Source organism: Caenorhabditis remanei, chromosome X (genome assembly GCF_010183535.1).
Source record: "Caenorhabditis remanei strain PX506 chromosome X, whole genome shotgun sequence".
Lineage (NCBI taxonomy): Eukaryota > Metazoa > Nematoda > Chromadorea > Rhabditida > Rhabditidae > Caenorhabditis > Caenorhabditis remanei.
The window spans coordinates 12,054,413-12,163,921 of record NC_071333.1 but is presented as its reverse complement, the minus strand read 5'-3'; the positions used below and the strand labels follow the sequence as shown (position 1 = coordinate 12,163,921).

At 38.3% G+C, this 109,509-nt stretch overlaps 29 protein-coding genes across 29 annotated transcripts; 8 read left to right on the top strand and 21 right to left on the bottom strand.

The window, feature by feature from the left end:
* Positions 1 to 5,133: 5,133 nt before the first annotated feature.
* On the top strand, positions 5,134 to 7,762 carry GCK72_024404 (uncharacterized protein; the record flags this gene model as incomplete). Its single annotated transcript, XM_003118004.2, has 8 exons — positions 5,134 to 5,384; positions 6,368 to 6,468; positions 6,643 to 6,822; positions 6,869 to 7,155; positions 7,205 to 7,260; positions 7,340 to 7,418; positions 7,467 to 7,585; positions 7,696 to 7,762. 8 exons carry the CDS (start codon positions 5,134 to 5,136, stop codon positions 7,760 to 7,762), a joined length of 1,140 nt encoding a protein of 379 aa, XP_003118052.2.
* Positions 7,763 to 8,196: 434 nt separating this feature from the next.
* On the bottom strand, positions 8,197 to 13,494 carry GCK72_024403 (uncharacterized protein; the record flags this gene model as incomplete). Its single annotated transcript, XM_053735868.1, has 16 exons — positions 8,197 to 8,364; positions 8,513 to 8,638; positions 8,691 to 8,777; positions 8,820 to 8,924; positions 9,246 to 9,338; positions 9,840 to 9,930; positions 10,170 to 10,241; positions 10,794 to 10,873; positions 11,376 to 11,519; positions 11,570 to 11,674; positions 11,880 to 11,964; positions 12,048 to 12,202; positions 12,307 to 12,387; positions 12,661 to 12,784; positions 12,842 to 12,961; positions 13,376 to 13,494. 16 exons carry the CDS (start codon positions 13,492 to 13,494, stop codon positions 8,197 to 8,199), a joined length of 1,755 nt encoding a protein of 584 aa, XP_053579434.1.
* Positions 13,495 to 14,262: 768 nt separating this feature from the next.
* Positions 14,263 to 21,197, top strand: GCK72_024402 (uncharacterized protein; the record flags this gene model as incomplete). The annotated part of the gene is made up of 14 exons (XM_003117937.2): positions 14,263 to 14,335; positions 14,392 to 14,542; positions 14,602 to 14,737; positions 15,047 to 15,192; positions 15,241 to 15,364; positions 16,293 to 16,408; positions 16,509 to 16,612; positions 18,143 to 18,303; positions 18,898 to 18,990; positions 19,248 to 19,352; positions 19,528 to 19,702; positions 20,729 to 20,852; positions 20,910 to 21,028; positions 21,085 to 21,197. 14 exons carry the CDS (start codon positions 14,263 to 14,265, stop codon positions 21,195 to 21,197), a joined length of 1,740 nt encoding a protein of 579 aa, XP_003117985.2.
* Positions 21,198 to 21,952: 755 nt separating this feature from the next.
* On the bottom strand, positions 21,953 to 25,300 carry GCK72_024401 (uncharacterized protein; the record flags this gene model as incomplete). Its single annotated transcript, XM_003118089.2, has 13 exons — positions 21,953 to 22,027; positions 22,075 to 22,286; positions 22,336 to 22,545; positions 22,599 to 22,698; positions 22,749 to 23,396; positions 23,441 to 23,632; positions 23,711 to 23,897; positions 23,947 to 24,077; positions 24,123 to 24,426; positions 24,477 to 24,580; positions 24,631 to 24,768; positions 24,816 to 25,121; positions 25,166 to 25,300. 13 exons carry the CDS (start codon positions 25,298 to 25,300, stop codon positions 21,953 to 21,955), a joined length of 2,742 nt encoding a protein of 913 aa, XP_003118137.2.
* Positions 25,301 to 25,525: 225 nt separating this feature from the next.
* On the bottom strand, positions 25,526 to 28,621 carry GCK72_024400 (uncharacterized protein; the record flags this gene model as incomplete). Its single annotated transcript, XM_003118012.2, has 9 exons — positions 25,526 to 25,637; positions 25,766 to 25,936; positions 27,546 to 27,699; positions 27,754 to 27,865; positions 27,958 to 28,042; positions 28,093 to 28,178; positions 28,226 to 28,351; positions 28,401 to 28,515; positions 28,566 to 28,621. 9 exons carry the CDS (start codon positions 28,619 to 28,621, stop codon positions 25,526 to 25,528), a joined length of 1,017 nt encoding a protein of 338 aa, XP_003118060.2.
* Positions 28,622 to 29,681: 1,060 nt separating this feature from the next.
* GCK72_024399 (uncharacterized protein) lies at positions 29,682 to 29,983 on the bottom strand (the record flags this gene model as incomplete). Its single annotated transcript, XM_003117746.1, has 2 exons — positions 29,682 to 29,862; positions 29,913 to 29,983. The coding sequence occupies 2 exons, from the start codon at positions 29,981 to 29,983 to the stop codon at positions 29,682 to 29,684; spliced, it is 252 nt and encodes an 83-aa protein (XP_003117794.1).
* A 227-nt stretch (positions 29,984 to 30,210) lies between these two features.
* On the bottom strand, positions 30,211 to 33,253 carry GCK72_024398 (uncharacterized protein; the record flags this gene model as incomplete). The annotated part of the gene is made up of 7 exons (XM_053735867.1): positions 30,211 to 30,296; positions 30,999 to 31,107; positions 31,171 to 31,330; positions 31,374 to 31,485; positions 31,547 to 31,663; positions 33,055 to 33,158; positions 33,207 to 33,253. The coding sequence occupies 7 exons, from the start codon at positions 33,251 to 33,253 to the stop codon at positions 30,211 to 30,213; spliced, it is 735 nt and encodes a 244-aa protein (XP_053579433.1).
* GCK72_024397 (uncharacterized protein) lies at positions 31,940 to 34,631 on the top strand (the record flags this gene model as incomplete). The annotated part of the gene is made up of 13 exons (XM_053735866.1): positions 31,940 to 31,986; positions 32,076 to 32,136; positions 32,190 to 32,276; positions 32,328 to 32,574; positions 32,628 to 32,782; positions 32,828 to 32,921; positions 32,970 to 33,172; positions 33,221 to 33,345; positions 33,397 to 33,525; positions 33,572 to 33,718; positions 33,774 to 34,050; positions 34,107 to 34,375; positions 34,424 to 34,631. 13 exons carry the CDS (start codon positions 31,940 to 31,942, stop codon positions 34,629 to 34,631), a joined length of 2,049 nt encoding a protein of 682 aa, XP_053579432.1.
* GCK72_024396 (uncharacterized protein) lies at positions 34,154 to 34,684 on the bottom strand (the record flags this gene model as incomplete). The annotated part of the gene is made up of 2 exons (XM_053735865.1): positions 34,154 to 34,604; positions 34,650 to 34,684. 2 exons carry the CDS (start codon positions 34,682 to 34,684, stop codon positions 34,154 to 34,156), a joined length of 486 nt encoding a protein of 161 aa, XP_053579431.1.
* A 644-nt stretch (positions 34,685 to 35,328) lies between these two features.
* Positions 35,329 to 40,356, bottom strand: GCK72_024395 (uncharacterized protein; the record flags this gene model as incomplete). The annotated part of the gene is made up of 20 exons (XM_053735864.1): positions 35,329 to 35,464; positions 35,559 to 35,711; positions 35,870 to 35,958; positions 36,003 to 36,113; positions 36,163 to 36,252; positions 36,302 to 36,470; positions 36,518 to 36,595; positions 36,648 to 36,836; positions 36,909 to 37,048; positions 37,114 to 37,245; positions 37,292 to 37,401; positions 38,408 to 38,460; positions 38,512 to 38,600; positions 38,842 to 38,967; positions 39,141 to 39,605; positions 39,653 to 39,767; positions 39,817 to 39,959; positions 40,019 to 40,120; positions 40,166 to 40,230; positions 40,281 to 40,356. The coding sequence occupies 20 exons, from the start codon at positions 40,354 to 40,356 to the stop codon at positions 35,329 to 35,331; spliced, it is 2,631 nt and encodes an 876-aa protein (XP_053579430.1).
* A 3,073-nt stretch (positions 40,357 to 43,429) lies between these two features.
* On the bottom strand, positions 43,430 to 43,738 carry GCK72_024394 (uncharacterized protein; the record flags this gene model as incomplete). The annotated part of the gene is made up of 1 exon (XM_003117893.2): positions 43,430 to 43,738. The coding sequence occupies one exon, from the start codon at positions 43,736 to 43,738 to the stop codon at positions 43,430 to 43,432; it is 309 nt and encodes a 102-aa protein (XP_003117941.2).
* Positions 43,739 to 44,917: 1,179 nt separating this feature from the next.
* On the top strand, positions 44,918 to 45,491 carry GCK72_024393 (uncharacterized protein; the record flags this gene model as incomplete). The annotated part of the gene is made up of 3 exons (XM_003118065.2): positions 44,918 to 45,100; positions 45,148 to 45,342; positions 45,390 to 45,491. 3 exons carry the CDS (start codon positions 44,918 to 44,920, stop codon positions 45,489 to 45,491), a joined length of 480 nt encoding a protein of 159 aa, XP_003118113.2.
* Positions 45,492 to 45,884: 393 nt separating this feature from the next.
* Positions 45,885 to 46,831, bottom strand: GCK72_024392 (uncharacterized protein; the record flags this gene model as incomplete). The annotated part of the gene is made up of 7 exons (XM_053735863.1): positions 45,885 to 45,892; positions 45,938 to 46,077; positions 46,120 to 46,302; positions 46,347 to 46,436; positions 46,483 to 46,570; positions 46,616 to 46,732; positions 46,798 to 46,831. The coding sequence occupies 7 exons, from the start codon at positions 46,829 to 46,831 to the stop codon at positions 45,885 to 45,887; spliced, it is 660 nt and encodes a 219-aa protein (XP_053579429.1).
* Positions 46,832 to 47,495: 664 nt separating this feature from the next.
* Positions 47,496 to 48,748, bottom strand: GCK72_024391 (uncharacterized protein; the record flags this gene model as incomplete). The annotated part of the gene is made up of 7 exons (XM_003118056.2): positions 47,496 to 47,524; positions 47,570 to 47,715; positions 47,762 to 47,882; positions 48,046 to 48,200; positions 48,249 to 48,301; positions 48,504 to 48,628; positions 48,697 to 48,748. The coding sequence occupies 7 exons, from the start codon at positions 48,746 to 48,748 to the stop codon at positions 47,496 to 47,498; spliced, it is 681 nt and encodes a 226-aa protein (XP_003118104.2).
* A 217-nt stretch (positions 48,749 to 48,965) lies between these two features.
* GCK72_024390 (uncharacterized protein) lies at positions 48,966 to 49,972 on the bottom strand (the record flags this gene model as incomplete). Its single annotated transcript, XM_053735862.1, has 7 exons — positions 48,966 to 48,982; positions 49,031 to 49,173; positions 49,222 to 49,339; positions 49,443 to 49,534; positions 49,579 to 49,638; positions 49,688 to 49,808; positions 49,861 to 49,972. 7 exons carry the CDS (start codon positions 49,970 to 49,972, stop codon positions 48,966 to 48,968), a joined length of 663 nt encoding a protein of 220 aa, XP_053579428.1.
* Positions 49,973 to 51,335: 1,363 nt separating this feature from the next.
* On the bottom strand, positions 51,336 to 53,403 carry GCK72_024389 (uncharacterized protein; the record flags this gene model as incomplete). Its single annotated transcript, XM_003118241.2, has 7 exons — positions 51,336 to 51,401; positions 51,446 to 51,598; positions 51,756 to 51,876; positions 51,988 to 52,436; positions 52,490 to 53,070; positions 53,161 to 53,242; positions 53,296 to 53,403. The coding sequence occupies 7 exons, from the start codon at positions 53,401 to 53,403 to the stop codon at positions 51,336 to 51,338; spliced, it is 1,560 nt and encodes a 519-aa protein (XP_003118289.2).
* Positions 53,404 to 56,146: 2,743 nt separating this feature from the next.
* Positions 56,147 to 58,225, bottom strand: GCK72_024388 (uncharacterized protein; the record flags this gene model as incomplete). The annotated part of the gene is made up of 10 exons (XM_053735861.1): positions 56,147 to 56,344; positions 56,396 to 56,451; positions 56,500 to 56,622; positions 56,669 to 56,804; positions 56,847 to 56,984; positions 57,307 to 57,374; positions 57,693 to 57,868; positions 57,912 to 57,991; positions 58,043 to 58,127; positions 58,176 to 58,225. 10 exons carry the CDS (start codon positions 58,223 to 58,225, stop codon positions 56,147 to 56,149), a joined length of 1,110 nt encoding a protein of 369 aa, XP_053579427.1.
* A 1,034-nt stretch (positions 58,226 to 59,259) lies between these two features.
* Positions 59,260 to 65,570, top strand: GCK72_024387 (uncharacterized protein; the record flags this gene model as incomplete). Its single annotated transcript, XM_053735860.1, has 21 exons — positions 59,260 to 59,338; positions 59,430 to 59,620; positions 59,673 to 59,967; positions 60,015 to 60,147; positions 60,201 to 60,294; positions 60,344 to 60,544; positions 60,593 to 61,447; positions 61,496 to 61,642; positions 61,693 to 62,254; positions 62,307 to 62,407; positions 62,456 to 62,765; positions 62,816 to 63,012; positions 63,058 to 63,312; positions 63,363 to 63,767; positions 63,813 to 64,079; positions 64,123 to 64,459; positions 64,511 to 64,733; positions 64,779 to 64,873; positions 64,943 to 65,092; positions 65,145 to 65,431; positions 65,475 to 65,570. 21 exons carry the CDS (start codon positions 59,260 to 59,262, stop codon positions 65,568 to 65,570), a joined length of 5,280 nt encoding a protein of 1,759 aa, XP_053579426.1.
* A 1,666-nt stretch (positions 65,571 to 67,236) lies between these two features.
* On the top strand, positions 67,237 to 68,861 carry GCK72_024386 (uncharacterized protein; the record flags this gene model as incomplete). Its single annotated transcript, XM_053735859.1, has 4 exons — positions 67,237 to 67,585; positions 67,634 to 67,738; positions 68,430 to 68,534; positions 68,737 to 68,861. 4 exons carry the CDS (start codon positions 67,237 to 67,239, stop codon positions 68,859 to 68,861), a joined length of 684 nt encoding a protein of 227 aa, XP_053579425.1.
* Positions 68,862 to 69,939: 1,078 nt separating this feature from the next.
* On the bottom strand, positions 69,940 to 71,712 carry GCK72_024385 (uncharacterized protein; the record flags this gene model as incomplete). Its single annotated transcript, XM_003117496.2, has 6 exons — positions 69,940 to 70,035; positions 70,083 to 70,580; positions 70,631 to 70,792; positions 70,848 to 70,949; positions 71,515 to 71,639; positions 71,685 to 71,712. The coding sequence occupies 6 exons, from the start codon at positions 71,710 to 71,712 to the stop codon at positions 69,940 to 69,942; spliced, it is 1,011 nt and encodes a 336-aa protein (XP_003117544.1).
* An 806-nt stretch (positions 71,713 to 72,518) lies between these two features.
* On the bottom strand, positions 72,519 to 76,818 carry GCK72_024384 (uncharacterized protein; the record flags this gene model as incomplete). The annotated part of the gene is made up of 8 exons (XM_053735858.1): positions 72,519 to 72,641; positions 72,692 to 72,826; positions 72,874 to 73,165; positions 73,213 to 73,273; positions 73,440 to 73,665; positions 76,125 to 76,269; positions 76,514 to 76,594; positions 76,793 to 76,818. The coding sequence occupies 8 exons, from the start codon at positions 76,816 to 76,818 to the stop codon at positions 72,519 to 72,521; spliced, it is 1,089 nt and encodes a 362-aa protein (XP_053579424.1).
* Positions 76,819 to 80,675: 3,857 nt separating this feature from the next.
* GCK72_024383 (uncharacterized protein) lies at positions 80,676 to 81,664 on the bottom strand (the record flags this gene model as incomplete). Its single annotated transcript, XM_053735857.1, has 2 exons — positions 80,676 to 80,861; positions 81,278 to 81,664. 2 exons carry the CDS (start codon positions 81,662 to 81,664, stop codon positions 80,676 to 80,678), a joined length of 573 nt encoding a protein of 190 aa, XP_053579423.1.
* Positions 81,665 to 83,104: 1,440 nt separating this feature from the next.
* Positions 83,105 to 89,730, bottom strand: GCK72_024382 (uncharacterized protein; the record flags this gene model as incomplete). Its single annotated transcript, XM_053735856.1, has 17 exons — positions 83,105 to 83,221; positions 83,276 to 83,388; positions 83,437 to 84,190; positions 84,239 to 84,391; positions 84,442 to 84,546; positions 84,592 to 84,844; positions 84,949 to 85,110; positions 85,464 to 85,611; positions 85,663 to 85,897; positions 85,945 to 86,229; positions 86,974 to 87,154; positions 87,342 to 87,510; positions 87,559 to 87,664; positions 87,707 to 88,021; positions 88,099 to 88,788; positions 88,935 to 89,072; positions 89,638 to 89,730. 17 exons carry the CDS (start codon positions 89,728 to 89,730, stop codon positions 83,105 to 83,107), a joined length of 4,017 nt encoding a protein of 1,338 aa, XP_053579422.1.
* A 5,489-nt stretch (positions 89,731 to 95,219) lies between these two features.
* Positions 95,220 to 96,620, top strand: GCK72_024381 (uncharacterized protein; the record flags this gene model as incomplete). The annotated part of the gene is made up of 6 exons (XM_003118180.2): positions 95,220 to 95,283; positions 95,332 to 95,476; positions 95,526 to 95,674; positions 95,717 to 95,857; positions 95,907 to 95,995; positions 96,480 to 96,620. 6 exons carry the CDS (start codon positions 95,220 to 95,222, stop codon positions 96,618 to 96,620), a joined length of 729 nt encoding a protein of 242 aa, XP_003118228.1.
* Positions 96,621 to 96,949: 329 nt separating this feature from the next.
* On the bottom strand, positions 96,950 to 97,770 carry GCK72_024380 (uncharacterized protein; the record flags this gene model as incomplete). Its single annotated transcript, XM_003117657.2, has 6 exons — positions 96,950 to 97,095; positions 97,145 to 97,235; positions 97,282 to 97,356; positions 97,435 to 97,557; positions 97,608 to 97,693; positions 97,740 to 97,770. The coding sequence occupies 6 exons, from the start codon at positions 97,768 to 97,770 to the stop codon at positions 96,950 to 96,952; spliced, it is 552 nt and encodes a 183-aa protein (XP_003117705.1).
* A 1,789-nt stretch (positions 97,771 to 99,559) lies between these two features.
* Positions 99,560 to 100,989, bottom strand: GCK72_024379 (uncharacterized protein; the record flags this gene model as incomplete). The annotated part of the gene is made up of 9 exons (XM_053735855.1): positions 99,560 to 99,679; positions 99,740 to 99,798; positions 99,843 to 99,926; positions 99,979 to 100,174; positions 100,222 to 100,271; positions 100,316 to 100,473; positions 100,519 to 100,620; positions 100,668 to 100,836; positions 100,884 to 100,989. The coding sequence occupies 9 exons, from the start codon at positions 100,987 to 100,989 to the stop codon at positions 99,560 to 99,562; spliced, it is 1,044 nt and encodes a 347-aa protein (XP_053579421.1).
* Positions 100,990 to 101,679: 690 nt separating this feature from the next.
* GCK72_024378 (uncharacterized protein) lies at positions 101,680 to 102,850 on the bottom strand (the record flags this gene model as incomplete). The annotated part of the gene is made up of 5 exons (XM_053735854.1): positions 101,680 to 101,847; positions 101,893 to 101,989; positions 102,041 to 102,303; positions 102,378 to 102,587; positions 102,632 to 102,850. The coding sequence occupies 5 exons, from the start codon at positions 102,848 to 102,850 to the stop codon at positions 101,680 to 101,682; spliced, it is 957 nt and encodes a 318-aa protein (XP_053579420.1).
* A 1,065-nt stretch (positions 102,851 to 103,915) lies between these two features.
* On the top strand, positions 103,916 to 105,278 carry GCK72_024377 (uncharacterized protein; the record flags this gene model as incomplete). The annotated part of the gene is made up of 8 exons (XM_003118348.2): positions 103,916 to 103,975; positions 104,023 to 104,133; positions 104,185 to 104,343; positions 104,396 to 104,482; positions 104,532 to 104,641; positions 104,691 to 104,827; positions 104,872 to 105,008; positions 105,156 to 105,278. 8 exons carry the CDS (start codon positions 103,916 to 103,918, stop codon positions 105,276 to 105,278), a joined length of 924 nt encoding a protein of 307 aa, XP_003118396.2.
* A 1,455-nt stretch (positions 105,279 to 106,733) lies between these two features.
* Positions 106,734 to 108,591, bottom strand: GCK72_024376 (uncharacterized protein; the record flags this gene model as incomplete). Its single annotated transcript, XM_053735853.1, has 10 exons — positions 106,734 to 106,779; positions 106,836 to 106,907; positions 107,011 to 107,118; positions 107,176 to 107,300; positions 107,348 to 107,447; positions 107,516 to 107,588; positions 108,058 to 108,205; positions 108,258 to 108,389; positions 108,438 to 108,508; positions 108,588 to 108,591. 10 exons carry the CDS (start codon positions 108,589 to 108,591, stop codon positions 106,734 to 106,736), a joined length of 879 nt encoding a protein of 292 aa, XP_053579419.1.
* Positions 108,592 to 109,509: the final 918 nt, after the last annotated feature.

Sequence of the window (109,509 nt, the reverse complement as noted above, 5' to 3'; positions counted from 1 at the left end):
TTCCGACTTCTTCTACAAATTGTCATCCCTTACGGATCGTTTCGCTCTATTTACTATTTACATTCTTTTTTCTCTTTCTTTTTTGTTCTTTTACGTTTTAGTGGTTTTATTTACTATTTTCTTTCTCTTTGTCACCAAAATCTTCCGTTCAGATTTCTATATTTCCATATTTCATTTACAATTCTTTCTCATGTTAGCCAAAACTCTCTTTCTTCCATCACTGCAAAAAAGAATGCAATGAAAAATATAGGAATAGTATGTTTTTGTGAGTATATATTTCTGAACATCTTTCCAAAATTCCACATTATTCTCTTCTCAACGATTGCTAGTTGCTTCCATCTGGCGCAGTTTCTTCAAAAACCACATAATAACGTGAGTCAATTCTACTAGATGTTGCCCTCCACGCACAATGTGGTAGGCCATGGCGAGATGGAGAGTGAGAGAAGGGGAGAACACGACATAGTGTAAAGAGTAGATACCTATCGGTGTGTCTGCCTCAATAGCTCAGTTGGGAGAGCGTTAGACTGAAGATCTAAAGGTCACCAGTTCGATCCTGGTTTGGGGCAATTCTTTTTTCCTTTTTCCATATTTGATGAAAGTTAAAGTAAATCATAGAAAAAGTACATTTCATATCTCATTGGGCTTTTTAGCAAGTGGGAAATTCTAAAATTTGGTCCTTGTTGAATCTGGTGGTTCATTCTTCAACATTTTATTGGATGTTTTGTTATTTGTTTTTTTTGTAGCACATCTGAGATGTTGTTTTGTGGATAAACAAATACAATTTTTATATTTCAAAAGAAATTTTTGTTCACACCATTTCCTGCTACATAACTTCTGACCTCGTGCCCTATTTTGAAAAATGGGTGTATAAGTGGATGTGTGGTCAAAGAAGAGCCGCATCCATATCAAAAGAAAGTAGAAAAGAAAAGAAAAGGGAGGTTCAACTCTCTGCCTCGTGTTCCATATCTACTCTGAAGATCTTCCACCATTCATTTATTTTGCTTGTTCCAATTTTTCATAACCAGTCAAAAGTCTCCAGTCAACTCACACCAGTCTGTTGTGACTTGGTTGAAACGAGCAACTATTCTTTCCCAAACACCACTATACATTGCTCGACAAAACACCCCGCATACATTCGAACTGACTTCCTGAAACCTCAACTTTTACACGCCTGAGATGATGTCCGATGAGTGCAGAGACTTTTTCTATCCAGAAGGTACCGAGTTTCATTTGACCTATACATACGACGCATGATTTTCTTTTTTTCGCCTATTTCTTATTTCAGAGTAAAATCTGAAAATGCTGATTCAAAAGTCAGTCAAACACTGGAAAAATCCTGTGACTTCATCAACGGTTTTGTGTTTTCCACCGGAAAAACAGGAAATTAAGTTTTTTGTCCACCATCTTGGCAGTTTTGAGAAAGGTTTTTTCTAGCCCTACCACATCTTAGCTTTACTTTTGAAGCGCTTTCAAGTACTTCCTCTCACTTTTTTCTGCTCTGTACTTTTAATTAGATTTGTTTCTTTTCTTTGCACACAGACTAGCTAGGAACCTCCACTTCGAGTGCAAAAATCAGTTGTTCTCGGTTGAATGCATTTCTTGAAAAGATTTCTCAAAAGTTGAAAAATGAGACAATACTCAAGTAAAAAAGAAAAAAACCCGGAAACAAAAAAACTACTCAAATTTGCTGCTCAATTTTTTCCCCGTGTCAAACTTGGATTTGTTTATCATTGCTTGTAAACTTGGTTCATCTTATAAACTGGTGAGATATCGAAAGAACACATTCAAAATTTATATGAAAAACGTGGCGGCGACCATCTATAAGACAAACATTATTCATAGATGAAGAAAAGTCCTGCAAACAGAAAAACCGATGAGCGACTCCTCAGTCACTCAACTTTTGTCGTCTTCTTTTCTTTGGTTGGCTAAACTTTTCTTGGTTAGGTGGGGATTATATTGTGTTGTTTGTTTCCCATTTTGGAAGAAGCTTTTTATGTGTGATCATAAGTCAAAATGATATGATGTTGAGTCTAGATGGAGAAGAAAGCTCCGTTCTTGGAATAGGAAAAGAAACACAAGAAGAAAATAGTGAAATGATCATTATTAGCAAAATAACATGTTTGCTCCTCCCTTTATATACCAGCACCTGTAAACTGTTTTTTGAATGGATACTTTGTAACATCACATTCTCACATTCTTAGAAATATCCCCGATAGTTCACAGTCTTTCAATTTTCCGAAACCAAATGCATTTTTCAAAGAGATACTTTATGTAAATTGGGTAGTATCACATTGTCCATCTGCCGGACATAATTCATCAATCTTCGAGATCCTAAATTAGAAAAACCAGTTGGAGGAAATTGATGAATGACTTTTTGTCTGTTCCGGTTCCATCTTATTAGACTTTGCTAGTCTAATTTTGACGTCTTTGTTCACAAAGCATCAAATAGCATAAAAGTCACCAAGACAAAAGGATTCAAGTAAACGAGCAATTTATAAAACATCGAGAGTTAGATTTTCATATTTTCATTTCTGAGGAGGGAGGGCATCTGCGTCGGCTCGTTTCGTTGTTGAGTGGAGTTGTACATGGTTGTGTCGGAGCTCCGGAGCACCGGACTCCGCCTCTCTCAACGCATCGTCTAGGCGTTCGTGAAGAGGAGAGACCTTTCACATATTCTTTGCGTCTAAATTGAATAGTACGGATATCAGCATTCACACCCTGATTCCGTTTATTAGTTGCTACTATTACTAGCTGCATTAATATTCACTTCAACTTTGAACAAAATGAAGAGCCAACCGAGCATTGAGTCGACCTCACCGGCTCCCGGAAATATCGGAAATCGGAGGACATCAAGCACCAGAATTTCGTTTTCTGACCAAATAGGTAACATACATCCCCTTTTTATTTCCTTTTGCGTGAAAGGTCAACGAAACGAATATTAGGAAGTTGACTGTGTATCTCAGTTTCCGTTTCATTTTTATTTTCCAAAAAAGTACAATTTAAGTTGAAAAGTTCTAAGGTTTCCGCCTCATGAAAAAATCAGAGCCTTGGGTAATAAAAGTTCTTTCCTTTATTCAATTCGGTCTTCTGATTCTCCAACTTCTTCATCTTTCTTATTTGGAAAAAAGAGTCACTAGGATCGTTGCTCTACACCAACTCACGCCATAGTTCCAGAATAAAACATGAGATGAGCTCGACGGCGCCATCTATAAACGTCTCATTGTAGTCATTGTCAGACCAAGGCTTGCTTTCACATCTTTTTCTCTTTTCGGCATCGTATTTCTTATTCCAATCAAGTTTTGATAGTTCACCTGGAGTTGCAACTCACTCGTACTACTAACCCTCTGACGCTAAATTCAAATCCGTTTGCCACCCGCCGTGGATGATGGATGATCTACTTTTGTGGCGTTGAAAAATTGTTGTTCTCGTCGAAAACAACAAATCAACACGAAGTACTTCTGGGAATTAGCTTTCTGTTCGGTTAGACAGACGTGTAGTAAGAGGCAAAAAGGCGCGAAAAAACATTTGACCAAACGGAAATACGAATAGGTCATGCCACCGAGCCGAAACGCTTCAGCTCGTGTCTGCTCTGCTTTTCGAGCTTCATTCGTATCAGTCTGGCGGGGATGAAAATTTAATTGTTTTCAACCGAACCTCCCGAACCAACCGGACAATGAATCTGAAAATGAGAAAATGTAAAACAACGTGGTCTTCTGCACACACAAGTCCCAAAACATGGAATAAGATCGGATAATAAAATGGCATCTCCGGCGAATCGTGAGAAAAAAAGTCAACGCTCGAAAATATTTCACAAATTGACTTTTTATGGCAAGTGCCATGAAATAGCTTACATCTCAGGTTTTTTCTTTTAGTCTTTTCGCTCTCGAAACAATTAGATCGGTTGTTGAGTAGGGTTGTTGTATGCAGTTTTTGGAAACAAGGGCAATTAGGAAGCTCATCAAGTGGTTTGACTTGCCTAAAATGTTTCCTTTTTCCAACTCGCGAATAAAGACCCACGCAAAAAAGAAATGTACAAATAGAGGAGTTCTCATTTCGAAAATTGTTGTATGTGACTCTAATTTAGTAAAAGAAATAATGTTTCGAATGCATATGACAGATTAAGTACAAATAGAATGCCTGTTTGCAACAATAGTTCAAGTTTTCTGAAAAGTAATGAACTCTGAAAAAGTATGTGTCAGGGAGGGGTCCGCAATAATCGCAGTTCTTCTGAAACAGCAAAAACTTGAAAATGGGAAGGGGTCCCAATAAGTAAACTTTCGGGGTTTATCTGATTCAAAACTTACACTTACTCTGGGTAAGATGCCCGCATAAGATCATGGTTCCTAGAGAAATTTCATCATTCCAAAACAGACCCCCAAACATCATTTCCTTGTAACTTCCTGCGCTGTTATTCCTAAAATTGAAAAAGACGACGGAGAACTAACACATCAAACAAACTCTTAAGTAAAATTCACGAAAATTCCCAAATTCCACTGATCCGTGTGCCGCGTGTCTTTCTTTCCCCCTTCCCGACTTTGCTTCTTAATCTTTCTCAAAAATTGATTCGGCCCTGTTTTCAAATGCGTTTTCTTCTTCCTTTCATCCGGAAGAAAACGTTCGAAACAAAAACAAACGTTACTAGGCGACGTTTCCTTTTTCTCAAATTTATCTTCTTCTTGACACATTGTCCCATTTCGCGTTTCAATTCTTCCTGCAATCCCGGTTTTATTCTCCGCCCTTGCTCTTCTTATTTCATCCATATATACACACACCTGCCCTCATTTTAGATGGAGTTTCTGGAAGTGCGTCAAGGATCACCGCGTAAGTTAGAAAAATCAAAAAGAGAAGAAGAAAGACCTTTGAAGTCAGAAGGGCGTCGTTGTCGTAGAAAGATGGAAAGGTTTTTTCAAGACCATGACAAGCCCCACTGGATTAGTTTCATAAGTCCAGCTGCCCTGGTTTTGAAAAATGTACACGGGTCATTCCACACTCTTTCTCCTTTTTCGAAACGTCCAAGAACTCTTCTCTCAACAAAATTATGAGGCTATTGTAAACTGATCTGTAACCGCAAACCAATTGGCATTCGTCCTAATTGGATAATCCGCTCTAGTCACTTCTCATGTTTCTCTAAAAATGAATGCTCCGCCTCTGGCGAGTCTTGGAGCTCAATTACCAGACTGGATAGCTGGACAGATAGACTTTTCTAGCCAGTGTCAATTAGTCAAGTTTCTCCAATTGCATCAAATGTCTTTTTTTGTTACAGACGGCGGTGATTCGGGTGATTCTTCATCAAACGAGAGTGAGAGACTAATGGAATCGGACGATGAAGGGAACATTCAGATTCCGGTGCCCACCGGACAACCTCGTGGACGAATGGGTCGCAGGTAAGTACTTTGTTGGGTGGGAACTCTTAATTCTTTCTCCAAAATCCGGTCTCACTTCCCGCTATTCATTTTCTTTTCCTCAATTTATATCTCCTTCTTATTCACACCTATGCCATGGGGAGACCCGAATGAACTCTGACCGACTTCCGCTATTACTTTCACTCCTTTTCAAATAAAAATAGTGACAGAAACATGCAATGGGCGCCGTTGAGCCACATACACATACATACGCGTACACGGAAGATTACACTTTGAGTAATCCGAACTCATTCATCAAAGCACTTCTTTGCTACAAGAATTAGGGACATTTTCCATAAACCGTTGTGCTTATTCGTCCGTTTGGAAAAGTACTAAAAAACGTGAAAGCAAGATGTCTTGTTTTGGGAAATAGAGTTTCTTAAGATAATTATAGGGTGACCAATGACGATTTTGACGGACGGCACGGGCAGGTTCCTCCAGGTTCTTTTTTCTCGTTCAACGGGTGCTATTACTAAAAACGGAACTGGGTTGGCTGCAGAAGGAATAAGCATATTAGGTTACTGCGGGATTGAAACACATTTCAATTAGATCTGTTTCATGGGATATTGTGACTTATGAAACTTGAGAAAGCGTTACTCAGTTACTAATCTTGTATGAGAACGTCTCAAGGGAATTCTCACAGATTACAAAGTTAATCGAGGCTATTATAAGTGGAAGGGGACAGGGTCAAATAAAGGGATGTGCGCTCAACATTTTGGAATTTAGAAGAGGCAAAAGATTATTGGAAACTTTTATGAATTAAAAAATGAGATAAGGTTTTAGACAAAAAACTAGATATGCAAACCAAGAGCAGCTGAATCTGCAAAAATTGATAACACAATATTCTACGCTATGCAAAACATTTGTACTTCGAGCCATTCAATTTTTATGTTTTCTGTTTAGCGACCGGTTATCATTTATATCTATACCCATCGTTTGTCATTTTCCATCAAAAATCATTACAGATTCACTCTCAATCCGCTAATCTTTGCCAAAGAGGAACGTGAGGCACGTCGACAGTCTTTAGCACAGCTCAAGCTCAGCTATTATCCAAAACACATGAATCGTGAGTGTTACATCCTCTATCCATTCGTTAATTGTTGCTCAGCAATCATTAATTCTAGCAGCTAACTTTTGTAAATACGGCTGTCCAACTTCCTATCGGGTTTTGGACAGCCGTTTAAAGAGCAGTTTGATTTACTTTAAAATACTTAAAGGGATCAAAATTTAAATTTTTCAGCTGAACATTATGACACTGGCTTGGGATTTTGTGGATGGTTTTTGATGGGCTTATCATGGATTATAGTCATTTCAACGTTTCCTGTATCAATATATTTCTGTATGAAAGTGGTTCAAGAATACGAGAGAGCTGTTATCTTCAGACTCGGTAGACTCATTGGTGGTGGAGCAAAAGGGCCAGGTAAATATCACTAAAAAAATCGATAAAACCGACTTATGTGTTTCAGGAATATTCTTTGTGCTACCCTGCATAGAATCTTATACAAAAGTGGATTTAAGAACTGTGTCATTCAGTGTGCCACCGCAAGAAATTCTTACGAAAGATTCAGTGACAACTTCAGTAGACGCCGTTATTTATTATAGAATTTGTAATGCAACCGTCAGTGTTGCCAATGTCGAAAACGCACATCATTCCACAAGATTGTTAGCTCAAACCACTCTTCGTAATATGTTGGGTACCAGAAGTCTTTCTGAAATTCTTTCCGATCGTGAAACACTTGCTACTTCTATGCAGGTTTGTATCATTTTGATAAAATGTGAAACGTGTTTTTTTCTAATTTCAGACTATTCTCGACGAAGCTACTGAAAGCTGGGGAATCAAAGTAGAACGAGTTGAAATGTAAGTTTTTAACAAATAAATCGTTCAAGAACTTCAAACTTTAAAGTACAAAACTTTATTCACACATTTGAATTTTAAGTAAGGACGTCCGACTTCCAATTCAACTACAACGAGCCATGGCAGCTGAAGCTGAGGCTACCCGAGAAGCCAGAGCCAAGGTATTAATTTGAAGCTAAATCAATCTGCACTAATGTTATAATTTTTAGGTTATTGCTGCCGAAGGAGAAGAAAAAGCATCACGATCATTGCGTGAAGCTGCTACAGTCATTGCTCAGTCCCCGGCTGCTCTCCAACTTCGTTATCTGCAAACATTGAATAGTGTCGCGTAAGTCTATGACAACATTTCCAATTCGGATATGATGTATCTATCACGTGTTTGTCAACGTGAACAGATATATACTTACATGATTATTCGTATATTTGCTTTTTTTTCAGTGCGGAGAAAAATTCGACAATCATCTTTCCACTTCCGATGGAATTAGTTAGGCATCTACTCAACTGATTATATATCGATGATGCTATGATTACGAGTGCAGAATGATATTCTTCTAGCTTGCCCTCCCCAAATTTCTTTCTACTTTTTCTACAATCTCTTTTCTCATTCACTGACTTCATTGTGACATAATATTTTTGCAATTAGAATAATGTTATCAAAATGATAATCAAATTTTAGTTATTGTCCTTCATCCAATTCCCAGAAGACTGAAATTTTGAATGACTTTGCATAAATATCAAAATGCTTATTTTTTTATTCTTCTTATTTTTCTTATGTTTTCTAACCATCATACTTTTCTTTCAAATATTTTATTTTCTTTTTCAAAATAAATACATTTATTATCGATGAGCGATGAGAAAAATTAGAATATAATATTAGTTTTCAAAAAAGTTCTTGTATGTTTAGTTAATGTAGTTTTCACATTTTGTTTTCTATTAAAATTAATGACGGGACATCGATCTCTCCTTGAAAATTTCCATTTTGACTTCAAAGATAGTGAGTATGTCTTTCCATAATTCTCCTTGCAAACGCATCTCATCCATGTCTCCCATTTCCTCAATTTGTGCATCTAGTTCTTGTTCTTTTTCAGCTGCTAATGTGACTTTTTCCTGGAAAAATTAATAAGGAAGCAGGGTGAAAAAATGGAGACAAAATTGTGTGCAGAAATAGAAAAATAATGTCATGGTAGTTGTTAACTAACAGCAATCACGTATTATTGTATTCCGAATTCATCATAATGTGACAATTCTGATTTACCTCCAAATTGTCTCCACTGGCTCCTTCTAAACTATTCTTATCATCCAGTAATATTGCTAATTCATTTTTCAATTCAGGAATCTTTTCTCCGCATTCTTCAATTGTATTCTCGAGATCTCTGACACTCTGCAATAGATCAAAGATACATATATCAGTATATTCTATGATATCAGGTTACCTCAACAAGCAATCTGTTATTTCTTTCCATTTCTGCCACTTGCTCTTCTCTTTGCCTCTTCATTATATTAATTGCATCCATTTTTTGCTGAAATGATCAGTCAAAAGTGTCAATTAAGTTGTCACCTACACTCAGCATGAGTCTCATTTCTTCTCGTCTTGCCCGCTGATCCGTTATCCTATCTTTTCTCTCATCCAATGAATTCATCATTTGTTTCATATCCGATTTGATGTCCTGAATGAATGTATATCTTCTCCAAATTATTATAATTCTTTTAATCATGTAGTACTCGAAAGAATATATTTCTTTTTAAAAAACTAAGTGAAAAAGAGAAGTTCCGATCAAAGAACATCACAATTTTTCACTTTCTTTACTTGCTTTCTGTCATACTCAAAACCTTCAAGTCCTACCAATTCTTCATAAAACATTGACATAATCCCCCAATGGATTGTTAAATTGAACTCGGGTTTTAAACATTTGAACAGTCAGTTCGAAGCCTCTCAAATTTTCGCCTCTTCGTTTTGCAAAAGTCGAAATCCAAAACTTTTATCTCACCTCGCTATTATTTGTTTGCGGAGCTGCAGTTTTTGGACGATCGTATTTCGTTGGAACATTCAAAACTTCTACTATTTCACCGCCAATGCTTTCCTGAAAATTAGTTGAACTTTTCGAACAAATTTTTGACTTTTTGTTTTTTGACATTTGCTCAAGTGGATGTAGTTTGTTCTCTAGAAAAGTTGTTTGTATCAATTCTGACTTTCTTGATATTTGAGAGCAATTTGTCTATTTTCTTGTTTTATGCTCTTACATTGTCGCACGTTTTTTGTTTCACTGTTTTAAATCTACACTCAAACCAAATCATGAGTATTGCTCTAGATTCAAGATTTTACTCATATTGAAGTAATGCCAAATTTCCATACAGTGGTATATGTTTAACTCTTAGAACTGCTCTACTCACAATATGACTCTCCAATTGTTTATATCTTCTTGAAAGAATATCCACCGTTCTGCTAAGCACTCCTTTCTCGGTATGCATCATTTCCATTTCCTTTCTTTTCTTCCTCTGATCCTCACTTTTGACCCGGTACTGCTCCAAATGTTTTCGATACTGCGGAATGGTACATTAAAAATAAAAACTTCTCTACTTACTTGCACATTTGACACCACTTCTCCGCCCACTTTGTCCTTCAAATTGTGTTTACGTTCTTCCACATCTTTCTCGACTTTCGCAAGTTCTTGTCTAAAAATCACGTTTCTGTCTTACTGTAGCTTTCAATTTCCTTAATTCATTGAAGTTCTTTTGTCCATTTTTCAAGACGTGACTCTCGTCATGTGTAGTCCATTTCGGAAATTGAGAAATGGGCACAATCAAACGTTAAAACCACGCCGCCTCTAACGGTTTTTTTCAATTTCAATTTCCTATTCCCAGTGGAATAAAAAGGACTTTCGAGAAGAGGACCCTCCAAACCACTCACTCACCTCAACTCCTGCAACTTCTGCACCGCCGTCTCTTTTTTGCGTTCGAGAAGAGTAACTTGATGACGAAACACACTGAAAACACGTCGTATGTTTTTACGAAGAAAGGTTAGTATTTTTTCGTTTGCCACAAAAATGTATGTTATTGAAGTGAGTTTGTGATTGTGTTCGGAATTTTTAGTTTTATATCTATATTTATAAAAACGGTTAAAAATTGCGGAAGTGAGTTTTTCAAATGTCTGTGATTTCTGGTCTTGTCAATTCCTCCCCCTTTTCCCTACATTGTTTCGGCTCTGTCTGAATTTTTCCGTCGTCTCATTCTTCTTCTCCTCCTGAATTCAAGGAGCACTTGACAATGCGACATTCAATCAGAAAAAAGTGAAGGAAAAGCGCGCATATTGTGCTTCTGAGCATCGTCATCACCATTTCCCCCATTCCATCCCATGATTTTCTTCTTCCTCTTTTTTTTGTCTTGTTCATTAGCAACCGCAATTGACGCAAATTTATGCACATCTGAAACGACGACGCATGATGAACATCACCCTTGGCTTCTCTGGTTTTTTCCTCATTTAGCATTTGCGAGCCGACACAAAAACAACATAAAAGCCAAAAGAGCAAATTACTGACCTCATGTTCTCGTCAATGTCAACCTCTTTGTGATCTCTCTCGTCTTCAAGTTTTCGAATTCGTTTTGTCATTTCCTCAATCTGAAAGTAGGAACTTGAAAAATAGGATTTGGTCTTTTGGTTAGCCAGAAAGGGCTTGAGTCAACAATTAACTTATTTGGGCATTTGAAAATTAGGAAATTTCGTTGACGTCTGTCTGACGTCTGAAGCCATTGTTTCTCCTATTTTTATTTGTTCCCACCCACGACTTGAAATCGTTTTCAAGTTCGACAACAAAGAGCGTTTCCTCTAAGTGCTCACACATTCCAATGTCAGATGATGCCCACCGGTATCAATGGAAAGATTCCTTATTATTCCTATGTACAGTCTGCTCAGTTTTCAAAAACACATTTTTAGAACCCAGACTGGTTAATACCCAATGCCTAATTTGTGTTCTGATCTACATATGACGTGTTTTTGCCCACGAACTATAAATATTCTTAACTTTATCTCAGACATGACAAAAACGGCTTAATAATTTTATAGCTAACGCTCTTCTAAATTTTGATAAATATCTATTTCCGTGAAAGTTGATTGTATTCACCTCTTCCGTCATTCTCGTTATATCATCTTCTTTCACCGAACTTGATCTTGCCATTGTTGACAGTTCCCTCAGTTTATTCTCTTTTGTCTCTATTTCTTGAAACAACTTCCCGTTCACCAAATAAGTGTTCGTCGCAACTTCATCCTAAGACTTCCTCATTAGAAAAGAAAAGAAAAAAGAAGAAAACCAGTAACCTCTAATTTTTCCATTAGTGCTTGTTCATCCAACGTGTCGGCAACTGCTTGAGCCTCATTCAAATTGATTTTCATGCGATTGATTCTCGATTCAATGTTCAGCACCTAAATGGGGGATTTTCTGATTTTTGATGCGTGCAGAACTCGGAGAAGAAAAAGGAAACGGCACTCAAGAACAAAAGGATTGCACTCGCTATTCCTGTACTTTTTCTCTCATTTTTTTCAGAGAAAAAAGAGAAGAAATAGAAAAAAAAAGCTGTCTGATTTATTTCCTTTTCTTTTCTTTATTCCGATTTATAAACGGACCAACCTTTTGTCTTTCAAGCTGCTTTTGATGCGCCATCTCCGCATACCGAGATTTCTCTCCACGTAATTGTGATGCGAGTTGCATCTGTCTGCAAAACAACACCAGAATTTTTTCATATTCTGGTTTCATGACATAATCTGTCTATAAAATCAAAAGGATAGTCTCACTCACTTGTCGAAATACGGTATATTTTGAACCTTCTTTTCGGTCTTCTCAATTTTCCGAACCAAAATCATTTTTTCCTTCTCCATTGACTTCAAATCCTCTTTAATGTCATTTAACAATAGTACATCTGACATAACTGATTTGACATCCGCATGAATTTCCTGTCAACAATAATATTATTATGCTATCTTTCAGCACGCCACTTTTGTTTTCCTTTTGCCGTTACTTAGGGAATAATCTGAAATCCCTTCCCTGTCTGATTCACCTTGAACTCTGTCATTAGATCTCCAATCTCATTCTGAAGCTCTTCAATGTCATAATCGTAGAATTCTCCCGGGACATCGGTCTGTAAATCGAACATTATCCTAGTCTCAAATGCACTTTCTGACAGGTGCAAGAACCTAATTTCCAAAATGTTTCTTCTCATTTCTCATGTATGTCAAAAAGAAACCAAGCCACATAAAGCGCTTTACATTTTCCTGAGATCAGCAATTCAAGCAGAACGGACGCTTGTTCTTTATGTATCATTTTTCAAAAATAATGACGACCGCTTTTTCTCTCCAGAATGGAGGAAAAAACTGTGGTAGAGCGTATTGGTTTTGACATAGCAATTCATTACCTTCATCAAATATTTTGCCAAATATGCTCGCTCTTTCAAACCATCCGAATTCTCAAATAGAAAAACGAGCAACGGATATACACTTGTCTTCCGTCCTTCAACAATCCCTGCTCTCCATTCTTCTCTGTAATATTATGTCAAATTAACTTCCATTAAATAAGTGCCCTCGCTTTGTCCCTACTGTTCTTCTTGGTCTTGCGGCGGACGATAGCGAAGAATTCTTAGCGAGTTGAGAATCCGAATTGCAGTCTCCTCGGCTGCCTCTCTTTTTATATCAACACGTTCCGAGTCGAAAATCCAGCTGAAATTATTATGTTCTCGTAAAAACGATTACTTTGAAATGTGTGAGTTCCAAAGAAAACTAAATTTTAAGAATGCAAAGTTCAGTTTTATAATATGGGAGTGTGTGGCTTCATTCAAGTTGAACAAATTCATTTCTCAGAATTCAAACTATTTTTCAACGTTTGATGCATAGAAATATTTCTATTTGCATAGACTACAAACTCATTTCTGTTCTCTGATCAAAGTTATTGATAGAAATAAATTCGAGAAATTCAGCTGTCATAATCAATTTAAGTAATTATTATCCAAAAAAGTTTGAATCCGTAAACTGAAAATTAATAAATCATCACATCCAATTTTTTTCCAATGAATACCAGGGTTCATTTCAATTAATAATATGAAATTCACATTTCTTACTCCGTCAAAAACTGACCTCAAGACATTGCTTAACAATTGTAGCAGTTGTTGGTGTTGCATTTGGTCGAATTGTAGTGTTGACAAGTTGAGATTGAACGGTTCATCGTTCAAAAAGTGCAATATGAACGTAGCCATGTTGTTCGCCATCTTGAACCAATTTCGCTCTCAAATAACGCTTCGTTGCCGGCTTTCAATGTGCGTTCGGTTACCCAGGCAACAAAACGTAAATATGAGGCAGACGTGTCCACTCGACTAGTCTCTGTGATTTATAGCATTCGGAAGGGAAAAGGAAAAGAGGGAGGTGTTGTCAAGGAAATAAATATAGGCAAGGTGATTTGACTTTTAATTGCAATTTCAGGTGCTTTTTCTTATTTCCATGGAAATTGTTATGTCTGTTTTCTCCTTCTTGTTTTCTTCATTCCGGATGGAAATTCTGACAAGGCACTTCATTTCGTCAAATGTATCCCAAATAAACCCATTTTTGGCGACGCAATGACCCAGTGAAAAGCTTATTATTCCGCATTATTCACTAGTTTTTGTTTCTAACGGATTCCACTTCTTTTGACTGACTGGACACAAATGACGTCAGCGCGCGGCCACTAGCTCATCTGTTGGGTCATGTATAGAGAGCAGAGACACAGACACATCGAGAATGTTTCTTTTTCGCATACTGAGCGGCCGTGTAACGAACAAACAAAAGACTACGTCGGTCCGTACTTGTTCGAATAAATCATTCGAATACTTTTTTGAGTTTTTCTTTTGACAAGCCACGTATGTTTTCTTTTTTCTAGTCACATCTTTTTTTTCTTTTTTTACAACTTGTTTTCAGTGCTCCGCCGTTTTATTTTTTAAAAGAGAAAGAGAGAGAGGTAATTATTGATTATTGCAGCGGGGAAAGGTGCGATGCAGGACCGTTCCTGCTACAAACTGACACAGGAAGGAGAACGTCTTTTTCGTATGCAAAAATATGAGCAAGGTAATTGTTAATATATTAATTAAAATTTGAAAAGATTTAAATCTGAATTTTTCTAGGCATCGATCTATTGAAAAAAGCGTTGGAAGTAGGAACAGATGATTTTTCACTGCTGTCCGCTATTTATTGTCAACTCGGAAATGCGCACACCATGCTCAAAGACTATGAGCAAGCCCTCAAGTTTCACACTTATGATATTCTAGTCGAGAGGTAAGTTATTAAATTGAATTGGAAATGAAGAAAGAAAAAACGAGACGGTCTTATTTTAGATTGCTTGGAAACAAAGAAGGAGAGGCAAAATCATGTGCAAATTTGGGAAATATATTCAAAATGAAAGGAGCGTACAACGACGCGCTCACTTTCACTTTCAAACAACTGGATTTCGCCGAGGAGCTTGGAGATAAAGTGAGTAGCCCGCCTGGGCGACGCTTTGTTGCTATGCCAACGTTGTGCCAACCGAGTCGGATGATATAGAAGTTTCTATGAGAGTAGAGGGCGGAGTCTCTCCCATTCAGTCAGCTGATTATTTCATAAACAACATAATGTAGTGGGTGTCGTGTGAATATAAAAAATAGGAGATCTATTTTCATAACTCCAGTTGAAGTGCGGATTAGAGCATTTATACTGAAAAATGTAATCTGTTCTTGGAAACAAAACGCGGTTTTTTATCTAGCTAATTCTAGTCAAATTTACTATACTAATATACATTTTCAGGTTCTAAAATCTCGAGCATATTACAATATCGCAACAATCTATGTTGAACGTGGACGCTGCACCAAACTTGAAGCGGCCGAGGAGAAGAACGAAGCGAAGAACGTCGAAGCCACTTCTGATTTTGAGAACGCTGCTAAATACTTCAAGTGAGCTTCAATTCTGAATTCACTGATGAAATAATGTAAAAATTTTAGGTTGAATCTGGAAGTAGCTGAACAGTTGGAGGATGCATTGACAATGGGCAGATGCTACGGTAGCTTAGGCAACACTTTTTATTGTCTTGGAGACTACGATCAATCTATTCACTTTCATAAGCTTGTAAGTTCAGCAGACATTGAGGTCATTCATCGGACATGATGATGTGACGTCGCATGGCTCATACCGGAAATCTTCTTTCGAGCACTTCAACTTCTTCGGTTCAAGCCTCAACTTTTCGAATTTTGACCCTTTTTTGCGTCTTTCTTTTTTGTGAGCTGCTCTCAGAAGATCTCCATTTTCTTCTTCTCTTTAGTTAGTCTTTCCACGTGCTCAGGTAGAAACCTAATACTCATTTCCGATCACATTTCAGACAAAACGTGCTATTTGTTCTTGTCAGGTGTAGAATATGGAAACTAGACAGCGTCCAAAACCAAAAAACCAATTCGCTATTCACCGGGAAAATAAAATCCGAGTTCAAATTTCAAAAGTTGCTCCATACATGTGTCCTCAATTATGTATGTCATCAAATTTCATTCTTAGAAACTTCCGGGTCCCAGTTCTCCCTTCCCAAAAAAGGATAAAGTTGACAGAATCACAGAATATGGAACTGCCTAAAATAAGAATGTGTTTTTTTTTTCGAATAATGAAATTTCACCAGCACAAAACCGGGTTGGTCAGAGAACATGAACTGATGCACAGTGGGTTCCGAATATCTCCTTTCTTTTTCACTTTTTGCATCATGAGCATTGCATTCACTTCCTCTTACTTTTTCCCTTTCATCCTGCCAGATTCAATTTCTTTGTCAATTTTTTTTCCGACAAACCTCTTCTCTCCTCACTTTTTGTGCGTGAGAGGTTGGTTGAGACGGAACTCTTGAGACTCACGTCAGAAAAAAGGAAAAAAGAAAATGTAAAACAAAATACTAAGAAGGGATAGACGGAAGAACCTAAATCTCAGCTACTACTCATTGTACATGAATAATTGAAGATGTGAACATCTGACTCATCAATCACACATACCCTTCCTCATGTCATTCATTTTCTTTCAGAGACTTGAATTATCCCAACAATACGGAGATAGAGCATCAATGCGACGGGCTCATGCTAATATCGCAAATTGTCACGCGTTGAAATCGAACATGCCTCTGGCTATTCAGCATTATAAGTGAGTTACACCCGACAGGCAAGAATCTGAATGGATTTCGGGATGAGTAATCTGTTTTTCTTCAAAAATTCTTGTGATCTCTTATGTTGTTCTGTTTCAGACTGGCTTACAACCTGGCTATGGAAATAGGCAACAAGACCGAGGAGGCTCAAATGGCTTACTCGCTGGCCAACGCCCTCTACATCGGAAAAGAAGTCCAGAAAGGTACGTGCCATCACGAGAATTTTTGCGTTAGGAGGTACATGAGATCTTGCAAGAAGTGGGAGGGGGCACAAAAAACCTACAACAAACTGGGTAATAGGTATTGAATTTCATCATTTCAATAATGGTCATAGCCCCCAATTCTTCTTTGCTTACCGCTTGTTGAGAGTTTTGCTCTGATGACGTTCGATTCACTCCAAAAGTCTTCTCTTCTTCTCGGTTCCGGAGTCAGTTTATGTCGTTGAAAATAGCATTGCAACTTGTCCTCGTTTTCACTCGTTTACTCTCTGTTATGTTCACAAACAGCTGGTCAGCTGAACATTTGACATCTTATGTGACGATTCGCTCACGCATCATTTGATAAACAAACTCAGGAATTTCACCTATCCCTTTGAAAAACGTGCACACATTGAGTCAGGTGTAGTTTTGATCAGAAAAGTACTATGTTTGATTTTTTGCTTCACTTTTATCGGAGATTGATTTTAACCGCAATCTCAGCTTTGTGTCTGATTTCGTTCTAACTACCATCAATAAACATTTGTGATGTAGGCCAATTTACTATATATCCACTATAAGAAAAGTTGTAGAAATTAATCGTAAAGAATAACCAATTACTTTTTCTGCTCAAAAATCAGAACTAGATTAAATGAATTAAATGAGACCAACCAATCAATAAATAGTACATTTCACTTTAGTGGTGGTGGTGGTTCCCACATCTAAAATTCAATATACGTATGTGTCCGGAAAAAGATTTGATTCTTCTTCTTCTTCTTCTCCGTTTTCTTTTTTCCACGTGAGTACTAATAGTTCATTATTTTTACGGATTGAATGTATTTGTTCCACTGGTGAATCCCCAGCAACACAAAAACAGCTCCTGGAATTGTTATCCCACAATATTCTATTTTTTGCTATGTCCATTTTTTTTCCTTTCTCTGGCATCCCAGCTTTTTTTTGTCTCGTCGTTGTTCTCTTTTTCGCCTACCACAATTTTTCTACTTACACCAACATCATCAGCCACACAGCAGTGAAATACAAACACTTGAGGACTCTTGAAAATTCAAGACAAATCGCAATGAAAAATACGTGAATCATTTTCATTTCACCATCCAATTTCACGTCACTTCATGTTTCTATCGCCGTGCGGGTTTTCTGCTTTTCTTTTTTTTTCGTTGGGACCCTCGTGGTGTGTGTATGTATGTGTGCTTTTGTTTTGTTGTTCCTCCCAAAAAATTGAGAGGAAGGCTATTCGAATTCACTTGTCTTCTCTGACAAATTGTGGGAAAATAGCGACAACTGTCATCACATAAAAAAACCTTTTTGAAAAAGAACTCGTGGAATCTTCGGATTTCGAATCACACGTCATTTCTTTGGATGAGAAGAAAGGCAAATAATCGTCATTCATCTTTTTATTCTCTTCTTCCCATTCTTACTCCGTTTCCTTGTTCATTTTATTCTTCCTCCTCATCATGATCACCAAAAATCCTGTCATGTGTGTTTAGTTCATTACAATAATCCTGATATTTTCATTTTCAGCTATCACCTACTTCCAACGTCATCTCAAAATTGCCCGAAGCTTGGAAGACATCTCCGGACAGTTAAGATCATACTATTCACTCGCTTTGTCATTCAACAATCTTTGTGAACGACGCAAAGCACTTTATTTCTTGGTCCTTGCTAAGAGGAGCTCTCTTCAGGTATATCACCAACTCTCAATTTATCTCTTATTGTAAAAGTGTCAAATGTTCTCACGGTGTCCCGTGTTGTTTTCTCCACTTTGTTTTCCTTCAAAAAGCACTTCAAACTGTGTGAGAGAAGAACTCGCGACAGGAGACAACTTCTTTCGAACTCATGCAAACGTTTATCTCTGTTCTTCTTTTTTTGCAACCCATCTCTTTTTTCCCCCGAATAGTCACGTCGACTTGTCCATTTCATAAAAAGAGAGTTGTCTTCCCAAGCGAGTTCAGTTTGACTAAAGAACTCTGTAGGAGTTTAAAAATTCAACCTACAAGGAGAAGTGCGAAAAAAAGAAAAAGGGAAACCTATTTCCTTGTTAATTCTCAGTTCTCCTGCTGACTTGTCTTCTGAGTAAAACCTTGAGACAAAGTGGAAAAAAAAGTCTTCAATGAGATTGTAAAACTTAATCGTTTTCTAATTAGTTTTCGTTTTATTTTATTAAGTCTTGAATCATTTTCTCTTCGAGTGAGTGCGGGTTGAGAAATAAAGTCGAGGGATCACATCAGAATCAAATTAATGGCAGATTCACAAAAAAACGTGCTTTTTCATTGAAGGTTAACGACACGAGTGCCATCACTGACATTGATAACTTGCTCAACGAAATTCTGGAGGCCGGACAGGAAGACGTGCTGATAGACGATATTGAAGTGAGTATTTGTATTAAATCACCCTGGAATTTCTCGTGACTTTCTTAAAAACGCTTCGGGTTGTACTCAATATTTTCAGAACTGAATGTGAATATTTTGTATGAAATGTCAGAACAATTTGTATTTCAAATTGAAATTTAGTCAGAAATTTAGAAGAAATCACACATGTAAACAACTCGGATACCTGCCAAAATGAATCAGAATAAAATAGCTCCGCCCGTTCTCCCATCCCACTTCAGCATCGAACACATTTTCAGCTCATAATCGACCAGTCAGCCGACCCAGCTCCAGCTGACATTGAGCATCGTGAGATTCGTCTCACCTACTTCCAGAAGAGAAATATTAACGACAGACCAGTGAACGTAAGTTTGGTGACAGACACAGAATCGAGTTTCCGATTAGGTGTTTTTGAATAAGTAGAGTCTCTTCTACCAGATTTTTTTGATTCCATGAGTTCCTCTTCCTGTTTTTGATTGTAACAAAAAAGAAACATATGTTGCAAGCAGTCAATCCCCTCATTCATTTATCTATTTTCAGACACCCGAGGATCCTCTTGCAGAGGATCGCTACGAGAAGGAGGAGTTCTTTGATATGCTTGCAAAGCTGCAATCAAAAAGAATGAACGACCAACGTGTAGATGCTTCCGTTCTCAACACAAACATTGACTTCAGAGTTCGACAAACCGACACAGAACCGGACAACTCTTCAACTGGTAAGTGGTCTTCGAACTAGGAATGAGAACGTGATAATTAGTATGTGTTCACTTGTGAATCGAATTAACGGAATAGTTTCAGTGACATAGGATGCTGAATATTCATGAGATCTTACAAATTGACTTTTTTGCTTTTCTTTTTTCTTTCTTTTTCTTCACATCCTATTCACATCCTCTCAAAAACTTCATGATGAATTCCTCGGCCTCTGCTATTCCAACTATTGATAATTCTGAACCAAATGATGGTAACCGACAAAAACATCTTTGTTGATAAAGCTAGAAAGAAAGGGGAATGCTGGACACATTAGCAATTCTAGAATCCCGTCCCTCATGCAAGTTGTTGTCCGTGACTAGTCTCGTCAACGACTTGTGGACAACAATCTCCTTCTTTTCATGGATTTTCGAAAAGAAAATATATCTTTAATTGTCGTCATGGTGACTTTTCCAATTTTCAAAAGATCCATTCACGTCAGATTAGTGTAGGAGTATCGAGATCTCCACAAGACTAGACTAGTTGCCAGTTGTACTAGTCCTTAGTACTAGTACAACTACGATTTCTTTCCAATTGTCTTGTGACCAAAGTATTTTATTCTTTTGTACTTTAGTCATGTCACAGAAGTCAAAATAATCGGAGAGAAGCGAGGCACACTTATTTCATTTTTTCTCGCATGAAAAAACACTAGGATGATTAAAAAAAGTGTTTGAGAGGTCGGTCTGAGGAATTCCCGACCGAACCTCTTTCTTTTATTTCTATTCTCTTCTTTGCTCCGAATTGCGAGTGGCACATTTTTTCGTGTGAGTGAAATTCAGAAGTAGAAAGGTTTAGAAGCTGGGCGAGAACAAAAAGTGTTTCAAAGTCAATAGCAATTTGATGCAAGAAAATAGCCTGCGGCACTGCGTTGGAGAAGAGCCATCATGATAAACTTCATAGTCTCTGCTCTTAAAAGTGTCGTTTTTTTCTCACTTACATTAGATTTCTAAGTCATTTCTTCACTTTATCTCAAATTCAACGTTTCTTTTTTTCAGATGGTTCGGAAGTTCTGATTGATCTGATTCTGAACGCTCAAGAACGTAGAATGGACGACCAAAGGGCTCCATTCCTGCCAGGACTCAATCCAAACGGCCAAATTATTCTTCGCCGTCTCAACACGTAAGCGTCTTTGCTTTTACTTCGAAACGATTCCGTCACCAACGCATTTCTTTTCAGTGATCCCGGAAACGAGGAGCTAGACGACCATTTGGTTGAGTGGCTCATGCGTGTTCAGAGCCAACGACTTGACGAGCAGCGTAGTGAGCTACCACCAATCAAGCCAGAAGGGCAGGAAGGTAAGAGATTGAGAACTTTCAAGACATTTATTTTACCAATTCATATTTATTTTCAGAACTCGATAAAAAGAAAGAGGAAGACGTGACTGCCATTGTCATGCGTATGCAAGCCGGTCGTCTAGAGGACCAGAGAGCACATCTCCCAAATATCCCAACTACTAAGAACTAACATCTCAATATATCACTTTGTCAAGATTCACCAGTCAACATTCACGGAGCTTTAAACATAATTGAGTTGCCATTTCAAAGTGAAATCTCGTCATTTTCCCATTTTTTTGTATTTTCTTTTCTTGTCATTCATTGTACTATTTATCCTTTCTCTCTTCTCCTTCCTGTCACAACTTTCCAAACTTTTTCGGAATTCCAACAAATTGCACTTTTGATGCTCTCCTCTCATAATTCTATTTTCTTTAATTTAACTACACCTATCTTTTTAAAAGGGAATTTCCACTTCCAATCCCTCGTTATTTGTCTCGGCCAATTTATTTTTGAAGCATCAAAGGGCTAGGAAAGATGTGAATGTATGAACAGAATGTAAAAACTGTGTATGATTGAATGATGCAAATTTTATGCTTTTTTTCTTCTTGGCAAATGAAGATGCGGTTGATTCGTATTACTCTTTCACAAGCGATAATTATTTTTTAAATTCGATTGGCGTCGAAGGTTTCAATAAAACTATGTCTCCATCGACTCATTACTGTAATACCAGAACCATCGTTGAATGTTTATGAAATATATAAGAGCATAGCCTACAACATTTTCAAAATAAATGTCTAAAACATTATTGTGGCGCACAATTTACTTTATATATATGAATACAATCACTAGAATTCAAAATAATCTATCACAGAAAGAAAAGTTAATATCCGTAATGAAATGAACTGTTGAAAACGTTTTGTAGCGGGTTTACTGTACATTTTTAAATTACACGTTGACAGAATCTGAGTTGTCGGAGCAAGAGATGCAAATGCCGTCTTCGATTGAGTGACGACGATCGATCTGTGATGAGAACATATATTAATGATAATTTGAATTGAAAGAACTACCTCTGAAGTGGAACACGCCAAATGGAACACATGACCACATTTGAACACTTTGATATCGGTGAGCTTTCTACCGAGTTCTTGGTTGGAAGCCATGATTATTTGTGAGCAAAGGGAACATCTAGTCATCAGGGTGACAGGGACTGATTCATCGGAAGCTTGCAGAAGATTTTGTGTGAGAACACTCAGATCATTCAACGTTGACTCGTAGCAACCTAAACATTTTGATATGATGAAAGGTCAAAAATAAGTTTTCTAACTAACATTTTTGAAGATCCGCGTGGTTAGTATAATCCATCAAGAGTTTTTCCAACGCTTCACTCAAGTTTGGAATGTCGGCGTCATCTGGAAGTTTATCCATAATCAGAAGTGGATCGAGACAATTGGACGCTTCGATGATCAATTGTGAGAAGTGAGCAGGGAACTCTGCAACCACACCAAGAAGATGAACCCACAAGTCAGGGTCGTTTTGATCTGCAAATTTTCCACATAGCTTGAGTTTCATCGTTGTGTTTTTTGATTTTTACCTTTGCAGTAAGCAATGACTTTCTCGATGTTTTTGTATTCTCGGACCATCATTTTGACTGCATCAAAATGGTTTCCACTCTTGGCAAGTAGGTAGATTGTCTGAATAACGTTTTTTTTTCTTAATCACAATTTTTCAACAACAAAATTACCTCTTCAACAAATCCTCTATCCGAGCACAATCTTCTAGCCTTGTTCACATTATAATTGGCGTTTTTTCTCAAAAACGGCAACAATTTCTTCTTATCATGATCCGCATACAACTGAACAGCTTTGTCTGCAAACTCTGTTCCCTCGTTCCTACTCATTAGTTTTGTGAGGTAAGCCAGTTGCAATTTGGGTTGCCGGCCAATTTTTTCCATCACAAACGCTGGTTCCACGGAGTCTGCATTATCCAGAAGAAGGCGAAGCGCCCGCTCCGAGTTGATGTTCATTAGTTCCGTGATTTGATCCTTGACAAGGTCAAAGAGTTGGTGTTTGTCAATGACATTAAATATTTGAAAGTCTTGACAAGACATCAAAATCTTCAATGCATTCTCGTACTTTCTCTCGTACAAGTACAAATGTGCCAATGTGTCCATCAAAATCTTCTCCACTTCGTCGACATCACCGGATTCTCCTGATCTACTGATTTGTTGGATACGCCACTGAGTCTTATCAATTATCAAACTGGTCTTGTACAAATCTGGACTCCAAGTTTGCACAAGCTTCCGGAATTGTTTTGGGTTATTGAAGAGGCAGGCAATAAGAACCGTCTCGTAACTCTCCGAGTTTAGCGTTGGTGAGCTATCAGGGAGAACCTGAAATATGTGATTACATCGTCAACGTTTCTGCAAAAACATACGTCCGCCAGGAGTGTCGACATTTTAGCGTCATGGAACTGTCCTACTGCCCATTCCCATTCTTCTTTGCAATCTCCGCAGATATGTGGTAGGTACGAAGCTGCGACTCTTGCTTGCTTGTTGCTCAAATACCCTTCTATAATTTTTCTCCCTACGTTCTTCTGACTCAAATCAGTTTTAGCGAGAAGATCGGCCTGAAAATATTATAAATTATTCATATTCTGTTGTTCATGACTAATGTACAGTCATCAGAAAACAATACGATTACTAACATGATGCTTTGCCATTTCAAATGCCTCATCGTACAGTTTGTATTGTAGTCTCCACCGAATTCCGTCTTCCGGGCCGTATGGAACGGCTATGATGATTTGCTTCGTAGTCAATATGAAGTATGTGGCAAGGTAGGGAATTCCAAGTCCATGAATCATATATGGTAGAGTGTGCGAAGAGAGGCGGATACTGTAAACAATGAAATTTATAAAAATTGAAACAAAAAGGTGGTTTTCACCTCTCAATGACATCTTCTGACTGCAACTCGAAGTCTTTCAATCCAAGGGGACGAATCACAGATGTCTTCAAGACAGTAGTGCAAGCGGTGCTTTCCATTGCTGTCAAAGTGGTTACTGTAGAAATGACAGACTGAAAATATTATCATTTAAGAAAAGAATAACCACAATTACTCACCGCACAATCATCAAAATCCTCTCCTTCAAGCTGTAATCCCACAAGGAATAGTTCAACATTCTCAATTCCGTTTTCAGGAATGTAAGAGATTCCACAAATGAACATGGAAACGTGGAAAATGTGATGAACTTCTCCTTTTCGTACTCCACCGTCGTCACGGATTTTAAGAATGGTTACTGTATCTGCCCAACCAATTACCAAATTGTTTTCTGGCATCCACAAATGTTTTGGAGGGGAACGAGATGAGCGAACACGATCCACGTCGTGAGATGGTTGTACACTAGTGACAATTCTTTCTGGACCTCTGAAAATGTGCAGTACAGAAGACTGAGACGTGGAATTTTGAAGTCTCACCTCTCGTAAACCCTCGTGCCAGTGTCATTTGTGAACGCGATGAAATTATCGTTCCAGGAGCAGCAATGTATGAATCCATCTCTTTCCGAGCCGGAATACAAGTTCTAAAATTAAAAGTAAAGCTCAATTAGAAAGAAAAACTTTGAAAACTTACGTTAGCCTTGTACTGGAAAAACGTTTTCTCGTATAAAACCAAATTCCGTTCTCCCATTATGAAACAATGACCGGACTGTTGTCTAATGAAGTCTGGGGAGAAAGCGATGGATTTCGGCATTACTGTAATGTTCACTGTCTGTAATTACAAGTTGAAAATTACGATCACCATATTTTCTGACTTACACAACACAATTTATCATTTCCGACTCCCGAGACAACCAGTTTCGAATCATTGGCACAACTCAAGACGTACGATCCCGTTTCGTCAAATTTCACTCTTGAAACTGCGCATCTGTGTGGTCTGAGAGGTGGAACACTGTCGAAGTTGCCGTATCCATGATGATCAAGAATATAAATGAGTCCGCTTGCAGTTCCAATCGCAATGAATTTGTCATGTATATCGATTGAAGTGAAAGTGGCAGTTTTCAAGAACGGAAGAGTGTGCTCTCCTTCTAATCGTTCGTATTTGAATCGAGGCTCTAGTGGAGGCTGTAAAATTTTTTTATGGAAGTCTTATGAGTAGTATTCAGTACCTCTTCATCCTCGTCAAAATTAAATGAGATGTCTTCTTGATTCGAATCATCAAAAACTGCACTGTAGAACTCATTACCGTCATTATTCACGTGTCCATTGTCGGGTTCGATCTTGCGATCATTAGCTTCTTCCATTGAACTTAAAACATAATAAAATATTCCCTTTAAATCTGAGAAAAATGAATAAGATAGTGAAGACAGGCTGAACACCAGAGTTTCCGAACAAAACAAAAATTGAACAAATACACCAGAATAAATTTCAATAAAAAGCACTTGACACCAAAAAAACCGACTTAGAAATATAAATTGACACGAATAATATTAAGTGAGAGTACGGGCGACGGCAGTATAATTAATGAATTATCGACTTGAATTCCGGAGTAAGCCATCAAGCACTGGTTCAAAATTGATGAGTAGGCTGGACGGGTTGCTCGAGTTATTGATCGGTCGTTCGTAGATGCTCACGTATTTTCTGAAAGAAAACGGTGATTCAGTGAATTTTTGCATATATAATTTTAGTGTTTTGTAATGGGGTTTTCCTTTCCGGGGGCTGCCGGTCGAAACATTTTCACTTTCTTCATTCTTCTTCCCCTTCCTCACCCTTCAGTCACCGAACGAATCCAATCGGCTAATACTGAGAGTGTCTTATCTGCAACTGGAGTTGGAATGCCGCAGTCGGATCGGAGCTGAGCAATATTCTTTCCAATCCAATTGAGTCCTTCGAAGAATCTCTCTCGTTCCGATCTCTTCTTCCATCCTGACAGGATTGCCCTAAAAAAACTGGTTAGTTTAAAAGGGGATAAGCTTTTGAACGTTTAAGTCATACCCAGTGAAGTCTAACATGAGACATGAAAGTTTTGTTCAGACATTTATATTTTCGAATTTCTATCAGTTGAGTAGACAAATTGCTGAGACACCGTTGATTAGCAGTAAGCCGAAATCCATAGGGAATGAAAATCTGTTTGAAAGATCATGTTTACTCCAAAAAGTGGGATAAAGGCTATCACATGCTTTTTGCCATTCTCAATATATAAAGCGTCAGAACCCAATTTCAGAATCATTTCATAGCTCATAGCTGAACTCTTAGCTCAACTGGTATACTAGTTATTCTCCAATACGAATCAAAGAGCATATATATTCCGAATAATCTGGAAATCCATTTTTTTTGTTGACAATGAAATTCTAGAAGAGAAACATATTGTGCATTATTTACGATAAACATGTTTCGCCACAAAAATGACACTCACGATAAACTCAAGAGGAAAAAGTGTGTTTCACGATATTCAGTCAAATGTTGCCACAAAAACTCTATTTACTTAGTTCGCCAAAAGTGTATTCCTCGCCACCTACCTACAAGGTTCTTCGTGCAAAACGAGCACGCTCTTTTTCCATCTTTCTCTCCCACCAATCACCTATCACTAGAGTGCACCTGCGCTCTATCTCCCTCTCCTGGCGCTTAGCCCTCACCTTCTCTGCGCCCTCCCACGCCATATTCGTCGTATATCCTCATACTTTTGGGCCTAAAATTCCCTCCGTTCGCATTTGTTTGCAGAGGGTAGTAGCCTTCATTTATGTTTCTTTTTGAATAAGAAACTCTCTCATCTCACCTTCCATTCGGCTCATAGATACATGTTCGAATCGCGCGTCCCTCTCTCTCAACACACTCTCGTTCTTCATTTCGCGCGCCAAAGTTGTATGCACTATTATATTCGAAAATCGACGGTCCCCTTCTTTTCTACTCGCGTGTGATGTACATGATGGGCGACAAGAATTTATGCTGTGCTGCTCGCTTCTCAAGGCTGCGGAAAGTTGTAATCCTTTTTTGAGAACCGTGAGAAATGTGTAAGCTTTGAGAGAAGAAGAGCACCAAGTTCTCGTAGGGAGTGCACGCAATGAATCATCTATAGGTGAAGCCTATGGACGGTGATATTACAAAAAATAGATACGAAAGTTACAGCTACTCGTTTGAACGGAGCTTTATTTAAAGGCGGTCGTTGGTCTTTCATTTTTTGGAAATCTATGACATTTCGTAGGTGCCCCCAAATTTTGGCCCACTGCCCTCACATATGTTTGCATTTAAGAGTTTCCTTTCGTATTCCTTAGCGGAACGGTGCATTTGCAGTGGCTTGCGTAGGTTATCAGAAAGTGTCAAGAGAACTTTACAACCACCCGTCACAAATTGTTTCTCATTGACTCTTCAGTGACATTTAGTTGGAATTAAAGAATTGTAGTTTTGTGAGTTTGTCAAACGAGCGACGAAACAAGAGAACCAATTTCCGGATTGACTAAAATGTCGTTCTAAATGCCGTCCTCCACATTTTTCTCTCATCCGCTTTTCAAATTCGTACTTTTTTTTTGTAATTTGAATACTTGAACCCACCATTTATCCTCAACCGGGCAGTAAACTCGTGAAAACGACGCGTATGGTACGACTGGATAACGCAACGAGTATCCAAGAACTCGGCTGATGATGCTGATGAATTGGATGAGCAGTCCAATTGCTGCCGTTGTTTCTCTTTCATTGTGTGGGGAGACTGAAAAAGTTATCTTGTGAGTGAGTGCCTGGGGAAACGGATATTGGAGCTCACGCTGAATCGAGGCGACGTGGGGCAGGTGTAATCCACGAATAGTGTCTACTAGCACACACCGACAATCACTCGGTGGACGATTTCGTTGCATCGCCGCTGGACCACCGTCAATCTGTAAAAGAAATACCAATTTTTGTCAAAATCAGGTGTCTTCTGTCTAGGTAACGGGTGTTTACCCAAAAATGTTCATTCATAGAAACTCACATTAATTTTGAAAATTTCCATGACTTCTTGTAGCAGGTACGTCTTCCGATAGGCCACAAGACGATTCATTACCCCAGTTATTTTTCTGGAAAAAATCTCTTGGTAACAAACAATTTTCAAATCCCGAGCCCTTACACATTCTTTTCTTTTGCAAACACGTTTTTACCAGCTGTGGCAGCATATCCTTCTGTTTTCTCTACAAGTTTTTGCTTATCTTGTTCCTGAAAATGATGGTCTCAATTAATTTGCCTATTGGAAACGTCTATACCTTTTTGTCCAGTTTGTCTTGCACTTCGTACATTATTCTTCTTTTAGCCAATATCAATTTCTGAACCATTTCTATTTTAGTTTTGTACTTCCGGATCGCGACCTCTTTCTCCTCTATTTTTATCTCCTACAATATTAATATTTTGTAATATGCTATTATTGCAGGGTTCACAAACCAAGTCTTGTGCCATCTGGTATCGAACAACCAGACCGTCCTCATCATCGATTGTTTCTCGCAATGTCTTCAAGTTGGTTTTTTTGTCTTCTACTTCTTTAATGACTCGTCGAAGTCTGGAAATCGGTAGCTTTATTCATAAATTACCGCAAGCAAAGATGATTACCTGTCAAACGTGGCATTTTCAACAACCACTTCATCTGTGTTGTTTTTTGTGGTCATCGACCAGCCGAAAAAAATTTATCTACAGAAAAACGGAAAGAATTAAGGAAAAAATAATGAGTCACAGCATTTATTAGCAAGGTTAATAAGGCACTATTAATTCAGTGTAGATTTACGGTAAACAATGCGCACAGCGTAATTTCGGAGTGTCGTTAGGACATCTGTGCAGACATTGTGTGAGAGGGCAACGAGCTATGGTCTCCGCGCGGATAATTGTGCGCATTGGGGTCATTTTATTGTTAGGGGTCACACAATTGAGATCTCATCGTGGGACGACGAGATGAGAACGTATGAGTGAACGAGAGAGAAGAGACGCAGTGGTTTTTATGTGTTGAAGGTTTGCCAAGGTCGAGAGCAAATGACGCGGAGAATTGATTGAGAGGAGAAAAACCTGGCGTGTATCAAGCAAGATAGTACTTTGTTCTTATCAACTCAAAGAAAAAATGGAATCGCTCGGAAAAAAGGGAAGGAGAGAAGTGTTTACTTTCAGTTCAAACTCAATGCAGCGGCCATCGAAACTTGTTAAACATTACTTTCGAGAACTTCTTCAGAGTAGATGTCTGTTTAGACCTGACAATGATTAGATGCTGTTTGTCGAGTGCTAGTAGAGTAATTTGTAATTGCAACCAAGTGGTCGTGCTACTTTTTTGATTAATGTGCTGTCGGAAAACTAATATCAGGCAATATAGAAATACATGTGCTGTACGAGTCGTTACATTTTTTACTATGAAAATTTCTGGAATTATTTTGTGTGTCCAATATTAGTTGTATGCTATTTTGGAACACAGAAATCTCTATTCTATTCAACTCCATCTATATCCCTTTTGAAAAATGCCTCGATGCAATTTTCGCTTCAAAAACAGTAAGTGAAATCGTTCATTTATTGCAATATTTCGTTGAGTGATGAAAATACAAGTTTGAGAAGACAATTGAGTTACCCGTTTCAAATCATAATAATTGGGTGACGGAAGAGATCTAATAAGTAGAGCAAACAGACGGCAATTTGAGAAAATGCTTCTTCTTCTTTTTCATCTTCTTGAGCAGTAGAGAAAGTGCCTCTTCAACGGCGTATTCGTCGTTTCCTTCGTAGCTGACTGACTCTCTCATCAAAAAGTTTGATTGCATATTCGTAGAGTTCCCAGTCTAACTTGTTCACGTTTCGAATGTGCGCGAGTTGAGAATCCGTTAGTATTGTGTCATTGGATTTACTTTTTCCCCAGACTGACATTTTTCGAGAGAATCTGAAAACTTACTGAATTAGATATACTGAAAAAAGACATGTGTCACTTACGTCATATCAAATGTGTTCTCAAAAAAGAATTGACTGTCATCCATCCGTTCTTTGATTCCGAAAAACGCCATATTTCTGAAAAAGAGCGAAATTAGTGTTTGCTATCTCTTCTTTACTTGAGTATAATGGTCACTGTAAAAAACTTGCCTCAGATTTTGCTTCGCACTTTCCATCATTATTTTATCTTGTTCATAAGATGGTTTACGCAAGTGTTCATAGCATCCAACAAGTGATAAATTGGACAACATTCTGGTTTGTCTGTTGAATGCCAAGTTGTACGGACAAGAGATGAACTCTTCTAATGATACACCTTCCCATCCGATCCGCGGATCAAAACATGTTGGCAAGTCGTTGATTGACGCGGGTTTCCCATCACAGACATGTCTGGAAATGGGGCGATTTTTCTTCTGACAAGTTATAAACTTTCGATTATCGCTTATCATACTTAGATGATATCCATGTAGCGCCTCTTTGAACATGCCGAAATTCCGATATGAATCGATCAGTTGGGTTGCGTAGAAATGTAGTGTAGAAGTAGTTTCTTCTCTTTTTATGACCTGCAAATCATCATTCTCTTTTTTATGTCCTTCCGCCCGCAGAAATCGGAAATTGGATTTTGTCTCTTTTCCTCTAGGCATTCGCAAAGCTAAAGCCACTGTGAGAGAAGATGAATATCTACAGAGAAAGATATTTTGACGTATCCCTTCTGTTATCATTAGAGATGTGTCCAATCAATGAAAATGAAAATTTGATAGAACACCGATTTCCCGACTTCCCGAGGAACTTTCCATTTCTCACTTTTACAAAAATGTGACATGATAGAGTATATGTTTAAAATTTTTGTTGTTTTATTCAGATCGAAGTAGATCGCAAGGCCCCCCGACACAGCCTAGAAGTTTCGTAGAGCGGATGTCGTTTCGTAAGTCATTGTTTGTTTCTCTTGTCTGTTTTTTAGTTTTTGTATCGTCTTCGTGCTTTTATTTTTATGTTGTTCATGTATGGTCTAAATACAAGAAAGGGGTTTTAACATTACAAAAGGTAATTTCTCAAAAACTTCTTCCCTATCCTAATTGCGACTGCTTTTACCTGCTTGCTTATCCAAAACTCGTTGAACACAACTATTGACAACCAATTCAGTGAAATCGGCGTGAAGACCACAAACCCATCCAGTTGAATATCGGGAAAACAGCCACGTCTCAAACAATGACACACTTTTAGTTTCATTTAAAAGTCAAATTGCTTTCTGCCTATTACCTACCTCATTTGAGGCATTACGCCCACAATTGCAACGCTTTTTGTGCGCTTGACACTTGCATGGCAGACTTTGTTGGTAGCGTACTAGAAACTTTTCGAAAGTAGTTCCGGCGGTTTTTTGGATGTGGACAAATACGATCACGTCGTTGGAAGACTTGTTGAAACTGCAACTTTTTATTAAAAAACAAATAATTCAAAAATCAATACCTTATAGCTTGTCCTTCTTCCTTTTGAATAATTTCTTCATAATTATAAACATCATCTTCGTGTTGATGATATCCATTTTCTAGAACTCGATTACTTATTTTCAATGGAAAATCTGAAATTGTAATTAGTTCGAACCATACTGCATCAACCGATTTCACGATTTCGCTTCTCACCTATATAAAAATAAACAATTGATGCGACGAAGAGGATTGTAGCAAAAACAAACAATTTTCTGCCTAGAACACCTTTCCATCCTCGCAAAGAGCACATTCCCATTTTTTTCATCGCATCTAAAACAAGATTTTTATTGGATTTTCCTGTGAAAACAAGTAATGTAACAATCAATAGAAAGGTCGTTGCACCCTCCCCCACTAAAAAGCCGACGGGTGTGCAATTGCGCTCTTTTGGACGGTTTTCCTGCGTCTCTATTGCTAGTGTGTCTTCTCTCAATGCACGCGAACACTAACGCGCAGACCTCTCTTTGTATATTGACATGCTTTCGATGTGCTACACTTGTTTCGCCTCTTCATTTTTTACTTTCTAATTTGCCGCTTTTTGCAGGTAGAATGGAGGTCGGTCACCGTTTCAGACGGATGAAGCACAGCCTTCAAACGTGAGTTTTCATTTTTCACTTTTTTTTTAGTCATCTGCAGATGTTCTCTCGTTCGCATGTGTTTTGCATTTACGTATTACTCATTACAGCAAGAAATTCACCGATGAGGAACTCAAACAATTCGATAATCTGATGTTGCGTAATTCAAAGGTAGTTCACAGACCTATTATTAACAAGAATTGTTTATAAAAATGTGTTTACAGGTCTCAAACTTCGCGTCAACATTTCGCAAAGACTTGGCATCAACTCTCGAAACAGGCTTCAAAGAGGAAAATGTGGATAAACGAAAGGTAGCTCATTAAAACAGCGGCAATTACACCTGAATAACTGAAATTCTTCAGAAAAAAGTCGAGGAGCTTGCAATGGCACAAACACTCCGAGAGGCATCTGTCGATTTGGGATACTATGGAACAAGTTGTCTCCATGACGTTGTCAATGAATACGGCATTGTTCTGCTTAATGAAGTCGACGAAAAAGTCAAATTAGAGATGGCCATGGAGCGTCGAGTTTACGAAGAATTGGCACCATTTGTGGACTACGAGAAGAATTTGAACAAATTGAAAGATAAATTAAATTTATGCAGCACAGGTAAGATTTTGAGCGTTTTATTTTTAAGAAAAGCTATTTTCCACGAATTTCAGATCTAGAAATTGCTCAGAAAGATACTGAGAAAGAGCAGACTATGGGTAAACAAGAGATTTACGATTCAACTCAAATGAAATATGAAGGAATGAAAGATGCACTTGTCACCGACATTTTTTCTTCATCCGTTTCCAAGGAGTTGCAAATGAGCGAAGTATGGTATTACTCATCAGTTCCTCTGATAACATGATAATTGCAGCATGTGTTGACAAGTATGATTTTGAAACGTGACTATTTCAAAACAATGGCGAATATGTATGACGAGTTGATCCCAGTGGTTGAAGAGAAGATTGGTGAGCATTTACAAATTTTGAGGGGCTGTTATGAACAAATCATTTTAGCAACCGCACTTCCACGTCCGGTGTTCGGCGTAGCTCTTGAGGAGCATTTGAAGATTCAACAAGAGAAAATTTCCGTGGTTCTCACCAAATGTTGCGATTTCCTTAAACAACATGGAATGAACGAGAGAGGAATCTTCCGTGTCAGTGGAAATGCATCCAAAGTCAAACGTATCCGCGCTGCTCTTGATGCTGGACAGTTTGAGGTAATGACATTCTAGGTTCTATTCAGAAACTAACTAAACTTTGTTCAGAACGACGAGAAACACTATCACAACGACCCACATGCCGTCGCGTCAACACTCAAAGCATATCTCAGAGAGCTACCGGACCCACTGACGATGGAGTCGCTCCAGAATGATTGGGTTGAAGCTGTCAAGTAAGACTGATTTTCCTAAATGGTTCTTCTCAAAAAATGTACATATTTCAGCCTGGAAGGAGAAGACCGCTTCGCTGCCATTGACAATTGTTTGAAGAAGATGTCTCGTGCACACCGTCAAAATCTGACATATCTCATGAAGTTCCTCTGCGAGATTGAAACAAGAAGAGAGGAAACTTCGTAAGTTTAGAGACCCTTGAAAACAATTAAATCAATCGTCTTTCAGTATGAACGCTTCCAACCTTGCCATAGTCTTTGCTCCAACCATCACTGGTATGGTATTTGATGGATTGAATGCTCACGGAGTCAAGCTCACAGAGTTTTTGATCAGCAACGGTTGTCGTATCTTCAATTTTGGTGCATTGGATAAGCTGTGAGTTTTATATTAACAATATCAGAAATCTGTCAATCTAAACAATCTTTTTCAGTGACACTTCTCCACCTACATTTACACGTGCCCAGTCATCAATCAGTCCTCGTTCATTCCGCCCAAAAGAGAAGGCTCCACCGCCGCCACCGACTCAGAGCACATCTCATCAGAGCACCTCTCATCAAAGTACCTCACAAGCTGCTTCCACAAGCAGGGATCTTATTAATTTGGCTGACGAAGATGACTTCTCCGATGATCAAGCACCAACTTCATCCAATGGAGGTTCTCTTTCGAGAAGTAACACTGAGCATCGTCCAAATCGTCCACCACCACCAGTAAGAAGTTTTATTTAACATGTTGCCTCCCTAAACCTCCCTAAAAGAAATTACAGTCGTTCCGCTCAACATTTGCGGAGACACCAAAATCGCGACCAATCAGCTACAATATCGCTGTCGGAGCTCGTCCAACAGAACCACAGACAGCTCCAAGAGCAATGACTGCCAGTATGGAGGATATAATTTCCGATGCACCAGTCGCCCCAGAACGTAAGCGTCTTAGCATGCTCTCAATCGGAGGATCACTTCGTGTCGTGCCAACGACGCAAACATCTTCACAAGAGTCATCATCTGGTTCTTTGGTTATGGATGGTGGCGACAATAGGTAATATTTCAACGCATTTTCAGTAACAACTAACTGATTATTTTCCAGGACACTCGTATCAATCAATGGAGAGCCATCTACATCAACTTCAGTGACGACTTTTGTATCAAACATGCCGTCTACCTCGGCGTCAACGTCAGCGTCGACTTCTGCTCCAGTTCCAAGCAGTGTCCAACCACCGCCACAATCCAGCAAACCAAAGCCGCCTGTTCCACTCAAGCCAAAAGACCTCTCTAATGAGAGCTCTCGTTTGTAAATGCTCCATTCTATTCACATTTCTTCCGCTTTAATAGCAACCATTAGATGCATTAATTTGATTTCTTTTATTATAATCCTGAATATGAGTAGACTCTCTCCTTTTAACTGAAATAATGGTAGAACCTCACATGGTTTGTATGAACTGATGCTAGTAAGCACTTCAATGCATTTTATCTTTTTTGTAAGCTTAAATTAACACATACCGCCCTGTTAAATGCAATTTCCTACTCTGCTTGTAAAAATCCGTCCCAATCGTTTTTTTCTTCGCTTAAAATGTCTTCTTTGTGAATTTCATCATCTCGGTCTTAAATTAATGTCTGTCTTAATGGTAACTTTCTCTCTTGTCACATCATTCCTTTTGAATTGTTTTCAGTTTATTCTTCCCATCTTCTCCTCCAACCAAACGAATTTAGTTTCCCATTTCTAAAACCAACGAAAAAGTCATGTTTCCTGAAGTCATCCCCTCCGGTAAGCATTCTAAATTGTCCTATTTTTTGTACGTCTTCTGCTTTCTTCCTATTGTTTGAACTATATGGATATAAATATGAAACTGTATGACTGTTTATATTATTATTATCATTATTATTAGTTTTGAAGAAAAGAAGAGATGGGTGAGAAAGAAAGAGAAAGAGAGAAAGGAGAGAGCCAGAGAAGAAAGTGGAAAGAAAGTAAAGAAAAATAATGACAGAAAATTATTATGACTGTGTTTTGGGTTTTCGGTTGGACGGCTTGATTTGGTGAGATAGTTGCCAGGTACGTTCCTCGTCGACGCAGTCTTTGAAGCCATTGAAGTACTGCACTATGATGTCGTTCTTTTTGATGTCATAATTCCTGAATGATTCAGTTTATGTGATCGGTTTTTGAATGACGAATAAGTGGAGTGAGTACTCAAGTCAACGACCTCTTTCCTTTCTTTTTTTCTTACCATTTCTTTAGTTTGCGGATGCTGTCAAGAATGGCAAACTGGTTCCAACGTTTCAGGAAGTTGATCATGTTCTTGGCGCCGTTGCATCGGTCGGTGGGAATCGTGTCTGGGTTACCGGCGTGAACGAACGTCAAGTCTTGAAGGATAATTCCGCTGCAAATTGAGGGTTATTGACGGTTTCAAAGTGTGACATTCACATTGAAATCCTCATAATTCACTACGCATGCGGCCAGGGTCAATTGATTTTCAAAGAATGAGTTTCAAGTATCCCAGGTAATATCAGGGATTGGTTTCGTGACTATTCGACTTACATGTATGGAACACATGGGGGCTTTGCGGTTTGCAACAACGCTCTATAGTTTTTATACGATTGTGAGGTGTCCATGACGGTAGTGTGTTCCTGAAGTTTAGATTTTCTAGTGTTACATAACAATATAAACATACTTTGAGAGCATCTTTAATATTTTTGCCCCATTCCAATCTTGCCAACGGAGTAGACATAATTGCACTGAGAATTGCCAAGTATGAGTTGAAATTGCACATTTCGCGGAGATGCTGAAAACATAAGTGTAATAAAAGTTGAATTATATTAGCAAAGTAGTACCTTCATAATTTTTACAAACTTCATCATATGCCTTTCTCGTTCTTTTTGAGTGGATTGTGTAATAATTAATGTGCGCACCCAAAACGAAAGCTGAAACAATTGATATTATGATTTCGAGTCAGACAACCTATCAACTTGCGTTATTGAACTGTTCGGTAAAATTGACTAGATTCTTGCTCTTTTTCTCATTTTGCTCTTGAGACCACCAGAGTAATTCTGCGGATTCTATTCTATGGTAAAGCTGAGAGTCGATATAAGTTAACTGGCACGCAATGTCTGCGGACTTGAAATCAAATAGGTCATGGGGTCTGAAAATAGTTCTTCCTCTTATTATACTAGTCAGCGGTCAACCAACTTTTTTGGTTTGCACAAGTTGGTTCCGAGAACGGTTTGAATGTCGAAGGAATCTTTGATACGGTCCAATAAACGGGTTCTGAAATATGAATCTTATGATTTTATCTGTTTTTTTTTCAAACATTTGTTACCTAAGAATTCTAGAGTATGTAAAATTTCCATCATGAATCAGTCGGTACACAAATGAGGTGACAGAGGTGATAAGATCAAAGTCCAATTCATATTGTGTAACCTCATCAATGATTCTGACAATCACTGAGAATGTGTGACGAGCGATCGACTCTGATTGAGAATCATTGGCAAGTGACATATAGAGATATCTGAAGTGAAAATATGTGGAATTGATTGATCCAATTAGCTTAATTTCTTTACAGGACGGTTCAATGACCAACCTTTTGATAAGCTTATTCACTAGCTCCAATGCACTGATAAAAGTTCGGAACGTGATAAGGAAAGCCTCTTGGTAAAGCAAACTGGAATGCGTAGATTGTGTGGCATAAACGATCAGAGCATCTTTCGGACCTCCACGGACCTGAACATAGTATAAGTTGGACAATGAAAACAGTAATAATTTCTTATCAGACTGAATAAACAAACCTCTAAAACTTTTCCTTCCTTTTCTCGAAAAATAACATAGTCTACTGCATCATGCTCCAATAATAAATCTTTCTCCGGTGGGACACTGGTTGGTTCTCTTTGCCAGTCGATTGCCTTTGGTAGCTCAACAATCTAAACAACACTACTTTAAAAAACATTATATCTGACTAGCACTTACACGTGGGGTGTCTTCTTCCAAGAATTTGTTTGGTGGTCGGAGACAGTTGAAGTCTGTCTGATTTAACAAATCAGACAGATTATCAAGATCGATAGTAGTTGAAGAGGTCCCTGAAAAAAATAAATTAAGGAAATAGGATGAATTTAAAAACAAATAATACCAGCTTTCACACTTCGAAGTTTTATTCGGATTGTTATAGTACAATAAAATTTCATCAGTTCTTGTTATCAGAAGGGAATATCCAAAATACTGAACAAGATCTGTTAGACGTTCTGATTTATAAGAAGTTATCATCCCGAACTGTTTTGCTCATATGTTCTCTTAGAAAATTTGCTTACGGAGAAAAAATTCAAGGCACCTGGTAGGATTTGTAGATAATGCGCGACAGGATTATCGAGCAGCTCCATGATAATCATCGAACTGCTGCTTTCAATTCACCGCAGTCGAAATGGTAGACAGAACAAAAAACTATTATTGATGCGAATTTCGTTATCAGAGAAGCATTTTGCCATATTAGCGCAGAGATTGCGAGGTGAGATGACAAGGCTGTTTACGCAAGACCTTTTCCATCAGAACTGGATTGATTCGCGTGTCTCGTCGGAACTTATTAGAATGGTAACGATCGCTTCCTATCTCTTTCTTTTTCTTTTTCTTGTTCAATTTGCATTTCTAATTTTAACGAGAGTTGCTTTTCTTTTATATGACAGTGCGTTTGACAATATGGCGCATAAAACTTTGGCTACTGGGAAACTAAAAAAAACTTGCAGTTTTTGGGGAAAATGCGATTCCTTGGGAAATACAAAAATTGAAATAACTGATTAATTATACAGCTACGTGGGATTGTTGACAAAGGAAATAATGCAGTGCAAGCGTTCTAAATATACTTTTTTCACTAGTCGTTTATAAGGTTCTGGTACCATTTTAAAAATAAAAACCTACTTTTTGAACGCCGGTATTTCAGAATTTTTCTAAGGAACATCGCTATTCAGAAACTGAATCTTGCTAAATCCTCAAAACTATATGTACACCATTCGTGTAACTTATAACTCCCCAATGCTTAATTAAAATTATATTCTCCAAGTGGAAGTCGGCTACATTGATTTCCCATATGCTTACCGGCTGTACTAAACTCAAACTGGATCTTCTTCTTGAATTGTTCTTCGTGAGTTCTGAAACAATGATATCTCTATTTGAATCAAAGGAGCTAGCCAACCACTCACGTTAAATTACTATTGAGACGGACGTAGGACGAGATGGTGGTACCTTTGAGATACTCATTCTCGTTGTTCTTCTTGTCATCGCCAAACATCTGTAACGGATAGAAACTTTGAAATTCGAAAGAGAAATAGTACAGTACTAGGGGTATAAAGTGATTTTTGAAGCGAAGAGAGCACCATATTTCAGTATGGGAAAACATAGCGCCACATATAAAAACAATAGCGCGGAGAAGAGACAATATTATGCAAAGCTGCGTCAGAATTTTTTATTGACAAGGTTTAGGGTGGAAGGTTCAACTGGAAACTGAAACCGGAGGACGTGATACCACTCACCTTCATGTATTCCACTACGTGCATTCTTGGAGGTGTTGTCACTTGAGAATCACGAGGAAGTGCATTCCGAACCAGTGTGCTCTCTTCGTAACTTCCTTCACCTTTACGATCGATCAATGATGTGCCCTGAAACAATAAAAATGACGAGAAAGCTAATACCAAAGAAATTGAAAAGACTTAATACTCCCACCATCAATGATGTTCCGTAGTTTACTCTTTTTCATTTCAATTGTAAAATTCCATCTTACCGAAAGACTCCAAACCCCCGTCTAGCGGTTTCTCTTTCGTGTAAAACACACCTGGTATGTATCAACTTGCTTGGCAAACAAATTGGACTTGTCAAGTTTCGAGGCTTCATGTTCTGCCAGTAGTCTTCCATCCTTCTCTTTTTTCTCTGACACTTTTTGTGACACTTCACTTGTTCTCTCAATAGTTTTTGACTTTGATGACGAGCCAGGTGTTCCTGGTTCAGCGGATTCCCCTTCAACTGCTTCTGTCTTCTCATCTTTATCTTTGAGCATAGATCGAAAACGTTCGAATGGGTCACTGCGAAGATTACTGGATCCAAAGTTAGTATTCTCCTCTTCCTCATCCTCATCAAATCCTCTTCTGGCGTTCATAAACGTTCTGCTTACTTCCGGCATATTTGCACTTTTAGTAGAGATTGTGACGTGTTTAGAAGTTTGTTTTACATTTACTGTCTTAGTCTTCTTCATTCGGATTTCTCTTCCATCTGGCAACTTGACAACTTCTTCCTCACAAACCTATAACGTCATCAGAAATGTTATTCTTCTCTACTTATCCACCTCACCTTCTGCCCATGCTGCTCGGCTCTCTCCTCTTCTTTTTGTTTAGTGGTTACTCCGTTTTCATCGTCAGAGTCATCTTTGATATCAGGGAAAGCCGGAGCAAAACTCGGCACTTTTCTGAAATTGAGAGGAGATCTTTGAGATTTGGTGATTGATGGGAACAAACTTCAAATTCAACTGATTTAGAAGATTGTCGATGTTTTCTTCGTCAGGATTTGGAATGGGTTCCATGTCCCGGAACTCCGCATTTGGTTTCTTTTTTACATCAGGGGCTGCTTTCTGGCTTGATTTTGGACATTTGACAGAAAGCTAAAAATACATTTTGTGTAACTAGAAAAAATTAAGATGGGAATAGTGTCAATGCTTACTTTTCCAACTTCTTGAAGGGAAAATTTAATTTGGTTGACGTCAACTTCTTGGTTCAGGAAACATTTTTTGTCGATTATTCGTAAGAGTGAAATTAGAGATCTCTGAAAACCAAATGGCTTGTAGGTAAAAATGAACATGTTACTAACCTTAAGCTCTACATCAGTAGTGTTACAATTCTTAGATACAGCTTCAAGCAATGCAGCAGTGCTACCTGAAAATTAACTAAACTATTTCCGGAACTTTTCGAAAGTTTTAACTTACTGAGAATCAAAGTGGAATTGTTGGTTGAAAGAACATTCTCCAAGTATCGTATGGAAATGTCAATTTCTTTTGACATCTCTGAAATGCAATTAGAATAGTAATACTGTTTGCGCGGGTAAGCGACAAGTTGAGAGTGAAATCGAGAATTGAAATGGGAAAAGAGGCAAAAAAAGTTGCATGAATTACTGATGACCAATTTATTTTTTCTTAAGAATATTTTTTAAGAGTAAGTTTGAGAGAAAACACTCTAGTATGACTCAGTTCTCATATTCAATAAGTGATGTGGCGTTTTCGAGAATCTCAGCAAAAAGAAGTGTTTCAAAACTTATTCAAAAACATATGCAAGTATATATTCGAAAACAATTGGCTGGACATCAACCGCTCCGTTCTCGAGATAATGGCCGAGAATTCAGAGTTTCGAGCAAAAGAGTGTAATGTTATTCAGTTCAGATGGTGACATTGAGAAGGAGGGCACAAAGGAAGATCTCCAGATGATTCTCTCATTTGAAAGGAACGAATAAGAAACTGCGTGGTTGGTGGCAGTGGCACCGTTTGCGAAATAGACTATCCAAACAGAAAACAGTAGAAAAAAAAAGAAAGAGCGACAAGAAGAGAGAATGATGATTATGGTTGGCTCAACATTAAGCTAATAAGGAAAGATGAGGCCAACAAGAAAAGAACTATGGGCAATCTTAAACCATGCTGTTTTTCGTGTTTTTTGTCTATATTTTTAGTGTTTCTGTATTTCTGAAGATCACAAAACCGAAGTAAAAACAAAAATGATGATTCGATGGAAGACGCAACCAAAAACGGTGCTAACTATCAGAAGCGTATACATTTTCGCTTAGAAGAGCGTATTCAAAAGTGCAACAACCACAACGGATACTTCAATTTCCGGGCGGTTCTTCCTGCCGATGAAGCTTGTCTCCTAAAGTGCAGTTTTCAGACAATAGACACTGCAAATTTTGACAAGAGGTTACACGAACAAACACTGTGAGTGTGACAATATGCGTTTGGTATCCTGTGGTGACCTTTTCAAGAGGCGTTTCAATGGTACACAGATTTGTTGTTTAGTGATGGAATATATATGACAGCAGGGGTTCATATACACGTATTACGGGTAAATTAATATATACGTTATTAGTGGTCTTCAAGTATTTCAGTCAACTTTTGAATTGTGAGAGAAAATGCATGAAGATTACTGTACTCCTTCAGCAAATTCTGAAAGTCAAAGACCCTAAGGTGTGAACAGTTACTCTTAACAGTCTTCATTTTATATCTAACAGAATAAAATGCGCGAAATAGATCAATGAGTAAATGAGTGGCGTGGTGGCCACACACTCGCGCGGTGCAACAGTTCCCTCTTCTTCAACTCCGTGCAAGCTTTTCCTTTTGACTTTTCTCATCTCTCTGTCTCTTGAGCGCTCCCGGGGGCCTGTCTTACTTCATTGCGCTGTCTTTCCCCTATATTTTCTGTTTTCCTTTGCGTTGCCTTGCTAACTAAACTATTTGCCAACACTTTTTGCCTCGTCGCGCTCCGTGGCTACAATGTTTAACTTTTCACTTGTATAGAATCTCCAAATTTGTTACATTTTTCAAAAAAATTCCGAAAAATATCTTCGAATTGTGAAGGTTGAACTTGCATTTCAATTCAAATTTGATCACATTTCCGAAGTTGGTGCATGATAAGAAAGGTTTGTTAAACGTTAACGGCTGATCAAATAGAAAAATATGGAAAGAGTAAACTTGGGTTGAACTTGACTTACCCTAGGAAACTGAATCAAAGTATAAATAAAATGGAACGCAACTCATTTTGAAAACAGAGATGAGAGAAATTTAAAAAATTAGGAAGAAACCAATGACAAGAACAAATAACAGAAGAAAAAACAGCTAGAAGTTCTCAGTTCTTCCAGTTTTTTTTCCAAATGATTCAGTTGTCCAAACAATGCAGTTTTGTGGGGAGGAAAAAAAATAGGAAATGACTCAATGACTATAGGTAACAGTGGAAAAAAAACTTTTCTGTTATCAGTTGCATAATTGGAATAGCAGAGAAACCAGAAAACCAAAATAGGTGTGGTTGCTTCTGGGAGAGCAAGTAGCCGCCTTTTGGGCAGTCTAGTGAAAGGTCAGAGCATTATTATAAGTGATTCATTCAAGTTTATCCAACCATTAAATGACAACATTAGTAGACTTAGACAAAGTGAAGAAAAGGAAAAGGAAATGTGGGAAAAGGGTCTGAAGAAATTTCACTCTGAGCAATTGTGTGGCTCTAGAAAATGCCAATTTTTCATATTTTGATGTTGCATAAACTCGGGGGAATAGTCAAATGGCTGGGCGAAAAATTGAAAATATTCGATGGAAAAATGACAAAAGGTGTCAAATTGTATTGTTAAAGTTTAGAGAAACAGTTTTATGGTGACACATAAGTTCTCTAATTCTCTTTGTTCAAATTTTGATCGGTTGGATTCTATTTCGGTTTTTAAAGAAAAAGACTAAGAACTAGCCGAGAAAATTTTCATGCTCCAATATTTCGTTGCAATAGAAGTGTCGTGAGTCTCGAGGTCGTTGATATTGCCAGATGTCTAAACTTGACCAGATGCTCACCAAGCACCAAATGATGAGGAAAAAACCTACACGACTTTGGGAAATTGTGGGTGCACTTTGTAGGAAATTGCTTACGAAATGTGGGTGTGCCGGAAAGATTGGCAACTCGAAATGCAGTGTACCTCGGATTCACAAACACGACACTAAGGACGATATTTTTGTCGGAGGGGTTGTCCTGTGGGGGCGCTGCGCTTCCACGCATAATGTTTACTCATAATGAATCATCCTGTCGGCGAGATGTCGAATTTTCTCTTCTCTTCGTTTCAGATTTTTTTTCAGACAAGCTCAGAATAAAACTCTTTAAAAATTGGTTTATTTAGCAAGGGTGAGAACATTCTGTACATAAAAAAAGATAAATCATTTAAACACGACATGAGATGAAATCTAGGGGGAAGAGGGAGAAGCAAAATGAGAAAACACATGAAAAAAGTGTTAAAGTGACTGGGAGCTACTTTTTCAACTCTCTAGAGGCTACTCTTGTGTTCAAAAATAACTCAAAACAAAATATAAATGGAACTAGAAAAACTGGAAACAACAAAATGTTTTTACCTCTTAAAAAACTGAATGATAGATTCGTAGTATCTTGTAAGAATGGGTACTTGGTAGGTCAACAACAACTTTGCATCTTTCTCTTCTTCCGATGGGGTCCGATTGACACCATTGCAATGGTCCATGTATTGACGACGTGCTCTTTCAATACCGCTTCTAGTCATTGTATCATCAACGGGTGAGGACGGAGCACAAGTTTGGCGGATTGCATTAAGTGACTGCTCGACAAAATTCATCACATCATGATGAACTTCTGGTGTAACATAATTGCGATAGACGAATAAAGCGATGAATACAGAAATCATTAGTAGAGGAAAAGCTACGGTAAGAGTAACTATTAAATATAATGCAATAATTAGAAGTACGAAGTTCATTTTCTATGAGTGAGTTCGAAGTGTTTTGAGACGAAATACGGAGGGACACAATTGAGGATGTCAGTTGTCGTTTTGGCTCGTATCCCATTTGAACTGATAGCGACAACTGCAGCTCGAAGATGCAAAAAAGTAGAGTCTCAGTTTACAACGCTTTGTTTTTTCTTGAGTGCCAGGAAATACCTTGTTCAATACATTTTTTCTGTCGGAAAAGCTGACATTCTGCCTGTCAAGTGAGAGAGATTCAAGTCAAAATTTACCAACTACATAGATCACATTTGAAAAACAAAGGCATGAATAATATTGGATATAATTGTTTTAAAAAAACATAGAATGTATTCAGTTATGAATGGTTATGATACTGAAATACATGATACTGAAATAGATCAACGTAAATTTAGCTATTTGAATGTCACACATAAATCTGTATTTTCCATAAATCCGACTGAAAATTGTTAAGGGAGGAACTTGGAATGATGAGAACTTCTACACTTCAGAGAAACATATTTTCTAAAGTTTTCGTTTCAACAGGTTCTTCGGATGAATAGCAGCTGACCGACTGATAAAAATTCTCGTCAGAAAAAACATTGACGGAGGAGCTGCATTCAACATCTTGAACCTGGAATATTTTGTCTGTAACGTATTTGTTTTTTATAACTTTTTTAAAAACTTTTTCGTATTATATAAACGTACTTTAAGTTAGTTTTCCTTCATTTTGTTCATATAGATTTGTTATGTAAAATCTGCTTAATCTTCCTAATGAATATATTTTCAATGTTCAATTGTTGTATGTTCAGAGAGGATTAGACAGGATCAGATGTTACTTCTTCTCCATCCGCCTCAATTACGTCAATGCGCGCGATATCTTTTTATTCTATTCATTCGGAGCTGTGTGCATGTTGGCGTTAAGCCCCTGTTGGTTGTTATTCACAGAGAGCGCCACATCCCCTTGACAACCTCGTGATATTCATAATCGATACGTTTCAAGAGTGGCGGCTAGTTTTATGCTTCTACCTTACAACTTCCGCTAATCTTAGCATTGTTTTGAATGAAATTGCGATTTATCTTTTTCGTTTATTCAATTAACCTTTTTAACAATGTTCAAATTTAAGTATGAATCCTGTGGATCCGTCTCATTTGGAACCATTCGTTCTCCGTGAAAGCCCAAGAGTGACTATTACGCGAGATGATGTGCTTGTTCAACTCGAATTCACAGAAGAACATCGAACGATTCAGATCATTCACAGAGACTTAATCCGCATGATTCCAGGAATCAAAAATATTGTTCAAGATCTTGTAAGTGTTCAATGCTAGTAAGACATGTCTATTCTTTTCAAATTCAGAAACCAGATTGGGAGACTGACTTCGCTATTTTCAATTTTCCCGTAACTGGAATGGATCTCAATGCAACAGTATTCGTGCTCACACATGTGGATAAGAATTGGTCTCTGCGTAGCAGACGTCGTCGTCGTCCAAGGCAAAGTGATTTTCCAATTCTCAACGCCCAAAGTCTCACGCAATTGGCAGCAATCAGAAATGTATCCACTAGCTTTATTGAATGATAATTCATTGTTCTTTTTTCCAGGTCGCGGTTCGTCTCGAACTCCGAGAGTTTCTCGACTGCACTGATTTCATCATTTCTCGAAAACGAGATGAACAACGAATCCGCCGCGAACGTACGCAATAATCATTGTGGAAGTTTTGGGAAATACACAGATGCAAGACATCCGGCTTCTCAATGCTTTCTCAGATTATTCTCTTTTTCAATATTCATTTATATATTCCTTTCGTATTGTAAAATTTTCCTGAAAACTTTTTGATTAACTCCACTATTTTCAAAACAAAAATAAAATACGTCATCCTCAACTACAATGATGCAAACACTTTCACCGCGCTCAGAAAAGCATTAGTTCAGAAAACCTGTGTTGTCGCCTTTTCAAACAATTTCCATTCACACGATAATTTTATTAAAAAACAAGACAGAAAATTATAATTTTGCAGAGCAGAATAAAACAGCTTCTTTTTTTCATAGTGATTAGTGCTTGATTTGTTCAATCTTTGAATTGACAGAATTACGAAATCACAATGCTAAATTAGAAGATTATTATCCAGTGCAAAAAGTCAAAAACTTACATGAACATTGGAGATTGCAATCATGCAATACAACACGTCCGGATTGTCTTGCATATTCACATCCCCACCAAGAGCTCTCCGAGTTGCACAAACTATGATCAAACAAGGCGTTGAAACATCCGGTGTATTGTTGGAAATACCTAAACATCTGAGTCACTCAGAAACAAAAATGTGATAATTACATGCAATGATTCTTGTAATCCGCCAGAATGTTGTTGGCAAATTTTGTGCGACACGCAGTAATCTGAGTCTGCTTGGTGGAAAAGATTTGAGACATGCACGCGTCATTATTTGAAAATCCCTCAAATCCAGCTCCGCACGCAAATCCGAATTGTTTATACATAGACACAACTTGCACAGCATCTCTGAAAACAATAATTGATTTCAAAAAAAAAATTATTAAACATACGACAAACGAAGTCCAGCTTTAACATGATAGCTAATACTGGTGCAATCACGACGAGCTGGCCCGAGACATTCGTAGTAGTTGTTGAAAGCGCTGGTATACAAACATAAACTGGAAATGTTTTGAAAAGAACACTTACTTGCAGACTTTGAGAAGGCCACTAGTACCATTTATATACATGTTTTCAATTTCTTGGCGATGGCATTCTGGCTCGAAAGCAAGAATTCCTAAAAACGGTGAATTTATAATTTTGAAACAAAAATAACACCGACCATAGCAATTAGCAAGACCCATGTCAGCTTTTAGCTGCAATCCGCAACATTGAAGTAAATCGGGAGTACACGTGCCAGTAGTTGATGGAGTGCATGCCCCGGAGATTGATGGAACAACTGAAATTCAGGTTACAACTTTTACGAACATCTTCTGATTTGAAAATTCATTTTGAAAAACTTACTTGCCAACACGGCAATCAATGCTAAGAAACTCATGTCGTGGAACGCAAAAACCAGAGAAATGTTTCACTTATGGGATTAACAAATGAAATTCTTATCAGTTGAAGTGATTAACAATAATCTTCTTCCCGCTCAATTGCCATTGATTATTGCATTAAATAAGCTAAACAGGGAAACACCTTACATAACTCTTCGCTCCGGAAAGTTAAACATGACATTTCTGTGGAATGAATTGGCAAGATAGATTTGAATGAGTTTTTGACAAAAAATCATATAGTTTCACGAAAAATCATATTTCATTAACATTAAAAAGAGGAGCCCCACTTTTCGGAAATGACAAAACTTCAGTTGTTATCAAAAGTTCCTAAAATAATTTATATATCATTGACCACAATTCATAATGTGGCAACGCCCTGTTTTTGAACATGTTTCTGAAGAAAATTAATGAGACCACCAACATGCTGCCATATAATATATACCGACTTCAAAACATCCTCTCTCTACGATTTTTTAAAGTTTCTGTGTGTGATCATGCTTATGGCGTTGTAAAATATGCCTTCAACTTTTGAACTTGCATTTTCACCAAATTTTATTCAGGAATAATTGTTTATTCTTATCACAAATGATAATACATAGTTTAGAATGACAAAAATTATATAATTTGTTTGATTCTGACATCATTTTGATTACTCGAATCGACTCATCCGATGATACCTCCAGAGTATGGCACTGAAAATTTATGTATTTCTTTGAACTTTACAGTGAAAAACTAACAGACACATCTAGCAGCACATTGTGGGAATCTGGTGAAAATGTTAACACGAGAATACTCGCAAGCCCAAAATTGTGCGTCGTTTGATTTGTCACCACAGTTTTGTTTGAATTGACTTTCGAAACAGATCAAGTACTTGTTGGCCAATCTAAAATTTAAAAAAACGATTTCAATTTTTTCACATGTTTCCTTACGTGCAAGCCTGCATTGGATCCACATCGCTTGTAACTTCATAGTCAAGTCTGCACTGTGTCAATTGCTGTCCACTCTGTCCTTTCCACGTAGTAGACATGCAACCCTCATTCGAAAGGTATGCTGAAACACTGTATTTTTGTTCCGTTTTCTTATCTGAACAGTTTTTTTTTCGTTGCCTATGTTTCAAAGAGTTCAGAAATGTTAATTTTATCGAAAGGGTGTGTATGTTTGTACTCGTGAAATTCAATTTCAACCACGCGTCGAAAAAAGTAATAAAAATCACTTTGCAATCCAGCTCCACAGACGAAGTGCATTTGGTTGAACAATCCAACAAATTGATAAGCAGCGAATGGAGTAGCCGAAACCGAAACAAAATGGACCGGAGACATGCAATCAGAATATTGGGCACCCATACAGGTTTTGAATTCACGGAAAGCTCTGAAATTGTATCTTTGTGTTGTACAATCCATGGACACTGTAGGTTACCTGCAAACTTTACGGATTCCATCAGGTCCTTGGTTCTGGTAGTATGTTTCAACCTATAAACGTGTTTTGTTCATTTGTAGTATTTGATTAGCATGACATTTCTAAACTTTTAAACCTATTGACTTAAAACTTATCATCAAAAATGTTCTTATTTGATATTTTCTACGCACACTCTTCAATAATCGTCATATCACCTCATTCACTTATCAATGCCATCGATGGTAGGCATGCACATAATTGCATTTTCAAACTTGCCTGCTTTCTGAAATTTTCAGGATCAAACCATGGTTGAGGGTCGGAAATGCTCAATGCTTTGTTCAAGTCAGATTGACATTCCATGTAGAGAGTGGAGTCACAGTCAAGACCACCAGCTGTGACACCTGAAACAACATATAATCTAGTAATACATCCCAAAATACTAGAAAAAAAAACTGTCTCAAAAAAGTACCTGAAAGTCCAACGATGAATGCGAGAAGTGGCAAACACCGGCCCTGCCACATCGTCTGAAAATTCAACGTTATGCAATTCAGTATAGCACAGTAAACAAAGAAATAGCATACAAAACAATTCAAAAATATGGAATGCAATTCTAGCAGTCAGAGACAAAAAATATTGAAGATGAAGCACAATTACATAATATTTATTCCCAAAAAATGTGAATTCACATAAGACAAATTTTAACCAAAACAATACGAGCGAGATGTTGAAGCAAGATGATCAGACGCGTTCGTGGACTGAAATATTCAATTCTCTGATAGATACTTTGTTCGATTTTAACTTACATGAGCAGAAAATTTGAGTGCACTGTGGGTAGAGGAGGTTGGTACCAGTACGCTCGTAGTTGCATCCCCAGTAGGCCATCTCTGGCTTCTTGCATGCGTCCCAGAACAAATTGAAGTAGCAAGTGGAAGCAGCCTCGACATATCTGGAAGTTGAGTTGCTATGTGGTGATTCATAAGCGCAGTTTTCTCACGCGCAAGCTTGGGATGGATCGGCTTTAGAGTTGACATCAAAATCGTTGTCACATTGTCTCATACCAGCAGTTTGGTTGTTGAAGACAGAAGATCCACAAACTTCAGCATTGGCAAAGACTGTAATTATAGTTTATATTGAGGAAGAATATTTGATATACAATATAATTGAGCTGGTGAAGCTCTCAGTCAAAAATGTGAATCATTTGAAAACTGTGCTTACTAGAGAAACCAGCTCCACAAACGAAGTCAAGTTGATTCCAGATTTTGACGTATCCATAAGCTTGGTCTCGGGTATATTGAACACCTCCGTTGCTGCAAAACGAAAAGCAATCAGAATAATGGGATATCAAACGTACTTGGTGGCAGTGATAATTCCGAATGGATTCTGAGCGCAGGCAAAGAACTGACCGTCAGTACTGGAAATGAGAATGAGTTATTGAAAAAACAAAAGCAATAATTTCTTACTAGCATTGCTGGTACTCCTTGTAAGCCTCGCACGTTTTGAGAAGACCGTAAGCTTGGCTGTCAGCGTAAGACTTCTCAATGGCACTTCTCAAGTCTTGGTATTTGGCCACGCCGAGTGAAGCTGAAAATAACGTTATCGCGCTTGTCAAAGACGACACTCTATTTTTTATTACCATCGAAACCCAATTTGGTATTGAACTGCCCTTGGCAAGTGTTGAGACTGTTGATGCCATTACAAGGGGTGAGTTGAGGATTCTGTTGAGCGGCCACAACACCTGAAAACATGATGGTGCACTGACGGAAATCCAAATTGAGCTGGAGGCAGTCATTTTGTAGACTGTTCCAAAGTTATGATCATAAACTTTCGAAACTACAGTACCCCAAATATATTTCTATTTTTAGCGACGATAGCTGGGCCTAGAAACAATACCAGTTTACAATTTGCGTGCCAAGAATTTGAAATCTTCAAACGAAATACAAGACCAAAGAGTGGTTTTTCACATTTCTACTACTTTGAAAATGCCTAACTTGCCGTATGCCACTTTTCCCACGTTTCTGATAAGAACCTAATTGCTACTATGTGTGACGCAAACATGTTTCAAATTTTCAAGTAATTTTTTATTAGCACTGCAATTATTTGTTTTTTCCGTTTGTTTTGTTTCATCATATTCGAAACAAGTTTCCTGATCTTACAAAAGTCAATTAGTCATAATCGGTTAAAGGCGTCACCGTGGTACACGTGGAAACACGACTTATCAACTGATGATAAAATAATCAATCCGGTTAGTGCAAGAGAACGAAATCTGCCAACAGCTTGGTTTCGGAACGGTTTTCTTTTTAAAGGAAAACGTATTTGGGTTTGAAAAGGGAATAGTTACAGTATGCCAGAAACTTCAGGAAAAGGGAAAGCTCAGGGCAACGAAAGTATGTCAATTTTCAAATGTACTGCAGAAGTTGGAAATGACTATCTTCAGATATTCAAACTTCATTCCCAAGTGTGGCCTACATGGTTTAACCCAAAAGTAATATTGCCGGATTGAAAAAGAACAACAGATTTTTAGGTATCAGAAAAGCCTAGGATGTCGGAAAGGTTATGGATGTGAGGATCTTACCGACTAGTACAAAAATAGCCAAGCAATAATTGGTAGAGCACATTTCGAGGGGAGCAGGCGTAGTGCAAAGTCGCGTCTCCCTTATCGCTTGCCGCTGGCACTTCTGTCTGATTCTCCACCTTTCAAGGACCGGCTCGCTTTATGGGTTTGCCAACGATGTCCTACCTTTCTTTTCCACCTCTTTCCTCTTACTCGTGTGTATGCACATTTATCGTTTCGTTTATTATGATAGTCATAGCTATCAAATTGTATTATCACTTTTTTCCTCGGGAGAAGGAAAGGGAGAGGCTCTGAAAATGATGAAAACTTTTTTGTCGACAATGACGCCAGTAAAGGTGAGGGTGTGGCACAGGTAACAGGTAATAATAACTAGTCACAGTTCCAGATTTATTAAAAGTCATGGGATTTTCATGGGTAGAAAAGGTAGGGGAGGAGGAACAAGATGTCAGGGAAAGGGTGACTTGCACATCGAAAAGATCAAAAGATGGCATCAAGAAAATAAATTACACAGTAAAAGGGGAAACAAGTTGAGATCTTTATTGGTTGACATAGACTCCAGTTACACAGTAACTCATCAGATGTTGGATTTGTTCACAGGTTGCCTGAAATTATAAAATAGTGAAAGCCTTATTGGTAAGTGTATTACCGTTGGGTGGAAGCTTTTTACAAATGCACAATTGTTCTTTGCAAATCCAACAAGGTCTTTAATTCCGAACGACTTTGAGATCTTGGCCACATAGTCACAAACTTTGTCCAATTGTTCTTTTGTCGGCTCAGCAGTGGTGGACGGGGAAATTCCCTGTAAAAGTGTGTATAAAAGTGTGGCTTTGAGTTTAATGGCTTCTATAAAGATGGCATAGATAATAACTGATGTTTGAGAGTGATGTGATACCGTGTTCAAATAAAGCAAAAAATTGGAAGACACGGGTAAATGTTAGAAAAAAGAGATGACTCACGAATAGCTGCGTTGTTGGTGATCCGAATGGAGAAGGAGTAGGCTTAGCCAGTTCTATTTTTATTTCCCGAGAAACAGAGGAAGCTGATTCTCCTGGGGTGTTTATTGCTTGATTGTGTTTTCTGCAATGGAAAAAAATATAGTGAGAAAAAATAATCTTATAATATCTGTCAAAATAATTATTACTTTAAACTATAATAGCGTTTACTATGCGATATCGGTCATTGACTTACTGGTACCACTCGGCATAATACTTCTCGTAATATTCCTTGATAGCCTTGTCATCATCAATTGAAATCGAAGCTGGGATTTCAGAGAACTGATTAATGGCAGATCCCAAAGAAGGTCCTGATGTGGTAACTATAATTCCCTCGTCCTCATTCCATCCTCCTAGATAAGACTCTCCAATCTTAGCACCCGTTGATCCACTAGTTGGAAATGTTTGAATGTGAGTGGTTGTCGGTGTAGTAACTACACTGATTGGAGTAGATGCCACAGGTGTGGTGACTGGGGTGGTGGTTTGAAGAGTAGAAGTCTCAGTAAGAGCAGCTGTGGATGGTTCAGTGATTGGTTCAGTAGTTGACAATTCAGTAGACGGTTCGGTTATTATTTCGGTGACAGTTGTGGTTTCTGTCGGAGCCTCTGTGACTTTTGTTACCTTCCGCAATTTGCGATGCTTGCGCTGAAACAATATTAACATTTTGATGAAGATCGCTCAAAATCAAGTTTTCTTACTCTATGACGACGTTTTCTGGGTGCCTTAGTAGAAGTGGTGGTAGGCTCTTCTATTTCGACGACGTTGGTGGAAGCTACTTCAATTTGTTGACTTGGAAGAACTTCAACAAACTCAGTTGTTGGTTGCACTAACTCCATCGTTGGGTAGATTCGTTCTTGAGCATACTCATGAATTACAGGAGTGGCACGAGACACTTCAGAAGTTTGTTCGGTTGATAATGCAGGAGAGGATGGGATTTCAGATGGAGACACTTGTTCGGTAGTGGGAATTGGTTCGAACGTGGAAGGTTCAGCAGTTGAGGGCTCCTCTGAAGTGGTTGGTTGCTCTGGTGTTGTGTGGAATTTATGAGTAGACGGCTCATCAGAATCTTTGATGATTGGCATTGATTCAATGTTGAACTCCGTGAAGCTGAGAGGTGTTGGAGTCTCATTGGAGGTTGGGACGAAGTCCAATGGAATCTCAGTGACAGTTTCAGAAGATGGGACAACTTGAATTGGAGCAACTGGAGTGGGGTTGAGAGACTCTTCTGTTTCAAGAACAGCTGGTTCTACGAAAATTGGTTTGATGTTATCGGGAGCCCCTGAAAGAAGAGTTTTTCAAAATAAAAACTTCAAGTGTCTTATCGTGTGAAGAAGTTTTTGGTTTCGTCAAGTCTCATTGTTCAACTCACCCCTCAAACGCTCGAATCTTGCCGACCGAAATCTGGGAGAGATGCCATCTTTAGGTTGAAGCCTGTGAAATGTCGCAACTTCCTAAACAGTTCAAAAATCATGTTTTCGTTCTCGTGTATCGTTTATCTCCTCACCTCTTTATGACCGAGTGATGGCATGGAAATCTCGTTTGTCATGATGGTCTTCGAGGTGGAGACCATCTGATAGTGGCATATCAGGAGAAGAACACCGGATAGCCACATTGGACACTTGCATAAACTATCTGCGGGCCACCAGTATCCGAAAAATTCAATATTGTAGTAAATGCTCGGATGGAGAAAAAACAATAAGAAAGAGAGAGAGATGAGATTGAGAAATTGAGGAGCCCGAGCACAAAAAGTCATAAAAGAGCTTGAGAAGAGAACGCTAGGAATGGGAAGATGATGTGGACGGAAGGAATTGAAAGGGGGAAATAGTTAAATGGGACAGAGGGAAATTGTGGAAAAAAAGATGGAAGAGTAATGTGAAAAAGAGAATGGATCTGAAGAAACAATTGGCAATTTCAATTTCTCTTTTGCCTCTAGAAATTTGAAAGTGAAGTGGGTGGGTGAAAGTGATGAGGAACAAGTATGTTAATAGAAGCCATTCAATTTCTTCTTCCTCCTCAGATTCCCATGAGATTTGGTAGAAAGTTTGAAACAGAGGAAGCGACAGTATCGAACTACATCAAATGTCTGCGGTTCGTCCGGAGGGAGGGGGGAAGAGAAAGGGGAAGAAGATGCAAAAAATATCTGATGAGATCTCGATATGGCGTCTCATTCTATTGTCGAATTGCCTAATGGCCACCCCCAAACGGGATCACTTTGGCAGTTTTTCCCCTTTTTGGTCATCCTCATTGTCGTAACCGACAACGGAGTAAAGCAACATACGTCAAACCGGCTACCGTAGCTAGAAGAAGACGAACCAGGGATGTTAGTGCAACACAGGGCGGCCAGATACAGGAGGATGAGAGAAGAAGCACAACCACGAATAAACACTCAGGCGGACTAAGGAAAAGATCTGCCTCCTGGAACTTGATGTTGCGCCACCCCTCCTCCTTCTTCTTCCTCTCCTCCTATTTCTTCACATCATCTCAAAAATCTGGATTTTTTCCGCCCTCATCATTTTTGTTGGAAAAGCCAATGGACAACCGAAGGACGGTCGAAAATGGCAAATGGTTCGGAAAAGGCAGCTTCGAAGTGTTGAAAATAAAGGAGTGATAGATAAAAACTTGATTCTCATGGTCATAAATACATTCAAAAAGATATGATATAGATTGCGCAATGATAATAAGATATATGAGATACCAAAGATTTCAAGGAAAAGCATCTATCTAGGAGTTCAAAATGGTGTCGTTATTAATTAATATGAACTTTTTTTTAATTTTCGAAAAGCTCTCACTACTTTTTTCTATTCTTTCTCACAAATGAACAAAATAAAAGAAATGAAATGAACTGGTGAAAGCTTCCGCAGTAGTTTGCGCAAAAAGATCAATTGAAAAGGATGAAGCACGAAAAGACTACCAAGCAAAATTGAGTCGAAATTTTGTGAGTCGTCCTGCTCTAACCCCAGAAAAAACGTTCATTCGTTCAGATTGGTTTTCTTTTCCCTTTTCAACAAAGCGTATAATCAAATCAATTTTATTTTGCTATAGAAGCTTTCTACAAAACCTTTTTCGTACTAGTTGAATGTGAAAAATGAGAAAAAAAGAGAAGAAAAAACGTAAAAGCATTCGGATATAATCACTATGGATACTGTTGCCATTTTTCACTTGAGATTGAAAACTGGAAGGCGTCGTTTTCGTTTTTACGTTTTTGTCCGAGAAGTACTACACCCTGATAGCGGAAGCAAAATCCAGTGATTTCTTGTGATCTCGTTGATGAGAGGGAGAAGGATAGAGATGAAAAAGATTGGATAATGAATCAAGAGAAAAAACTTACATATTTTTAAGTGATTAGATTATGAGATGTTGATCTGGCAGGGCTAATTGGATTTATGGAAAGTGTTTCATGTTTCAATTGTTAATCAAAACATGAGAAAGAAACTACAGACAGAAATCATCGAATATATATATAAGCGAGTAAGGAAAGAACTGCTCATATCACGAGACGAAAAAAGAGATGTCTGCTTCATTACTTACCTCCAGACAGCCGCTCATTGATACATTTTTTTGTATAGTAATCATGTCTAGCCAATTCGATGATAAAAACATTTTTTGTTCTACTCAGAACAGCTATCCCTTGAGGCAACTTCTGTAAACAGACATGATAGAACACGCCCCCCTGTTGTCAGGGCAGAATATATTGTACGAGAGAATCGTAGTTGGAATCAGAACTGAAAAGGATTTTAACCATATTTTTTAGACAATGGGCAAAGAACATGTCAATTTACAGATTTAATGAAATCGAGTCTGTGAGTCAACTAGAATACTGGAGTTCCTGGTCGGAGGTTATTCTGACCAGAATGGTTATTTAGACAAGGAAAAGGAATAGGATACGGAACTCATGATGAACTAAAACAGCTTGTGCGATTTGTGTGTTATATAGGTTTTTGTTTGGTTAATCCGCATTTTTGACTAGACGATGAGAGTCAAAAAACAAGAAGTCGTGATAAGATGTTTGATCTTAAAAAAACCACTATATTTTTCAGGAATAGTTTTCGCCTATTTGTCACTTTTTGTCGTACGTAATTCGTCTCTAATTTCTGTTATTTGATGCATTTCCCTGCAGGAAAGCAAAAAAAGATACATACAAGTTTTTTATTTCAGTAATAACACAATGAAAAAATGGCAAGCTGGACCGAAAAGGGATCGGATTGTTTTGAGCAAATTGTAAGAACTAAAGCAATTGACCATGAAAATTCAATTATATCCGTTTGGATTCTACTTATGTACACAAAAAACTGAACCACACGCTAATTAGGATACAAGTGTAAAAATAAAAAAGTTTCTATTTGAGATCTCGACGACTAATTCATCTTGATTGTTTTTAAGACGTCCTGCAAGCCCAGTCGCATTGTGACTGCATTGGCTCTTCTCCGCAAAAAATCGGTATTTGATGTACTATCTGTTATTGCTTGTTTTGTACAAATGGCAATCACATTCACTTCGTCCGTAATCGAAACTTTCAAACAGGACCCAAAATATTGAGAAAGATCCTCAACAATCTGAAATAAGAATTTTTTTTACATCTAACTTTCAATTAAATTCTGGTTTACCTGATCAACTTCTACACCGTGTTCACTTTGTGAGAGAATGTTGACAACTAATGCGCCTGGAATAAAGATTATAGGTTCAGTTTGAAAAAAACTGGAAAATTTACCTGTACTACCAACTATTGATGACAACGAGCTGTACACTTCCTGGTTTCTGAAGACTTTTGATGGGCATGGGATGCTTTTTGAACTGTCACACGCATCAAGAAATACCACGTCGTATTTAACGCCTGAATACGTTAATTGATGTATGCAGATTGGAAAATAGGTACCTACCGTTTTTCTCTGCTAGTTTGATGAATTCCAATCCATCTGTTGTTATCGTTCTCCGCGTGTTGTCATTCACCACGTTAAACCATTTTTGAGCTAGGCTTACTACCACTGGATCTAACTCCACTGCAGTTATATTCAACTGAAAAAGTATAATTGGTTTTGGAAAATATTTTTTCGTTACCTTAGGATTCAATTGATGAAGAAACATATCCAAGCTACCGCCTCCCAATCCAATTTCCAGTATCGTTTTTCCGTCATTATCCGAATCCACCAATGATAATGCAGAAACAATGAATGGAGCACTGATGAGAGCTGCGATCTGAAAAAAACTCTGTTTCTGCATTTATATCTTGTCTCAATTCATCAAATAATATCTTATTTCCTACGCCCCATCTGTTCATTACATTTTCCGTGTCTTCACGACTTTACTACACATATTGCTTCTTATACCCAACTCGATTGGAGAACACAATGTGTGAAGTAATGAAACAGATACGCTTCTTCAAAACATGCTTGTTGTATCATGAATGTTTGTTTGTGAGCAGACAAATAGTGAATGAAGAAGATGGGTAGATTATTCGTATTTGATAAGTGGGCAAAGAGATGTTGTTCAATGTGAAGAGCATGGAAAACAAACTTACATATTGTGCACGGATTGAGAGATGATCGATTTTCCACATCCGAGTGTCCGAATACTCGAAGGTTCTGTCTAAAATTAAGTGAAGTTTTTCGTTTGTTTTAACTTTAAAAGAAAGCAATTTGAAAGTCATTTTTACATTGGCAGTGAATGAGCATATAAATCTATAAAATGATTTTTGAGAACTTTTGGTTAGTCAACCAAGTTTATATTAAAAAATCGATCACATCAAGAACAAATTTGATTTGCTTTGTGATTCACATTTCCGGCGCTCTATCTTCTATTCATTCGATGTCCATCGATTTTTAATTCTATGAAGCATTTGTTTCAAAATAATATTATTGTTTAACACTGCCGGAAGTAGTAATAAATAACTGATAGAAAACATACCGCCTTGTGGAATCAGCCTTACAATCGTATCGCTCTCGTCTTCAAATCCCTTAACATACATATGACGTTCCACCATTTGTCCGAGGTCTGTTTCCACTTTTTTATCGACCACAACATAACAATTATCTGTCACTGGTGAGCATTCTTGAGAAATGATTGATTCTTCTAATCCTCTCCTATAAAAAAGTCGATAAATCGAATTTTTTGCGTTTTCCTTACTTTTGATTCAACAAATCCTCATCGAGACCTCGTCCATACTGCTCGTCAATCAATACCTCCGATGGTAGCACGTAGAAGTACTAAAACATAATTTTTGTGAACAAACTCAACATAAACGTAAAAAAACTCACTAAAGCAAGGTAGATGAGAATGCAGAAAGAAAATATGCATGCAAAGTACTGCTTTGTCTTGATTGACATCGTTCTGGGAGGTCTTCTGTAAAAATAGATAATCTATGATTTTTTTAAACGTCAATAGTCTTACTTCAAATTAAATACCGTTTCATTTGGCGTGTGAAGGATTCCTTGTGGCATTGAGTTATTTTCCAGTTTACATATTACTGATTAAATATTTCTCTTTCTGAAATTCAACTTTTGCTTCTTTATTTTACTCTTTTTCTATGGAAAAGCTGAAGAAGTTAAGTAAAAAAGTTGTCCCACGAGAAATGCGCCAGCCCGTCGGTTGACGCAAAACGCAAATTGAAGGCGCAGAACGCGTGCGTGAGGATGCGCACTCTTTATCTTAGAATAGAGGGCGTCTTCCCTCTCCTCCTTTTCCCAACCTGCGGCAGTAATATGTTGCGGTCGTGTTCCGAGGCCGCATTATATTTTTTCGTTCATTCATTACTTTTCTCAACTAATTGTGGCTCTTATTAAGGTGCAATATAATTTTTTGTTAAGTAAAATTGGAACGTCTTATTTTAAAAGTTATTTTTGGACAAAATAAAACTTTTATTCGTTTCACATGTTTTTCCGTACTCTTTACTGCCTAGTGAATAACGACAGGTAATAAGACTATCGAGTAACTGAAAACTAGTTTTCTTTATGCTATTCTTTCCCTCCTGTCCCAGATTTCTCTTGGTTTTCTTTTCTTTTTTCCGGCTGTCTCAGATTTGATTTGTATGGCAGCAACAGATGGTTAACTAACCGCGGTTGCCAGAGACCCATCCATCTGCATTCAATTAATGCTCTTTGTGCATATGCACGACAATGGCCTTGGTTTTCTCATTTCTATTCATTTCCTCTTTCTCACTTAGATATCGGTCACTTGGTTTTTTCTTGATGGCAGTGACGTTGTGATTCTAATCCAAAGTTGACTCTCTTTCTTGCTGTCTGTGTCTCTTCACTTCCCCCACACTCTCGTCTCTCTCCGTGGAACATTTTTTCTCCTTTACTCGATTTCTTATTGAGAGAGTGGGAAAAGTACTTTTTAATCGCTTATCAGCAGAGAAATAAACCATGTTCTTGCCGTCAATGAACTGTCATTTTTTCAAATGTTTTCTTCATTTCTTCTTTGCAGTATTTCGTTTCCGTAATCACTGTTTTGTTCAGATCTCAACAGAAACATCATGCGGGATCCGGATAAGGTAAAAAGCGGGCCAATTTGTGACACAGTTGCCGTCATTGTGTTGGAGGAAAGTGAAGATGGTAAGTGTTATTTTTCTCAATGAAAAGTAGAAAGTAGAAGTTGAATGAATAATAGTCAGTAACTATAACAAAATGAGAAAATCGTTTTCAGAGAACGCTCTTCCTGATGTGCTACACGAAGTACAATCCCCACACACATCGGATACCATCCCGACATCTTCCATCAAAAAGTTCGTTCGCCCTCGTGGATGGTACAATCAGTCAGAAACGTCCCCATCCGAGTTTTTCTATCAAATACTGACAACAGAGAAAGGTGCAAGGAGGATTGCATATGTTCTGTCGGTGAGTTATCTTAAATTTTGACTCAGACGATTCTTATTAATTTGCGTTTCAGACATGGGAGGAAGACGAAACGACAAAAAATTTTAAAGCAGTCTCCATAGTTCTCATTAGTCAAAACTTCCATCCAAAAGCATTCAAAGAAATTCTTCTGGAAATTTCAAATGATCTACGAACTCCAGAATTCTCATCTTCTTCCGAACTCATTAGATTTTTGACTGATGAACTAGTCGAGGAAGGATCCACCATCGAGATCAGAACAAAAACTCTGCACGTCGAACTAGGTTTCGAATTAAGTCCAGTGTCCCCTGTCACTGGGAAGGATGTTGCCATGTTATTCAAAATGCTAGGTGGGTTACCTGATTCAAAAAAAACACTGTTGCTAATAAACTTTCAGGATTTCGAAATGTCGTGAAAGTCATCCACGCCCTTCTTTCCGATTGTCGCATTGTGCTTGCGAGTTCTTCTTTGATGCGCTTGTCAAGATGTCAGAATGCGATACTTTCTCTTTTGTATCCATTTGTATATGTGTAAGTGATTCCGATTCCTTGTGTCAAGTGAAATCAATTCTTCCGCATTTCAGTCATTCATGCGTCACAATTCTACCTGATTCGCTGGCCGAAGTTTTGGAATCACCGACGCCGTTTTTGATTGGAGTCCTTACCGAATTCGTCACGGTACGTTAACTTGTCGATCAAATCACAGCCAATTTTCAATTTTTTGCAGTCATTCGGTGACGAAAACATTGTGGTTTACTTGGACAATGGGGAAGTACATATACCAGATCACACAGAAATCTTCAAAGCGGACGACTACTACTACGAGTCCCTACATCAACGACTTCGGGATGTGTTGTTCACCACGACCAGCCAAGAAGATCTTGCGGTTCCAAGCGAAGAAAGACTGGACGTGGATGAGTTCATACTGGTGAGTAGACTCACAAAGTACATTATCATAAACAAGATACTTTTGTAGGACAAGAAACTCCGAGCATGTTTCATACTCTACTTTGCCGAACTTTTGTATGGTTATCAATACTACATCCTCTACACTCGAATCAAAGGAAACTTCGAGAAGAAGCTAACAACATCACTGACGTTTCATGTTGGCGCATTCCGTGGCTTTCGTAAACTCACGGACATGATGTCGAGTTCACTTCTAAAAAGTGTATACTTCCAAACATTCATCCTGTCAAGAGCGCTTCCCCGAAGAAAACATGACTTGTTCGACGAGATTTCGTGTCTGAAAGAGCTCGATCAACTTATTTACAAACAAAAGTCAAATAGTTACGAAAGCAGAAAGATCATTGAGCAAATCTCTTGTGAGCTCATCCAGAAAGAACGGTACATGGAGAAGTGTTCGGTCCGGAAACAAGAAGTTTTCACCAAGATTTATTGGACTACGGGAAAAGAGCTGGCACCCAACAACAATAGCATCATTCATACAGTTAAACCCAAAATGAGGAGTAACGTGATTCTCCAAGCAATGCTTCCAGTTGTGAATACCCATGTGGAGTATCATGCGAATCAGTTCGAAGCATACGCTCACAGAATAGAAGCACTTCGCAATTGCCTAGGCGATATTTTCGAAAGTAAAGTCTCTTTCGCTAGCAAGTCTTTGGATGCCGTCAAGTCATCAATGAGGTTCGCACCACTTCGAATTGAACTTTGTCGACTGCTCAATCAGAAGTCATCCGCCCAGGCTGTACTCAGCGATAAACAGTTTGACGATATTGCTCTACTCATGAATGCAGCTCTACAGGCAGAATGTGAAGAAGACAAGGATGGAGTGGTTAGAAGTTTGATGTATCTATCGAGTGTGTACAGTAGGGTAAGTTGAAAAAGGTTGATGAATAAATAATTTAAGTTTTAATTGCAGAAGCTAACACAAGGAGTTCAACAGTACATGTACACCGCCCTACAAGAACACAAAGTTTGGAAGAACCAACGATTCTGGACATCGTGTTTTTACTATGAAGTACATGAGATGTTATTCTCAGAGATGTTGAAACAAGATCGGAAGATTGTGAGTCATTTCAAATGTTCACACCGGAATATAATATCATTTCTATTCAGACCGAGAGTTTATGGTGTCACACTCTCCGACCATGTGCCATGGAAATGATTGACACTGACGATACGGATCAGGAAGAGCTTGTGCGGCAAGAGAACGAGATGATCCAGGCACAAGCAAAACATTTTGCCAACTTGATCATTTGTCTACTGATTCCATTGACTGACGAATTTTTCGACAACGAAGAAAATCATACTGCAGTTCAAACAGAAAAGTCGAAATGGATTGCATACACGCTTGACTCAATTCTCGGTGTGACTGGCAGAATCAACGGCTTACCACTCTCCCGAATTCAAAACTACGTGGAGGCTCACGTGGAAAGTCTACGTGATGTATATTTGGAGTTGTCCCATGGAGATCACCTGAAGAAAGACAACTTTGATCCAATTCTAGTGTGTCCCAGTGAATTCTTGTTGTCAGATCCAATCGACTGCTACCTTCTTACAAATACAGAAGAGTCCACGATGTCTCTCAATCGGTTGGAGAACCTGCTCCCAGCAAGTGGTTCTCTTTTCCTAACAAACTACCGTGTAATTTTCAAAGGGAAATCTGTAGATATCAATGGTAAGAAAATGAAATATCCAAAAACTGATATACAAATCCAACATAGTTTCAGTCACAAACGGCACAATCGTCCAGACTCTTCCTCTCTATTCGGTGGAATCATTCAAAAAACTAACCTCGAAGAAAATGATTCCATCACAACTAATAGAAAAGGTATTTATGATGATTTTGAATGGAAAAAAACTATGAATACTTATTCAGGGAGTGAAGATTGAACACATCATTGCTATTCGATCTTCATGTGCGGCAACAATCATTGTAGCCTTCGATGAAGATGAAATCAACAACTTGGCTATTGAAAAGTTTCTGGAAGTGATTGAGAGTAGCTCTCATAACAGTTTTGCGTTCTACAACATAAGAAAAGATAAAACAATTACGGACACCAGCAGTCACAAGTTCTCAACACTGAACTCAGCGATACGAGGATTTACCAAAAAGAAGACAGATCCTCGTAGAATCCGTAGTCATTCCTCTCATCGTGGTTCAGTGCACATTCAGTTTGACAAAATAGGTATGGTTAACCTTAGTAGTTTAAAGTTTCGACATTCTTGTTGCTTTCAGAAGATTTCGACCATCTCAAAAAGAATGCCTACATTCGATACGCAGTGATTGACTACCCCAGATTGGGATTGAACTCAAAGAATGTGAAGTTGAGAATGTCTGCTGCCAACTTGGACTACAACATCTGTCCTAGCTATCCAGGAAACTTCATCGTTCCAAGTGAAACCAATGAGTCAGAAATAGCTAAAGTAGCAAAGGTTTTCTATTCAATCATGTTCAACATAGTCAAGATTTTATTTAAGGGTTTTGTGGATCATCGACTGCCGGTTGTAGTATGGATGCATGGAAACGGATCTTTGTTGATCAGAGCCAGTGCATTCACATCAACTGATATGGTCAAGAAACTCAAGAAAGTAGTCAATTACCGTCGGAATACACCAAAACTAACAGGGACCATGACAGGAAGCCAACAGACACTTCACTCCAAAGCAAGTAGTAATGAAGAAAGCAGTTCCAATGTGGTGGCTGGCGCTGAAATCAAAAGTGCAGAAGTTCAGGTGGGAAACTTGTCACTTTTTGATAAATATAAACAATACTGTGCTTGCAGCTAAACTACTTTGCGAAACTTGCCAACTCATCACAAAAAGTTGTCAGTTTTGCACTGCCCACTCAATATGCCGAGAAAAACAGTGTATTCAATGATGGTTGCACCTTGACTCACCATAATGGTTACTCCAGTCGAACTGCAAATACCGAGACAGTGACTATTACAGCCAACGGATTTCCGGTCTCACGTTTTCATCGAAAAGCGTTGTATGTGCTTTTGGAGAAAGGACATGCTGTGAAAATACCAACTGACTCCAATGCAGAGGCAATCATGGTGCGATCGGTGAAAGAATCAGAGTTGAGAAGATCTCTGCAGAAAGCTCGGCAAATTTACAGTAAAGAATTTCCAAAAGACGCTAAGATTTCAAATCTTGAAGCATGGAATTTGTCAAATTGGCCGCAGTCGGTGAGTTTTTAATCTTTTGGTTGCTAATTAATTTTTTCTTGTCAGGTATCTCGGATGATTGAGCTCTCGAACGCAATAGTTGCTCTGATGAGTCTTTACAACTCATCAGTAGCTATTTGCCTAGAAGCGGGACGATCTATCACCACCATCCTTTCATCTTTCGCACAACTTCTGTCCGATCCCTACTATCGAACGTTTGCAGGATTCCGAGTGTTGATTGAGAAGGAGTGGCTATCGTTTGGGCATTACTTCCACAAAGACGCCGAAATGTGCTCACCGTCGTTTCTTTGTTTTTTGGATTGTGTTCATCAGGTAAGATTGATAGTGGTTGAATGGAAAACATGTATTTGTTCAGGTTATGCAACAATATCCCTCTGCCTTTGAGTTCTCCGATTTCTACCTGAATTTTATGGCCTTCCACTCTGCTGCTGGGTACTTTAGGACGTTCGTTGATGATTGCGAAGAGAAAAGACTGCAGTCCGATGCAAATGAGTTTTACTTACCGGATGACCTTACGACTATCAGCATATGGGAATACATCAAACTGAGAATACGAGTCAGCACATCATTTCTCAACGAAATGTACGAACCATTTGGCGACGTTTTAGTGCCGTCCAGCTCGTTGTCACAAATACGAATGTGGTCTTTTCTGACAGAAACACATCTTCGGTTTGGCTCTCCATATGATATTGGTGAGTGTTTTCTTGTTTTTAGTTTATTCATAACATGATTTCCATCTACAGAATCCTCTTATCACGAGAGGAAGTTGGTTGACGCGGAGTGTGAAGAAGAAGACTGGAGTAATTTGGACACCACTGAAGACCTAGACAAATCCGTTTCTTTCACCAAGCCTCCAGAGACGGACTCGACTAAAATGAATGCAATCAAAGCGTTGCAGAAGAGTTTTTTGGTTGAATTGTTCGATGCGTCGGAAAAGAAAACAACAAGTAATGGAGAAGCAAATGGGTAGGTTAACAACTTTTGAATTCAGAAATATCCGTCGAATTACAGAAAGGAAACAGTCCATGAACTAGCTCCATTTGCGGTCGGAGCTAGACCAGTACAATGTTGCTACTGCGCAAATATTCTCACAAGATGGAGTAAGGGTGAGTATTAGTGAGAAGAGAAAATTGAAAGCGTTTGAGCATCAGCGTGAAAATGAATAATAATTTCAGCTGTTCATTGCAAAAAATGTCGAATTCACATTCACGAAGGGTGTGTCAACAGAAACATCACAATTGGCAACATCGTACACACATGGGAAGCCAAACCACTAGAGAACATCAAGATGCCGTCGGCTGCAATTCAAATCTCCACACCAACTGGTGAGTGACACTGAAACTGGTTTAACCACAACAACAAAATAAATGGTTTCAGCTGAGAAAGTGGCGTATAGCCCCAGTAACACTTTGACACGAGAGTCAATGTCACCACCAATATCCAACAATATTCCACCACTTTGTACAGGATACTTAAGTAAACGAGGTGCCAAGCTGAAATTATGGGTTCCAAGATTTTTTGTCTTGTACCGCGATACACCAAAAGTCTACTACTACGAGGATCTAGATAATTGGAAAAATTCCGAGAAACCATCAGGCTTGATTGACCTTGTTGAATATAAAAACTGCCATTTGGAGCAAAATGGAAGACGAGCATTTATGGAGGTATCTGAATAAATATTTTCTAACATTCACTTATAGTTTTCAGCTTCACATGAAAAACCGTACATACCGCCTTCTTTCTGAAAACATGAATGAAGCAGTTCGCTGGAAAGAATGTATCGAACAAGTCATCCGAGATTAACCAAATTACTTGTCAAAGAAGAGCTTCCTCCTTATTTCAATTATTTTAGTACTATTTAAAAAAATTATCTCATTTATGTGCCATATGTAAACTTTCCCCAAACCACTATAGTCTCAAGTTCAAAAACTCGGTGTAACATTATTGCAACTCTACTCAACCTTTCTCCCAGTATGCTCAATGTGAATCTAGTCATCTATTTGTATGTTTTCTATTGGAATATTCTGCTGCCATTCTGCATTTTACTATGTATTTTGCCCTCTAAACAAAGAGACGGGTTATATGAAACCAGTTAAACGGATAAAATTGTTAAAATAAACGAGGATTCCGATCTTGTCGATCTGGTAGTTGTTTTTCAGAAAATGTTTTTTTTGGCTCTATTACAGTTTAGATGTCCTTTAAAAACTAAAACGTCCCTTAAAACACTTAAACGTCCCTTAAAACACTTAGACGTCCCTTGAAACACTTAAACGTCCTTTCAAACTCTAATTTTTTTAAAACGTCCTTTCAAAAGTTTAGACGTCCCAAAAAACGTTTAAAAGTCCCATAAAATGTTTAGACGTCCCTTGTAATCCCAAAATATAGTTCTGAAGATTTGAACGTCCCAAAAAACATTTAAACGTCCCACAAAACATTTAAACATCCCAAAAAACATTTAAACGTCCCAAACAATATTTAGACGTCCCTTGAACACTTTCAGTGGCTTTTAGTGTTGAAGGGACGTCTAATCATTTTTCGGGACGTTTAAATGTTTTTTGGGACGTCTAAATGTTTTTTGGGACCTCTAAGTATTTAAAACCAAATTTTCGGACTTCAAGGGACGTCTCAATATTTAATGGGACGTCTAAACGTTTTTTGGGACGTCTAAATGTTTTTTGGGACGTTTAAACATTTGTTAACATATTTGGGACCCGAAAGGACGTTTAAATGTTTTAAAGGACGTCTAAGTGTTTCAAGGGACGTCTAAGTGTTTTTTGGGACGTTCAAGTTTTCAAAGGACATCTAAACTGTAATAGAGCCGTTTTTTTTTGCTAAAACTAATTTTAATCGGATTTTTGGAAAAAATTATAAGGATCGGTTTTTCTTATACTTACCAGGAAAAAAGTAATATCTTTAAAAACTGATGACTCAGTTTATTCGAATATGAAAGCTCTTGGAGAAATATTGAATTAGAAAACTTTCAAAATATTATCAGAACAAAGTCACAATTTTTTTTCTGATTGCAAATAATCAGAAAACTACGTAATTTTTTAGTACGTCAAAATAGTAAGTCAAAAAACTGGTATTCAAATTACCGCTATCTTTCTGTGTTTGCACTCTTCGCTGCAGGACCTTAACACTTTTATGTAATCACGGACAAATGATTTGAATATTGAGCTTCTTTGGGATTGTGTTTTCTGCAACAACTTATGGTTTTTTTTCAAAAGTTTTCTTAATTTCGACTTCAGAAATAATAATTTTTTCAAATATAGGTTTTTTTTCTGTTTGTGAGACAGCAATTCTTATCCCACTAGTTTAGTTTTGTTCTTTACATCTGTGCGCAAATCTGTTGGTATTCATTGTTCACCCACATTCGTTTCTATTTTCGCTTTTTTTCTGATGAAACAAAACTTGCTTATGAAAATGGAACTCCCTACTATCTAATTCTGAAAACTAGTTTCTTTCAGATATGGAGAGATTCAAAAATTTCAACATTCCAAATGCAAAACTCTCAAAAGACGAGTTGGAAAAGAGACAAAAGTTTTGTCAAGAAGAAATAAGTCGTCTGATGGGTGAAGAATGTCCAAAGACAACAGATTGGGTATATGTGGTCTATTTGAAGATAAACGACGATTATAACAATTGGAGGAATAAGCTCGAAGAACTAATAGCACGTCCTGAACAAGAAAAACGTAATACCGTGTTCGCAACGTATAAGCTGTGGTTGGAAAATTATTCAAAAAGTAAGGCATTGCCTGAAAGCGTAAAGGAATTGCTGGAAATTGAAGAGCAAGTCAAGCTGCATGTCAAAACCAAAGGTTGAAAGCCTTGATTTCTCAGAATCTCGGTTCATCAATCAGTTTCAGATCAAAATGAGAAAACTAGAAGACGTTCTAGCCGTATTGCTGCTCAAAACGTGTCTACACTCTCAGAACAAGCCGGTTCCACTTCAGCTTCAGCTCATCAGGAAGGTAATTAACGAAGTTTTGGTAGTTCTAGGAATTTCGAAGCACCGGATCTGAACATACAGTTGAAAGAGCAATAAGATATAATAATTTTTTCAAATATATGTTTTTGTTTGTTTGTGAGGCAGCAGTTTTTATTCCACTAGTTTAGTTTTGTTCTTTACATCTGTGCGCAATTCTGTAGGTATTCAATGTTTACCCATATTCGTTTCTATTTTCGCTTTTTTCTGATGAAACAAAACTTGCTTATGAAAATGGAACTCCCTACTATCTAATTGTGAAAACTAGTTTCTTTCCGATATGGAGAGATTCAAAAATTTCAACATTCCAAATGCAAAACTCTCAAAAGACGAGTTGGAAAAGAGACAAAAGTTTTGTCAAGAAGAAATAAGTCGTCTGATGGGTGAAGATGGTCCAAAGATAACAGATTGGGCATATGTGGTCCATTTGAACATAAACGATGATCATAACAAATGGAGGAATAAGCTCGAAGAACTCATAGCACGTCCTGAATAAGAAAAACGTAATACCGTGTTCGCAGCGTATAAGCTGTGTTTGGAAAATTATTCAAAAAGTAAGGCATTGCCTGAAAGCGTAAAGGAATTGCTGGAAATTGAAGAGCAAGTCAAGCTGCATGTCAAAACCAAAGGTTGAAAGCCTTGATTTCTCAGGATCTCGGTTCATCAATCAGTTTCAGATCAAAATAAGAAAACTAGAAGACGTTCTAGCCGTATTGCTGCTCAAAACGTGTCTACACTCTCAGAGCAAGCCGGTTCCACTTCAGCTTCAGCTCATCAGGAAGGTAATTATTATTGGTAGTTCTAGGAATTTCGAAGCACCAGATCCAAACATACAGTTGAAAGAGAAATAAGTTAGACGTGTCAATATGTTAAAATTGACTTATGAAACAAATGAAAACCGACATCCTAAAATTTCAAGTAACAATTTTGAAATTATGATAAATTTACGGAAGTTATAAAGTTATATCTCAAAATTTGTTGCAGTCGACCAATCTTTGGAACACTCACAAGGATCATCATCTGGAACTTCAAGCGTTCAGAAGAAACGGGGACTTCCGAAAGGAGAAGATGCTAAGGACGGAGCTGTTCAACGTAAACAAAAAAAATAATTATTGAATCTATTCTTGATGACTACCTCATTTTTTTAATGTTTTGTAACGGCTAATACATATATGAGTAAAAATTGCTTTATTGTGCGAATAAAAACCAAAATCAGCCCTGAAATTAAAGCAGAGAATCAAATGATCTTTACTAACAAAAGACAAATAAAAAGTCGTGAATGTTTTTGAAATGAATATCATTTTGAATGTTTTAGAGTTTTTCTGAGATGAGAAAAGAAAAGCGGGTAATTTAGAATTTCGAAAAAGAAACATTGAAGAAAGTGGTTTAATTTCAAAACGAAATTAAAAATGAAGAAAAAAAATTATTTGGAAAGGAAAAGACGGGGATGAGTGAACACTCGATTACAGTAAGAAATCGACTAAATGATACCGACAATGGGAAAATGAACGTACTACAGAGAAAGGCACTACATGTATTCAAGCGACTGAAAGAAAGAGTGAAAAGAATAAGGGAAATGAGGGTTGTCAATAAGAAAACGAACATGCTTTGACGAGAATGAAACTTTGGTTAAAATGAGAAATTACATTGTTAGAGTACAAGTGAGAGACTACGGTAATTCCATTTGAAAGGGTGGATAGAAATTCATGACAATCAAAGACCAGAAAGTACAGTATGAGTGGACTACGATAGGACATCTATGAAGACATTACATTTCTGAAGAATAGTAACCGAAACATGAACAGTTTGTGATTTGATTAACTTTTAGAGGTGAGTCAATACGGTTATGTGATCTGAAGAGTGATTTTTTGGCGAGAAAAGATTCGGGGTGTTTTCTGTAGTTTTCAACTAAATGAGTAATTTACTTGAATAACTGAGAAGGTCTACTTTTTTGGCTTACATTACAAAGGCAATACATTTTGAAAAAAAGAGCAAGGCGCAGGGGGAATTTTTACTTGTTATCGATATGAGCAAGTTGACGGAGAACGGGTAAATATGCAAACGGTGTGAGTTGATGACGGCGATTAAAAATTTGAGAAGATTTTTTGAGCGGTGTTTTTTTTTGATTGGCGATTTTAGTTAAGAAAGGGTGCAATAGTATATGAGAAAAACATTTTGTGGATGAATTCAATCCGATTGCTCAGCATTTTCATCCACAACTGCTTGCTCTGTGGAGCTCTCTTCTGAAGATCCCTCCTCATGATCAAACACGTTGCAGTCATCCTGAAAATACACATTTTGAAGTAGTTTTAAATAGGTTGTGATGATACCTCAGTGGTAGTTCCACCGTAGTTGCTATCCTCGTCAAAGTTCTGTGGCGTGTCTGCAGCTGAACTGCTATTTCCGGTACTTTTTCTGTCACCGTTCTTCAAGTTGAGGTTGGAAAGTTGCTCGTAAAGTTCACGGGGAGAGTGTTGTGCTTGTGGACGTTTCCAGTAGGTGCTTCCGTTTGGTAGTTTGGTGAAAACGCGCACCTCAATCTTGCGCTCGTTTACGATGTGACGACCGGCATTATGAGAAAGACAACGGTCTGCTGACTCCTTATCCTCGTAGATAACAAAGCCAAGACCGCGTGGTTGACCAAGGATCTCAACCTGATCGAGGGTTCCAAAAGTCTCAAAGTAGACGCGTAACGAGTCAACAGAGTGGATTCCACTGGTGATTCCACTGAGTAGCAGTTTGCATCCAGGTGCCGGATCTGTCTCAAAGAATGGTGGTGGAATCATGGAAGACATTTGTTCACGTGGGATGGCTCTCTTCGAGTCAACCTGAAAACGTATTATTCTAATTTTGAAACTACAGGAGCACATTTACTAACCGTCTTGCCTCCAAGCTTGTGTGGCCTGTCATTCATTGCCGATTCGGCGCTGAAGATTGAGGCGAATGTGACGAATCCGAATCCACGCGAATGTTTGGTGGTTGGGTCCCGAATGACGATCGCGTCGACGACTGGTCCCCATTGCGAGAAGTAGTTGCCGAGCTACAATAAAAACATGACGTCTCCCGGACAACGTCATTTCGTGTCTGTTACAAACCTGCTCATCTGTCGTTTCGTGGCTCAATCCTCCTATGAACAATTTGCGGAGTTGTGGCGGGCTGTCATGTTGATATTGGCCCATTCCCATTTGTTGAAACTGCTGCAAAACATTAGGATTGAGATGACTTGTGACAAATGTATACATGGGAAATTTCGGATTCTTACTTTCAGTCTATAGTGAATATATTGATATTTCAAAAGCATGATAACATTGGAAATATGCATTTGCGACATGACGATGTAGAATAATGAGTAAATGTAGATAGGTAGCAGTATGTCTCAAGGCTCTGTTGTTTCAGTGGTAGTATGATGCAATGTTGGTCAGGTCACCTTAGATAAACGTCTCTCTGTACACTGTTTCCTTATTATTATGTCGGCACCTGCCTACCGACCGCTCACGAGAAGTTCTCAATGCTCACATAACCCCACAGTGATTTCCGGGTCCTTCACTCTGTCGTGGCCTCTTACTATTTCTACGTTTCCCTCAAATACCTCAGATGACTTCTTTCCGTTTCTTCTACATCTAATACACTCTTCCACTGATTGAGTCGGAAAGAAAAAAAACAAGTGGCGGTAAGAGAGTGTACTGGATGAGGGAAGAAATGAAGAGAAGTGTGAATGTATGACAGTAAAAGTAGCACAAACAACAAGAAAAAAGTTCATACTCGAAGCATCTGGTGTAATTCGTATGGATGTATCACCGGGTATCCATTCCATTGTGGTGGTGGTGGCATGCCGCGGTTCATCATGGCAAACGGATAACCTCCAGTCTGAATCATCTCAGCAACCTCTGGAAATCAAAAAATAATCGAAATCGAGCTATCGTTCAACCAACCTGGTGGGTACGGATATGGTCCGTACATTGTCTGATTGTTTGGGTCGGCGACGAACAGCTTGAAAAGAAAGAGATAGGTTGTGAAATTAGAAAGTAAATGGTGAAGAGAAGGTACGAGGACTGGTATGAAACCAGGGATAGAGGTAGATAAATGAAAACCACAAATTCACAATAAATACTTTTTTTTAAATTTGACAATAACGTGTAAAAGATTCAGAAGAGTGAGTAAACTGGTATAGAAGGATGACAATACTTATATGACTTACGGCGTTACAAAATGGGAAATAGAGAGGTTATATTCGAGATGCAAAGTTAGTAGAGTAAATAAGTTTTGAATTGGATAATGAGGCGAAAGAGAGTAATTAGGTTGTATTTTCCCAAGTGGAGATATCCAGATGTGTGATGCGCTGAAAAAGAATAAAAGTTGGTTAAAGAAAGCTCGAAAGAGAATTTTAAGATGTTTCTTTATGATGTGTTATCTAAGAGAGGAGCCGAAACAAATGTAGTTCTCAAAAACGAAAAATGACGAGTTGGGGGCGGAGTCTTCCGCCACTTCTCCTGCATTGAGGTGGCCCGAGATGAATCCACGGGGCCCCCCTTTCGTATACATCCATCTATTTCTCTTTGCCGTCTTTTTTTCTTCTTCTATTCCTAGCACAACAAAACTAGTAGGTGGGCCTCTGGGGACAAACTAACTCAGAAGCCCACACTGAAGTATGGGGTCCGCGCCACTTTAGCCTTAATAGGTTTAGCGCCGCACCGGATTTTTTATGGCTCCTACTGATTCAAAACCACAATATCTCATTTCCTCACTCTTGAGGTTCAGACTAACCACTACTTTTGTGAGCCAGAAGGTCCGGGCTTTGGAATTCCAGGGATATTGATGCTCATCAATGATGGAACTGGCTTCTTGGTTGGAGTAGAAGTTGGACTGCCGGTGTTGTATGTACTCTGAGCCTAAAAACAGAAAAAAAATGAACGAATGCGTGCGCTACAGTAGTCTATACCTTGCTGACTTGAGCCTTCAGAGCATTTGTGAGCATGCTTGACAGATTGTTGGTCATTCGTCCCATTTGTGGGTTTTGCTGTGGAACAGGCTTGGTGTGTGGTGGTGGCTGACTGTACTCTCCCATTCCCGGCATCTGAATTAAGGAAGGTTGAATAAAAAGAAGGTTGCCTATTTGTTCACCTTATGTCCCGGTGGTGCAGTTGAGAAAGCCATTGGATTGATTCCACCTGGTGGCGAGTTGCCGCGAACTAGTGGATCTCTTCCTGGTGGTGGATGCATTCCAGGATTGAACGGTGGGGGTCCCAAAAGACTGATTGGAGGTGGCATTCCAAACGGTGGCGGCCCTCCTGGACCCATTGGCGGTGGAGGCATTCCCAATGGTGGCGGTGGCACACCCATTGATGGTGGCGGGAATGGAGGAGCATGTCCAGGTGGCGGCATCCCCATGTGGTGTGGAAACGGTGGGCCATACCTTTAAAAAAACGATGAGTAAACGGGACAAAGTGTAAAGTGTCTTACTTTGACGGCATAAACGATGAAGATGAAGAGAACGGCATTTGCTGCGACGGCATGGGGCCTCCTGGAAGAAAACGACTTGGTAAGTGTGAAGAAAGCAAAGGAAAAAGATTAAAGCATTGCACTTTGATTTCTATCGGCCAAATGCTCTATGGCTCCATTTCATCTTCAAAACACGTTATTCTCTTGATAGGTTTTGCAATGAAACTCAAAGGACTGGGTGAACTTACGTTCTTGAGCAATATGAACCGTTTTTCCGTCAAATTTAAGAACATCTTGCATATGACGCGGCATGTTGGCATGAATTTTCTTGATCTTCAGGTATTCAAAATCGCGCATCTCTTCCAACTGTTTTATCATGAGGTCTTTTTTGTCGATAATATTATCCATGGCTTTATCCAACTCGAGACAGTCACGAACAACAAGGAGAAGCTCTTCATCGGTGATCGTCAATCCCTGTAAGAATGAAAGAGATAAAATGATTGTCGACCGCCAACAGGGACATGTAAATGAGAGTGATTAGCATATGAATACAAATGATACGGTATATTGTGTAGATCACAAAAGAGCACAGAAAGCGTGTGAAAACCGACAAGAAACCCGTCTATTGTTGGAAGAGCTTTAGAGAAGAAAAAGTAAAAAGAACCAAGAGCGTCAACAAGCATACTGTATTGTTGGCAAATGCAACGCCGTATTATATATAGTTGGTTTTCAAAAACTTTTCTATTTGTTTTGGGCACCAGGTGCCAGAGCTCCCGGAGAAGAAGGCAAACCCAACAAAACCAATTCTCTGCAATCAACTGGTAGCCGAGACCACACGTTGTTATTGATGAGAGATAGGCGATTAATTATTATCTATTTTGTAACATAAAACTACTGGTCAAATTGCATCACGATGATATCACTCGGGATACCTGATACCCATGGGTAATCGAAGGGGGGAGAAGATCTAAGAACACACATCACAACGGCGTTTTTCCTATCGGTCGCAATAAATTGGAAAGAGTGAAAACGGGGCAAAAGTGTATGCCGATTATGACCATCTGTGTGTCTAATCAATTGTCCTCGTTTATGAGGTTTTCTTCATCGATAACAGAGCTCAAATGTTACAAATTCATTTTTGCATCATTGTCAACGTTAAAGAGTGAAGAGCGAGACATAGTTATTTGTCGTTCTCGAACCACACCATATCAATTGCATACTGATAACATGACTCGATGAAACGATTTGTGAGTATGACCACTCAGAAAATGAGCACACTCGGTGTTGCCAATTATTTCCGTCTTGTGTAAATGATCACTTGTTGAACGGTATCTCAAGTGTTCTTCCTTTTCCAAACACACTAACAGCTACCGTACCCACACCTTCCTATTACAGAAACTTCATCCGGAAGTGTTTTACTCAGAGTTCAACTCTGTGTATTTTGTGTTTGTGTAGTCGTTCCACAGTCATTTTCTATTGACGTTAACCGAAAAAGATTTGCGCAAGGCAGCAAGGTGGACTGCGAATGATGCAATTTCAAAAATTGAAGATCGGAGATAACGTCAACGTGTCAACGAAAAGAACAAGGAGAGAAAAAAGAAAAAGTGAGAGATAGACTTCTCAAAGTTCATTTTTAGGTCCGATGATGCAAAATCTGATAGTTGAAACAACAGAAGGAAATCAAGACGGCTCCCGATATTTGAGTCGTTTTCACAAAAATACAGATTGTTTGCGTGCCCCTCACTTTTTCTCTCATCCCCTTGCTTGCGATCAACTCGGAGAAAACGAAGAACGTACCCATTTGGATTCGCTAGAACAATTAGCAGAGTACAATTTGTTCTCGCAACTCACAATGAGCCGCATCTGTATGTTTGCAATAGCTCTTGACTTTTCGCAATGAGATGAGCGAACAAGCAAATGGGCCGAGAACGGACTCACCCAAAAGGCTCTTCTTGTCACTAATACCATAACCAGAAGATTAATCTTTTTGACGTTTTCATATAACCCGTCACAAAAATTTTTAAAGGGGACATTACGAGCAGAGGTCATACCACTTATTCAAATGTCATAAGCCATTTTCTTCAAAGCCTAAACGTCAAAACCTGGCAGTATCCGATTTTGAAAAACGTGGTCGTATCCAGATTCTAAAATTGAAAACCTTTTAGTAAAAAGTAAGTTGTCTGTCTGCATAGAGCTCACAAAACCAATAATGCTTCGGAAGCGGTGCCACCACACGCAATTTTCTGATTTGCGTCAGGAGTGAAAGGCAATGCACAGCGCTTCAAGTGAACTTGAAAACCGTTGAAAAATGAGGTGTAGGGAAGAAAAATGGATGGGGGACTTGCGACTTGCGCAAAAGCCTAGAAACGCGACTCTGTCTCTCGTTCTTTTTCTATTGGTGAGTGAAACCAGAGCAGTTGAAAAATTGTGACAAAACTAGGGACTCAACAAGAAAAGAATTGAAGAAAAATGATATTCGAGAGAAGAAAACGCTTTTGTGAAGTATTCTATCAGAAGCGACAGAAGAAAAAAAACTATTCGGAAAGAAAGAAAATGAAAGAAGGCCGACTGGTAACTGCGAAACGTTGAAAGAAAACAAAAAGTGAGAAAAAAGAAAAAAGACATATTGTTTTCAGTTTCTTGCGTGAGTTTAAAATACCTCGGAATGCTTGTTTGTGCACGAGGGGTCAATGATATTGTGATACTGAGAATGTTCCAAACATCTCATCTCGACAGACGACGACTAACTCAAAAATAGAGAAAAAGTCAAGCGAGCTGTCTGTGATTGATAAGCTTTCGGAACAACGTTGTGCTTGATGGAACCCTCGGCTCCGACGTTTCCGGAACAGGCACTGCGTAGCACAGCTCTTTTTCTCCTACTTGGCTCATCCACACAGATTTATACACACATACACAAAAACACACAAACATACTCTTTTTTCAGTGAATTCCAGCAGTGACAAACATTTCTGAGTAGCAATCGCCGGGAACGTCAACTCCTTTGAAGTAGTATCAGTTCGGACATATGGCTTCTTCTTTTCTTCGACTTGACGTTTACGAACATCGCGGGAGCGTTGTCTGCAATCATTTCCAAGTTTAGACGTGTTGAAAGGCGCGAAAATTTGATGTATTAAACATGTGACAATGTAAAGTGCTACTACCGACGCGGTGTCATCAGACTAATTAATCAAACGATCAATCCTAAAAAAGACAGACGGCGACAGTATTCTTTGCAAAATTGTTACAATTTTTTGTAGGAATACGTTTCTTTTAGTTTTTGTAGACGTATTTGAAGATTCGCGTGTATTGATGATGAACTAACCTGCGATGCGGAGATACATCCAAAATCCGATGTCTACCTGGTGATTGCGGACGTTGTTGTAGCGAGTGAGGAGAGCGTAGCCTGAAACAAAGGGCGTTGAATCGAAAATGAAACAAGAGAAAGATGATATGAAATGGATAGTAGCCGTGAAATTCTTTTGCCGTCAAAGAGGCGACGATGAGACTGCGGCAGAAAATGAAAATGTTATCGAAACTAAAACCCTAGAGAATGTAGAAAAAGAGAAAATATAGACACAGTTCGTTTGTCTCATTAATCAACCTTTTTTTCGCTGCCAACTGTTGCATTGCGTCAGGGGGACTGAATCGAGATGAGATAATCAGTGAAGGAATAACATTTTTTGTAAAATGGAACATGAAAGATCAAAAGAGACTAACGCGAAAAACTTGATGGGAAAGAAGATGCAACTTTTGAAAGCTCGAAAAACGGAATGTTTGAAAGGTCAAGAAAACGGCTTAGTAATCCTATAAAATTCGCGGGGACGCCATTTTTTGAGTTTCGCATCTTTTTTATCCGCCTTATTCTAACAATGTGCACACAGGAAGGAGAGGTCAGAGTACGAGCACTGCGCAAAGGAAAACATCTTCGTTGAGTGGAGGCGGAGAGTCTTCGGAGAAGTAGGAGCACCGGGGATTTGGAGTATAGAGGGAGCGGTTTGGAGAAGAGTTGTATAAATGATAAACTGGTTGTGTGTACATATACGGACACATACACATTAGTACCGTAATCGGCAAGCAGATTCGTCCGCCCTCTTCCTATCTGCTTTGGCAGCAGAGCCTTTCTCTCTTTCGTTTCAGTTTTTTTGGATGGGTCGGAGGGAAAAACAAATGCTAACAACTTTGAGTTGATCTGTTTTTGGAGATGGCAGGGATTTGTGTTTCCGCATTTTCTTGGTCTTAACCCCTCATGTATACGTTGACAGAACATATTTCCGGTGTATATATATTCTCACACTTGATTTATGAGATCAGGAAGAGTTTGTACAGGAAATGCTCAATTATGCAAAACAGATTGGAACGGATGGGGGCTTATTTAGAATTAGCTATTAATCGTACTATACATCAAAATTTCTTGCTAGATAAATAACCTAACTGATGCTTAACTAATCCTTTTTTTTCCTCTCATGGATTACTAGGGAGGTCCTCAATGAAACATTCATGAGTCGTGGGTGTCGTGATTCAAGAATAGAAAAAGACCTTTTGCCCAGGGCGCGGGCGGCCCAGTAAAAGGGCACTTCAATAAATTGGTGACAGAAGTCAATCAAAACGCTAATTACCGTTTTACACTATCATCATAACTCTCAGAGCAATAGAAATAAAGGCTATTTAATGGAGACAAGAGATAGAGATGAAAACTGCACGGGTCGACTCAGGTAGTGCGTCTCTGAGACCTCCCGAGTACAATGTGCAGTGTGCGTTATGTGCTGTTAAAGATAGTTGTGCCACAGGTGGAAAAGAAAGAGAAAACGAGGGAAAATGATGAGAAGCCGCCTAAACTCTTTCACTTTCCATCCCTCTCTCAGTCTCCCGAAGGCCTCCCGGGCGACTCATCGCACTCATCAAACGGTTGAAGAAAAGAGCTGAGGTTAAAAGATGCGGACGTGCGATTTTGAAGGTTTTTCATGTAGCGGGAAGTGATCTACTAACAAAAACCATTGGGAAAAAAGAGATGATAAACTTCCAACGATAAATTAACTTTTTCTTCCGCCGTCACCTCTATGTAGTTGCGTCACGAACGTGACACTTGTTTTCATGGGAAATAAGATTTGTAGGTTCATCGAGATGTATCTCCCTCAAAATATATTATTTACAAACAAAATATTTGGTGGTAGTCGTAAAGCGCTCTGGGGCTTGAACGTCTTCTCCCAGTTTTTCTTGTCGTTGAATCTGTTATCCGGAATGGAACGAGATGAGGGATAGAGGGCAACGGGTTTGGTGGTTTTGGTACCAAACGAAGTTTTTGTGTTGTGTTTATCATCCCGTCGCTTTTTTTTTCCTATTTTCTTCTTGTTGTTTTCTTGCTCCATCTTCTTCAGCCCCAAAAGAATTGACACATTTCGCCAAAACGAAACCGGCGAAGTATGAAGAAAACTCTAGATAAAAATAAAAAAGAGAGAAAGAGAATAAGCAACTGAATGGAAATGGATGAAAAAACTGTGTTGCGTTTGGAAAAGAAAACACATTTCTCGTGAAGGTCATCATCGATCTTCTTTTCCAAATTGTCCAATTGCACTCATTTTCCACAATGATAACAAAAAGAAAAAAGGCATGACGGGTGATATCGTTTGGTCTGATAAACTACAGGTAACGAACTCAGAGGAAAACCGAATGGAATGGAAAGTGAATGCTAGAAAGGTACAGTTGCCGTTTTCTCATGACACTTTCGACATTCATAACAACTGAATGTTACTTTTAAATTCACACTTACGCTCTCCAGTAATACTGTTGGTAACTCGTTGTTCCTCTCCCTCTTTTTCTCTATCTTTCCTGTTTATCATCGAACATTGCACTACATAAATACAGATTGCCGCGAAAACGGTGCGGGGGTCACTGAACTTTTGGTTTTACGTCATGAAACTCAGAAAAGCACAGAAAATGAGCGATAAGAAGATGAGAGAGTCAAATGAGATGGTGGGGACTGAGAAAAAGAAACAAGGGAGAAGTGTACTTCCGAGGCTCCTAAATAACAAAATATCAAGTGACAAGAATCCGACAGATCTAAAGGGCAAACGGGGCCCCAGAGAAGCAACCAAATACTCGAAAGATGATGGCTTCGGATGAACCTCGTGGCATCCGCTCTCCTCTTGAAACTCGATCTACCGCCTAACCGCACCTGCTGTCAGAGGTGTGTCGAGATGTGCAGGAATAGTTCTCCACTGTTTCCTTTTGACGGAAGGTAGCGGCGGGACCTTTCAAAAGCAACAACGAATAATGTATTCAGGAGTATGCAAAGTAACGTTGCTTCGAAAATTGCCGCCGAAAACTAGCGAGAAAAGGGGAGGCGTGGACCCTCCGGTTAGCAGTGGCAAAGTTGGATGTTAGACAATAATCGAGAAAACTACACATTTGGAGGGACCCTCCTTCTTCGACACCCTCCATAATTTATGTATCGGATAGATAGAGAGTTTTCCTCCCGAAAGAAGAAAAATGAGTAAGAAAATAAAAGTATATTTTTGGTGAGCTAACACTACGTGGGTGGGTGTGAACTAATACAAATATCTTACATATGTGGTGATGATAGCGCCCGTGGAATTATAAGAAGAAATTGCAACATCACATTTCAGGCCGAAGAAACCAACATAAATAGAAGATCAACGTGTTTTGAACTTAGTCGGCAGAGATGAAACATACAGAAATGAGAGAACAGACCATACATGAAAGGTCATTGTTGCATCTCTGAGAATATGTTGTGAACCGAATAATCCGGAAGTCGCTCATGTTTTCGAAACACTTTCAAAACAAAACTGAACCAACCAGTTGTCACCTGACAATATTAAAGTGCAATAAAAACAGAAAAGTTAACGACTGGACCATTCTCCGTCTATTGACGAATGACAATGGGATGGGAGTTTTTGAATAGGTTTTTGTTCGGAAAAGTAGTGAACAATGTATTCAAAACGACACCTTGGACGTTTTGCAGTAAACCTCTCGAATGATCTACTTGGTTTTGAGAAGACTGAAAAACCAACAAAATCAATTTTAACGGTGTAAATCTCACATCAAACGTTTGCACGCCTTTCTCTTTTTTCCCCCATTCTACAGTTTTCTTAACAATCTGTGGTAATTGATGATTAGTGAAAGTGAAAATGTTTTGTTTTCTTAAACTATCTTCTTTACCCAAGACAACTCAACTATCTGGTTTTTCTTGAAGAGATTCGTACTGACACTGATTAATCTTGACAGCTGCAAAATGTTTTGAACATTGTTCAGACTTTCGAAAAAAAAAAGAATAGGAAAAGATTCGTTGCAATTTTCGAACAATTTGATAAACTGTTCAATAGATTGCAAATTCAAAATCTGATTTATTTCTTTATACAGTTGGGGAGATCTTATTGAATCTCTTGGAGACTATTTTCTTATCAATTTAAAAACAGTTGTCACATTAAACAGATTTTCACAGCTTCATTCATATAAAAGAGAACTACTCACCGTGCTCTTTGCTGCGAAGTTCCTCCGTATTGAGAGACTGGCGGGAACAAGGAATCCATTTCATCGTCGTCTGACAACTCGCCATCACTTCCTTCTGGTTTCGGCGCCTCGGCTTGGATCGGCTCCTCGGAATCATCTTTTGGAGTTGGTGGTGCCGGCTCAGGTGGAGTCTTTGGACCAATCTGACATACGTTTCTTAGTTAGAGTGTTAATTATTTTTCTTCTAATAACAGTTTGCATTCTATTCTGAATTATGGATATAAAATCAACCTCGTTGTCAGAAGACTACAATTATGTTTTTTGCAATTTGTTTATTTTCGGTGTTCTGATCATAAATCTTTTTTTTTAATTTCATGATATTTTTAGATACTCATTTTAATCAAAAAACAAAGTTTGAAAGATTAGCATTCTTTCCCAAAATTCAAAAAAAAAGAACAATTTTTCGTATTATTTATTATATAAAATGGTTTGTTATCTTTCAGCGTAAAACAAACATTACCCGATTTTATTCGGAAATAGTACTAAACGTTTGCAAAACCATGTTTCTATTTTATTTTTTCGTTCACAACCGATTTTATTGCAAAAAATAAAGAGTTACCCTTGGTCTTCCATCAACTTCTTCATCATCGGAAACATCATCAATATCGTCTTCAGGAAAAGGGATCAAACCTGGTCCTGGCTGATCGTCTGGAGCCGGCCCAGGTGGAGTTTGTGGCGGCTTTCTTGGAAGACCGAATTCATTGAGACCATCGTCTTCTTCTTCATCATCCATCTGATATCCCATCGCAGCATATTGAGCACGTTGACGTTCAATTTCAGCAGCAGCAGCGGCTTCAGCCGCCGCAGTCACAGCTCGGTCTTGTTCAAGAAAATAATTTCTTACAGTATTGGTCTCGTACGCGTCATCAGGAAGGGTGTCAATGGGGGAGCCTTCGACCACTGCATCCGCAGCAGCTCGCATTATTGCCTCATCGTTTTCTTCCATCGTTACACAGTACGGGGAATAAGCGGACCGTCTTGAGGAAAGGTCGTGCAAAAAAAACGGGGGTGCAATGTTAGTTGCCTCGCTGGCCGTGCAGGGACGTTGCTTTCTCTCTATGTCTGCTACTCTCTTAGTTGTCTGTACTCTTTTTCCACTCATTTCTTTGTGACATTGGCTGCGAAGAAAGATTATGGGAGGCGATAGACGCCCTACCATTGGCATATTTGATCGCTCATTGTACCTCTTACGAGTGGAATACCATTCATCAAATGGTATTCAAAAGTAAACTCAACGGATTTTGAATAATTTGAGATCAAAAACAACAACTTTTACGAACATTTTTATAAATTCATAATAAAATATGTTCACTAGTTATTAAAATCAATTTTCAACAAATTTCTCCACCTTTACACTTTTAAGTTGGTTTAACATTGGAAATAAACTTGACAGTCTTTACATTTGATTCAAACTAAACAAAACAGATGTAATATTTGAAATTGTTTCGTTATTGTTTCTATAGGTCAATATGAGAACTCATGCACGAGTTGTCCTTATAATTAGTGAAAGAATAATTACCAAGAATCTCGTTTCTTTCACTCACATAAGGATGTGTTCCATTAATGACGCTATCGGACTCCCCAGAAATTATTGCTACATTTCTTTATAAAAATTTGTATTTTCTGTTTGCACAATATCGCTCTCTCAAGTTTTTGATTTTATATTGAAGAGCATTCTCACTTGCTCTATCCATATGTAGGGTTTTTATTTGTTGGTGATTCGTTTCTCGACTACTACATCCGCACTCTGCCAGAAGATGTAAGTGGTTGTGAAGAAAGGCAGAAACACGGCTCTAATCGTCTAAGCACCATTCACTTCGTTCACTCTCAATTATCTTGACTTGTAGTCGACACTTGATGGATTTCCGCTTCACAAAACTTCATATGCAAATGACAGGTGTTTATTTTGGGTTTTTTTCTCTGTCAACGGGACAAAAGAGTGGGGGATAAACAAGAATGAGGGAGTACATTGAATGTTTGGAAGGGGATTGGATAGGAATGTGAGATATATTGAACAAAACTAGTTTGCATATTAGAAAAGAATCTAGCTGCAAGAAGAGCATGAACACTATGACGCTATGGAATACAATAAAATAACCGGAATAATTTGGGAATTTTGGACGAAGGAATTATTTTTTTGGGGTTGGAAAGGGGATTTTTGAATGTTTTTTGTGGAAGGTTTTTACATCTAAAAGGTTGGAAATGTTAAAGTGCGTGGAAATATAATTAACAATAAAAATTAAGATATTAGTAATAATTAATAATGATACAAAGTTCCGAATCTATCAGAGTTAAATATAGATAGCTAGTCTGCGCTATTCAAAAGATCAAATAAAATGTGTCTGGAATTGATAAAATTGGAATAAGAGATACTTAATAAATGAAATTATTGCATTTGAGATTGTTCGAAAGCCTGATTGATAATGTTGGAGTGGTTGGAGTAATTATTCCATTCCATACCATGTTGTCCCATAGCCGAATTGTTTGGGTCATACATAATTATCTGAAGTTAGAAAATAAAGAATATTATCAAACAGTTTGATTTTTAACTACATACATCATGATCAGCGGTTTGATCTCCACAAATTTGGTTGGAGTCACAATTTTCAGTCCAGCAGTTCAGAAGAGCTGTCAAGTCGACATCGTCCAAAGATGAGCTAAGTGGCTCAGCTGAAAATCGATTAAAATGAACAAAATAATATTGTAAGATCAACTCACAATCTTTGAAATTAGCTACCATCTGATCAATATCTGGAAAATCGAAGTCCATTCCATTATTATGACAGAAGTCATTGTTAGAAACTTCGTTGTACATCAAACTTTCAGAGTATCGATGAGTTCCCAGTTCCTGGTCCAACGTGCTCTGTTCAAATTGAGGTAAAACATCAGTTTTCTCAACTTGTTGAGCAATGACGTTGATATTTTGAACTTGTTGCTGCAGCAGTTCATTTGGAGTGATCAAAACTTCATTTGGTGAGCAACTAGATTCAGTTTCAGCTCCCATTGTATATTGTTGAGGGGAGTTGTCTTGTTGGTACATCATATTCTTGGTGTAGGATACATCCGAAAATACAGATTGAGCGCTATTCTGACTTTGTGTACGGATTGGGGACGATACTTCAGAAGGAAGCGAGATAACTTCATTATCGGATTGTTGTTGCTGGCTGTCCGAGTTTTTCTGACTTTGTGGACTACGAGAGGCCTCAATGACAGTTTTGAAAATTTCTTCCATATCTACATCCGATTGAGTACGTGGTCTACGTGGTACTTCTGGTTGGGAGAACTCCGTAAAGTTCTGGGTTTTTTGATGGAATATCTCCTTATTAATGATTGGTTTTTGCTCAATAGTCGGTGGTGGGATAACTTGTACAATTTCAACATCCGGCCGTGGTTGAGATTTCTTCTGTGATGGTCTTCTACTCTGATTAGATTTTGCAGTTCCAGCTGCTGGTCTTTTACGTGGAGCGGCTTTCTACAAAGTTCAAAGAATTGAAGAATCAAAAACTATTATTTTGTTTACCTTCTTTGGTGCTGGAGCTGCTGCCACTTCAACAACGGCATTCTTATCATCAGCCACAGACTCGGTCTTTGTCGTTTTTACACGATTATTCTGCTCGCGTGTTGTTCGATAGTCATGTAGTAATGACACGATAACAAGAGCAGTTCTTCCATCCTGCAAATTGTTGTTTCAGGAAATTTGATTCAAATCACGTATTTACAAACCTGTTTGATCAAACGTGCAATGTCATCGGTAGCGGTGTTGATGTGCAATTGTTCGATGAGTCTTGTTTCAGCAGTACGAATGCTATCTTGCTGTTTAGTTAGTTCCTGTAAACATCATCGGTAAAATGAACTACTCTGAATTCTACTTACACTTAGCATCTGTAAGTTGGCACGGTTTTTCATGGCATGCTGAATACATCTACTATTCATATGTTTCTCTAATGCAGCCGTCTGTGAATTCTGCTGTTGTCTCATTTTCTGCTGTTTCTTCGCCAGATTAATTTGCTGTTGTTGGTCTCGAAGTGTGTTATGATTCTTCTGTATCAAATCAACCAGCTCATTTATCTTTGCTTGTTGTTGAGTGAGCAGCTCTTCTCTCGCACGTAATGTCGCTGGCGACAACCTACAATATTAGGCTGATAAACAATTCTGTCTGGGGTGAAAGAATGCAGAAGTGAAAATAATGTGGAGAACAGTTGTTCAATGTGTTATGGGTTGGCCACTCACAATTTTTGCATTGTTTCGTTATCCATCATTTCTGCATTCTCGGTTGTTTCGGCGACTGCAGAGATTACAACTGGGCTACCGGATGTAGTGGCAGTTGCATCACCAATCGGCATGTTTGGAGATGGTCCAGCTTGATCAGCGACACAAGGGCTGGATTGTAATCTGCAAATCCTATTTATACATTTTGAAAATCAGCGCACCATCAGAGAAAACACAAGCAACATTTATAATCAATTTTCAATGAGAAAAGTGAAAACAAAGCAGAAACTCTACAGTCTAGACGATACAAATCAGATCTGGAAGAAACATTAGAAATAAAAGAAAAAAAAACAACAGTGAGACCAATCAAACAAACAAACAGGCAAAACGTGGGTTAAACCAAATCGGAAGAAAATCACATCACAGGAGGCAAATTAGTATAAAACGGTTAATAAGGGTAAAATTGATTCCAGGTGTCCCAGATATGAGGATAAAAATGCTCTGGTGGTCCCGGATAGTCATACATTCCAGCGTACCCATTTTGTTGAGCCAATGTTGAGTTCATGTAGATTGTTTGGTTTGGATGAACCATGTGTTGTTGTTGCTGTTGTTGTTGTTGTTGTTGCATCGTAGTTGGTGTCGAGATGGTGTACATTGCCTGGTTTGGGTTACTGATCATTTGTTCTGAAATTGTTGCAACATTTGTTTTAAAAACCCAGTTAAGTTGTAAGTTACGCTGATTCAAGTTTATTGGTCGAGATTGGGCTACAGACTGTTGTTGTTGTTGCTGCTGTGGTTGAGAATTCATTCTTTGTTGTACCGTCTGCTTCGGTCCATTATACATTTGCTGCTCATTCTGTTGTTGTAACTGAATTTGCGCGTTTTCGGGTGGTGGTGGTACAGTTGCCTGGAAGGCTCTTGCAGTGCCTCCATATGAGTTTTGACTTTCATCATTAGAGTTGGAAATCAACTGAAATGGTTTTTATAGCTATAGTATTTTTGTCCTGAAAATCTTACTCTGCACCCTGAACCAAGATGAGAAAAACAACTGTTGTCCTTCATGAAAAATCCAGTGGAGCCAGGAGTTTGGCTGGTTCCGTTTCCAAAAACAGGTGCTGAGTTTTGACCAGATTGGTGGTTCTGATTGTTTCCCACGTTTCCGAAGTTCATAGATGGCTGGCTGTTGCTTCTTCCAAGAAGAACATCAATGTCAGTTGGAGTATTGTTATCATTGCTAACTGGTGCCAAATTGGACATCTGGTTGGATGCATTAGGAATGATGAGTTGCGGTTTGACAGCATTCTGAAAAAATTTAATACATTTTTCAACTAGATCCTCGTGCAATGAGTAAGAGTAGAGTATCAGTTTCCATTCTTTCATGTCTTCATTCCCACATTCCAACATTTCTTTCTCATTTACTGACAGATGTTTTCCGTGTCGTTTTTATTTTGGTAGCTTGTATTTGAGCTGAAGTAATAACCCGTAGACTCGGTGCACTGCTAGTTGCACACTCATACGTTCGTTGATTTTGAAGAAACAACTGTTGGCTGGCATTCTTGTTTGAGACGACAACGGATACGTTACGACAATGCGCTCTTCTTTCAGAATTTTGTGTTTTTCGTAGAATTCTAACAAGCGCAAAATGTTCGGCGCGCCGTTCTATCTTTCCTAAAAGCATAAGTTTCAGAACACAGTGTTGATTGATGAATGACATCTCGTTTCGATGACATGTCGTTTTTATGTTGAGCAGGAAGAAGAAAAGATATGAGAGAAGAGAAGAGCAAAAAAGTAGTTTCGAGAAACGGATATGCGGATCAAAAAACGACCGTCAATGGCCAGAGGCCACTCTTGATTTATGGGTTCAGCACTCTGTTGGCGGAAGTGTTGACAACATCAACTACGGCTCAATTACACAAAAGTCAAAGGTTTTAGGAGAAGATACTGATAAGAAGATGATGGGATGATAACACAAAATCTCAAACTACACACACTAGAACTCAATGTTTCAAATACCCATATTAAAAATGATTAAATAAAGAAACGTACCTTCTGAACTTTTGGCTGGGCTGGTTTTCTTGGTCGGGATACACGTTTCTTCTTGGCAGGAGGTCCTTCAGATGTCTTGTTATGGTTGTTCATGGCATGAGACAAAGTTGAATTCTCACTAGAAGACTGCGCTGTACCGGATGTGGAACCACCGTTTGACACCGACCCCGCCGTTTGACTGCTGCAAAATATTTGATTTTCAATCTCTCTTTTTTATACTCTTTTGTTGTTTGCGAGGGTGGAGGTGAATCCTGATGGGGGGCCCCCCAACTATGTGTGACGTCAGATAGCCACCTTCTTTACTGATCACTTCACAGCTGATCAGAAACAAATCAACAGTTGTCTTTGAGGTGAAAAGTGTGACGTACTTTTGAACCTGCAGCAAAGCTTTCTTTGCTTGAAACGCTTTCAGGGTGGCCGATTGTGCTTCATACATTTGCTGTCGATGGGTAAACTCTTGCATCAGTTGATGGTTTCTCTCATCCAAGATTTCATTTTCATACAAGGCCATACGCTCACACAGACGCATCTTGGTTCCTAAAAGTTAAAATATAAGAAAGAAACAAACAGAAAAACAACAAATACCTGTTGATGTCAACTTTCTCTTTTTGCACTCAAGTCTGAGGTCAGTAGTTGACATATCCTTCAAGGAGCCATACTGTTTCAGACGCGGCTCTTGCATCAGAAGCATCTTCAAAACAAAATTATTGTGAATACTTCCTGTAGTTCTCACCTCGGTGCCGTCTGGAGCAGTAGAAGTCATGTTTTGTATTTCTTGTAGTTGTTCTGAAGTGATCGGGGAGTTATTGGTGATAGCCATCAGCAGTTGGGTTGTGGAATTCGCATTCATTGGAATAGAAGTTGGGCTCATCATTGGATTATTCGAGTTTTTGTGCGCAGAGTTATTAGAGAAACCGGAAGAAGTGGATGAGATGGAGCTGATTGAGATGTTTGAAGGAACGTTGTCTGGTGACTGATTCTGCACCCTCAACTGGTTGGAATTACAACCAGTCTGACCCAGACGTTGTTGTGACTGGGATTGAGGAACCTGGAATTTCAAAAACAATAAGTTGTGAAATACTCAAAAGATGACCTAGACAGACGAAAGAAAAACAAAACGCCTACCGAGTTCATGGAATGTTGAGTGGGTGGCGGCTGGTCCATATGGCTCAGATGAGGTACTTGCTCTTGCGTTTGATTGACTTGGAAAGAGGAGATCATTTGGTTTCCAGTTTGAAGCGCAGGTTGAAATTGAGATTGGTTCATTGGCATGGATTGGGTTGATACGTTTGGATTCTGGTCTGCTATCCGAATATACCGAGTCTGATCGGGTTGTTGCTGGATATGTGTGTTCTGCTCATGATAAGTAACATGCTGCGTTTGCTGGTCCACATGTTGATGAGGAGGCAGTGGAGTATTCATTCTGATTGATGCCTCCATATTTTGTTGAGAATTCCCTGACTGTTGGTCAAACAGTTGCTCATTCATTGGCAATGAGGACGATACATGGTTATGAGTTATCGTAGTCTGATTGTACTCACAATGGTTCATTTGTGGTTGCGATTGAATTGAAGCGTTCAGGAATGTCGATTGGTTATGATCCTTGGCTCCGTTGTTCAAGCGAACGGAGATGTTTTTAGAGTAATTATTGCTGTTCAGGGTCAATGGAGGTAGTCGTCCGGAATTTCCTGCATTGACCACTTTATACGACATCATCACATTTGATTGCTGATTATTTTTTTGCACTTCCATCATACTCTGATGTGGCATCGAAAGACTATTGTTCTGGTGCAAGTGGCCATTAATTGGCGACTTCTGAAAATAACATTTTTCTTTTTTTAAAGCAAAATAAATAAGTAAAGTGAGTAAAGTAAAAGGTAAAACTGAGTGGGTGAAAGTAAGACAATAGTTCAAAACTTTCAAGCTCACTCTCTTTTTTTCTCTCGGCCGAGTCAGGTTACCTGATCGTTGAAAACACGATTTGCTGGGTCGCCTCCTGTTGTTGCCGGAATCATGGCGTGTTGCTCAAAGTTGTTGCTTCCATTTGATGGCCGTTGATGGGGACCACTCATTTGAGACGGCTGTTGACGTTGCTGCTGCTGGAACAAACAACAACTGATAAAAAATTAGTGAAAGAAGAAAAAAATTGGTGGCGAGACAATTGTCAAATTCATATGGCTAAGATCAAGTATCATCTATTTGTTTTCTCGTTTGCCACAGATAATAAGAGTTCCATGGGAGAAAGAATTTGAACTCAACAACAGGTCTAGAAGATAAGATAGCACCAAGAATGAGGTTTGAGAGATAAAAAGACAATTGTTTCTAGACAAGTGACCGTTCATGTCAATCTCCCTTATAGAGAGATAGTGAATATCAAAAATGTCAAAGTGCCGACTTCACATAGTTTCTGTCTTATACTAACGCACGAATGTTATCCAAAACATTGAAAAGCAATCAAAATCAAACAAATCCTAAAAACTATGAAACCTTTGCCCAAGTAGTTTCGATTCATCGAATTTTCTTTGAACCTCACAGCTAATATTCCTCTGGCGGTTCCCAGTTTTATTAGTTATAATTTTTGCACTTTCTCGAGAAAAGTGTTCATTTAATTGGTTCCAAGCCATCTGTGCATTTGGTTTTTATCCCGAGAAATTCCTCACTCACTTTTATGTAGCTGCCGATGGAGATCATATCTGTACCGTTGATGTTATTCTGTTGTTGTGCAGGTGTTGATATGGATTGGTTTAACATCTCCATATTTTCTGAAAATGTTATCAACTGTCGGCTTGTCAAAGGGCGCTAGAAGTGCACGTAAGGATACAATAAACAGAATAACAAAAAGTCGAGTGTTCCGTTTGTAAACAGATTAAAAACAGACGTACAGCTGTGGATAAAGATGAATCATGTCTGAGAGAGAAGAAAAAGTAAAAATCAGAATAGAAAACAGTGAAGAGAAAGTCGGAAAGAAAACAGCTTGGGTGGGAGGTAGAAGTAACGAGAGGGCAAAAGTAAAACAATGGTGGAGGTGAAAAACGCATGAGATATAGTGGCAAACAGGCATATGCTCAAAATCTTTGATCAGTGGCATCCCCCCTTTTGCCATCTTCTTCTTCTTCCTTCAGCCGATCACTTTTTATCGGCTCAGTTGAAATAGCAGTCGTCCGGCAGCCGCTATGCAGCTTGGGTCTCGCCATCCACGTTTCTTCCTGCTTCGACTTCTCCGCAATGCCGCAACCGTGCCGCCGCTGCCGTCGTCTCACTGATCTTCTTTTTCCGTCGAAGCTTGACTAGGCACCCAAGTCGTACCTCACAGTTGTTTTGTCAGGTTGCCCCTGTCGTCGGCATGGGGCCTCCCGACGAATATTCAATCTATCTCTCATGATAAGTTCGTTGATCAGCAAGCCCGAAATTGATGGGTACCTCATAAATTTACACGAGCTGCGATGAGAAGGAGGCAGACATAACGGAGATTGCAAAAATTTGAGATGAGTTGTTGAGCAGAAAAAGAATGTATAGTAAAAGTATCGATGTCAGGAAGATCAACAATTTTCAATGGAAAAAGTGCAGGAGACTAGCGGAAATTTCAAAAAAATGGATGTATCTCGGATATATCTGGATTTGCGTCAATGTCATATTCTATAGACACTGCCTAGGAAAAAACAAGACAATATGGCAGAAATAGACATGAGTCACAGAAGAGAATGACGTTTTATCGTTACAGTTCTTTCTAGAATCTAGAAATATTTGAAGAATGTCGATTCACACGAACATTAGGAAGTTTGTTGAGCAATGTGTCTAATGAAATGGGATGTGCCGAGAGTTGCGGCGAGGGTGCTATCATCCATTATTACGGGTGCCTTGCCCTCTATTTTCCAATTTTTTCTTCCGGCTTGACACTATTTATGAAGACCAATGTTTTCAAATTCTTTTATAGAACAGAGGGATGAGAACATTGCACACATTTTTGTTGACTGAAAACCAGAAGAGTAGTCTAGAACTTTTAAGAAAAAAACTGTTACGGAAAAAACACAATTCTTGAAGAAACACAACTGATAATTGAGGAAGTAATCAAAACCTGTCAATCAGTGACCGTTTACCTAGTGCCAATAAGAAACACTATAACTTGAAAAAGGTTTAAATCACAAATGAACCCACTAAATATAGTAACTTCAAAAGGGGCGGGAACTCTCGAGGAAGAGAAATGAAAACGAGATAACATGTGATCTAGAAAAAGTGTCCAAGGTTAATTAATTTGTAGAATACTTTCAATAATTCCAGTAAAAAATGAAGTTAACAAATGACTCTTATCTTTCTTGAAATCTATTTTGAGTGAAAATGAGGAATGTATGAAAGATTGATACTCCGATACCAATGACCAGAATACTGTATTTGTAGAAACAGAAATAGCCGTAAATTGAGGGAAGTAGCATTATGAGTGAGCGTTTTCTCAGAAGTTAATAGCCGAAATTATGAATTGAGTGACCTTTTTGAAGTGGTAATAAAGATTACGGTAGAAAAGTAGCCGCGAAAATAGAAACGTTCACAATAGGAGTTTTTAGTCATTTCTGATAACTGCAGTTTCCTTGATTGATTCAGAATAGAAGAATGAAATAAAAAGGAATACCTTAACTTTACAACAGTGAACACTGAGGTGTAGTGTTTTAGGTCTCAAAAATCGAACCCATGAAAAAAGGGTATAAACAGAAACACTTTGAAATCCATGGGAAAAGATAAAAAGAATGGGAGATCTCGAGTTTTTTTGCAGTCGAACGCAGGGAGACACTAGTACACTGTGGGTCGGGAGAACACTTTTAGTAGCAATAAAGCGCGGTTGCTAGTTTCCAAGTTTCTCGCCCCGGGAGCTCATTTCTTAGGTTTTGGAGAACACGAAAAATCTAAATTAAGGTGATGGATCGATGAGAAAACTGGAAAGAGGCTGAAACACAATACGATGAAAACAAAAAGAAACAACGTGGTTTAAAATTGTATCACATGATTTCCAGAGGGGGTGGGAGGGGAGAGTAGTACTCAAGTACAGATGCTTCCGCTAAAAATTTATTGGGAAACGGGAAGCAAATGTGAATTTTATACGCCTCCCCCCATCTACTCGCCTTTCTTCCTCTATATCTCCCACGTTTTTGTTATCCATGTACACAACAAAGAGAGAAAGGATCGGGAAAGCTGAGATGGAAACATCCAAGAACATCTGTGGTCTCAATTAAACTTATTCATTGTTTTCATGATGCCATCTATTTTGAAATTTTCGGGGCGTGGTGGCGGGTGGGCGTTGGTTGGCCGGGTGAAGAAACTAATAAAGCTGCGAGAGTGAGTATCGAGAAATAATAAATCAAAAGACTGAAGAAGAAGATGAGTTTTGACCTGATCTAAACAGACACCGTAATATATAGATCATTGTGAAGATAACGTTTTTAATTGACAACATGAGAAAGCAAAAAAAGGAAAAAAAGTGAACTAGTACTGCAATTCCTATTACACTTCCAGAATTGACAGAGACTGAAAAATGTTTATTGTCTTGGTAAACTGATGGAAAGTGAAAACACTTCCTAATTAAGAATAGCCAACGTTCTAATTGAAAAATGTTCTGTCATATTTATTGTTGAACTTTAATTCATTCGAGATAATTGTAGAGATAATCGCAATACAAAACAAGCAGAATTGGTATCTAATACAATCAATCATTTTGAATATTCAAGAAAAATCAGGAGTATACACAATGTCTGAAATGTTTTTGAACAAATGACGATGGAGCTGTAAGAACCAAAAAATCAACCTATCATATGTCGGAAGTCATAAATACGAGAATAGAAAAGAAAAATTCAAATTGAAGAAGTAAGATGCTCAATTCGAATATTACTCTCACTTTCATCAGCAAAATGAGTAAATACTATAGCATCAGTTGTATTGCACCTGCAACTCAGTTGCAAGTGCAGAAACAAAAACGAGATAAATAAAAAGACTGCTCGAAAACAGATGTGTTCCGTTTGCGATACTTGCTTTTTCTTTTGATTTTAGCATGTGCATGTGGCTCAAGATATTCGGGATCATTAAAAAATCAAGTGCTTACTCAAAAACAATAAACCGTCACACACTCGCTTTTTACTTTTTTTCTGCTTTTCAAAAGTTTACTGACAGGTGTGAAAAATGAACGCTTTTGATACGAGCCGGTTGTAACAAAAAGCAATTGGGGAGCAAAAGTGAAAGAATTGAACGAGAAGAAGATTTTTGCAATTCGAAATCAAATCTCATTTGCCAATCTTCCTATCTCGCTTCTCAAATACCTGACAAATGCGATGATCTTCTAATAGTAGATCACTTCAGAAACAAAACGTACCGGTGGAAGTTTGCACGTACTGTTAAAATAGTAAACAAAACTTGGAAACCTATTAACTGTTGGTAAACTGGCACAGTTAACACCGCGTCGGCACTGAAACATCTTCAAAAGTGTCACCTCTGAGTGGTTCTGTGTGTCAACTAGGGCTCAGCGAAGGTTTTCTGTGTGTAGTAAACATCGACGATGGCACGACATTTATTAATGAATGCGGACAGTCGTCAGTTGTTCTTTCGGGGACGTCCCCCGTTATTCTCTACTAGCTGTCATGATAAATGTGTGTAAAACCATTCAGTGACTGAGATAAGAGTCAACGAGGTTGCTTACGTGAAATGCTCTAATGCAACGTTGTTGGCTAAAGATTAGTTTACCACAGAAAACACTTTTGACAAGTGTTGTGTGTTTGTCAGTTAACGGAAAAAAACCATCTTTCACTCTACATGTAATTTGCTCATTTGGTAGACTCTGTTCCTACTTTTAATGACACGTGAAATTTATTGTAGGTCATGAGAAGGATGACTTCTCAGAAGCATCTATTGTTTGCCTGTTCACATTGACACCTTTTGTTCCTCCAGAAGTTTCGTAGGCTAAATAACTTTTAAAAGAGGAACCCATATGGAAAAAAACATGAAATAATTCAAAAGTTCAGGAAAAGAATGAAAATTACTTGGTCAGCCAGACGAAAGACTATGAGACTTACAATTATACACTTTGACTAGACAACGTAATCAGAAAAGTTATGTCATGGAACCGAATCAGAAGAATTGGACAAAGCTCATCGTGATCATTTTAAGTGAACTCAAACTGTAAAGAATCAGGAGAATGCACCTTCGGGAAAAATTTCACAAATAGAATGAATTTGGATGGTAGTTGTTTTTTTTTGAAGCGTGATATTTTGCTGGGACTGGAATGTACCTCAATATAAAAAGTTTAACTTCATAAATCAGTATGTTGAAAAAAAAGACTTTCAAGAACACATAACCGAAATTTCACTTCAAATTTTACTTCAAAAATAATTTCCCACTCGATTAATGAAAAGATGAAAAAAACTGTGTGAATGACTTGAAGTTCAAGAATTCTACTAATTTTGAAACCAAAAAAGGAGATTCTGTGAAAGCTCACACGATCAGATAATAGAATGACGTTACTTTCAAATTGAAATTCAAACTGATTCAAACTCTGACAAATCTAATTGTTCCAATTAAATCCAGTACGTCATATAACAAAGTCAGGCTAATCAAACAAAAGGATCACACCTAAGCGGACCAATTAGCCATTTGGAGTTGCAAAAATGGTTTCATATTTTAATTTATATGCTTCCTCTTTCAGATTTTAAAGTAAAAGGGTGACCGGAAAAGAAATTTACAGGGGTACTATGTAGTCAAAAATTTCTAATTGTATTACAGTTTCCACCACACATAAACTATAGTTTTCAGAGCGTGTAGACTGTTTATAGAACTATTGGGTTGCGTTGTCAAGCTGATCTTTAGTTCGAGATAGTATTCTTATGCAAAACAGTCTAGATTTTTTTTCTGTAAAAGTTTTTTGATGTTCAATGATTTCCCAATCAAATTGACCTTTTCTTATCAAAGTGCTATCATGTGCACAAGTTTCGATGTTTTCACTTAGGACTTCTTAGCAATTAACTTGTCTAAATAGCCTCTCTCAATCACCCTCATCACGTTTTTCAATGAGGTGCCGCCAGCTTAATGGCCTTCGGCGTTCTTTTAATCTGAAAAAAGATCGAGGCAGAAGCGGAGAGCGGTGGTGGTAACCCAAGCCTCTAGTATTTTATAGGATCTAAACTGATGGACGTCTAAACACCTGACGAAAACTTCACAACCGCCTTCACTAGTGGCTACTATCATTCTTGCTAACAACCACCGGTGGAGACAGGATGGCTAAAATTCTTGCTCTACTTTGTCTTGTACTTGTTTCTGTAGGTACGATTGCCCTAGCAGGTAAGGAATAAATACAGGAAGAACTCGAAACAGTTGATCCTATTTTAGAGGAAAATATAACTATTTCCATCAGTCCAAATGCTAATCCCGTTCAAAAACCAATCGGTCATCAGATTTCTCTTGTATGTTCGGTGAAAGGTGATTTCCAAGAGAAACCAGGAATGATTTGGAAGAAACATGGTGGACTTGATAGGTAAATTCGACTACCTTAGCTATGAAATTAGAAAGAAGGAGACTTTCAGAACTGGAAATGTTGAAATCAAGAAGTTGGATGATCGTACTCTTGGACTTATCATTCGCAACTCAAGTGTTGATGACAGTGGTGTTTACTACTGTAATGCACAAGTCGGTAGTAAAGTGTACATGAACAAGATGGATGTGATTGTTTTCGGTTGGTTTTATCACTCATACTAGTCTAAACGGACACTTTCAGAAGACATTGTGTTCCGTGACAAACAACTTCATTTTGGACAGGTCCTTGCCACTGCTTCAGTTAATATATCCTGCGAAGTTTCTGCCAAGAAAGGCAGTGTTATCACTTACTGGACTCGTCACGGAAAGCAAATCTTGGAAGGTGAGCACTAGAAATCTTCAAAGAATAACAAAGCAGTAGAGAATATCAGGTGGAAAGCACAAGTTCTACAATGGAGGCTCAATTCTGGAGATTCAAAACTATCAACCAGAGCAGGACGCCGGCCAATATACATGCGAGGTAAAACACGCCTCCAGATAGAGAGTGAAATGAAATAATGATGGGTCTTTATCACTTCCACTACAATTCAAATGTGAGAACTTGCGTCAATACGGCTAGAATATTTTGTATAGCATTTGAAGACAATTGAAGACAAATGGAAATAAGCCACACCCATCCTATGCTTTATTATTACCAGGAAGATGAATTGTCGGTTTCCGAAAAGGAGAGAATTTACGATGTGTGATGAAAAATGAGTGAGAGCAGGCTCATCTTGATTACTTATGAAAGAAATACAATCTTCATGCTTCTTAGAAAGCCGACAGTGTTAACTGCCACTTCTAGAGCTATTTACTGTGAGAATTAAGTGGGGAAAAAAGAAACATTGGATTGAACGTCAAAATTGTTTGTGAACTTTTGCAAATAGGGAAACCAGTTATACTAATTATTATACAGTTCTTAGAATTATAAACCAACCTGCTCTGAATTCAACTAAACATTACAGGTTTTCCATGTGAGCAGTGGATCATCCAATACAAAGACTGTCACTCTTGGAACTGCTGGAGAGAAAAACTACGTGGCTTGTCAACAGATGTGCAATAGCTTCTGCACCGATGTTCACACCAAGATCTTCACCAATAACTAATTATTTCATGAAATCCTACTCGTATTTTTTTAAACTTTGAAAATGACACTGATTTCGGTAAAACTATAAATGTATCTTATGAGTAGCAGCAAGGACATATGTGTTAAGCCAACACAGCTTGTTACTGATCTAATGCAAGAAGGACGTTGTTTCAAGTAGCCGATAGCTGTCGGTAGTTTCTGGCGGAAAGGTCACTCTCTTCAGCTGTCACGCAATTTTTCGAAATAATTCAAGTGAACGTGGGACACATCGGCGTCAAAAGAGGAACATGAGAAATAGTTTATTGGTCCAAAAATTAGACGAGTATCATCGAAGAATTGGCAGTTGAGTCACTCCCACATACATCTTTCTCCAGAATCCGGATAAATCCCTTCAGCTTTTTGTCGAAGATAATGATAGCATTTTGTAGCAGCCCATATTGCACCAATGCAAATTACAATTCCCAGATATATAGATATCACCATCAACATTTGATCTGTAAGAAGAAAGTTGGTAAAAACTGCTCAGAGATTTGGGAAATCTACCAAATTTTTGATAGAATTTCTGCCTCCGAAAAACAATTGTATAGTAGAGAACATAATTGGCGAGAATGAAGAAACACACGCATTGCGCTATCTGAAATGAACTTATTTTTTGTTCGTATATTATTTCTAATACTTACTTCTGATACTATAAAGGGAACTAGTAAGGCAGCTTTGTCATAATAAAGCCCAATCATCATGAGAATGGCCACAACCTGAAAATTTTAAACATTTCTTATTAGATTAGGATATTAGTATGTTCAACAATTTAATGATTTAAAATAAAGACTCACCGTATTTGCAACAATCAAAAAAATATCTAGCCATAAGTTGACAGTATATACTCCGAAAAACATGCATATTGTAGAAAAGATACAAACAACTAAAGCTGAAATCGACACGTAGAAACAAGCACGCTGAAATATTTTTTCAGTTTATCTGATACTATAAATCTTCGAAATTATACCTTAACGTGAACATCTCCTCTACAACATTTGTACGAGCTTCCCTCGTCTTCGCCCCCAATTTCATCCTCGAGAATGATTCGAGTTCCTGAATTCTCAACAATTGTTTTCAAATGTGTCTTATGCTCACTCACCTTCAAGACAAAGGCAACAACTAATTTCCATCAAATTTCATCACACCGCCATAGATCTGACTTGACTGAGCGGAGGAAGTGGTAACAGATTGTGTAGTTTTGAGGTGTCCTATGAATGATGATCTGAAATTCAGAAAAATAGAACAAAAGTCGTCATGCATTAGAGAAAAAAGAGGGACTTTTTGTCACAACAGGAGGAGAATCCTGTGATGGCGAAATTTGAGACCAATTCACAGTTTCAAAAAATCACTTGTGAAGAAAACGAGAGATAGATCAGTGAAGAAGATTTTACAGAAAATACAACCCCTATTTTGAAAAAACGTTTACTATCATATTAATTTGCATGAGAAAAATGATAGATTTACGAATTGTGTCCGAAAGAGTTGAAAAACGTGTGAACACTAATTTTCAAAATTTAAAATGTTCCGTTTTCTTATCACTTCTTGACGACAATATTCAGGAAGTAAAAAACGCTCGGAAAAATTCAACCAGGTGTAACGGATATATTTTCTTCGAGGAGAGTATACAATTTGAAAACGAGCGAGCGCATTTCGAACATAAAAATCTTCGAAACGAGAGAAGGGCTAACATAAGCCAAAAAGCCATCGATAAAAACTGAATTCGAGACAAAAAGTGGGTAGTGAAAGAAATAATTCAGATGTAGTAACACATGTCTGGTTGAAGAAGCACGTACCGAATTCAATCCATATATCATATCATGTTGCTTTGCCGACAATATCACATTTCACACAAAGTTTCACAAAGGCTCACGGAATAAATGTGAGTTTTCGTTTCATGGCGGTTGTTCGTTTCATGGCGGAATAATCCAAAGTCTAGACAAAATTAGAACAGAAAACACACAAACTACGTGAAAACCAAAGCAAAGAAACGTTTCAGTTGTAAAAAAAAAGATGAAAAGTGTGAAAAAAGTGACACACTATGATGAGACTGGCGAGACGAAACGTCTGAAATGATTTGATGGGACAATTGTGTCTCCAATAATTGCACTTTCTGCCGTGAGAGTGTGAGCAGATTGACGGAAAAAAATGGACCTGGCGATGAAATGCGAATCGGTCTCATTTTTCAAATCCGACACCAAGATTTTAAAATATAGCAACAGAAGGTAGGGAGATCACGGATAAATTGATAATCAATGGAGAGGAAATGGTGAGAGATAGAAAGTCGGCATCTTTCATTCAGAACAAAAAGTTAAAGTGAAATATGAATGAAAAGGAAAAAAAAACAACGACGTCATACATTTCCAGCAATATATAACCCACCTACAACTGAAGAGACGCAAAACATGTTTCGAAAGAAAAAAGGTTTTTCGAATGATCGAAGATCGAGAATGGGTTTGGTTTTCGAGTCGGAATGGGGTTTCGGATTCCATTGTTGTGGGTGGGCGGTAGAAGTAAGAACACTGAAAACACCTGAAAACAACATTTAGATCCCGGCTCAAGATATTTGCGAAGACTAGTAAATCCAATTACCTTGCTAATGGATTGGCACCTTCACCACTTCATCATTCGTTACCAACTGAGTTTTATAATAGTTCCTGGTGGCGTTTTTTCAACGTTTCTTGATCATCTGCCCAAGATTTTACACCACAATGACAAAGTGTCGGGTCATTAATATACACAATTCAAAGTCGAGCCACCTGAGACCAGGGCCATCTTTTCTCTCACAACAGCAGCGCCAGATTATATGAGAACGAGAATTGGTTCAAATTGTAACATTTATTTTTAAAATTCGAAGATGAAATATCAAGTAAATGTATTTATTATCATAGTAGCGTATTCAAAATCGTTACATAGTCATAATTAGAATTGGACTGTAGAAAAATCGTACATTTCGGATAATGTATCATAGATTTCAATTATTTTCTCTTCCAACTCTGCCAAGCAAGCTGCGACATTCAAAATGGATGGATTGTTCTCTTCCTGAAAATATTATTTGTCACTTATTAAGGCTGATTTACAAATGTGTTCCTAAAATTATACCTTGATCTTCACCAACTGTAGTTTGCAGCTGAGATAGCCAAAGCCGGATTTGAACAAAGCTGGAATTTTGAATATAGTATAAACAGGATGCCGAGAAACTTACCATCCTCATCAGCTCCTTCACGATATTTTTCGATGAAGAGATTAGCAACTTGGAGCAAATCAGATGATTCCGCAGAGACAAGATCTGTTATTTCATTTTCATGTAAGTCAAATGCATTTCATTAACATGATATTACCGTATTGGTCCTCAACCATAAGCTTGCTTGTTTTGTCGAACAGAACTGAGATGGTTTTGGACGGATCAGCTCTAACTGATTCAATGATTTCCATGTACACTAGACAGTTGCAGGCCTTCCAGGTTGCTGCGAACGATTTGCTAAACATCTGTAGACATTTTGTGAGCTCTTCTCTTTTCTCCTCGGAAATAGGAAGCTAAAAATTATTATGTTTATTCACATCAACAGAAAAAAGTAATTTACTTTTTGGATGTCAATGTTACGGAAGTACCACTTGATACGTTTGTAAATCACTGAAGAAAATCAGTTTCGAGAGATAAGAACTACAGTAACCCACGAAAAATTTCCATCTGGTTTCTCTTTTTATTCTCTTCTAGTTGTTGGCACGTGCATTTTCTCTCAGATTCAGTTGCATCTCTCTTGCCTGCGTCATTGGAACTTTGACCAAACATGGACTTTGCGTTGGCTGGTATCGAAACAACGAACTCGTTTTCTCTGAATAACTTTCCCTTTCTTTAACCCAAGTTATGAAAGAATTACGGTTTGTTAGTGAGAACTCTTCCGAGAATATGTTTCTGCCAGATTTCATTCATGTTTTCATGAGCACCATTGTTCCCGGCGGCATGTTCATCTCTGCCGTTCCTACAACAGTATTTGTTCTCAACGTCACTACACATTTTTAAACTCACTTTGTGAGATTCTTGAACTCAAACTCCAACAGAGTGCATTTTGGGGACAAGAACTCGTTCAAAATAGTTCCTGCTGTTTTGATGTCCATGTTGTCCACAAAATTATCATATTCCCCCAAGATCTCGGAGAGGTGACTTCTACGCAATCCCATAAAATACTTGGCCGACTCTGTAACAAACCACACTCTGAAATGTGACTTACTTGAGCAAAAATACCAATTACGTCGCTCTCATTTTTCACAACTCTCCTATAATCAGATGCGTAGTCAACAACGCCGTGAGTTGGTTGGAGTTCCCTTTCTGATTTCTCTTCCTTAGACATAATTGCACCGAACTATGATTCCACAAGCCTAAAACAACAACAATGACGGTAAAGAAGTGAGAAGAGAAGAGAAAGGCGGTGTTTCGACTGAACTAAAAGTTTGATATGAAAGTGGAGAAGTTCTCAATCAGCGAAATGGATAAGGAAACTCGTTTGACGTTTCGCCTCCTTATCAACCACATAAACAATGAAAAAAAAGACTGAATGTTGGATCTGATAACGGGCAATCGGTTTGCGACCTTTGAATTGATGTTCAAAAGAATAAATGACAATTTTGTGTAAAGCGACGTTGCAGATGAAGGAATCTATCCAAACCATACTTGTCACGGGCCGTGCCGGGCCGGGTCGGGCTCGTTCGGCCCGTCAAACTATTGAAAATAGTTTTTTCGTCGTTTGATCAAGAACTTGCTGGAGGCTTCTGAAAGTAGTCTTATCGAATCCCTTGACCTTGATTTAGTATAAACCGACGAAAAAATTCAATTTCCAAGACTTTCAATTCTATTTTTCAAAAATAATTTTTTGCTGCGGGCCCTGCGGGCCAGCCCAGGCCCTGAAATTTTTAGCGGGCCCGGCCCGTGATTTGACAAGTATGATCCAAACAATAAAACAACAATTGAGTCATTTGATTTATTATCAAAAAAATTGACATAATTAGTCGAGTGAGTTGATAGACATAAACAAACACAAGAATTAAGATAAATTAGAAAGAGGGATTATTGCAACTGGTGAAGTTTTTTTGGTTTGAAACATTGTGTGTTTGTTGTAGAGCGCCAAAATACTGCATTGAAAAACGTCTGTAACTGCCGAGCGAATGAGAATGACGTACGCGGAAGTTGCTGGATAGTACACAGAGACAACCTGTAAATATATCTTTAAGAATAACTTAAGTGAGCTTGTGATTACCGTCAAACATCCGTGAAACAAATATGGTATTATCATGGCCAATGTGGTGTAATACAGAGATTTTCCAGCGGAGTCAGTGTATACTCTTCGCCCGGCACTAAAAAACAATGAGATTTTGATTCAAAATACTCGTAAAATGTCAACTCACTTTGTAGTTTTAGCCATTTTTTTATTCTGACATATAACTCCAATGTTTACGAGTACAATAAACAATGATAGTGTTATAGTGACAGGAACAAAGAAAGGGTCATGTCGTTGGTCGGTTTCGGCGTAGGAGATATAAACAGCACCAAAACTGAATGGATGGTCCCATTGGCGGCAATATCCAATTCCACCGAACATAAAAGATGAAGCATAGATTCCGAAACATATGATAATCACAAAACCGAAGAGTAAGGTCCATGCTGCTATCTGATTAAAAACCGTTCTTTTTTTTTTAATTCTTCTTGATTAGGCTAAATTAATTTGTGAAGTGCTTTACTTACCTTCTTATAAGAGAGAGGAATAAAATGAATAATGCACCGTGTGACGCAGAACAAGAAAGAGGATCCCAACGACAAATATGTCGAGTTAAGTTGCAAAATATACAATATTATCAAAAATTTGTTTGGATCACTCGATGCACATAATGACGTAAAAATCGCCGTGGATGGAAGACGGAAAACGATGTTATCAAGAATGCAGAAAAACAAATTCTGGAAACTACATATATCAAAGTAATTTGTTGCAGATTACTTACCGAATATCCCATCATCATCAAACTAGTGAACGGAACTAAATGGAGTGTTGCTTTTGATTTTGATTTGCAATATATGTAGCACATTCTAGCGAGAGTGAAAGCCTGATATGGAATTGCAGAAAGGAAGAGACCAAAATAAAGAGTTTGCCAGTTCAAGGTGTACTCGAAGTTGATATATTCCGCTTTGTTGTGAACAGATTGAAACAGTTCAGTTTTCATTTTTTTGATACTGATTATAAGAGCCAATCGAAGTAGATGGAGATGAGGTAAAAGAAAAAGAAGGGTAAGGAATGAGGTAGATTGGAGTTTAACTAAAAACAGCTAACTCAATAATAATGATAATAAGCTATCCTCGAGAGCTCATTGCCTGTTTTCGCTGATTTTCGTGAGAAGATGAAAAAGAGAAAGAGAAAAAGAAGCGGATTTAATTCCATGGAGATTTGAAATACTCTGAATCACATACATCAGATAGAGTTATCCCATTTTGAGCATAATAACATAGATAAGGCTCAAATTATAGAGAATTGAACGCAAAGGGGGAGAAATAATTGCGGTTCGAAAAAAATGGGATGTGTACATTTTTTATTTTGCACGGATTCAGTGAATACAGAAATGTGATCATATAATTGGTGGAAGAATCTATCATGTCTGACTCAGAGAATCCAACTTTCGAATTTTGAGAGGGTATGCAGTTTCAACGCTATTGGTACAGTGGAACCATGTCATGTTCAATTCACGGAAGTAACAACAAAAGAGAGATCTAACAACTTTTATTAACAGAACGGATGAAAAATCTCACTCGAAATATCAAGAAAAAAGACATTTGAACAGACTGTTTAATCGTTATTGTAAGGCCATCGGGTAGACTCAAATGGAACTTCGAGAATAATAATGGTATCAATATGAGAGTTCACAAGTTTGATTGAATATCATTACTAGAGTTGGCAAATCCGGTAGACAATTCATTTTTAGTAGCAAGTTTCAGTCAAACTTTCTCATTTAAAGATGTTTTCCACCTTAATTGTTTTATCAACATAGTTCTATTTCACAATGTATATTTATTTTTCCTTTTATTCTTCCTTTGTTTTCATTTAAATTGACAACGTTACAATAAACGAGTCGGTACCCACAGAATTTTTCTCTTTTCTCGTTGTGTGCCAATAGAGCGCGTTTGCATTACTCTCGGACAACAGTGGACGCTGAGCGCTTTATTTTGACAGTTGCCCCTTGCAAAGGTCGTATTGCGCACCCCTCTCCTTATTTATCGATTTTCTGCTATTCGAGATGTCGTATCAATTGGAGAGAACGTATGGGCTGAAAGCTGAGCATTGGTATCGTCCAGAGGTAATTAAAAAAACTTGAAAAAAAAATCCTAAATCTTGAATATTCAGACAAATTTGTCTAGTCTAGCACAACAACACTTTCTCGCATCGACACCCGACAACCAAACTCAGCAATTTCTTGACAACTCAAACGAAATCGCCAGTAACTACTTCTGGCAGGTGAGTTTTATCTCATTTCGCCTTTAAAGATTATTTTTGTTTTATTCACAGACCGTTCGCAACATCGGTGTGATGATTTTGTCGGCGATGTACACGAAGACGGATATCAACGGAATGACCGGATTCGGAAACATGTTCCTTTTCAGTGAGCATCAATTTGCCAAGTTCTTGTCAGTCGAGAGGTCATCATGGAATGCAACTAGCAAAAAGGTGATTATTCATAAACTTAAAGCTGATAACCATTTAATAAATATTTTTACAGGTTCTTGACCTCGGTGCCGGGAATGGAGACATCACTGAACACATGAGACCATTCTTCGGTGACATTTATGCAACCGAACTCTCACCGGTAAACATTTCTTGAGCCCTTTCAGAAAAAAATAACGTTTTTACTACAGAAAATGAGAAAACGCCTCTCGTCGAAAGGATTCATTGTTCTCGATGCTCTTGAATGGGCGAACACTGATATCAAGTTCGATTTGATCACTGCATTCAACCTTCTCGACCGGTAAGAAACCGAAATCTGAACTATCACCTGAAGACAAGTGAATTTCCAGGCACTACTCCCCGAAAACGTTGCTCCAAGACTTGTGGAACGTCTCACACCGCTCAAACTGCCATGTCATCGTATCGCTCGTGCTTCCAGTCAGTCATTACGTAGAATTCAACCCAAACGGAAAGAGCACACGTCCAGGTAGCTATTGATTACAATATCAATTCTCTACTTTGTTGTTTTAGACAACTACCTCAATGTGCAAGGACGCAGCTATGCCGATCACGTCCATCACATGATTGTCAATGTTTTCAAGCCAGCTAACTTTGAGGTTGTGAGATGGACAAGATTGCCATATCTCTGCGAGGGAGATATGAACAATGTAAGTTAAATTTTTCCTGTCTTCCATCTTCAAAAAGTAAGGTATGAGGAGAATTTTACCAAAAACTGTCTTTCATGTCTAAAAAGATTCCACTTCCTGATTTCATAACTGGAAACTGACTAAAAATCCTAATTTTGCGATTTATAGTCCGCCTACTACCTTCCGGATGCAGTCTTCCTTCTCAAACCGATTGCGCCAGCTGCAGATGCAATCCCAACATCTGAGAAAACAACAACTCCTGAACCATCAACTGCACGCACTGACCTTTGAACGCCAAGATCCTTCACACGATTTCTGCACGAAAGTATTTTTTAATTTATCTCAAATTTTATTGGTTCACACATTTCACAACGTTCTCTTTCTATTGACATCACTGTTTATAAATATTGATATGGTTGTAGTCACGTTTGGTTTTCTCTGGAGATCGGAATTTCAGAAGACTCTTCTGACAACGAAAAGGAAGTAGGACACTTTTGGTAGACAAGGAAGTAATTTCAAGTTCTAATTGATAGCTTGTAAAGCGTGACGTTAGAACGCTGGATGACATAAAGCTCTCGTGGTTTAAATGGTGGAGATGTTTGAAACTGATTTCAGTTGGGAGTGATGAAATCATAATATAGTTTCAGTAGCGCTTTTCAGACAAGGAGATGATAGAAAAAGGATTATGTTGAGATTACACAAGGTTTCAGAAGCAAGCTGAATACAAGCCTAGCCTGACCAGTCATTATTTCTGAAGATTAAACGGCTTTTTTGAAAACTATGTCCAATATTTCTGTTGAATTAAAATACCAATGAATATGTTATTTTTTCTGACGATTCTGTAAATGAGTTCCTAGAAATTTTGTAATAGCAAACCTTTTGTAAAAAATTACAAAACAGAAACCGCTTAGTTCCTGCCCGATGGCATTCGTTGGAATGCCAGTCAGCATAAATTCATTTTCCTTTAAGCATTTTGAGGTTGTATCTGTATGTTTATTTCACCAAAAGATGTTTTTTTGAAACTAGTGTAAAAAGAAATTTTGTCACCGACATAATCAACTTAGCACTGAAAATCAAAATTTAGCTAAAGCATATTACCCGATGATAACTAGTTATCCCACTTCTTCCCCCTTCCCAATGCTTTAATGATTCTTTTTTTTTTAATTAACACCTGGTATTCCAACTCAGGTTTAGTTTGGTGAGGAACCTTACCTGACCTTCAGTCACTTTTACTGTATATTAAAATGGTTGAATAAATATCAACTATCAAAGCATGTCGATAGTCATTTTTTGTAGAACTCAAAAAAATCACTACTTGTCTACAAAAAAACATGAAAAAGAACTGGGAGTTTTGTTTTTTATATTTTATAGCTCGTGAATTGTGACATGAAATTAAAGGCAAACAAATTAAAAGATGCGGGAACGAGAATTATTACGGCTGTTGCTTTTTGCTTGAGAAAGACGTGATTCACGAGACTCATCACGAGTACGGGTTCTCGAAGAAGTTCTCGATCCGCTGCGACTGGAAGTAGTTGTGGTTCTAGGAGCTCTGTAAACATTTATTATTGTGTTCCTTTGAAAAAATGATTTGAAATCTTACGGAACTGTAAAATTGCATTATTTTGTGCATTTAAAAAACCGAAGAAATCAAGCGGGGAAAGGGTAAACTGATAGATAAGCGTTGTGATTAAATCAAATATTGAAAGAAATGAATAAGACCAGGCACGAGAAACAAAAATATGTGGGTTAGTGGTTGATGCTCATTTTGTTCATCCGCTCGGCCAGTGAGATTCTGAAAAGGAATTGCACACAGCACAAAAATCAAAAAGGTTCTAGCGGGAAACTTACGGTGTCTTGAGACGTTGTTGTGGAGTAGACGTTTGTGGTTGCGGAGCATCACGTTTGGCAGAGCTGCTTCGTCTGAAAAACAGCGTGTTTTCAAAATCGATTAACATCAAGAATCTCTTTTTGTCATGAGTTAGTGTAATATCACATCTCGTTTCACCCTATGATGTGAGCTTACTTGCTGGTTGGAGTCATTGGCGGAAGTGATGGACGCATTCCAGCAGACAACGACGTGTTTCTATTAGTGGCTTGCCCCGTGGTTAGCTGAGATCTTGTCTCAAGAGATCTAAACAAGGAAATCTATACAGTTAAATCCTCAAAACTCGAACAAAACACAACATACTTCCTTCTGTTAGTTATTTCGTTTGAGTCGTCTCTACGTGCTCTCGAGAGACTTCCGTCCCTTCCTCTCGTTGTAGTTTTCCGTTCAGCAGATCCGTTTCTACTCGAAGACTCTTGTTTTCTTCCCTGAAATCAAAACGAAAGAATTCCTATAAATGTGAAAGTAAGCGCACTTCATGTTTTGAGGGGAGAGCTCGGTAGTTGTTGCTGGTGAGAGCACGATTTCCGGCAGATGATTTCAAACTGCCGCCTTGCTTTCGTGTTGCTTGCTCTCTAAAAACTCATTAGTCTCTTAAGGTCCCAATTGTGACAAACATATGTCATTTGGATGGAATAGTTACCTGCAAAATGGAATGTGTCTTTCAGCAGCTGCAGAGTTGAAATTTCTGCTGCAGTACTCGCATTGTACATAATCTGAAATACGGGGAAGTCTAGGATTGATCATTGATCTTTTAAATTTTCAATGTCACAGCTTGTTTTTAACAAGAAAAACAACCTTTTCAGTTTTCTCATGCGTAGAACTAATGACGCAGACACATGAATTTCAAAACAACAGTGAATTTCATTCGATCACTCCCCAGCTCTTGTAAAAGTCATTCTAAATTCTTGTCGTACGTATGAAACAGTTGAGTAATTCAAACTTGTATATATTATGATCTGTTTCTGAACTAATTTACGCTTCATTGAAGCTCAAGAGCGGTAATTGTTCTGCTCTCTTTCTCTATACCAGTTACATGAACACTAAAATATGCATACTTCTGCCTACACCACCCACACGTAAGAGGAAATCTTGTGACCCATGTGAAACAACATAGTAGATCAGAAGATACATCAAACTCTCGACCTGCACGTCAAAAATCTAGACTGATACATTTCAACTAACCACTTGGAACAGCAGTTTTTGGTGGTGGTGGCAATGGTGCCCCAGTTTTGAGTGCATAGTCGACACGTTTGGATGATGAAACCGCGTCGATGAAATGGCCATGACGTTCTCGCCAGTTTGTCTGTGGCCTCGGGAACACCCCACCGTTCTGGAGAATATGTAACACAAAAATAGTGGTTCTGATTAAACTGGCACGTTACCTTAGCCTTCTCGTTTTGAGCTTTTTTGATTGCCGCATAGGTCAAGTCACTTCCAGTGGCACGTTGTTTACCGGAGTCGAATGGTTTACGGTGGAGAGAAGCAAGCTTCTTACAGGCGGACTCATGTTTCTCCTGGATGAACCAGAAACCATCACAAAATATAGATTCGATGTAACTTACCAAGCTAGATTTGATGAATCTGCGACCACAGATTGGGCATGGAAAGGTTGGCTCATTTGGGTCGACTTTATCTAAAAACAGGAAAAGGCGGGAAATTATTATTCTTACGACATGAAACTACACGTCATCTATTATGACTACAATACCTACCCATATTGAATATCTCTTGAAGAAAGAAAGTATTCGCGTCTGTGAGGTCTCGCGCTTTCACTAATAATAACGGCAGTAGGCCCGTAAGAGTGGTCACACAAACACAACCGGGCTTCTCGTTGTTTCTAGGCGAACTGGTTGCTATGCGGGACTCGGCGTGCCGAGCATGCACATCGCAAGTAGGGCAGCCAAATTGGAGAGAAGAAAGAGTGGGATGTGAACTAGTGCTCGTGGAGCATGTCCGTTTACTGAGATGCAGTTGTCAAGGGTGCTTTTCGAAAAATGAAAGAGAATGGAGTAGACAGGAGAGCAGTAAAAATATGGTCACAAAAATGAACTAGCGAAAGGAAACAGAAAAGTTAATATCGAACAGATATCCTAAAGTACATTACAAGTACAGGATGCACAAAACATGAATTTGGTTTTTTTAAACTGATCTGTGTAGTTGTGTTGAACTTTTGGCCAAAAGAACATAAACTATTTGAATATTATGATGTGATTTTATTCGAAGTATCAAATTTTTTGGAAGTCCATCTAAAACTGATACTCCAGATAAAATATTTTGTTTCACAGAATATTCCATGAAAACTTTATTTAGCTTCATAATCAGTTTTCTTTTTTTCTTGTGTTCAGCCGGTCAATGTTTTTGAAAAGGACACTATTTCCGTTTATCTGAGAGATAAAGACTTCAAATCAAGTATGAACGTAGTAAATAAAATAAGCATCCAGTCAGGAAACTATTTTGTTCTCTTTCTAAACTTTGATGAAGAAATCACGTTTGTTAGAAACAATAAGGCTTGAAACCAAAATTGATAAGTCAGCTCAATTGATCTGGTGAGTCTTTTTCTACTCCCTCCCTCTCTTTTCAATAATACAAATATCCCAAACTTTTTTTTTTGTGAACTAATAACCGGGAGGTTTT